The sequence below is a fragment of the Marmota monax genome, unplaced genomic scaffold (genome assembly GCF_021218885.2).
Source record: "Marmota monax isolate L192 unplaced genomic scaffold, Marmota_monax_Labrador192_F-V1.1 WCK01_AAM20220418_F8-fsc00333, whole genome shotgun sequence".
NCBI classification, from domain to species: domain Eukaryota; kingdom Metazoa; phylum Chordata; class Mammalia; order Rodentia; family Sciuridae; genus Marmota; species Marmota monax.
The window spans coordinates 502,167-646,345 of NW_026694397.1; the positions used below are offsets into that span (position 1 = coordinate 502,167).

The 144,179-nt window shown below is 38.8% G+C and overlaps 2 protein-coding genes across 10 annotated transcripts; one reads left to right on the plus strand and one right to left on the minus strand.

The window, feature by feature from the left end:
• The first annotated feature begins 2,497 nt into the window (after positions 1–2,497).
• Positions 2,498–78,438, plus strand: Fhl1 (four and a half LIM domains 1). 6 transcript variants are annotated; one of them, XM_046468156.2, is made up of 8 exons: positions 2,498–2,653; positions 39,725–39,798; positions 72,955–73,136; positions 74,014–74,188; positions 74,788–74,957; positions 75,456–75,642; positions 76,261–76,460; positions 76,860–78,438. In XM_046468156.2, exons 3-8 carry the CDS (start codon positions 72,981–72,983, stop codon positions 76,941–76,943), a joined length of 972 nt encoding a protein of 323 aa, XP_046324112.1. In that variant the 5' UTR covers positions 2,498–2,653; positions 39,725–39,798; positions 72,955–72,980; the 3' UTR covers positions 76,944–78,438. The 6 variants fall into 6 exon arrangements, with proteins under 6 accessions (XP_046324112.1, XP_046324111.1, XP_046324113.1 ...); XM_046468155.2 differs by lacking the exon at positions 2,498–2,653 and adding an exon at positions 20,160–20,287; XM_046468157.2 differs by lacking the exon at positions 2,498–2,653 and adding an exon at positions 20,471–20,522.
• A 4,634-nt stretch (positions 78,439–83,072) lies between these two features.
• Positions 83,073–115,466, minus strand: Map7d3 (MAP7 domain containing 3). Of its 4 annotated transcripts, XM_046468133.1 has the most exons (18): positions 115,238–115,365; positions 109,746–109,844; positions 109,574–109,657; positions 108,593–108,756; positions 104,802–104,916; positions 100,510–100,602; positions 99,480–99,605; positions 96,171–96,745; positions 95,457–95,593; positions 94,985–95,187; positions 93,070–93,205; positions 91,300–91,438; positions 90,016–90,120; positions 88,863–88,916; positions 87,578–87,680; positions 86,318–86,516; positions 84,966–85,237; positions 83,073–84,400 (listed from the first exon to the last, which is right to left on the minus strand). In XM_046468133.1, exons 1-18 carry the CDS (start codon positions 115,302–115,304, stop codon positions 84,393–84,395), a joined length of 2,679 nt encoding a protein of 892 aa, XP_046324089.1. In that variant the 5' UTR covers positions 115,305–115,365; the 3' UTR covers positions 83,073–84,392. The 4 variants fall into 4 exon arrangements, with proteins under 4 accessions (XP_046324089.1, XP_046324090.1, XP_046324087.1 ...); XM_046468134.2 differs by having other exon boundaries at positions 83,073–85,237; positions 115,238–115,466; XM_046468131.1 differs by having other exon boundaries at positions 83,073–85,237; positions 94,985–95,184.
• Positions 115,467–144,179: the final 28,713 nt, after the last annotated feature.

Consider the following 144,179-nt stretch of genomic DNA (forward strand, 5'->3'; position numbering starts at 1 on the left):
GAGACAGGATTGGAGAAATCATTACTGCCAAAGTTAGTCAGCAGCTAATTAATTATCAATTTCTCAATAGTTGTTTGGACTCTAATGTCAAGAGTGTTATTTGTAAAATGGATAAAGTTAGGGAAGGGCTAATTATTCTATTTTCAAAGGATTTTCTTGCTTGAATGGCATCCCCATTGATGTATTTTGGCTTTTTAAATATAATTAACTGACAGAGGACCTAAGGAAGCCACAGCTCATCAAAAATTGGTCCAAAGAAACACTAGAAAAAAATGAATCATGTTTATTTTAACCCATATCTCTCAGCTTAGATCTTACCTCCTCTTTAAGAACTTTTTCATTTCTCTCCTCTTCTTCTAAACCACTATGATTTTCTTGTATGTCCAGGTAACAAGTTAGTAATTAATCATTCATCCATTCAATAAATACATATTTGATGGCTCTGGGGATATAACTCAGTGGTATAGCACTTGCCTACCATGTGTTAGGCCCTGGATTTCATCCCCAGCACTAAGAAAAAAGAAAGGAGAAGGAGAAAGGAAGGGGAAGAAGGAGAAGAAGGGGAAGGAATAGGAGATGGAGAAGGAGGAGGAGGAGGAGGAAGAGAAAATGAAGGAGGAGGAAGAGAAAAGGAGGGGGAAGTGGGGAGGAAAGGAAGGAAGAAAGATGAACTTCAGCATTTACTAGATACCATGGGGGCCTGTGTTAGCATAGTGGACAAAAGGACAGAAATTCCTTGCACTGCTACAATGCTAGTGTGGTAAATAGATAATAAAGAGACCAATAGATAGTTCTGATAATTACATGCATTGTGAAGACATAAAGACAGGCTAATGTGACCATAGCTAGGGACTGGGTGCTATTTAGTTAGGATGGTGAGAGAAACTTGAAGAAAGAAGCCATATGAGGGTGTATGGCCTGTTCAGTCATAGAGGAGTCAGAGTGCCTGGGCCTAAATGCCAGTAACTGCATTCCATTCCTTTATTGGGTACTGGGGATCAAACCCAGTAGCACTCTATCACTAAGCTAGATCCCCATCCCTTTGTATTTTTAATTTTGGATAGGGTCTTGCTAAGTTGCCCAGGCTGACCTCAAATTCACAATCCTCCTGCCTCAGCCTCTATAGTAGCTGGAATTACAGACATGAGCCACCACTCCTGGTTCCAATAGCCCCTTTATTTTTATTAGTTGCTCAAGACAATACAATGATCTTGACATATCATACATTTGATTCAAATAGGGTATGAATTCTCATTTTTCCATGTGTACAAATTGCAGGATCACATTAGTTATACATCCATGTATATATGTACAGAAATCCTAGTGTCAGTTGCCAATAGCCCCTTTAAATAACTGCATGACCTTTGGCAAGTTGCTTAACCTCTCTAAGCCTTCAGTTGCCTCATCCATAAAATGGGATTACAGACTACCTCCTTTATAAGGTTACTGTAAAGAGTAAAGGAGATCATATATTTATATTACATAAAATAATGCCAGTCTCATTACCGAAGCTATTGTTATTTATTTCTTAATTCCTGCATTGTTTGAAAAAACACAGAATTAAAGCAATTTGCATTTTTGCATTGCATTCACAGAAATTAACAGTGTGCTATCTGAACTGAGGGATTTTGGAGGGAGGAAACAGAACAGAAAAAGTGACTTAAACGGAAGGTAATTTCTGTCTTCATGGCTATATTCTTAACAAGCTTTGTAGAGAACCACCTCTCATTCGATTCCCAAATATAGGCCTAATCCTGACCAAAAAATGGCTCTCAATCCTAAATCATTCCAGCCTGCAAAACAAGTCAAGAATTAATTTCCCTCCATTTATGTTCAATTTTGCCAAAACCATTAATCAATCAACAATATAAATTATCTAATGATTCAGAATCCAACTGCTGTTAATATTCGGCTGACTCTAAGTACAATTTAATCCCAGGCTGAGAGAAGCCATGTATATTTGTACCACGAACATATATGGTAGAGTTCTGAATGTGCCAATATGGACTAAGAAAATTACATTAACATTACATTACATTAACATGATTTAACCCCAACCAGAACAAACCTCCAAAGATTAATCTTGTTCTTCCTCAATTGGTCTTTTTGGCCTCCCTCAGCTTCCATAATTCTAAAACGGAAATGTTAGCTTATGACTTCATTTGGAACAACAGCTATAGCAGAAAATGAAGTAACAGAAAATGGCTGAATATTGCTTTATATATTCTAAGTATGTATATGTCTTTTGTTTTGAATTGCTTCTTCTAGAGCAACACTGTTTGTGCTTAAACACTGAACAACTGAAATACTAATGGATGAAAAGTATGTTTAATTAACTTGCTTTTATCAGACACTATGTCCACTGCTATATTTAGCAACTGAACTAATAGAGAAAGCTGCTGCAGAATTAGTCAGCACATCAGCCTGTTAAATATCAAAGAGCAGAGGAGGTCTTTTGTCTCAGCATTGAGCCAGACACTGAAAATGCATCTAATTTTAGCATTTCCAGAGGAGAATAAAAAGATGTGAAACACAATAATCAGGAAAAATGTCACGCACAGTCTAAGTACACGTTCGTCAGAGGAAAAATGCCGGGAGGGCAGCAGGCGGCATATGTAAGAGGTGTGTCCGGAAGCTACAGTTCATATCCAAGGTAATTCTTTAAAATAATTTAACATTAAAAAAGCCAAGACTTCCATCCACAAAAGAAAAGGTCCTAGGGAGTAATACAGAGTACTGAGTAGGTGGAAAGGTCTTTTTCTAGAAATGGTTTCCTGTGGTCTACTTTAGCACTTAAGGGCATCATCAATGCAATGAAGGGAAGGATTGAAGGATTAAAAGAGAAGCTTTCTTTTTGGGGTGAGCTTTTAGTTTCTTCAGGTTCTTTCATTTTCAGAGTGTATAACCAGATGGATATAGGTGGAGGGGAGGAAGAAATAGGCAAGATGGGAACCCCTTCAAGATAACCTGACCATCCTAATATATTTGAAATATTTTATTATATTATGAAAGTGAACTGCACTTTCTTAATAAACAAAGCATAAAGACAAAGAAGCTTGAAGTCCGATCAGCTGTTTAAAATTTTTTTAATCTAGTTCAGTATCCCACAAATTTAGATTGGTGTTTGGCACCCAGTAGATCTCGATAAATATTTATTGAATAGGGGCTGGCAGTGTAGCTCAGCAGTAGAATGTTTGCCTAGCAATCACAAGGCTCTGGGTTTGATCCCCAGCACTGCAAAAATAATTTGTTGAGACTGAGCCATGGTGGCACACTTCTATAATCCCAGCAACTCAGGAGGCTGAGACAGGAGGATCACCAGTTTAAGGCCAGTCTCAGCAACTTAGCCAGACCTTAAACAACTTAGTGAGATCCTCTCTCAATATCTATATTTTTTTACTATGTAAAAAGGGACTGGGGATGTAGTCCAGTGATAAAGCCCTACTAGATTCAATCCCCAGTATATATAAAAAGGGTTGAATAAATGGTTTCATGTCAAGATGGTAAAGTGAGCATATGCATAATTCTCCTGACATTATTTCAAACACAGCAAAGATCTATAAGGTTGTTTAAAATACACTTGAAAGTACATAACCATCAGCCAGGTATGGTAGCATATGCCTATAATCCCAGCAACTTGGCAGGCTGAGGCAAGATGATCACAATGACTTAGGGAAAACCTGTTTCAAAACTAAAATAACAAATTAATTTAAAAAGGACTGGGGATGTGGCACAGTGGTAAAGTGCCCCTAGGTTCAATCCCCAGTACTCCCCCCCCCAAATAAGTACATAACTATCAAATATGATAGGAAAATCATGACAGACCAAAGCAAACAGAAACTATAGCAGTTAAGTCAGAAGCAGTTGGGTATAGGACTTCAAATCCATGGAAAACTGTGGCCAAACTTTCCCAGAATGTGGTAGGAGACTGGAGCCAGGATCTGTGTGAAACCAGGCCTTCCTGCCTATCCTGCCTACCCACCAGAATTGGGCTAGAATCACCTGCTTACCTGAGGCAGAAAACTCTAGCTAATATGAGACCTATACCTGCATTTGTGTCATGTGAGTGTAGGTATTAGACTTGCTAAACTTTGCAGGAAAATCCCTGGTATGAACTTTTGATAATTTGAGGGGCCAGGACTGAGGGAACTGAAAAACTAGCACCATAAACATAAAGAAGAAAATCCCCACAGAAAATCAGTTCTCAGCAAAACTATACCATTCCTGGGGAAGATGGGTACTATGAAAAGTGGCCAACACATCCAATATCTGAGGAAATGAAGATAATAGAATGACCTAAATACATTCAAGGAAGCATGCTTAAAATCTCCAAATTTGAAATTATGATCTCAATTTAGTTTTAATTTAAATCTCGTGCTTGTAAAATGCAGAATACTATCTGTAGTACACTACCTTTGTGTAAGAAAGAAGGGGAAATATATATGTACGTATCTGCTAATATCTGCAAAATACATCTTGCAGGAAAGATAAATCAGAAATTAAGGAAATTGATGATCTAAAGGGAGCGGGTATGAATGGGATACTAGGGAGGGCAATGATTCTCTGAGAATATTTTGTATGCTTTGTCTTTTAATTACATTAGTATTTTAAATATTCAATAAATAAAATTGAATTCATATGAGAAAAATTCAATTCCATATAAACAAAGAAATTAAACTGCACATCACACTGAAAATGTAACTATGTGACAGAATAAGGATGATTAGATTAACAACTTTTGACACAATAATTTGTGCAATCTCAGTGGGATGTATCATATAGATAAAAATAAGTTGAGCACAGTGGCACATACCTGTAGTCCTAGTTACGTAGGAGGCCAAGGCAAGAAGAATACTTGAGCAAAGAGTTTGAAGCCTGCCAGGGCAACATAATGAGATTCCTGTCTCTGAAAAAGCAAACACAAAATATGGCAAAGAAACCTCGAACATTTCTTAGTGGTTTATTATTGGTAACACTATTTATGTAGCAATACTGAAGTTATTTTGTGTGCATCATTGGATTGAGAAAATGAATAAATACAGTGAAAATTCATAAATAGATCAGGAGTCAGGATTCTCACTGTGGGAAGAAGGAAATACAAATTATTTTGTCAAAGAAGGAATAGAAGTACCATGTGGCATTGGATTGGAAATTATTTTAAAATGTGTATCTGTCTACTAAAAGAGCATAGAAGCAATGGTGTTCTAGTAATATTAGCACACAGTACCTAGAATCATATTCTAAATACCATATGGCTCAGGTTGGGTTCTCTGAAACATGCTGTGATGGAGTTTAAAACACAAAATATTCTCAGCCATGGACCATGATGGCACATTCCTGTAATTCCAGCAATTTGAGAGACTGGGTCAGGAGGATTGCAAGTTCAAGATGAGCCACAGCAACTTAGAAAAAACCTATCTCAAAATAATAATAATAATAAAATAAAAGGGCTGCGACATAAGTCAGTGGTATAGCACTCCTGGGTTTGATCCTCAGTATCAAAAGAAAAAAGTACAAGATGTTTACCAGAAATCAACAAGTATATAAGGATGGAGGAAGGAAGTAGGATTGAGAAAAGAAAGAAATTAACTGCATTGTAAGCCTCAGCCAGGTGTGGAGCAAGGAGCTGTGAAGCTAATATTTTTCCCCAACATAGTGCCCCATATCAGGTTGAAAAGCCAGGACTTTATACCCATGTTTAACTCCATGGATGTGGGTGGCTCTGGAAAAGGCACTTAAAGGGGTTTTGCAAATAAAATAGACCTGAAGGAGCTGGTAACTTCAGGCTGCCCAATGACCATACTTTCCACAGCTAGGCAGCGACTCTGTTCTTGATGATTGACCTGGATGGCACCTCTTCATGTCTACCATGTTGTTCCACAATAAAAGGAACTAGATTTCCTCAGACAAGTGGCTGATTCTATGTCCAGGGCAAGGAAAGAAGAAAGTGAGCCTGGAATATTTTATAATGTGAGAAAACAAGAAAATGGTCAAAAATTAATGGATTCATTTAAAAATTGGGATCCTATTATAAGGAATCCCAGACAAATTTGGGACAATTTGAGCAGTGAAATAAATAAGGACAGCAATGGATTATACCACATTGAACAATAAGAAAGAAAATCCATAATGATATTAAAAATGAAAGCTCAAAAAAGAAAGAAAACATGGCTCTTTTTTTGTAGGAAATTCCAACTAATAAATGTAGAAAAAAATGGCAGATATAGAAAATCATCATTTTTAAAAATATATTTTTATTTGTAGTTGGACACATTAGCTTATTATGTTTTTTAATGTGGTGCTGAGGATCGAACCCAGTGTCTCACACGTGCTAGGCAAGTGCTCTACCACTGAAACTCAACCCCAACCCAAATCATCATTTTTATAACTGCTATGGTAATAACTTATTCAAGCAAAAACTATCAATAAGTGCTAAAGCAATCAGATGAAAATATGTTCAGAAATAGAGTATTCATCAAAAGGAGAATGTAATAACTGGTGTGGTGACACACGCTTGTAATCCCAGTGGCTGGAGAGGCTGAGGCAGGAGGATTTCGAACTCAAAGCCAGTCTCAGCAAAAGTGAGGCACTAAGCAATTCAATGAGACCCTGTCTTTAAATAAAATACAAAATAGGGCTGGGGATGTGGCTCAGTGGTTGAGTGCTCCTGAGTTCAATTCCCGCTACAAAAAAAAAAGAAAGAAAGAAAGATAGGAAAAAAAGGACATAATAGATTGTCAGAAAGTAATTAGAGTGAAAATTTCCTGATTTTCTTGGTTACTTATTCCAGAGACTAAAATTAGACTTTCATCTCCTAAAACACATGGCTTTACTTAATCTCTTAAGGCCATTAACCTAAAGTTCTATAGATGTGGATATAATCTAAGAAAAATGTGTGCCGTTTTTCATTTTCCAGAAGAATAAGTAAGTTTTTGTTTATTTTTTAAAGGCAACATGGAAAATTTAAAAATAATAATGAAAAAGAAATAAGATATTCACACAGTCCCCAAATATCACTTCCTAGATTACTTATTATAAGGTGGGAAAGGAACCCTTATAAAGTAGAAGTCTGGTGGAAATCACATATCAATAAAATTAAAATTGATATATAATAAAAGACACCTAAGCATCTCAATGCACACAGAAAATACATTTGAGAAAAGCTAACATCCCTTCATGATAAAAATACTCGTCAAACTCTCTGTAGAGATGACTTTCCTTTAAGGAAAAAAAAAATTAAAAACACAGCTAACATTATACATCATGGAGAAAACCTGAAAGCTTTCTCTTTAAGATAAGTTATTTTCATCACTTCTTTTTTATTGAGAGAGAGAGAGAGAGAGAGAGAGAGAGAGAGAGAAAATTTTAATATTTATTTTTTAGTTTTTGGTGGACACAACATCTGTATTTTATTTTTATGTGGTCCTGAGGATTGAACCCAGCGCCCCATGCATGCCAGGTGAGTGCGCTACGTCTTGAGCCACAACCGCAGCCCCCATCACTTCTTTTTTTAATCATTTATTTACTTTTTAAGGAATAGTTGGACACAATACCTTTCTTTTATTTATTTATCTTTATGTGCTGAGGATCGAACTCAGTGCCCCGCACATGCTAGACAAGCATTCCACCACTGAGCCACAACCCGAGCCCTTAGTTTCATCACTTCTACTCAACGTTTGTACTATAGGTTCTAGTTGATGTAATCAGTCAAGAAAAAAATAGGAGGCATCAAGTTGGAATGAAAGAAATGAAACTATCTCTGTCTTCATATGACACAATCTTGTATACAGACGTTCTTACTGAGTACACACACAACAAAACCTATTAGAACTAATAAAAGAGTTTAGCAGGTTTCATGGAATAATATCAATATGTGAAGACTGATTGTAATTCTATACTTTACAAATGAACAATCCAAAAATAAAATTAAGAAAACAATTCAATTTATAATAGCATCAAAAAAATAAAACACTTTGGAATAAATTTTGAAAAAGTGTGAAATTAATAGTCTTAAAATAGTATAATTCAAAGAAATTAAAGAAGACCTAAATAGAAGACATCCTATGTTCATAAATTAGAAGACAATATAGTGAATATGGTAATACTTCCCAAATTGATCTATATATTCAAAACAAACCCTATCAAAATCCCAACTGTCTTTTTTTTCAGAAATTGATAAGCTCATCCTCAAATACATACGTGCGGCAGTCTGGCTGGGCACAATCAGGAGGCACTTGTCAAAAGAAACTAACTTTATTTTTAGAACCACACACGCCAAACAAAACAGCCTCTCAGGAAAAACCCTCAGAGCCTCAACTGCCACCACCAGCTTTCCACAAGCCTCTCTCTCCCACACAAGCTTCTCTCCACCTCCCACAATCCTCCTGCTCTTGAGGCCGATTGGCTGGGTCACGTGGGCGGAGCCAAAAAAGTCCCCCAATGAGCAGCTCTGTGGTCTGAAAGGGCAGGGAAACAGCCCAATGAGCATCACCGCAGAGGAGCCAATCAGCTAGATGTTGCTGGGGCCGAGGAGCCAATCATCAGCCGGCAGCTGGAAGTTTGCTGGCAGCTGGAAGTTTGCTGGGGCCCCTTCGGCTGTGGCTCTCAACACATACGGGCACTCAAGGGACCCCAAATAATGAAAGCAGTCTTAAAAATGAAGAACAAAGTTGGGGGACTCACATTTCCCAATTTCAAAACTTAATATAATGCTGCATTAATCAAGAGAGTGTGTTGTAGGCATAGGGATACACATAGATCTGTGGAATTAAAATAGAGACTCTAGATATTAACCCTTACATGTATGGCAAATTTATTTTCAATAGGGTGCCAACACAATTCAATAAGGGAACGAATAGAATAGTCTTTTCAACAAGTTGTGCTAGAATAACTGGCCACCCACATAAGTGATAATGAAATTGGAAGCCTTTCTCTCAGCATGCACATAAATTAACTCAAAGTTTATCGAAGACATAAGTGTAAGTCTTGAAACTACAAAACTCTTAAAATATAATAGGAGTGAATCCTGATGACCTTGACTTACGCAAGGCATTCTTAGCTAGGTCATCAAAAATACAAACAAAAGGAAAAAGAGTTAAATTTTGATGAAGTCTTGTTAAAATTAAAACTTTCTGCTTTATTAGGGACTGAATGGTGCCTCCCCCTCCCTAATATCCTAACTTGCAATGTGACCATAATGTGGAGATAGGGCCTTTAGGGAGGCAATTAAGGTTAAATGAAATCATAAAGGTGGGGCCCTAATCCAACAGGACTAGCATCCTTATAAGAAGAAAACAAGACACCAGAGAGTGATTCATGTGCATTTCCACTCCCCCCCTCCACAAAGAAGAAAAGACATGAAGACATGGTAAGAATGTGGCTGTCTACATACTAAGAAAAGAGGCCGCAAAAGAAATTTATCCCTGATGGCACCTTGATCCTGAATGTCTAACCTCCACCACTGTGAGACAATACATTTTTGTAGTGTAATCCACTCAATCTGGGGTATTCTGTTACATCAGCCACAGCTGACTAATACAGGCTTTAAAGGAAAAGATAACCATACAATTGTGAGAAAACATTTCAAAATAAAATACGCAAGAGGACATTTGAATTTGGAATATATGAAGAATTCTTACAACTCAATGATATAAAGAGAAATAACTCAGTTAAAAATGGTTAAAGGACTTAAGTAGACATGTCTGTAAGATATACGAGTGGTCAAGAAGCATACAAAAATGTTCAATACCATTAGTCATTGGGGAAACCCAAATCAAAATCACAATGAAATATTACTTCATACATGTTAGCATGGCTAAAATAAAAAAAAAATCATAGACAATAACAAGTTTTGGAGAGGATGTAGTGAAATTGAAACTGTTGAGAGTGTAAAATGTGCACTCATTTTATGTAAGTTTTGCAGTTCCCCCAAAGTTTAGCTTTACCACTTGATCTGGAAATTCCACTACTAGGTATATAGATGTTAGAGAAATGGAAACCTATGCCCATTAAAAAATTCTTACACAAATATTCATAGTAGCATTATTCGTAGCAGTCCAAAGTGGAAACAACCCAAATGTCATTCAATTGATTAATGGATAAGCAAAATATCCACATAATGGTATATTATTCAGCAATAAAAGGATGAATCTTGAAAACATGTTGCTAAAGGAAAGAAGACAAATACAAAAAGGCACATATTATCTGATTTATGTGGAATACCCAAAATAGGCACATACACGAAGATAGAGAATAGATTTGTGGTTGCAAGGAGCTTGGGAGAGGGGGCAATTGGGAAAGATTGGGAGAATGAATATTAAGGAGATTTCTTTTGGGGTGATGAAAATATCCTAGAATTAGATTGCAGAACTGATTGCACAACTTTGTGAATATACTAAAACCCAATGAATTGTGCACATGAAATGGGTAAATATTATGGAACTTGAACTTTATCTCAAAAACAAACATAGTGAAATAAAAATGTCAAGGGATAGAAACACTGAGTCAAGGTGGGGTAGAAAGTTTCCTCGTTTGGGAGAAGGATGGAAATGTTAAATACATTTGGACTAAACAATAGAAATAGAATGCACAGTCTGCCCTCTGTGTCTGCATGTTCCACATCAGAGGAGTCATCTAATGTAGATAAAAAATATTGGGGGGGGGGAATTACATCTGTATGGAGTGTGTATGGAGATTTTTTTCTTGCTCTTTTTCCCTAAACAATACACTATATCAACTATTTACATGGAATTTACATTGTACTAAGTATCATAAGTTATCTAGAGTTCATTTCAAATAAAAGGGAGAGGGCTGGGGTTGTGGCTCAGTGGTAGAATGCTTGCCTAGCATGTGTGAGGCACTGGGTGTTTTTTTTTTCCCCAGCACCATATAAAAAAACCTAAATAAACAAAATAAAGGTATAGTGTCTATCTACAACTAAAATATTCTTAAAAATAAATAAAATATAAAGGAGGATGTGTTGTAGATTACACGTGAAAGCAACACCATTTTATAAAGATGACTTAAGCATTCTTGGATTTTGGTATCTGAGATGATACCTAGAACCAGTAATTTCCATTTGGACACCAAGAGAGAACTGTGTTCTAAAATGACCGGAGATGAGAAGGTAAGAAGGAATAAAGAATAAAGCTATAATATTGAGTCAAATAGACAAATAAAAGTTAAGTTGTAGAATGATATAGACTAACAATAACACAAATGTACATTAAACATAATGTTGTAAAGCAAACTAACTCAGAATAGTGGTTGACTCAGGAGAGAGATAAGGGTCTAAGATTAGAGATAGTAGCCATTCATTCCACTCTTTCCTTTTCCCATTGCCCCACCCTTCCCATCATTCCCCCTTGTTCATTCCACTGAACTTCTTTTTTTAATTTTTAAACTCTCCTCCCTTTATTGTGGATTAGCTTCCACATATCAGAGAAAACATTTGACCTTTGGTATTTTGGGGATTGGCTTATTTCACTTGGCATGATAGTCTTCAGCTCCATTCATTTACCCATAAATGTCATGATTTCATTCTTCTTGAAGGCTGAGTAATATTCCATTGTGTATATGTACATTTTCTTTATTCATTCATCTGTTGAAGGGCATCTAAGTTGGTTCCATAGTTTAGCTATTATAAATTGAGCTGCTATAAACATTTATGTGGCTGTATCACTGTAGTATGTTGATTTTAAGTCTTTTTGATGTAAACTGAGAAGTGGGATAACTGGGTCAAATGGTGGTTCCATTCCAAGTTTTCTTAGGAATCTCCATACTGCTTTCCAGAGTGTATGCACAAATTTGCAGTCCCACATTCTCACCAACATTTATCATTGCTCATATTCCTGATAATTGCTATTCTGACTGAAATGAGGTAAAATCTCAGTGGAGTTTTAATTTATATTTCTCTAATTGCTAGAGATATTGAACATCTTTTCATGTTTTTGATGACCAATCTGACCTAACTTTTCTATGTACGTATGTGAATATATCACAGTGAATCTCACCATTGTGTATATCCATAAGAAATTAATTTAAAAAATCAACTATGGGTAAATGGTAGAAAGATCAATAGAGGGAAAGGACCATGGGGTAGGGAAAGGGAAGGGGAAGGAGAGGGACTGGGGATTGAAGTAGAACAAGGCATATTATCTGCCTTTATAATTATGTCAAAGAGGAATTTTGCTGTCATGTATAACTAAGAAGAACCAATTAAAAAAAGATAGTAGCCATTATTAAGTACTTACGGTAGTGTTTCATTCTTTCATTTCTCAAAAGAGAGACTGAAAGAAAGTATAAACTGTTTAACAGTTGTTAATTCTGGGAGGGGGGAGTATGAGTGGTCATTATATTATTCTTTGTATTTTTCTTTCTAAAAAATGTCTGAAAGTTAAAAAAAATACACGACAAAATGTCCTGATTAAATTTTCAGCCCCCTTTTATTGATTTCATGTACAATTTGGGCCATGTCAACCTTTTTTCAAACATCCCTTTCAGGCTGTACAAAAAGAAAAAAAGATAATCAATCATACTTTTATAAAAATAGGAATGTCAAGATGGAAAGGTGCAGAAGGAATATAACATTTTCTGAACACCTACTATATGTCTGATGTTCTACTAGGTGCATTGCATGTGATATATAATTTAATTCCATCTTCCCAATAATCTTGTGATTTACTTAATGCTAGCCCTTAACTGCAGATGTCAAAACTGGGAAAAGGTAAATTGAGTCACATTAGAGTACACATATCTTTGGGGATACATGAAGAAGTGCCAAGACTCTGTGGACACATTCAGTTGTCAAGAAATCAATTACTAGACACTCAACTTTAAAAAATTGATCTGTCTGGGAACACTCTCTCAGGCAGGTGGATTCTCCTTGCCTTCATCCTCTTTCTCAAAAACCTTCCTCACATTTTACAAAAGAAAGCCAATCCTCCCAAGCATCTCTCCACTGCTAATCTGACTTTGATGTGTTGCCCCAGGGGTAAGAAACCTCCTCGTGACAAACAAAGCCAAAAGCCAAAATAAGGGTGTTGGTGTGGAAAAATAAATGACCCCAATCACTGCATAACAAGACCTTTTGCAACACAGGTGGATTCCAATTCTTTGCCTTCAACAAAATTGCTGAAGGATCTAATGGCATTGTCAGCTAATAAATCATTAAAATTATTTTTTGATGATAGAGTACATTGGGATTTTGGGTATATAACTCAAGAAGAAACACAAAGGTTTGTGTGACAATGTTATGAGAAAAAAACTCTTCACTTCCTTCTACTTATTTAGGTGAACAAAGTTTCTTAGTGTTTGCATTTTTTTAAAAAATAAAGAACCAAAATAAAATTGATACTTAACTGAATTATTCTAACAACAAGCAATATTTATTCACAAATTTGTGAGCAGATTGAAAAATATTTCTTTCATCTCTAAAAATTCTCCCTCTATAATCTAAATAATACATGTTTATGTGTGTGTGTATTTGTTCATGAGACATATATAGAATGATCAAAAACAGATTTAAAAAACAGATTTACATGCATAAAATATATTACTTTAGGACAAAATTCTGGGGAAGGAATGAATAGAGATATGAGTTTAAGGAGAAAAAGGGAACAATGCAAATTTTTGAATTGTTTCCTTTTTCTTCGGATTGGAGATTGAACCCAGAGGTGCTCTACCACTGACTTACATCCCCAGTCCTTTTAAAATTGTTATTGTGAGACAGGGTCTTGCTAAGTTGCTGAGGCTGGCCTGGAACTTGAGATGTTTCTACCTCAGTCTCTTGAGTAGCTGGGATCATAGGCGTGTGCCATTTTTCTGGGTTAATCGTGTATATTTGAATGATTGATAGTGGGCATAGGTTATTGTATTTAGAGTCAATTGGACATACTCAAAAAGGTGATGCAACCATTTACTGTCAATATTTACTATGAAAATAGCTTCCTTTTGTAACTATTTGAACATGACATGAAAAAAGTTAAGGTATCAACTTAGAATATGTGGGGAAAGGTACACAGGTTTTCAAAATTACTTTAGGGAGCATGTGAACACATACATTTCAAGACAACCTGAGTTTATAACTTTCCCTGGGCCATACAACCAACAGGAGGCTAAGATCAGACTGGAAACATGTCTACACAGGCTCTTCAACCATACCTGAGGAGTCTATGGAACTGAGGGTTTTTTTTTTAATCTTTAGTTGTCAATGGATCTTTTTGTGAAATTTTATTTACCTATTTATTTATATGCAGGGCTGAGGATTGAACCCAATGCCTCACACATGCCAGGCAAGTGCTCTACCACTGAGCCACAACTCCAGCCCCTATGGATGTGAGTTTTAATAATCAACTCCATTCATCTTAGAAATAAATTATTTGTTTCTGTTATATGAGAAAGATCCTCTGCTTGGGGCCAATAGGTACACACAAATGAGTAAAACATTTTACTTACTTTCAAGTAACTTGAAAATTTATAGGAGAGATAAGCCATCTTCACAAAATCTTTACTATATGATTAAATGTAATCTTATAGACATTTATGAAAAATGCTGTGGAAAAGGGGAGATATTACTGTTATCTGGAGTATCAGAGAAGAGTTTGAACAGGTTCTAATATCTGATGGATGGGTCTTTGTAAAATCAATGATGGAAGAAGTGGGTAAGAGAAAGTAGGGAGAACTCATTTACTCATTCATCTATCCATCCATCCATTCATCCAAGAACTATTAGTTAAAAAGAGAATAGACAAATATAATAAATGGGGCTATCCTGGTTGGAATAAATTATATGAAAATATTTGTGAGATATCCACAAACCTATGATCCCAGCTACTCAAGGGAATTCTGAATCCTGAGTCCGATGGTATTAAGGAACTTCAGTTAACAACTCTTAAGTCTGATAATTATGTTGTGCCTATGTTTAAAAAAAAAGTAGAAGAAAATCTTTCTCTTTCAGCAGTATATACTGAGGTATTTCTTAATGGAAACACATAGTATCTTGCATTTGATTTAAAGTAGCCCAGTGTGTGTGTGTGCATTGGATGGAATGTGTAGGGTGACTATTAAAAAATTGGTCATGTGTTGATAAAACTGTGAAAGCTGAGTATTTGGTGCATGGAAGTTCATTACACTATTTTCTCCATTTTGTCATGATGATTTTTTTTTTTTTGGTACCAGGGATTGAACTCAGGGGCACTCGACCACTGAGCCACACCCCCAGCCCTACTTTGTATTTTACTTAGAGACAGGGTCTCACTGAGTTGCTTAGCGCCTTGCTGAATTGCTGAGGCTGGCTTTGAACTCTCGATCCTCCTGCTTCCACCCCCGGAGGTGCTGGGATTACAGGTGTGCACCACTGCATTTGGCTCTGATGAAATATTTTTAAAAGTAATTATTAATTTAATGCCTACCATGTTCCAAGAAACTGGAGTCATAAACAGGAAAGACACATTATATTGTCTGTCCTCAAGAAACCTATAATCTGGAGGTGGGGGGGAATAAACATATGAAATATCCAAATACATCATGATTATCAAGTGCCATCAGAGCAATGGGTTCTGCCTGAGCTGCTCAGGGGCAAGTTGGAAGGTTTCATTATTTCAGAAGTAGAATTTATAGGACTTGGTAGCCTATTTGTTGTGAAGGAGTCAAAAGTAATGGAAGTTTTTACTTTGGGCATCTGAAGGATGCCATACCATTAATGGAGACAGAAAATAAATAGGTCATGATGGGGGTAGGTGGTGTGTGGGGCAGTTTATCTTTGTATCTCCTGAGGTTAAGCTACCTGTGAAATACAGAGAAGGTCAGGAAGTCACTGAAACTGTGTTTCCAGGCAGAAGAAACTGCAGTGCCAAAGGTTTCTTGAAGGAAATATACAAGATGTATTTCAAGATCCTTCTAGACCCCAGGTTCATGGACCATGGGATCTGAGTAGAAAGAGGCTGGCCAGAGACATAGATATACTCCCTGAGAGTTATGTTGGATTCTATCATTGGTATGTTGCATGATCATGAAATGAACCACGTATTTGACAGCATGAGGTCCCTTGTAGAAGAGGATGCTTGATGCTCAGGAACAGGGAAAAGAAGATGAAGGACTCTGTGCCACTTTGAAAAAACAAATCACTTACCTTTAAGAAGCAGCCTTTTTGGAAGTATAGTATACTGACTTGTACTGTGGGCTCTAGAGTTACACTGCTTTGTTTTAATCCTGACTTCAAAGTTGTTTAACCTCTTTAAGCCTCAGTTTCCTCATCTGTAACATGGGGATAATAGTATCTAACATGAGAGTAAATAAAATTATGTATGCAAACTGTCTGGTATGTAATACATTTTCAATAACTTAGAATTAATGGTCTTAATGTTACTTTTTGAAGAGGAGGCAAAGGACTTGATTGCTTTGTGGGCTGATAAATATTCCATTATTTCCTTTCAAAGGTGCTTTAAATGCTGTTAAGAATTGAAGACCTTCTCCTCATGTCTATTTCCATGCTCCAATGGAAACTGAAATGATCCTATTTGAGATCATACTGATTTTAGTCTATTTTTGCTTTTTTAATGCTGAAAACATTATGAAAATATAGCACACAAGCTCTCAGTCTGTGCAACCCCTTTCTTTTCATCTGTTTTGCTTATTTGGCAACACATACCACAAGTACCTTGCATGCTTTAAATGAAACAATGTGTTTCCATGACCTCCAGAAGTTGCATCCCAATCCAAGGAAACCAAGTGTTTAAAGGTACACACAAATGAGTAAAACAGGACTGTCCTTGTCTTGGACAATGTGGGAGGTGCGACCTTGTACCTAGTAAAGGAATGTGACTGTTTACAGAAGGTTAGAAAGAAGTGGGGAAGGTAGAAAGCAGGAAGCAAGGAGCAGAGCAGAGGTAGGGGAGAAGGAAGGAGGGAAGGTATGGAGGAAGAAAAGAAGGGGATTTTGGAAGAATGAACCACAGCTAATACTGAGTGCTAAAGAATGGCCAGACCATTCTTTATGGTCGTTTCCTTGACAGAGAGTCTTGGGTGCTCCTTGGCCATTTATTTTAGGCTGGGCACAGGGCTGGTATTCAGGGGAGTTATCTGCAGCACAGCTGATTGTTCATTATCTTCTGTAATGGTGGGAGGCATGGATGGCTCCTCTTTTCCTAGGCAATGTGTAATGGGGCTTCTCTTGATCCCAGAAAGACAGAACTTGAGTGCTTCTAATGCTCAGAATGGGAAAAGAGAAGGGCTAAGTCCAGGATAGAGAAGGGGACTTATCTCTGGTAAAAGAAGCCACCACCCAGTTTGTGAGCTGTGGGAAGATAAGAGTCAACAGACCTTATTAGCTTGATCTAAACACACTGCTGGCCTACCTTCCACCTCCATGGTCTTCCTTACAATTGAGAAAGTCTTTTTCCAGACTGACGGCCAATCCTCTCCTTGAATTCAACTCTTATGCTACCTCTGGACTTGACTCCTTTAGTAAAGTCTTCTCTTTCATACCTCACCAGCACCTCCCAACTGATTGTCCATAAACTGTTTATAAACAGACTTCCATTTTTGAAATTCAAAAGAGAGAAGGGAAACATCCCCTAATCCCTACTAAACCTTTAGTTCTACTCTATTTCTGTTCCACTTTACAGTGAAAGGTTTCAAAACCGTTGCTTCCCTTATACTGTCTCTACTTCAACTCCAATTTCCTCTTCAGCTCTATTCTATCAAACACTTCCACTTACCTCCACTGGCACCAACTTGATCTGAACCATTGTCAGTTTTCATTAAGATTATTGGAAAGATTCCTAGCTAGTTTCCTGGTTATGGTTCCTCTGAACCATTCTTCACACAGTAGTCAAGGAGGACTTCAAAAGATAAATCTGATCTAGAATACTACTCAGTAATAAAAACATGAACTATGGATACATGCAACAATTTGGGTGAAATTCAAGGGAATCAAGCTGAGTGGATATGTGCAATATTAAAATGTGTACAGCTGGCCCTCCATTATGGTGGGTTCTGAATCTGCAGAAAAGTAATTGTGTCTGTACTGAACATCTATGGACTTTGCCATTATTCTTTGTACAATAAACTATAACAACCATAGTATCATTTACATTATATTAGGTATTATAAGGAATTTAGGGATGATTTAAAGTGGATGGGAGGATGTGCATAGGTTATGTGCAAATACTATGACATTTTATATAAGTGACTTGAGCATCTGTGGATTTTTGTATCCAAAGGGGATCCTTGAACTAATCCCCTGTGGCTGCTGAGGGATGACTATACAGTATTATTATTCATTAACATAACATTCTTCTTTTTTTTTTTTGCAGTGCTGGGAACCCAGGAGGACTCTACTATTGAGTTACATCCCCAAACCTTACATTTTTTTGTTTGTTTGTAAATTCTGAGACTGGGTCTCACTAAGTTGCTGAGACTGGCCCTGAACTTTTGATCCTCCTGCCTTAGCCTTCTGAGTAACTGGGGTTACAAGAGTGCACCACCACACCTGGTTTACATAACAGCCTTGGAATATCAGAATTACAGAACTGGTGAAGAGATTAGTGGTTGATATTGGTAAAGGACTCCCAGGAAACTGGGGTGATGCTGTGGCTATAAAAGGGCAATTGAAGGGATCTTTGTAAAATGGAGCTGTTTTATTGACTGTGGTGGTGGATACACAGCTGATGCAAGTGATAAATTTGTATAGAACAGACACATGCAAATGAATTAAGGTAAAATGGGAAATCTAAATAAGATCTGAAGGTTGTACTAATGTTCATATTCTGGTTGTGATATTGTAGTTTCATTTTGCAATTTAAGCTGAGGAAAACTGGGTAAGGGCACAAGGAATTGGTATTATTTTACAAATACATGAAAATCTACAATCATCCCCAAAGGGGAAAAAACAGTTAAAAGAAATATAAATCAGATCATATCATGCTCCAGGGTTAAGCCATCCATTCAATGGCCTCTCATTGATTTTGGAATAAAACGGCCTCAAATAAGGACCAGGATGCAGTCCACAATCTGATCTTACCAACCTGTTCAGCCTTACATTCTGCTACTCTCCCCAGCTCTCCTGGCACCAACCGCAATCACCACCTTTTAGTTACAAGTTATCGAGATTTGCTCCCTTTCTGGCTTTCTTACATCTGCTCTTACTGGAAAGCTTTTCCTTGATTTCCCCTCAAATGGTTGCTTCTTTCATATCTTTCAGGGCTCAGCTTAAATGCCACCTCCTCCTTTCCTGACCACATTATTTGCACCCCCCTCTTCCTGCATGCACAGCTGTATACAAATGTGACTATCTTCTCACTTCTTTATAGTCTGTCTCCCAAATTAGATTTCAAGATCCCAGGATAAGGCGATAGTGTCTGCCTGACTGCGCTGTATCTCCAGCGTCAGGCACAGCGCTTGGCACACGGTGAGGGCTCAGCGAAATGAATGAATGAGTCGCCACGCGCAGCTCGGCCATTAGTGTTTCTGAACGATGTAAAGCCCTCAGGGTGGTGGCACTAGGCTTAAGGACCTGGCTCCTTTAATGCCCTCCAGCTAGTTATTACAGGGAGGGGTAGTCGGTGAGTCCTTCAGCCAGGCTCTGAACTGCGGGGTTGCGCAGTAGGGGGCTGAGACCAGTGCACTCCAGACCCGCGCCGCTCTGCAGGAGGTGCGCAGGTTACCGGGGCCCCTGGCGAGGCGAGACGCCACCCTCGCCTATTCTCTTTGTTGCTCCCACCTCCCCGGTCCTGGCCGCGGCTGCCGGCAGTGACTCGTGACTCCCCGCCAGCCTACGAAGGCCTGAGGCGCAAGGGAGGGGGTCCCGGGCGCCCCCAGCCCACCCTCCTCTCCGCCTTTGGCCGCTAGCGGGTCCTCGGGGAAGCGCCCGCCACCACCTCCCCGCAGCTTCTTCGCGCGCGCGCTTCGCAGGCAGCCGGGCCTCTCCTGAGCCTGGGACACGAGGCTGCGCCGGGTGCGTGGCGAGCGCCCCCTCCCCGCCCCCGCCTGGCCGGCTCCCGCGCGCGCACCCCGCACCGCAGCCCCCGCGCCGCGGGCAGAGCCCGGGCTGGCGCGCGCCCAGCCCCGCCCCAGCCGGCCGCACCCGCCCCCGCGCGCGCTTCTTCCCCCTCCCTCCCGCCTCCCTGCGCGCGCCCCTCCCCTCCCGTCCCTCCCGCGCCCTACATCCAGCGCCCGGCCGAGGGGGCTCAGTCCGCAGCCGCCGCCGCCGCCGCTGCGCTTCGGCTTCGGTGCAGGCAGCGGCCGCCGCCGCCACCGAGACAGCTGCGCGGGCGAGCATCCCCAGGCAGTAAGCCCGCTTTCTCTCCGCGTGTGCATGCGTGTGTGCCTCCCGCCCCCGTCCCGGGGGAGCGGCTGCCCTCTTGCCCCGCCACCGCCGTCGCCGCTCCAGGCTGGTCCCCGCGGCGCCGGTTGCCTGGACTTCTGGGGCTGGGTACCTGCGGCCTCGGGCCTCGGCGGCCTCGCCGCATCTGGGGCACCCCGTGCTGCCGGGTGCGGGATGAGGGACTGGGAGGTCCCCTGGGGTGCGTGCCTCGGCCTCCTTGGGGCTTTCGCCACTGGGAGATGAGGAAGGAGTAGAACGGGGGTGGGGGGCGGGAGTAAAATGGGGGCTCTCTCCACGTTTTCCTCTGGGGGGTGGAGATGGGGAGGGAGTGAACGTGGTCCTGGTGTTTCTCACCAAGGTTGGCGGGCAGTGGGAGTCGGGCTAGGTGGGGGCACCTTTTGGTTTTTTCAAAGATAGCTACCCGGGTGGTGGGGGGAGGGTGAATATGAAGTGGGGGCTCCCTTGGTTTCCCCATCAGGGATGGCGGCTGTTGGGAGGGGTAGGAGGTGGGGGACATCCCTTGGTTTGTTCCATGGGGATAACGGGTGGGGATGAGAGGGAATGGAAGTGAGGGGGCTAGCTGTGGCTTTCTCGTCGGGGATGCTGGGGGTGGGGTGGAAGGAGTGGGGGTGGGGTGCAGAGAGCGTGGAGGAGTGGGGGAGGGCCCGCTGTGGTTCTGCTCTTCAAGGGGATGGCAGGGGCTGGGGAAATGGGGGTGGGAAGAGTGGGGAATTTCAAATCCAGCGTGGAACCTAGAGAAGCCAAGATTAAGGTTGTGTCACCAGGTTGAGCCTTAGAAGGTGGGTTTGCAAAACCGCAGGGTGTGACCTTTCAGTCTCAAAAAGCTTGAAATCCCTACAAGGTGCCGTCTAATCTAGGTTCTGGGGGAAAGGTTTCTGCTTTCGAAGTTTCTCTTTCTCTTCCATTCTTCTGGGCCTCTTAGTCTTCCAGGAGTAGGTAGAGATTTGAAAATCAGCGAGGCTAAGGGAAACGCTGTGTGTGGTTCGTGTTCAGTGCTATATTATTTTCTGCGTTTGGGGCTAGGCGAGTTTCTCAGGTTTGTTTTGGTTGCCCTTTACAATAAAAACCCTGTACTAGGGAGACCCCCTTGGGAAAAGGAGAGAACAAGGTCTATTAACGGGATAGCAGGTTTGGTTCTTGAATTTCCTGAAGGGTAAGAGGTACATCATTGTAGCATTTTTCTTGGCTTTCAGAAGAGGAGAAATAGTAGGATAAACGCATGTCTTTGCTGGAAATCCCCTGTATTATTCACTTAAATTATTCCATCGGGACTATCTGAGCCCCCTTTGATTTGAATTTGGAACAGATCCAGTTTTCCTAATTGAAGCCATCATTTTGTAATTGCTTGTAATTCTTCTCTGGGTTATCAAATATATGGCAAGCTTATAGAACACCAGGAATATTTTTCGATATCTTGATTAAGACAGTTTTAATGTAAATGTTAATGTTGTTCCTTGGAAATGTGAACATTTGCAGAATAGCACAAGTTTGAATTATAGGCCCCTTGGAATTTTGTAAAGCTTTAGCACCCGAGCTCCTCCTCAGGAATGGCATTGGGGTCCTCCTGGTTCCTTATACTGAAGAAGCAAGGGCTTCTGGGATGGTAGCTTTGCCTTTGGAAACCCATGCTTATAGTTACTTAAGAAGAATCTATATTAAAAAGACATCAGCCTTTAATGTGGTGGAGCAATAATGCTTTTGCATTTTGGTTACATAAGGTTCCAATCTAGTCTTTACCTTCGGTCTTTAAAATTGCTTATTTAACATTTTTAAGGGCAAATATAATTTTTATGCAACAGGAAATTGGTCAGCTACTTAGGTCATGATTTTCCCAAACCACCTCACAGTAAGTACATAGTCTAAGACTACCATATAGATTCTGTAACCTTATATGGTGCTTTAAAATTCTAGGTTACCATTCTGATATTTAATTTTTGGAAAAGGAAAATATTTTTTTCAAGCAAGTCTAGATCTTTGAGTGAAACTTAAAAAGATTTAAATTGGTAAAATTCCTCTTGTACAATATCGGGGCAATAGGTCACTTGAAAAAGATAATTTTCTAAAAACATTAAAGTGGAAATAGAGTTTGGGTTACAAAGATGGGTGAAAATGCATTTATTTATGCTGTTGTATGTACCATTGCTAGTCTGATTTGCATTCTGTACAAACACAACCATCTGAAAAATAACATGGTTTTGCAATACAGGTCCAATTTTTTTGCCTTCTGAGGAATAAAATGCTGAAAATGTTAAGATATTTTATGAAGACCAACATGTTGGTGGGAAGTGGGCCTTAAGAAGGGGTAAAGGGAATGTCTTTTACCTGTTTTCTTGAGAACCTGTTGCTCTCCCCATGGGATATGAGGGAAAAATACAAAGGAATTTCAGAAATTAGCAAAAGTATGATCAAATGATCTTTCTAAACATTCTCAAAGATTTTGCCAATGTCCCTTGGAAAAGTAATTTGTAAGTCAAGGCTTTGTGTGAGAAAATCCCCCTCACCTCTGAAGTTTGAACAGTTTAGAAATATAGCCATTTATTGAAGGAATGGCAACTAATCTCCTGAGACTGATCCCTGTTTTCCTTCTCTCCACCTCTGGGTTCCCTTCTGCCCCACCCCTCCCTTTTTTCCCCCTGGTGCCAGCAACATTGGCTTTTATAACCTTGTGGGAGTTGAACAAATGTTCCTGCTTGCTTGAACTTTAGGCCTTATCTATTTGGCTGCTTTCCCCAACTTTTGCCTACACTTTTTTTTTTAAATTGAACTATTCACTTTGGATTTGGGGTAAAAGGGAGTAGATTGTAATTATTTTCTCTTAAGAGGTCTTTCAGCTCCTGTTGCACAAAAGCAAAGAAAGATTTTTTTTGTGTGTGTGTATGTGTGTGTGTATGTGTGTGTGTCAACAGAGTACTTAATTAAGTAAGAGTATATGTATGACCATTCGTTTATTCAACAAACATTTACTGAGTTACCTCTGGTGGAGGCTCTCCTGCTAGGTGTGGGCATACACAGTGGATAAAAAAATGGCTCCTGCCTTTCTGGTGTGTTTATTAAAACAAAAAAATGGACAATGAATCTATTGTGAGTAATCGAGAGATGTCTGGGGTCATTTGGACATTAATGTAGTAATTGTATACACATTTAACATGCTTCAAGGACACAAATAGTGAAGTCATTTCTTTCTAGCGACTTATTCACTGCATAAATTCCGCCTCACCTTCCCAACAAAGACATACTTTTTTTGTTTTAGGTAATACAGTTGATCCCTCTGTATCCTTGGATTTAACCAACCAACAATTAAAAATATTTGGGAAAAAGATCACATCTCTATTGAACATTTACAGTTTTTTTCTTGTCATTATTCCCTATACAATATAACAACCATTTACATGAATATACATCATATTAGGCATTTTAAGTAATTGAGATGATTTGATGCACACAGGATGTATACAGGCGGATGTGTATAGGTTATGTGCAAATACTATGTCATTTTACACAAGGGCATCTGGAATCTGGTATACATAGGGTGTTCTGGAACTGATCCCATGTTCATAATGAGGGAAAACTGTAACATGGTGTATAAGTTATCTTGAATTGTATGCTCTTTTCTTTCTTTTTAAAATATTTAATCCACATTATTGTACATATTTATGGGGTATAGAGTGGTAATTTGATTTACATACACAATGTGTATGTAAAGATAAATTTTATATAAAGCAAATGGACATAACAGATTTTTTAAAATTCAGGTTTGTGTCACTATATAGAATAAGAGTAGTGAAAAGTGAATAGCCAGCATCCCTTCCTGTGATTTAAAGCATGTTCTGACTTCAGACCAAGCCTCCCCCCACATATTATTTTTCTGTGGCAAGGTTTGAATTATGGATAATAATACATGATGAAGCCCAGAAGAGTAAATAGTACTAAGTAATAGCTCAATTAAACCTTGGATTTTTCTGCAAGGTTACCTCCTGAGATCTTAGAGAATACCCCTGTGTGTGGATCATGTTAGACCAGGGATTTTTTTTCCACCGGGGGACTGGGCCACACAGGAGTCTTTGGACAGTATCCAGGAGACATTTTTGCCAGATGCAATTACTGGCATCTAGTTGGTAGAGGCCAGGGATGCTGCCTAAACATCCTAGAATGTACAGGGCAGCACCCCACAACAAAGAAGTAATGAAATGTCAATGAAGCCAAGGTTGATGTAATTTCCTCTACAAAATGCAGTAAAACATAACTCCAGGAGAGTAGAGAACAATAACAGTGTGTTCATGTGACTGAGTACTTGGCTGAGCTCACTTGGCTAGTCTTAAAAGTGACTAGTCCTGCACACTGATCTGAAAAATTAGAATAACAACAGCTACCATTTATGGCACTGTGTGCCAGAAGCTTGTATACATTGTCTATTCTCTTCATTTTACAAGTGAAGAACTGGGTTCAGAGAGGTAAAATTAATTTCCCTAGGTCTCACAGCTCTCAAGGTTGGAAATAGAGACCAAAATTAAGATTACTTAGTCCTGTCAAGTTACGGTTTTGAGCACAATTTCATACTGTCTCCCTTGTGGCATACACCATTCAAAATCTTACTTAAAGTGAAAATTGCTGCATGTCCTATATACCATTGAGCTTTGTTGAGAGTAATTAAAATCATGAATGTTAAATTTGATCAATCTTGGAGTAAGTGGCAGGAGAAGGGGTAAAGGGGGATCAACATTAATTGAATGCCTGCTGTAGTTCCAGAAAGTATACTGGTTGAATTTACACCAATTATCTAATTTGATCCTCATAGAAACTCTGCATGGTAGTTATGATGCACATTTTACAGATGAGAGGGAGGAAGATTAGACTGCACAATTTATAAGTGACAGAGTTGGGATTTGAATTGATGTCCCATGACTAAGTCATTGTCTTGCTACTTGCTGTAAAGATTGGTGGTGAGTTGAGGAGCCTGGTGGTGAGAGTGGAGTAAAAGGTAATTTCAGAGGTAATATGTAGTCAACAATGGATTTTGCTATATTCAGATAGAGACTAGAGAGGTAAATTTCTGTACTTTTCTCAACTGATGAGAATTGTATTCACCATGGAATTTTTTTTTTAAGAGATCTTCATTTTCTTTCTTACCTGAAAATTTCAGGCAGTGCTTTGATAGCCTTTAATCTGGAAGTTACCAGTGTTTATATCCTTTCAGAAGCTCACCTTCTGCTTTCCTTAGAACTGTTATATAGAACTCAGTAATGACAGTATTTCATTTTGAATTCTTTTTACACAATTTAAATGTGTGTATTTGCTATAGAAGTTGTTTTGATAATAAACATCATCAGATTGATACGTGTGTATCTATATGGGGGTGTTTTGTTTTGAAAGCTAAATATTTAACTTTTTATGTGTTTTGTTTTAGAGCATAAAAAGAAGAAAAAATTTTAAAAGTCCAATAATACATTTTGTCTGGAAAGCGTGTGTGTGTGCGTGCACACACATAAGCACATGCAAAAAATGGACCTCATGTTTCATTTCATTTACTTTGGAAAGGAATTTTAACCATGATTCTCAAGGGCCAGAATGCTGCAAAGAAAAACTGTTATTTAGATAAAATGCATGTTTTGATTTCCACATTGGACTGTGAGCTATAGATTCTGATTATAATAATAATGTCCTGATTCTGACTGTAGCACTCAGCTATTTGGGTAATCAACTGCTGTGTATAGACACACGTGGTGATGCTGCCTGATATTGTATCCCCCACCCACTGGCTTTACTTTATTTATTTATTTAATTTATTTGTGACACTGGGAATGGAACCCAGGGCCGACTTCTCTACAGTTGAACTTCATCCCCAGGCCTACCCCCCACTGATTTTCGAGTATATTTGAGGGATCTGGCAAAACTTGAACACATTCTTTGGAAAATCTAATTTTTCAACAATAATAGTAGTACTTTTTCATTGTAGGTAAATGCAGAAAGTGTAGAAAACCCTAAATAAGAAAAGGAAAATCAGGCATAATCCACACCCTTAGTGACAAATTAGTGACAATATTTTGTATATCTTCAAAATGAAGTCATTTTTTAATGGTGGACTCAATATCATTACAAAGTATCCAATTTATAAATGTATTCTAAGGTTTCTTGAGACTACCAAAAGAGGTTTCAAATCATTGCTGCATATCTAGATAGAGTCATGATCACAATGTGAGTGAAATGGAAAAGCTGCCAGGGAGGTAGAGAACCACACTATGGCTTCCTTGTGACATCTATCTAAAGAAGCTTAAGGTTGGCTTCTTCACATTTCTCCTCTTTCAACTTGATTAATAGAAATACAGTGCTAGAAGGGGTTGTCCCCATCCTTCCCTTCATTTTACAGAAGAGGAAACAAGAGACTGAATGAGGTCAAGCACCTGAATCAAGGTCATATAATGTGTCATGGTTCCAGATTAAATTTTTTTGCAGTTTGGATTTTTTGCTCTTCTCTATACACAGGTCAGTTTGTGTTTTGCAGTTAAATACTTTTCATAAACAAGAACTTTCTGGTGGCTCACCCCTCAAAAAGAATAAGTTTTTGTGGTGGAAGTATATTAACTGTATTGAAGGATACCAAAAGCCCAGATACATCTTAATTTTAGAAAATGATCAAAACAATTGTGAGCTGTTCAGGAATTTTTCATATCACTTGCTGAATTGAAATTGAACATTAGTGATAGTGAACTTCTTGCCTTCATCTAGCCCTCACTTTAATTTCCCCTGACTTCTGGGACAAGTACAAAGGCATATCAAGTATGAAAATGAAAGATGACTTTAAGAGTCTTTAGACATGGTAACCTGGAAAACCACTATTTGGACTATTGCTCTATAAAATGAGATGTCTGTTGAAATTGTGGGAAAGGGGTTTTAACGATTGCATTTTTGGAAATCTGGATAGAAAGTTAAATTATAGCAAATGCTGGCAGTACAGTGTCATTAAAACATACACATGTACACATAACACTTATTTTAATCTTACACTCTTTTAATAAAACTTCCTTAGCTTTCCTTCCCTTATGCCTTGTTCCTCTTCATTTCTTTATGTAGCTCTCTGGGTCCTTTTCTTTTGTCTACTTTGCCTTTTTTCTTTCTTACTGCCAGGGTCCCCGAAATGCTAAAGCTATGTGGAATAATGAATAGGATACTCACTGATAAGGGCTTACTATTTGAACAAATGAGAACATTGTTCCTTTGCCTAGGGGGTGTGTTTTGAAAACAATTTTTGTCCCTGTTCATCATTACTACTTGCTAATAAATATGTACATCACCAGTAAGTAGTCAGCTCTTCTCAGCTTCCTATGGTATACTCTATTTTCTACTAAAAATGGATCTTCCTCCAAATTTAAACTATTGAGATGTACATGTACCTCATGTTTGAACTACTTTATACATAAAATGCACAAATAAAGATGGATATGGACAATTTTTTTCAAACACAGTTAAAGCTAGTGAAAGGAAAGAACAATTGAAATGATAATTCTTATCATCACTTTACTGCTTGTCAAATTTATATTTTATTTACCCACATAAAATGTTACACATATTTCAAGACACAAAATGTTCCATATATATCCTAACCAGAATATTTGTAATAGCCACAAGGTTTTAAATTTACTTTTCTATATTAAGGATAGCTAGGAATGCAGAGGTTTTATTGGCAAAGTTGTTTTGATAAGGAAAGTACGAAACTAAATCTGTCCACTTGATTAGTTAATAAGTCTTTTCACTTGCCTTCAATTTTAGAGTGTGGTTAAGGCTACTTGGCTCCTGTCAGATTTAAAATGTCTGATTTATTAGGATGACATTAAGGGTTGGTCTTTCAATGAACTCTGACAGGCCTAGTTCTATATGCCATTCCTGTTTATGAAGCTGATTGCTAGCATCTGCCTATAAGTATAATAAATCATATGTACTTTCATGTGTCCAGTAGAACTAAAATAATGAGTTCCCCTCAAGGTTTCTCAAAGACTTAAGGATTATACGCACAAAGAGAGGCACACGTGTAAACTATAAAGCCCACAACTTTTTATATTGATAAGTCATAGTCATGGGTCTAGGTTTTCAAATTAACAAAATGTTTTTTTCACACAAATTTCTAAGAAGTACCCCATAAATAGTTGTAGTTTTAAATGCTGAAAATGATAAAATAATCGAAGTCCTCAGTCAGAATCCAAAAAGACCACCCCCCCTTTTTTTTGGTACCAGGGATTGAACTCGGGGGCACTCAACCACTGAGCCACATCTCCAGCCCTGTTTTTTGTATTTTATTTAGAGACAGTGTCTCACTGAGTTGTTTAGCACCTTGCCATTGCTGAGGCTGGCTTTGAACTCATGATCCTCCTGTTCTTAGCCTCCAGAGCTGCTGGGATTACAGGCATGTGCCACCGCACCCAGCCAAAAAGGTCCTTTAATAAAGTGTCTTAACAATCCTATACCTCCAGATACTAAGATAAATGCAAGTTATCAAACCCTAGACCAGTTGCCTTCTGGGCCACAAGAAACTCTGCTTCTTTTTAAATTTATATAGATGGAATTTATATAGATGGAAACAATACCTTTATTTTATTGATTTATTTTTAAGTGGTGCTAAGGATTGAACCCAATGCCTCCCATGTGCTGGGCAAGTACTCTACCATTGAGCCACAACCCCAGCCCAGCTCTACCTCTTAAGGAATAAATGGAAAGGAACTTTCCAATATAGTAAGCACAACTAATCATACTAAAGAAGGAAACCAAGCAGTCAAACTAATATGAAGTGGTAAAAGTTTGTACTTAAAAACAGCTGGCCTTTGTTAGAGCTACTTTAAAAATATTTATTTAGCATCATTTATGTATAAACTGTGTCCATTTAATGCCTTCAATTTGATGAGTTTTGACAGATGTATATATCCACAAAACCAGTGCCATAGTTAGGATATGCAGTTTTTTAGTCTCCCAAAGTTTCCCTGTGCCCCCTTTGTAGTATATTTTTCCCTCTTTCCTTGTCCTCAGGATCCCACTGATCTGCTTTTGTGTGAGAGTCACTTTTCGAACTAGCTTTGAAAATTTTGTGAATTCTCCTTTATACAAGGACTGGATTTATGTCTAAAATACTCACACACATATACACAAATACATACCACTATTTTGTGGTACTGGGAATTGAACCCAGTGGTACTCTAACACTGAGGTACACACCTCAGCCCTTTTAAAAAATTTATTTTGAGACAGTCTCACTAAGTTGCTGAAGTTAGCCTTGAATTTGCAATCCTCTTGCCTCAGCCTCCCAAGTTGCTGGGATTACAGTTGTATACCATCATGCATGGCTTTCAGAATACAATATTATTCTCTATGTTTAAAATAAAATAATATTACAAAAGATTTCTAGGTGTTGATTTTCTAGAATCTTTTTCTAATTGCTTTCAAGTAAACTGCTTAGCAGATTGTCTCATTACATACTTGGATTGAAGGGAAATTACAGCTAAGAAAGAAACAATTCTGATAAACAGGAGAGAAGAATATGTAATTCTCAAGTTCAGTGAGATGTCAAATCTTCTAAAAGCAGGAAAAACTAAAATAATCTCAATTTTGCTTTATGTTTGCTTTTAAGATAAAACCATCTATAAGTCATACATTACTAAATAAAGGGTCTGTTTTCTTAGAAATATGTTGTTAGGCGATTTCAACATTGTTCATACACAAGAGCATATTATACAACCCTAGATGATACAGCTTACTACATGGCTATATGGTGAAGCCTATTGATTACTAGGCTATATGGTAAAGTCTGTTGTTCCTAGGCTGCAAACCCACACAGCATTTTACTTACTTAGTACTATAGGCAATCATATCCCAATGGGAAGTATTTGTGAATTTAAACATAGAAAACAAAATGCTAGGTAATAGGAATTTTTCAGCTCTATTATAATTTATGGGACCACTGTCATATATGCTGCAGTCCATCATTGACTGAAATGTTATGCGGTACATGGCAGTGTATGTGTACCTCCACCTACACATACATACACACACATACACACGCACACACATACACATACAGCTTGTCCTTTTCCCTCTCACCCCTCAAAAAATTAAAAGGCTAAAACTTGACTGTTTCATTGCTATTGCTCTGGCCTGTATCTAGTTTCATTCTGCCATTCCTGATAGCTACTGTTTCTGTTTGTTCTTTCTTCCTTCCCTAACTTTTGTCCTCTGTATTTCCTGTCTCCTGATGCTACTTCTCTCAAACTGCTCTGCTTTTTTTATTACAAATCCATTTTTTATCAGCATTTCCAGACTGGGCAGCAAACTGATTCTAACATGTCAGATAGCATCTTGGTGTCTATATTTCTTACTTTTCATTTTGTGATCCAATCAAATTTTCAGATACCTTTTAAGTTTGGAGCCATACTAGAAGTTGGAGAATTGTGAAAAGACAGATTTTGAATAATCAAAGTAGAATGTTTTTGATGGCTATGTTATCATAGTTCTCTGACACCATAGATTGCTAAAAATAAGTGAATGATTACATGATAACTTCCTTTGACAAAGCTAAAGCAATTAAAATGGTCTCAAGGCATGGGGATTTATTGTTCCCCAGAATGTCCTGTACAGGTATTTAAAACCCCTTTAACATTTGTCAAAACCCAGAAAATGTTTGACACAAAGATTGAACCCTAATGCAAACTATGGACTTCAGTGTGTAATAACATTAATATTTGTGGCAAATGTACTACACCAATCCAAGATGTTAATAATAGGAGAAACTGAGAGGGAAGTGTTGAGGAGATTTATAGAAACTGTGAGTACCTTGTATTCAGTTTTTCTGTAACACGAAAGCTTCTCACAAAGTAAAGTATGTTAACAAAACAAAAACCAACAATATCCCTCCATTTGTTTGGGTTTCAGGAATACAAAGAACATGTAAGGCATCTTTCTTATTACCTTATAAAGTCTGGTGTTTGTTTTTCGGTATAAGTAACATAACTTATGATATAGGCTCCTGGAAGGGGAAGGTACGAGATCCCACAAGAGCTAGCCAGTATTGTCAAATATTGCCTAGTGGTACAGTACTCAGTGGAAGTATCACTGTGAACACTGGTTTGGGACTTTCTTTGTCTGCCACCCACTGGGACATTATGCCATCTTTGCAGTGAAGTGGAATCCCACTCTTGATCGGTCACTTTCCTGCCCTTCAAGCCAGTGAGCCTTTTTTTGACCCTAGCATTTGTGGTATCACTAGCAGCAGTATCCCGTATCCCTGAACTAATATCCAGGTCAGTTTGATTGCTTTGGGCCCAAGGCTTTGTGTGACATGTGACACGAGTACCTCCATGCAGTTAGTATCGCCAGCTCTACTGTAAATGTGTGTGACAAGATTAAGATTTTATAGGTGCTAATGTAAGTGGTTTTTATATATTGAACTGGGTAACTCTGAGGAGCAACCACAAGTATGTATTGCTTTTCTGAGTTGGCTATAAAAACAACATTCTAGGGCTGGGGTTGTGGCTCAGCAGTAGAGAGCTCACCTACCACGTGTGAGGCCCTGGGTTCAATCCTCAGCACCACATAAAAATAAATAAATAAAATAAAGGTACTGTGTCCAACTACAACTAAAAAAATATTGTAAAAACCCCAGCATTCTGTGGTAGATGGTAGTAAGGGTGGTGACTGGGTCTATGAGGGCCACTGAAACTGAGAAAGGAAACAAGCAGATGTTGTGGTGATGTGAAAATCCCTGGAAGAGGGAGAGAAAAAAATGACAAGTTGTCATTACAAGACAAAGGGGTAACCAAGAATGTAATGAGCATTTAAAGTAGGTATCCATGAAATGTACCCCATCAGGTATGTGGTAAGACCCAGGGGAGAAAAATTCTTAGTTCATATATTTGTCTGAAAATATACTAATAAATGGAGGAGTTGGTTTTAGAATACACTTCTGTTTAAGTTGTTAAATTTTATTTTGTACCTTGGAAGTAATTCTTTATATATGGATCATATATATGTATGTATATTATATATACATAATATATGTATTAGGTATATAATGTATAATATATAATATATAAAATCTTGTTATATCTGTTATTAGACAAAGTTTTATTTATTTATTTTTTTAATTTCACTGCTTGCCTGGTTACTATATGTGGCACTACCTGTGTTAGAAGCAACAGATTTTAATAGGGAGAAGGACAAAGGGGTGACCAAAATAGCCTCTGCCTTGAGTCACAGTCTGTGATGGAGACTGGGGGTTCCAGTTCAGGAGCCAAGAGCCAGTCACTTGATGGCAGTGGTGAGACAAATGGTGGCAACACCACTACATTCCTTTTATTCACCTTCACAGCTGATACCAAGTTCTTTTACTGACTTGTCTTGACAGCAGTTCCTGCGAATCAGAAATATGGCAAAACTAATGATCTGGCCAACTCAGAATGCATTTGTTTCACAGGTAGAGATAGGCTAAGTTACACATGAGGCGCAGCAGAGTCATATTCCCTGGCTGCTGGAAGTATAGTTATCTCTCAGCATCTTTGGAAGATTAGTTCCACGACCCCCCTTCCCTGCTTTGGATACCAAAATTTTCAGATGCTTAAGTTCCTTATATAAAATGGTTCAGTGTTTGCATAGAACCTACACATTTCCTTCTGTATATTTCACATCATCCCTAGATAATTTCAAGTAGCTAATACAGTGTAAATGCTATGTAAACAGTTGTTATACTGTTCAGGGAATAATGATAAGAAAAGTCTGTACATGTTCAGTGCAGATGCAATCTTTTTGAACATTTTCCATCTACAGTTGGTTGAATCTGTAGATGTAGAACCTATGGATATAGAGGGCTGACTGTACTTGGAAGGACTGGGGAGGCATAGTGATGATGGTTTTGGGGGTGGGTGTATGACAGCAGCATCTTACCCCCTTGCTACTCACCAACCTGCTTCTTGCTTACATTTTGGCACTTTTTAAAGTTGTAGATGGACACAATGCCTTTGTTTTGCTTATTTATGTTTATTATATGGTGCTGAGGATCAAACACAGTGTTTCACACTAGGCAAGCACTCTATCACTGAGCCACAACCCCAACCCCATTTTGTCATTTTTAATTTTCCCTTTCCTCTACTTTTTTTTAACATTATTCCAGTTATATTTTTAATTATCTGTTAAGGAATAAGGAGGGCCTCAGCTTGGAAAAATATTGACCAAAGTATTTAAACTACCAGAGCTTCACACTGTACTTCATAATTTTCTAACATTCAAATTTTTACTGCTGTGGTTTGTTAGGTATAAAATGGTCTGTAGGTACTTTGTGAAGGTTATCTGACATATACAACATGAAAGTTGAATTGTGTCACCATATAAACTTGGTTATCATTCGTGCTACTTTTAAAACCCCCATAATTTTTCTTTATGTGTTTATCATTGTCCTTATAGCAGATAATGGCAGCATGCACGCTGATGTGAAGGATTTATTCTATGGCCATTTGATTGAAGCAGAGCTGCCCATTTGGCATGGCATAATGGAATGGTTCACAGAGTGCCAGACTCAGCTTTGACAAGTATGGGGCTAAGTACTTCATAAAATCTAATCAACAAATGTTTATGAAGTGCTCACCCTAATGTTCAAGGCTCGTTGTTGGGTGGGCTAGATGCTGTGGGGAATATTAAAACATTGTGATCACTTCAAGCAAGGAATGTTCACTCTGAGAAGCTGTTAGAGAAGCATCAAAGATGTAGTAGAGGGTATATTGAACTGGGTGGGGTGATGGTAGTGAGGAGAATCGGCAATTTTGAATCCTAGCCAGAGTTCTGCCACAAACCATCTGATCCTCTGGGCAAATCAATTCTCTACTCAGGGTTTCAGTTTATAAAAAGGGAATTGGACTAGATCATCTCTAAGATACCTTGTAGCTTGGTTCATAAAAAATGTGGAAGAGGTTCCATAAGGTGGCCCATTCTCTTTTGCCAAATGGATCGTATGGGTTGAACATCCCTACATGCTTGGATTTTGGAGCGTTTTAGATTTCAGATTAAGGACTTTCAAATGGTAAAGTGTATGCAGATATTCTAAAATCTGAAAAAAATTTAAATCTGAGATACTTCTGGCCCTAATATTTCACATAAGGGATACTCAAACCGTATATGTAGTAGTTACTATTATATGTATATGGTACATATGTTTATACTGTATAATTATACAACTGATGAGTATAGATCAGTTTTTCTCAAAGTGGAGTTCTTGGACCAGCTTCATGAACATCACCTGGGAGCTTATTAGAAATGCAAATTCATGAGCCCCACTCCAAACCTTCTGAAGCAGAAATGTTGGGGATGGGACCCAGCCATGTGTATTTTTACAAGATCCTCCCCTCCTTCAGGAAACTCTGATGCCTACTATAGTTTTGCAACTGTGAACTATAGGAATTTGGGTCAGTGGTTCTTAACCTGGGCTGCACATCAGATTCATCTGGGGAAACTTTATTGGGGGGAGGGCACTATCTCAGTCTGTTTATGCTCCTATAACAAAATGTCTGAGAATGGGTAATTTATATAAGACATAAATTTATTTCTCAGTTTTGGAGGCTGGGAAGTCTTAAGATCAACCAGCAGGTTTGGTTGTCTGGTGAGGGCTGCTTTCCACTTCTAAGATGGTGCCTTGATTCTGCATCCTCTCAGTCTAGCCCTTTTATAAGGGTACCTATTCCCACTCACAAGGGCTTCATCCTCTATGCCTTAAATGGACTAAACCAAGACAGTAGAAAATAGTTTGTAGGGAAGAAAAAAGTATGAAAGTTCTTTTGTAGAAAAAATGGGCAGGGTTTGGTGAGGGTTGTGGGGATGATGGGTCTGTCTTTGGTTCAGGAGTTCATCTCAGACTTCAGGGAGAGCTACTATTCTCTGGATGCATCTGTCAGAATTGTCATTTATGGATCTTTACAATCCTTTGTCCTTTATTGTTTTGATATCGTTCTAATTTGTGGGTGGGGGTCCACAATGAGTCATATAAAAATAGAGAATTACAGTCACCTAAAAAGCTACCCATGGTCATGTCAGGAGGCAAAATGCTGTTTTTCTTAAGGAAAGAATGTTTGGAGTTGTGGGAAAGTTGTAAACTTGGCAGTGATTAATTCAAGCCTCTCAGTCAATTAAGTGAATTTTTATGTTATCATTTGTTTTATTTGGGAGCTGCCGCAATAGTCATCGAAAGAACATCAATCTCCTTATTTTTAAAACAAAGCAAAAACATCATTGAACATTAGGGCAAAGGACAAGAATTTCAAGGTTTTACCTTTTGACTTTAGCAAATATTTGTCGCTCCATTTTTCTTGCTGGATTTCACCACTTGACTTGTGTTCTTGCTTTGTTCCCACTTGTTCCTAATGCCTGATAATTTTAGTTTTTTTCTATTTTATTTTTGATTGCTTTTTTATTCATAAATATTCTTACTGTTTTATTATGACAGGCAAAAAATAAGCAAATATATTTTCCTTGACAAAAAATTCTGTAAGTTTGATTTGGAAATGGCCCAGGAAAAGGGTCCCTTAGTATTTGGGGAATGGTGGAGGCACTGCTCACCCTTCCACCTTTTGTTAGTTTATAGATCATGCCACATCCAGAAGGAAAGTCTAGTTTGAAAATCTACAAAAGCAGATTCAGTATTTTAAAAGATAACAGTGCAAAGTGAAAAATGGCAAATCTGTGCACATTTTAGTGTTCTTAAGGAACTGCCAAAATCCTTGGAAAAATATTGGACTAATCACCAGTTTAAATGTGTAGTATATCTAGTAGATACCTTTAAAAAATATAACCGGTCTTTTCCCAAACTAGATAAGGATAAAAACCTGTCTCCAAATTGTGAAGAATATTGTGAGTATGTCCTATAAAATAAGTGTAGGAGCTTGTGTAAAATAAATTATCTTAGTATAAAAACACAAAATTGTACTTTATTTTATTTCTGTTAGTGGTAATATCCTTTTGGTTTTTGTTTACTTACTAAGTCAATATGTTATTAAAGATTTGGTTGCGTTGTTGATCTTGATTGTTTTGGAATTATTAAAAATGGGGCATCTTGGGCTGGGGTGTGGCTCAATGGTAGAGTGCTTGCATAGCATGTGTGAGGCACTGGGTTTAATCCTCAGCACCACATAAAAATGAATAAAAAAAGGTATTTTATCTATCTACAACTAAAAAAAATTTAAGTGGGGCATCTTTCACCTCAGTCATTTATTTTGAATACATTATTTAGCTAAGTGAGAACCATTTTGTCCGTTCTTTTGCTAAAGGAATTGTGACCATCTCAGGTGTATTTATTATTGCATTTTATATTAACATTGAAAATGTCATTTTAATGGTGCATGCGCCAGTGTTTCTGACTCCCATAGTAGATCAAATAAGGTAAATGAATAAAAGTGGGGTAAATGAGAAGTCTGAACCGCCTGTTACCATCACAAGTGTACCTAATTAAGAAGATCTTTGGGGTTCACCGATTCTTTGATTTCTTAGGTGGGAGAGAATATTCTGAAGGACCTGATTAAGGAATGGTTGCCATGGCAATCACGTTTAAAGAATCTAGAGGAGACAATAAATCTGTGGGGATCATCCATTTTGATTGATTCAACTGGTCTTTAAAGTTCACTCAAATAGCTGTTGTTTTGATTTTATTTTTCCATATAATTCACCAAATTGATTGGAGATTGGGGATCATTTAAGCTTGGATGGTTACTACAAGTAGCTACAGACTTATGCTGGAATAATATAAATGATTTCTCTAATTTCACTTATTAGTTTTGTCAGGGTGGGATAAGATTAACATGATTTATTTTAAAGCATGACTGACTCTAAAGTGTTTGGGTTTTATTTTGGATTACTTTGCTGTCATCACATTTTGCCCAGTGTGTTTGGCTGCTTTTCTGTTTTTATTCTTTGACTTGTTCAGTATTAACAACACAATTTGTATTATGTCTGGTCAGAACCAAAGTTGTATACTACAAATTAAGAAGTATGCACAAATATACCTACCATGAGTGTCTTCAACGTCACAACCCTAACTAATATTAATATAGACAGTAAAATGATACAGAGACACAAATGCATTCATATCTCACTGTAGGTTTTTGTCCTTTGGACTGGTTCTTGATGGAAAACCACAAACTGGAATGGAAGGCTGCCCTAGCAGGGGTCTAAGTTGGACCTCAGTTTGAGAGCCTTGCCTCCTCAGCCTTTGGATCTTTCCCTTTTCTGCCCTCTGGAGGGTGTCAGGGAACAGGAGATGCAAGGAACTCCTTTGAAAGGGATAGCCAGAGTCCTGGTCTGGTTATTAGAAGACAGCTTCCCTGCCCCTTCTCCACTTGTAATCCCCAACTTCAAACCAGAACTTGTAGAGTTGGGGAGCGGACAGTGAAAGCAAGGAAGGCATCAGCATGGCTGAGATGTTAGGAAGGAAGTTGTGCTGGTTCTTTAAGCAGAGAACCAGATTCCTTCAAGTAGAACACAGTACAAATTGTATCCACCCCCAGGAAAAATCAATTCCACAAGAATAAGTTGAAATACGATACTAAGGCTAGAATGTGAGGGATTCAGTTTTGTTTTGTAGTTTAAGTTGGGTGCCAAGTGTTTGTGGAAGCACATGAAATTATTATCTGATAACATTCTGATACTTTGCCTGCTATACTAGTAGTAATAATTATATATCGAATACTCAGTGAGTATCAATAATTATATATCTAATATTCAGTGAGAACCTGTTTTGTGGCAGGCACTGCCAAGGGCATAGAATGTGCTTACCTCTTTGCCACTGTGAGGTAGGTTGCCATTATGATGCTCATAGAGGTTTGGCAGGTCATACGAGTTGGGACCAGTGTATGAACCCAAGCAGTGTGACTCTGGCACCCAGGCTTTGAACAGCTGTGCCATGCTGCATTCCTGTCGCAGCTGCATACAAGGGTGTGGCATCTTCTAGAAACAGTCAGTTCCATATAAGTGGGGTATGAGTGATGGGACAGGAGACTGAACAGGGCTTTTGTTTGTACATTCCATGCTGAGTACTGGGAGGTAGAAAAGGAAGATTGTCCCTGCCACCAAAACACTTAAAAGTCATGTAGTAGAAATGAGTTATAGCATGAAACAAATAATGTTTATTTATATGATAGAATATGGAAATATTATCTCTAAGTATAGGTGGGAGGAAGACTAGAAGGTGTTTCTTTGAGTTCAGGCACTTTTAAACATTCTCTTCATGAACATATTTGAATGTTAGCTAATCACCATCAGCACAAATTTGTCTTCCACTGGGCTTTTCACCTGGCAACAAGAACCCTGTCCCTATAGTTAATAGTTTTGTACATTGTGAGTTCAGAAGAGTAATTCTTAATTATGACAGTTATCATTAGAATATCTTAAACAGAGGAACCCTTTAGCCTATTGAATGGAACCAACTCTTTATTGTACAGTTTATTAAATTATTTAAATCTATAACTACTGCACTACTGCCTTTTTGATATTCAGCCTGGGTATGGTTGGTGTGAGGTGGTGGGGATTTCAAGCCTGGTTAAAAAATCCTTGGTTTATATTTGCCCTATTCCCATGGATACTTCTTGAGAGCCTCCTGTGTGCCAGGTACTGTTCTGGGCGTGGGTTCAGAACAGCGAAAAAACAGATGGGTCCTGCTCTCAGGGAGGTGATCACTAGGCAGTGTAAGACATAAAGTGGTGATGTGTATGGGCTTATGGGCAGCGTGTCATGGTGGACTGTATTTGTGTCAGGGATGGGAACAACAGAAGGCACACCTGTTTCCTAGTGCTATAGAGCCATCCACACTGAGATGAGCCTGCCTGCTAGCCTGCATCCTAATCCTGTTGTTGATTGGAGATAACTTCAGTGGTCACACAGCACCTCGTCTCCATGGCAACACCTCTAAATATTCCTCTGGTGACTTGTGTTCTACATTCTAGCTGGATCAGAGCCCTCCTGTGGCAAAATATTCTAAAGATGTTAAAAGAGAAAAAAGGCTCAACTAATAAATCTATTCTAAACGACTGAGTCATTTGTTTTGATTACCCGGGTGATTGCCAAATGTTAATTTAAAACTGAAATAGGCCATGAGCTCACTCCCCTAACAATGCTGAGTGTTTGAGCTAATACAGCTTGATAATGAGGGAGCCAGATCCACTGCCAGTGCTAATGTTATATGATAAACAGACATTTGGAGAAATATGCAGAACATCTTGGCAGTTTTCCGTTAACTCTAAGGGTTGTAAATACTAAGTAGAATGTGTTATCATGAGCCATTTCAAAGGAAGTTGACTTTATTTTTTTTTAGAATTTCTGACTTTTATTCTAAAAAGGTAACTTTGTCTCTTGATTCTCATTTTTTCCCTAACTTAGGCAAGTGGAAGCTGTTCCCAACGGTATCCAAGCCCTTGCCGAATACATCTTGTTCTCCACACGTCCAGTGTGAGGTAAGTTTTACTAATTGCCACAGGTTCTTATGCTGATCTCCAATCTTGCAATTTGTGGTGTTAGGGGCAGCATTGTACGAAGAGCTTTATTTGTACATGAGGTTTAAGAGGTTTATTTTAATTGGCCCAACCAATATCATTGCTTACCCTAAATATTAGCTCTCTGGGGAAATGCCTTTTCAAGGGAAAATCTCATTTGCTTTGAACTTGGGGGCATGAAAAATGAGTGTGATAGGCACAACAGAATTGTTAGAAGGTTAGTTAAAAAATAAAGACCTGCTTATGTGCAGCATGAACAGTAGGGAGCAGGAAAGCTTCATGGAGCAAATACCAGGATGGAAGGGAGCAGACTCCTGCTGGAGACCAGTGCTGACTGTATCAACCATCAGGAATATTTCTGTCCAGGGTGGAAAGAGACAAGTTGTAGGACTTCCACTGAAAAATCTCATGATAGAAACACCAAAGAGTACTTCTGGTGGGTCACATTAACATGCACCAGCAAATTAAAAAAAATTGCCCTGAAGTTCAGAGCAGCCCTGCTGCATTGGTGTGAGCAGCCTCATGGCCCAGAACTTTTATTTACTATACATTGGCTAGGTATCCTCTGTCCTCTTCATTTAGCCACAGTGGCTTAGTTACATTCTGTGATGATCCAGAAAAAGGGAAATCTTAAAGATGACTCACTCAAGCGCAATGCAGGAATAGTTGCTCATTTTTTTGTGCCCCAGGCATTTAGAAGAGGGGATGTAGCATTTGCCTATTGCAGTTTCATCCATTAAAAGGTTGCTGTATTTTTGCCTTTTCCACTCCCCCTTCCCCATGCAGCTATCAGACATTCAGTGTTATATTAGATATTTGTTAGATTGCCTTTGTTATGTCTGCTGGCGGAATCTATCTCAGTTTGTAAAATATGGATTGAATATCACTTATTTGAAAAGCTTTAGACCAGAGTGTTTCAGATTTCAGATTTTGGAGTATTTGAGGTACCTTAGGGATGGGACCAAATTCTAAACATAAAATTAATTAATGTTTTGGGGCTGGGGTTGTGGTTCAGCAGTAGAGCACACACCTAGCACATGTGAGGCGCTGGGTTTGATCCTCAGCACCACATAAAAATAAATACATAAAACAAAACTATTGTGTCCATCTACAACTAAAAAATATTTTAAAAAATAATTAATGTTTTGGATACACCATATTCACATGGCCTGAAGGTAATTTTCAAAATATTTTTACTACACTGATTGACCCACATAACATGAGGTTAGGTATAGAATTTTGTCCTTGTGGTATCATATTATGTTTATGCTCAAAAAGGTTTTGATTTTAGAAGATTTCAGATTTTTAAGATTTTCAGATTAGAGATACTCAACCTGTATATCTATTCAGATACACCAATATGTTAAACATGAAAAGTGAAAAACAGGGCAAATTTTGAGGTATGTTTAATTTGAATTTTACCCATTTTATTTTTTCAATTCTGGTTGTAGTGGGAAGTCCTTCCAAGGGTCTGGGGCTTTAAAGTGGCTAATAGTAAAAATCAAGGTGGACTTTTCATCCTTGCCTCTGAACTCTGCCATATCCTTCATAAATGACTATTTACCCAGCACAGTGTTTCCAAATTAAAAAACAAAACAAAACAAAACAAAACAAAACAAAAAAACACCATAGAAACCTATCTTCCCCCAAAATCTTAGTGTTAACCCCAGTAAAGAAAACCAAACTAGAAATGGTTTGGCTCAAGCAGGAGTCTGTGACTTTGCCACCCTTCCCCTGAGGAATCCCACAGTGTTCTAAAGAGCACAGATTTAAAAAAAAATATTTATTTTTTAGTTATAGGTGGACACAATGTCTTTATTTTATATTTATGTGGTGCTGAGGATCGAACCCAGTGCCTCATGCATGCTAGGCGAACACGCTACCTCTAAGCCACAATCCCAGCCCCACAGAGATTTAACTCTATTACTTCACAGCTCTAATTTTTTTATTTTCCCACAGAAATAGAAACTAGTTTCCTTAAGTAAAACATCCTCCCGTTAACTTAGTTGAAAGTGCCAGCTAGTGGAATCTGGCAATTCACCTTCATTGTTTGCCCTCAGGAATTCCACGGCAATCTGCAACTTTGACAATCTTCATCAGTAGAAAACTTTGATATAGGTGTGCAAGGCTGTGTTCTTAAGATGGAACACTTTAATTGAAGTTTTTCAACATGTGTTTAAAGTGGTTTTCTAATACCAACAATACGTCAACGACATCTTCACTCTGACCAAAATTCGGTATCTTTTGGGTTTTCTTTTAGAGCAATGAGTTTCCCAGATGAGTCACTTAAATGGATTATTTTAAATTCTGTTTCCTGGTGACAGAAATACATAAAAGTAATGCAGTTGCTTCTTGTGTTCATTGTTCTTTTTATGCATTCATTCATTCAGCCCTACTATGTGCCAGGCCAGAAATGTAGTGGTATTCAAAACAAAAAAGAATAATATATTTTGGTTCTGATATTTCCTCCAGTGTAGGATATCCTTACATTATTTTCCCTTTAGCAGATGAGGAAACTGAAAATTGCTTTTGAATTTTTTTCTTTATTACATTGCCCAATATTCCCTTTCTCTACTTGGCTCTTTGAGCCTTTGATTTATGCCATCTCAATTATTATAAGCATGTGCAAAATAATAAAGTATGTGATGATGATTGGGGATGCAGCTGTGCCTGGGATCCGTATGCCCCAAGTGAACATAAATGTAAACTGTGCCTTTCACACTCTATTTTTTAAAAGTTTGTTTGGAATAATTGAACAGTTTGGGAATGTGAACTTTGCAGTTTCCACAGGAAGATATATTTTTAAAATAATTGAGTGTCCCATTTTAAGCTTAACAGCATTTATCTTAGATAAACTTTATATTTCAGAAACTTGAAATTATTCCATTTGGCTGCCTTTTAGTTTATGGAAGTATTTGGAACACAGACTTGAACACATATATGAGCTGGGCTAAATATGAGTACTCTGTATTTGTACTCTAGTAATGACAATATTGTTAATTAATTAGACACGTATTTCACATCTAGGAAATATTTGTATCACTGACATATGGTCATTTTTCATTACTGATTTTGGCAGTTTTTAATTTTCACAAAACACAAAATTTTAAAAGACAGTAGTCATAGTGATTTTATGTGTGCCATTTATATTGATGTGACCTGTCTTCCTGGAGCACTGGTAGTAAGCATGCAAATCGGCACAGATGGGTTACACAGGCTTAAACAATTTGGAAATTATCAGTCTAGAGCCAAGGTCTCAAACTGGTGGGCTGGATCTGGCACACTGAGGTGTTCTTTTAAAATTTCAACTGAATTGCCAGAATTTAAAAATTGAGAGATTTCATATTTTTAAAAATTCAGATTTTTCAGCTTCTTCTCAGTATCAGAAGATCTGGCAGTATTGAGCCTGCCTTCCTGTTTGGCTGCATCAGGCTGGAGCCAAGTTGCTACTGTTTTAATTTTTGCACAGACTCTGGGGTTTGCCATAATCTCCAGCATTCTTTGAGGTCTCCATAACTTTAAGGTCAAGGGTCAGGTGCCATTAAGGGAATGTTTTACTCATGCAAGCATGTGAATTTTCAACTCCAGGTATAGATGAAATTGAGGTTGCAAAGAAAAGGTCATCCTTTTTCTCAGAAGATGGGCTTGTTGATTTTCAGGTGTACAATGTTGAGTGATGTTCATTATAAGGGGGATGCTTTATAAGATTTGAAAGCAAGCATTTCAAGGGAGGTATACTTTTGATTAAGAGAGGGAACATCAGCAGATTCAGGTGTTTTAGTTCATTCTGGAAGATTCCTGTGGACTCCCTCAGTACTTTTCTAATTCTAATGTAAAGAATCTGATGCAGGAGGTCTGGAGTAGGACTTGAGATTCTGCAGTTCCACAGAATGTTAGATTTACACTGCTACTAGTCTAAGGGTCTGCGTCTACTTGGGTAGTTTGGGGACTTTAACCCTTTAACAATCCAAAGAAAAAACAGGCAGTGACTTTTTCCTTTGACCTGAGAAAGAGAAAGTAATCTTATCAATATTATTTTGGGTTTACTTCTACTTGTAGCAAGTTAGGTGAAAAAATCAATTATTTTGAATATAATATAGCATATGTGGAAGATAAATCAAAATTTTGTTTGAATATTTTGTTCTAAATTATGTGCTCCTAGTAAAGAAGCCAGTTACATCAAAGTTCAAGAATGGTGAAGTAGAGATTAGAGCTTTTAATTTTATTATTTTTTAGAAATTTTTTAATATTTATTTTTTAGTTGTAGTTGGACATATTACCTTTATTTTATTTATTTATTTTTACATGATATTGAGGATTGAACCAAGGGCCTCACACGTGCTAGGCAAGCACTCTACCACTGAGTCACAATCCCAGCCCCTTTAATTTTATTATATAAGGCAATATACTTATGGGGCTCTTAGCTTGTAAAAAAGTTCACAGAAAATAGAATTATTATCAATTCTCTGGATATATAATAATGTCATAAGCTATATGATAATAGAAAAAGGCAGCAAGGAATAAATCAACACATTAAAATAAATACAACTCTATCATAAAAAAAGTATAATTAAAATGAAAAGTAAGCCATGAAAAATTTACTGTACATAGGAAAAGATAATTAAGTTCTATATTATGCAGAACTCCTTCTGATAGTAAGAAAGGCATACAGGGGCCTGATGTGAGGTAGATGCGCCATACCAGTTGGCTAAATGTATTCTCTAGGAGGTAGATGGGTAAAAAATATTCATATTACATCACAAAAATAAATGCCTGGAAAAAGGTTTAGCCTTACTAGGTGTAAAGACAAGTAAACTCAAATATCAATAAGGTACACTTTTCACCAATTGAATCAACAAAAACAAAAAGAAAACAATGTTAATATGATTATTTGAGACAGACACACATATAATTATTGCTCGTAGCTTTATAGGTTGGCACAAAGCCTTTTGAAGCATTATTTGGCAGTATATGGCAAAAGTCACAGATTGGTACTTTTTAATCCAGTGATCCTATTTTGGGGGATATATTCTATGAAACAAATTTTCCCAAGCAAAGAAGAAAAAATGCTGTATGTTATAGGTATTAATCACAATGTTATTTGTAAGAATAAAAATTAGAACAAATTTAAATGTCTGATAGAGAAATGGTTCATTTACTCAACAAGTATTTTGATTAATTGTGACACATCTATGCAGTGGAATTCCATGAATTTGTTAAAAGTTATAATTTAAAGAATTTGTGCAATAGAACCTTAGTAAAAAAAAATAAAGGATGCAAAGTGGTGTATATGCTGTGATTATAACTTTGCAAAGTGATATGTACATGTGGACAAGAACTAGAAGGCACATGAATAAAAATGTAAGTATCACTTTGAGGTTTTATTTATGTTGAATATATATTTTACCATAAGTTTGTGTTCACTTAAAGGTTGAGACTCTTCTACTATGACTACTTAACTCCATTTTGCAAGTAGGACGTTCCTGCTTATCACACAGTAGGTGCCTAGTAAATACCTGATGAGGATTCCTGCTTAGAGCCTAAATATGGAGTTTCAATGATTCAGTTTCTTGTTTATTTTGTTCCTTCATCCCAAGACCCCATTTTTTCTTTCTTCTATGTTTTTGTGATTGGTAGAAAGGCATCTTGCTGTTCCACATGACAAGGTACAAATGTTTGCTTCAGAACATTTAACTGATGTGTAGCAATGCCAGGGAATGAGTTCATATGTAAAGGTTCAGTGTATAATCAAGGAGAATTTTTCTAAATTTTTTTTAGTTATCGAAGGACCTTTATTCATTTATTTATTTTTATATGGTGCTGAGAATCAAACCCAGTGCCTCACACATGCTAGGCAAGTACTCTGCCACTGAGCCACAACCCCAGTCCCATGAAGGAGAATCTTAATGAATCTATAATTTGAGGGCAAGACCCTTCTTATCTTCTGATTTCCTTCATATAAGGCATAGAAATTCACTTTCAAGTTGCAAGCCTTCTCACAGTGCCCCCTCCCTTTCAGCTATTCTCCCTGTTTCAGATATACTCGTTTCCCTGCTCTAAGTATACTTTTCTTTTTTAATTAGGTCAGTTACTTCATGTCTGTTTTTCTTTTTTGACATGGTTTCCTCTGGCTTTGGCACCACATATTTTCCCCATATGTCATTGCCTCTGGAGCTTCATGTTGCAATTATTTTTCAAGGGGAACAGAAAGCACATTGCTAAGGGAGGGGGGTTAGTTCTTGACTCTCTTTCTTGCCCTTTGCTTGAATGAGCATTCATATTTCTTTTGGGCCTAGTTCTGTTTGATTTTGTATTCTTCAGAGTCGGTTATGTTTGGACTGAGAGATACTTAAGTAAAAATAATGGTAAGTCAGAGATATGCCTGGCAAAGGTGCAGCACATTTGTTAAGGTTACTGGTTTATTTATCTCCCCTGTCTCTATGGTGACTAAATGTGGGCCTGGGATTTAATGGACTTAATTTTGACCTCTTGTAACATCTCCTAACTTTGCCCAGCCTCTGATTTAAAAGGAATTCATTTTCACTTAAGGAGAGAAACTGCCTCATTTATAAAAGGGGTCCCAACTAAGAGTCATGAAAAATAGAGTCTCCAGAGACTTTGATTCTTACACAGTCTTTGATCAGATTACACATTGTACTTGTAAAGAAAAGCTAAGAAAACACACACACACATACACACACACAGAGATGTACATACATAGGCGCATGTACTACACACACACACAGCATCACTGATATCCCAAGGAAATAATTTTCTTTTCAGAGAAATAAAGTTTTGTTTCTTAATGTGAATGAACTATGAGAACTTTCTATAAGAGAACTTTTGTAAGGATAGTAACTCAATGGGAACATTGATTAGATATTACATTTGTGTTTATTTTGGAATAATATATTATTCCATAATGGATAATATACTTTATCCATTATGGAATAATATATTTGCATTTGTATCAGTGTTCAGACTATATGTCAGAGTTTAAATGTATTAAACTGTGCCATGGAAGTTCAAAATAAAGGTTGAATTTGATCAGGATTCTCATGCAAGAAATCTGACTTGGACACTGAAATTCAAATCTAGCATTTCATCTATACGCACTTGATGTTAAATGGAGAACACATATCTGGTTTCTAACATAGCTAGAGTCACACTGTCTTGGACCTCAGTTAGTTTGTGTGATGACAGAGTACTTTTTATTCTCGCCCATATGGTTTGTCTGAGACTTAAAAAGACTCCAGTTTTAGGGAACTTAAATCATTTATTCAAAATCAAGTCAGAATTCTTTAAGGCTAGTGCATATTGTCACTTTACTCATGGATAATTTGCAAGACCTTTCACTTTCTTAGGAACACACTCACATACACAAACTTTTCTTAAGACCAAAACCAAGGAATCAGAAAATGATTAATAAGGATTCCACAAAGGCTATGGCAAGGGAAATGACTTGTGTCCTGTCCTTACTCCCCAGTTGTAAAATATTAAGAACTGTCATCAAGTTCAGTTCAGGTACAATAGGAACTTGTGAATACTTAATCATAAAAGCACAGTGGATGTGGAATCTTGTCCATCGTCACCTCTTCTATTAATAGGACAAAGACTTGAGAAGCCAACAACAGATGCTCACTTGTAAGAGAGAGCTACACTTGTGAGATGAATGTTGGATGCTTCTTAATTTCTGCTTTGAAACTTTGACTCACATGTTTTATAACGGTGAACTTAGAAAATTTATTAGGTTAAGGTCATAGGTAAATCATATAAATTTTGTCATGGCTGGTATAGTTATAGCTTAGGTGAAAGCATTTTACAGAAATCACTGTTAAGGCCTATAGCCCTTAATAATGCTTGAGGATGAATAGCACTTTTGTCTTCATCATAAATCATTATTATTATCCTATCAGTTTTATATCACATTGGAAGCCATTGTGGAGAACTGTGCAAATAATTGTTATAATTTGTGAATTTTGTTATTTCTTTCATTGTTAATACTTGAATTATGTGTAAATAGTACTAGGGATCAAATCAATGTAAATAGAATTGGATGAAATACATAAAATACATAAAATACATAAAAATGTCTGTCTGCCAGAGAGACTTCCCACTTTGTAGAGCATTTCTTACTGAGGATGTCGAATTATTAGTTTCTTTAACAGTTCTTCTCACCTGAGGAGAAAAGCAATGATCCATAGGTAGTTTGGTAAAAAATTTGTGCTGTTTGTTGAGTCTATGGACATCTCTTAAACCATGGGATGTATGCATGTGATGATATGACCATTTCTTTAAATATACACTCTTTAAAGTTGTGAATTTGTAATGTGCTAATTAAGGTATTCCACTTGTTTTTTTCCCAGAACCAGTACAGCCTTTTCTGTGGATGATGGTAAGGGTTTGTGTACATAGTTGTCAGGGTACATAGTTTTTTTTTTTTTTTTTTTGGTGCCTCAAGTGATTCATCCACTTGGTAATTGGAGAGGGAGAGTTCTACCACTTGCATTGGACTTATGCGATAGGATTAAACTGAGTGACAGTATAACGTGTGTCAATATTTTTAGCCCATATTCCCAGTTCTGCCGTCTGTACTGTCAGGCCCCAAAACTTCACACAGGATCTTTATCTGACTCTTTTGGCCCTCTCCTGAATGTTTCCCATTTTTTCTACTTGTACAATCTAAAATATAAAAAATAAAGGATTTGGTTGAGGTTACTATCTTAAATGGTACCCTGCTTTTCCAGGAAATGGGAAGATCCTGGGGAGCAAGAATCCTCATATTTCCTCTTAGGTCTTCCATATCATTTATTAGTGCCAGAGGCTTAGTAGGCATTGGCTAGAGATACAATAAATTGAATGAAAAGAATTGAATATATTGCAAACCATAGCATTATCTGGAATTGTACAGGATAATGCAGAATCTTTATTTGACTCTCTGTTCCTTTAATAGCCATATTCCTGACATCATTGGAGAACCTCCCCAAATGTAGTCTTTCCTACCTCATTATAGTGTGGCATCACTTTTTCTCAACATTTTATTATGAAGTATTTCAAGCATAAAAAGTTAAAATTGTGCAGTGAATACTCATATTCCTACATAATCTAAAATTAAACATTTTCTATATTTGCTTTATTACATATCCATTGATCCATTAGTCTTTCTGTTTTTTTTTTAATTTTTTTGAGAGAGACAGAGAGAATTTTTTAATATTTATTTTTTAGTTTTCGGTGGACACAACATCTTTATTTTATTTTTATGTGGTGCTGAGGATCAAACCCAGTGCCCTGCGCATGCCAGGTGAACACGTTACCACTTGAGTCACATCCCCAGCCCCCTTTCTGATTTTTTTGGATTCATTTCATGGTAAGCTGCAGGCGTATATCCACTTCACCTCTAACAATTTGGCATGAATATCTTTGTGTGGCCTTGATTTTGATGTTCTTAGAGCTATTATCAGATTTGCTGAAATCCTGACATTTATTTTGGTGGTGGCCAAGAAGAAGTGTTAACTTGAATGTGAAATATACTCCATTTTCAGACTGTGGGAAGTTTCCATTTGTTTCTAACTACAGGCAAGTATACAAACATACATACTGCTGCCCCTTTCTCCCCCACATTGCTGATTGCATTATTTATACTGTTGAAACTTGGAAGGTTAACCTAGGAAATGCAATTGAAGGTCTTATTTATATGATGAAACCAAAGAATTGGGGTTGAGGATAGTAGTGCAATGTTACTGTAAGGATGGGGATAGACTTAGATACTATGGGCAGGGGGATGGACAGGTTGAGAATCAAGAAGTTACCAGCTTGATAGTGCTTTATTAGTCTGTGAAGTCTAGAGAGGGTTTAGTATCTGTTTAATGTTACTCAGAAGTCATAGATCTAATAAGCACTAAGAGTACAAAAATAGTGCTTCTAGTCTACTGGTTTTTGTATTATATTTTATGGAATGTAAAATTCATAGCTGTGTTTCAGAGGTTTTACCAAGTTTGAATTTGATTTTAAAAGCGCACTGAACTATTTAAAAAGTAATAAAAATGACAGACACACTCATCTGTGTTGTACAGTCAATTTTAACATCCTGGAGAATATTTACTGATTGACTTTAAAATAAGTAAAGGTTATTAATGTCAGCCTAAAATAAAACTTTGAATAGCACTTTTCTGTCATCCATCAAAGTCAGGATAATATTTCTGTTGGGGGAATAAAGACAAAAGGTCTACAGTGGGCCATTACACTAAAGCCATGGGTGTTAAGACATTGGCCTGTGAAGGCTGAAGTTACATTTGGGTTTCCAGTTACCATGAGCACTTATCCATCTGTTATATTTAGATTTTTTTTTCTAGTACCTTTAGGAATCTGGAAACAGATGAGTATATCCTTTAAACTTGAAACGACCATAAAAGGGGAAAGATGATTAAGAAGCTGGAGGCTGGCTATGGTATCATTCCTCAGATGAGGTTGTGGAAATGGATTAGGGAATTTAGGAAAGCAAACTGCTCAAGACAGGTCTGAAAATTTATGTATGTAATATTTCAGTTCATTGTGGGATTTTTTTGAGGACTTCTTGATTATCCCTGAGAAACCTTCAAATGGGCTTGATAGATTCATTGCATTAGAAGCAGTTGTACTCACCTTGGTTCCTTCACTACAGATTGTACTATGTTCATTTTTTATGTGGTTTTTGCTGGGGGTTGAACTCAGGGGTGCTTTACCACTAAGATACATCCCAAGTCCTTTTTTAAATTTTTTTTTTTTTTTTTGCTTTGAGACAGGGTTTTACTAAGTTGCTAAGGGTGGCCTCAAACTTGTGATCCTCCTGCCTCAGCCTCCTGAGTTGCTGGAATTATCAGTGTCTTCCACCACACCCAGCTCAGATTGTATCATGTTCTGTGTGTGGGGTCATAAATGCCTTTTAGAAGTGAATACCTGCTTGTGTGTAGCTGCAGTTGATTTTTTAAGGTTTTATTTATATATTAATTCCTCCTAACATTTTATTATGAAGATTTTCAAAGCTGAAATGTTTTTTCAGTGACCAACTGTATATTCATCATCTATAGTTTGCCATTAACAACATTTTACTCTACTTGTTTTACCACATATCCATCCACCCACCAGTCCATCTTATTTTGGGATGCATTGCAAAGTGAATGTAGAAGAAATCTTCACCACTGTTAACTTTCATGTATTTTGTATACTTCAAGTCTAGCTTTTTGAATATTACACTAATGTGCCTAAATTGGCATAGATGCTGTGAAAGAAGATATAAAATAAATGTCCCAGTTTTACTAGGAAAAAAATTTAGGAGCCTTATTTTAAAAGTAACAGGTTTTCTGGAATTCTGGCATGGAATTGGAAAAAATACTGTCTTATTTTTAAATCTGAACTTTTTTTGTGACTCGGACATTGTTGACCCCTAATTAAGTTGGAGTGTGCTTGTAAATTTCATTTTCATCAGAGGTAGAAGCCAAATAGCTTCCAGTTCTTAATAGAGAGGTAAGATCATCTTTAAAAGAGTTATAAACATTGTGTTGGTCCCGCCCACAGATGCTATTGCATTTGGAAAGCAGAGGAACAGTTAACCGAGGGATAAATTGGTCTATGCTGGATCTAGTCCCAAACCCTGGTGTCAAGGTGTTAAGTGCAAATTATTAAAACAATTTGAACAGAGAGAGAATGGGGATGGAGCTAAAAGGTTCCAGTGTAAGACTTTTGCCCTTATTTATGTGGAAAACACTCCCTATGTTCTTGCAAATATGAGTTGTTGTTCCCTTTATTCTCAGTCCCCAGAATTGTGTCCAAACAGTCTCCCTTTGGCCCAGGGGGTTGGCTGGGTGTATTTCCTTCTGGAAGTCTTCATTAGCACTCTTGAGTTAGCTGGCAGGAGATCCCTTAAAAGCATTTCCAAGCAGTTTTTCATATTCCCTATAGGGGATAATGCTCTTCTTTCCACTTCAGTTCCAGTTGCTGTTGCTTGGGTAGAAACAGACTTTTATGTTCCCAGTCTCTAGATGGCCCATGAAAACTTAGTGTATAAAAACAAAAAGAACAGAAAATCTTGGACAGGCATTAGGAGGGGGAAATTTGGCAATTACATATATTTTAAATGTGTCAGTAGAGCATGAATTTTTAGAAAGTTATATATAGGAGTTATAAAAAACTTACCAACCCTTCAGACAAGCACATGAGCCTTTAAAACCCATAAAAACTCCTTGGCATGATAGAATAGCATGCACTTTGGTCTGGGAAGAGACTTGGGTTGCAGATATTTTGATTTGTCTACCACTGACTTACTCTTTGATCTTAGAATGTGACTGACTTGTCCTGTGAATATTTCATAATCACCCATAATAAAACTGATTTACTGTATATAGGGTAAGAATTCAGTTTAAAACCATATGTAGTTTTTGTTAATAGCTCATTTATGAATTATTTTATTGGGATTTAGATATGATATTAAGCTTTCAAATCAGATTTAATTTTATTTGGAAATGTAATTTTATATAGGAATGCTATATAAATGTTATTTTATATGTAAATGTTATTTTATATAGTTCATGTGTACAGTACCACCCTTGATTTTATATTTCCACAGATTAGTTGAGAAGATTGATTTTCTTAACTGCTAAGCATATGTTTAAAATATAAATAAAAATTGATTACACTTATGGCTTAAGTAGGAAGGTGGAAAGTTTTCTAGATTTATGCTTAGGACAGGTGACAGTACTTGAGATTCTATTCTTAGTTTGTCCTTGCCCCCTTCTCTTCAGGCAAGACACTTAATCTTTTAATGTCTCAGTTATCCACCTATAACACCTGTAATTTTATTTCATGAAAACAGTTTCTAGTTTACATTTTAGCATTTGAGGACTTGGTATGAAAAGTGGCACAGAAGTTCAAATTACTTATGTAGAAAGTATTTATTTGTATGCTGAATGATAATCTTGACAAATTACTAATTACTACATTTAGAAAGTTACCACTCTGGAGGGAATTGATATTTGATATTGTTGTCCTGTGTGTTCTAAGTTACCATCATAACAGTAGGAAAATAAACCCTGTCCTGGCTGGGTTACAAAGGGATTAACTCACTTCTTCAAGTTGTTACTGAAGTTCCAGCCCTTAAACAACAGAAGTCAAAGTGTTCCTTATTTTATTTACTTTTTCCCAAGTGAAAGTCTTATAACTAATCTTGGCTGAAATTTTTCTTTAGTTTATGGCTTTCCAAATTATTTTCTTTGTAAAGAATGAAGGATGAACCATGTCAGTTACTTAAAGCTACTAAAAATACCCTATACAAATATGCACAGTAGTATGCTTTTGATTTTAGATCAAAGCAAAGACCCAAGATTATGTGGAGCTTGCTTATTATACATTTGTTCCCAACTACTTGTGCCTTTGCAAAGAATTCCATATTAGCTATATACAAGAGGATTAAATGTCTTGACTCTAAGTAAAGCTAAAATACCCATATTACTATTTTTCTAAATTCTATATCCTTGAAAGTTTGGGCTAACATGTAAGAGAGAAAATCTCTACCACAGAGATTGTCAATATTTTCACAATGATCTGCCCTGGATTTTGTGGTGTATAATAAATGTGTGTGTACTTATTATAGAAATTGTGTGAGTCATGAAAATTTAAGTCCAACTGAAAACCAAGAAGATACTACCTACATATGTACACAGCCTGATTTATATATGTATTTATATTTTTTTCTTCTACAAATATTTTGCTACCTTTTATTTCATACAATATTTGGAGACATCATTCAATTCTGTTCCTAAAACAATTCTATACTACTATGTATAATTATAACACTCCATTTTTTTACAACAACTCTCTTGAAGACAAAATGATAGGAAGTGAAGGAGAGAACTAATATTTACTCAGAACTGCTATAGTTTGAACATCCATCTCAAATTTATACATTTAACAGCTAACTTGTTGAGAGGTAGGACTTCTAGAAATTATTAGGTATTGTGGATTAATATCATGGGAATCATACTGTTAAAAAAGAGAGCTCTTTCCAGCTCCCTTGCTTTGTCTCACCATGTGATACCCCCCAATCATGTTATGATCTAAGAAGGTACTCTCAAGATGTCATGAATATGCTCTTGGGCTTCCCAGTCTCTAAAATGTGAGCTAAACAAACATCTATTCTTTATTGAAAAAGAATAGTTCTATGGGGAAAGCAGGACAGATGTTGATATCCTGTTTTCATAGATGAGAAAAGTAAATTAATTTTGCTAGTAAGCAACTCACTAATCAAGAGACTACATGTGGGGTATTTGATTCCAAGTCTAGAACTCTTTCCTTGAGTTATAACACAATAAAGTCAACAAAATTTCACTGTTATTTTCATTAAATGAAAGCTTAAAATTAACTTTTAAATGGTTATCTCAATTTAAATTCTACAAAGTAAATTTTAATTGATTTTGAACTCCCTAAAAGTGTTTGAAAATTAGATATCCTATTTCACAACTCCTGAATTAATCTCTTCTTTGACATTTCCTGGGCCAGTATATGATAATTTAAATAGGCTTTAGCATTTATTTGTGATATTAAATGAGACAGTTTAAAGATAATTAAAAGTAACTAGGTTTGCCTTTCTTACATACTCCTGGTTTGCCATGCAGAAGTGCCAGAACACCATAACTGTGGATCCCCATTTTGACATCTAATAAGATTAGTTGTTATCCATACTTTTAAAATGGTTGAGCTGGGCACGGTTGTATACATTTTTAATCCCAGTGACTTAGGACGCTGAGGTAGGATGACCAAAGTTTGAGGCTAGTCTCCGCAGCTTAGCTCCCAAGACTCTGTTCAAAATGAAAAGGACTGGGGATATAGCTCAGTGGTAGAGCTCCCTTGGGTTCAATCCCCTGTGTACACACACACACACATAAACACACATATATACACACACATATAAATACTATAATATAGTATATGATATGATACTAATGTAATACTATATAATAGTATGATACTAATATACATATTAGTATCATATATATAATAGTGTGGTGATACTAATATAATACTATAATACTATATTATATATAAATAAAAAATAGTTTGCACATTTAAGCTTATTTATAAACATCAACTCTTTTCCAGAGTTAATATTTTAAAATATTCATTGTGTGAGTGAAATGAGGGTATCAGTGATCTCTCTTTTTCTTTGCTTTTTTTTTTGTAGAAATACAGAGGTACATTACACGTTAGTAAATCAGTGACAATTAGCCACAGACTAGGTCACTTGGCTTCAGTTAATTATGTGACCTTTAAAAATCCAAGTGCTTATTTCAGAAAAGAAATACTTTTGAAATTATAGACATCAAGGTATTACTCTGCTTTGAAAGTGGGAACAATTATAGGGTGGATTGAAAAAACTGACACAGATACACTTGGAAAATCCCTGAAAGACTTATATAACAAATGAGGATATTGTTTTGTTTTCCCAGCATGCAGTTTTAAGGTCAGACCTGTGACTCAGAACTGTGCACTTCCCTGGTGGTATGCATCAGTAACATGTTGCCAGTCTTATCCTCCAAAAGGGCTTGTGCCCAGCTCAAATTACTCCATTATAATCCCCAGCTGAAAAGCCACCCTTCGTTTTTTTTTAAATAGATAAAGAAGACAACATGAATATTTGAAAGTCAAGTAATGTGTGTACTTTATATAGTTATTTAGCCTAAGATTTGAGGAATACTAAGATTTGACTGTCCTTAATTTTGAGAAGTAGATCCTCTGTTGCCACTAATCCACCATGATGTGGTGTAGCATGAGCACATGTTGTGTACATTGTCAGCAGAAGCATTTTACTAAGTTTGTTGTTTTTAAATTCACTGGCAAGGCATTGTGGTTGGGTGCAAAGAGCATTAGACTTGGAATCAAAAGCCACTTCCTCTCTGGGTGGATATGCTAAAGATAATTGTAGCCTAGTTGGCATGGGATTTCTAGATGGCATCTTCAATTTGTGAACAAAAATAATCTGTCATTTCAGTAAGCTTTGGTGGTTGTTCTTCCTGATCTGCTTGAGATCTTTTCATTCTTTTTTCTTTTTGTTTTTACACAGTGCCTTCATTTTATTTATTTATTTTTATGTGGTGCTGAGGATCGAAATCAGTGCCTCACATGTACTGTGCAAGCACTCTGCCATTGACTTATACCCCAAGCTCATCCTTTTCCTTTTTTGTTCTCCCTTTCTTTGTAAACCAAAATTCCCATTCCTTTAGCATAGTTGATGCCTCTTGAGTGTTAGAGAAGGGCAATCTGGTTAAACTCACTCATTATGTAGTATTTTTAGTTGGTACATTCCATCCTTTCTAGATATACATATATTCTTTGTGTATGTGTGTGTGTGGTGCTGGGGACTGAACCTAGGGCCTTATGTATGCTAGCAAGCGCTCTACCAACTGAGCTATATTCTCAACCAAGATATACATATATTCTTTACAGTACTGTTTGTCACAACAAAAGACGAGAAACAATTTAAATGTCAACAAGGAACCACATAAGTTAACTGTGGTATATATACACAGTTGAATTAGGATATACGTGTTAAAAAATGGAATCTCTTTTTTGTTCTGGCATACAAAGTTCTCTAAATATAAATAAATACAAATAGCAGTAGAATAAATAGCAAAAGCAAGGCACAGAAGAAGACATATAACTACCTAATTGTTATATACTTGTATCTTTGGAAGCACAAGAAGACCATGGTATCATTGGTTATGAATGTAGAGGGGAAGTAGATGCCTGGTGATAGGCAGGAGGAGGAAGACTTTTCCCTATGTACTTTTTTTGTACCTTTAAAATAGATGTTTCAAAGTAAGATAAATTTACACAAAAAAGAAAATGTTCATAGTAGCATTATTTATAAGGGCTAAGATGTAGAAACAACCCATATATTTGTCAACTTCTAAATGGATAAACAATATATGATGTATCTATATAATGGAATACTTTTTTATGGACACAATATCTTTGGTTTATTTATTTATTTATTTTCATGTGGTGCTGAGGATCGAACCTAGTGCTTTATATGTGCTAGGCAAGCGCTCTACCACTAAGCTACAATGCCAGCCCCTATATAAGGGAATATTATCTATATAATGGAGTATTTTTCAGCCATGAAAGGGAATGAAATATTGGTACATGTGGCAACATGTACCAATTGAAAATATCACACTAAGTGAAAGAAGTCAAACACAAAAGACCATATGTTGTTATGATTCTGTTTATATGAAATGTCTAGAATAGGCCAATCTGTAGAGACAGAAAGTAGATTAGTGGTTGCCAGGGGATGGGCTATGGGTGAAGAGGAGAATGAGGAGTAGCTGCTAAGATAATCAGGATTTCTTTTGGGTTGATGAAAATGTTCTGAATAGTGGTGATGACTGTACAACTTTGAGTATACTAAAAACCATAGTACATTTTTAAAGGGTGAATTTTATGGTATATAAATAAGATGTTTAGAAATAAAAAGCTACTTGGTAAAGTGAGAAAATGAAAGCTTTAACAGTCAGTGTGAACATATAAGATAATGAACAACATCAGGCTTGGTGGCACACATCTGTAATCCTAGTGACTTGGGAGGTTGAGTCAGGAGGATGGCAAGCTCAAAACCAGCCTCAGCAACTTAGTGAGACCCTCAGCAACCTAGCAAGACCTTGTCTCAAAATAAACAAAAAGAGCTAGAGATAGGATGTTTCAGATCCATATTCTTGGCATACATTCATAATTAACTCATGACGCAAAATTAATCTGCATTCTGGTGGGAGCTGCCTAATGGATATAAGTAGTTTCTTTGCATTGTTGATCTTTATGGACCAACTTTAGCTCCAAGATGTGAAGCACATATAGTCTTTTTATTAAATAGCATTCATAAGAGCAAACCCTTCTTTGTTATGTTGGAAAGCCTATTAACTCCATCCAGGAAAGTTCTAATCCTCTCTTGTGCTACCTGGACCCTTTCTTGGTAGGAAGGCTCTTATGTACCCGCAAACTGGGCAGGTGACCTAGATTATTGGGCCTTTTCCTTGAGGAGCAAAAGAGCTTTGTTCTTCCCACGACCCCATTCTGTGTCCATAAACCCTTCTCTGCCCATGTTGCTTATACATCTTTCTGTGCTAGGCCAGAGGCCAATACCTCTAAGTCCCTAGGACTTTGAGGTTTGCTCTCTGCTATAGTTATTCCCATGGTCTTTACAGCTGGGCTCTTGGCCAACATCTTGAGCTCTTATCTCTTTTTAACATATCTCTTGTGAAATGGTAAACTTGAAGATAAATTGTACTTGCAGGAATCTGCTGCTTGGAACAGCTATATTTTTAGAGTGCAGTTGAATAAATAATAATATATAGTGCTTGCTGTGTGCCAATCCTTGCAGTGACCCTATTACATAGCCTCTATTATCCCCATTTTACTGATGAGCAAATGGAGTAACAGAGAAGTTAGTTTGTGTATGTCATACAACCAGGAAGTGGACACTGTAGTACACTGTATTCTATTGAAACTCATATTAATCTTGAAAATTCCTTATTATTTATCTTAGAACTAACAATGCTAGTTGTTCAACCAATCTTATATATAATTTAACTTTGAATTTCTTTCACAGAAGCTTTCAAAATAGTTCTGATCCAGCCTGCATACATTTATCTGAATAGAATAATCACTATCACTCTTTGTTTCATTTTCTGTACTTTACATAATCTGGTCTTATTTATACTAAGTACATATGTCACATGTTCTGTTTATCACATTGCTTGAAAATGAACAAGAAGGGCTGAGATTGAGGTCAGTGTGATGCAATAAGCGTGTATCCTTTGGTGGTTTCTGCCACTCTGGGTCTACCTGCAGACCCTCTTTTTATTCTGGTGCTGGCAATTGAAACCAGAATTTTACCTGTGCTAGGCATGTGCTCTACCACTGTGTTACACCCCAGCCCCGAGATCCTCCTTTTTTGTGAAGCCAATTTGCTGGATTTATATCCTCTCATTGCTACCTAATATAGTAAACATATTGCTTGACTTTGAGATCCTTGAGTTCACACACTCTTGTTCTTTAAATGTTAGCTGTTTTGGATAGACTCTTTGCTTCTTTGTTCATCCTAGACCTATATCAGCAACTGTTTCCAAATTATCTCAGCAGTGTATGGTCTCTTTGACTAGACTCTTGGTGTAGCACAAGAGAATCTATGCTGTTTCACTCGTAAGTCATATAACTGTCCTTTAGTCTTCAAGTCTGAGATCCATATTACAGACTAGATGTCGTAATTACCAAAGTCAAGGGATCATGAACCTCACTTATCATAAACCATATTCCTAGGCTTTGCATTGTCATGAGTAAAGGACCCCTTGGTGGAAGTAGCTTGACAGGGAGCAAGAAACAGTACCTTTTGAGGGTACAGACACTCAGGTTCCAGACTTGGAGCTGCAGCTAACTCAGGGAAGTAAGTCATCTCCCCATCTTGGAGCTGCAGTTTTCCCATCTGCAAAATGAGAGAGTTGAACTAGATGGTATTGAAGATGATTTCTAGCTCTGTCATTATGCAATCTTTACAGAAGTGGAAACATCCATTGACCTGGTCCACTTCATTTCTAGGTCCTCCTAGAATCTCCACATTTGGAGGGACCTACTTACACTCTGTTTTGACCATGCACAGACTGACCAAGGGCATACAAGCTATGCTTTAGGGAATAATGTCTTGGCAGACCACACATGCAGATCACTCTGCTACTGCCACATAGTTTTTACAAAACAGTGCCTGTCTTGGCACAATAGAAGAGTTCTTTCCATAGAAAGTTATTCTTGTGAGCTCTTTCAACATAGATCATTGTGGGCTACCACCTTCCTGAGTCCACCTCTAACTACTCTTGGGTGGAGTGTAGATTGAGGCATTGCTGAGACACTTACCAGGGCCCTTAAGAAAACTTGCATATGGAGGCCAAGCAGACTTTCACCTTCTGTACTATAGTCATTCCTCCAGAAATCTAGATTGCTTTTAAGATGCTCTAGTGTCTTAACAAAATATGACTTCCTGAGTGACATCCAGATCACTGCTTGGTCTCTTTCCTTCTACTATATTCAGAGTCCCACTTCGGGTACGTTAAGTTCAGATGTTCTACTGAGCAAATCCCATACAACTACTTATGTGTTTCTTCAACCTTGACCTTGAATTCTAGGACTATCCTGTTTGGCGTTTGAAAAGAACAGTGCATAGCACAGTAATATAGTCAACATAGTCCTTTGGTAAGTGAAGACAGATTATATGTTTCTAGTCTTAATATTTCACACTAAGAAGAAGGGTTCATGAAGTATTAGGGTTTCTTTCGAATCCCAAGCAGTCAGTTGTTAGTTATCAGCATTAAGAGTACAGGTATGGATGGTAGCTTATTTGACTTGCTCTTCTTTCCTGTTATGGATATTAATCATCTGGGTAAATTATAGAAGAGGGCCATGGAATGTTTAGCCCTCAAGCATCCATCAGAGGCTTGAAATGTCCATAACAGGTGGGCTTGGTGAATGCCAGGACTTAGTATGATTGAAAGGGTGTTTTGAGTCATGGCACATGGCAACATGGAAATAAAACAGATATATCACAAGTGGGTGGTAGAAATAGACTGGAAGAGAATTTTAACACCTAAAATATGACAGAGATTTATCCCTACCAGCTTCTCAGTTTCATGAAACCTCCATTTCCCCTTGATGTGAGATTTTATGTGTGTATTATATATTTCCTTCCAAAATTCTTTCTGGTTTCTAGTTATTTTCTCGTTTCTCTTTATTTCTCTTTTAAGTGCCACCTTTGTTTTTTATATCTGAACTCATCATAGTGGCTTGCTCTGAAAATCATTTGTGCAGTGGTGTCCTGATAATGATTTCTGATTAGAGGGCCATGAAAATATCTGTAGAATATTTTCTACATCTTGATGAGGGTCTAAAGGTAACATGGGAAGGGGCAGACTTTGGGAACAGGAGACATTTTAAACTGTTACTAATCATGGAATGACATTTTCAAAAATCAAATGACAGAAGCCATGGCATATATTTCAATTCTTAATCCCTCAGTGAATATTATTTGGAAACCTTCTGAGCCTTGGTCAATTGTAGAATGAACAGGTCGTCAGTGGGGATAATTAGCATTTTAAAGGTGCCCTGCTGTTTACAGGGTCTTTTATTTCATGTATCTTATCTCATTTGTAACAGATCTTCCCCTGTTCATAGCCACCTTTGCTTTTGCTCTGAGATTAAGAGGCCCTTTGGGAGAGGCAAAATTATGGACTTTAGTTTGCATCTTGCATGAAGAAAATCACCCCTTATGTAGTTTTGGGAGCGCTCCTTCATTTTGCTCTTTCATAGTTATGCTGGGAATGGTGACATTTAAGCAGTGACTTTGCAAAATTGGACTTGTGAATAGGAAAAAGTACTCTCCCCACCTTAAAGATTGACAGGAACCTGAGATGGCTGAAGCTGTACTTGACTTTTTCTGGCAAGAGTACATAGGACAAGAAATAACTCTGGAGAGTTCAACATTGAATCACATCATATCATAGTACATGACTAGATGCTTTAATCTTGCAGTTGGAGTCACTCAGGAGAAATTGTTGGCAGAGGAACTATTAGCCTGACAAAATTATATTGAGAAAAAGACTTGTAGCATATTAATTTATTAGTAGTAGACAAGAGGAGAAGAATAATGTAAAAAATATTGAGATGAAACCACTGATAAATCCACAAAGAATCCATTCCTTGTTATTCAGCCTCTTGCTTCTGGCCATGACTAATGACCAGTAATTGTCTGAATAAGTTTTCAACCATTTGAAAAAGTCTTTAATAAAAGGAAAATAAAGGAGAAGTGTGACCACAAGTCACACTGTGAAGGAGAAATTCCTGAGGTGTGCATGAGCCAAGTGGGTCACTGAATATGCAGCATTTGACTCTATGGTTGCACCACTTTGAACTTTGAAGTGTGATCCTCCCAGTGGTGCTTCTGAGGTAGAGGGTAGGATCCAATTGCAGTGTGGGAATCCCCACAAACTAGTCTTACTTTCTCTCTGCTTAACAACTGAATCTCATTAAAGGGGTTCACTATTGACATCGTAAAAGAACCTCATCATGGAGTCCAGAGTGCCACTCTGTCCCACACTGGCTCTGCCTCTCACATCCCCTATGATTCTCCTGCTTGCCAGAATCTCAATCTCCCAAGAGCTCGTTGGCTCCATCCCCTCCTTTGTGTCTACTCAGTCTTTTCAGTCCTGTCTCACAGTATCCCTTCCATCTAGTCTTTCTTTTCCAGGCCCACAGCCAGTGTTGTTCATGCAGCCCTTCCTTAATAAGTGTAATGCTCTTGTAGGCCCTTTCCCTGCCTCCAGACTCTTCCTGTGAGATCCACCCTTCTTTTAGCTGCTTGCATCACTCAGATCTCACCCTTTCCGTATACCACTTACAAAAAGCCCTCTGCTATGGCTTTCCCACCTCTCTCTCTATGGGTCCTAGTACTTATCATCATGCCCTGTCACCTCCCCACTTGCAGGCTACATCCTGCTTCTTGATAAGCTCTGTGTTCTTCTCACACAATTGACCTCACCATACTTTTATCTTGGAATGGCCCCTCCCCATTATGTGCATGCTACAGTCTTAGCCATTCTTCAGGGACCATTCCAGTGCCATGATACCTATTCACCAAGTCTTTCTCATTTGAAAGAGATCATACCCAAAGTTGGTATGATCTTTCCTCGTGATAAATCTCGATAATATGTTATGTCTCCCCTGTAATACTCACCAAGCTCTGCCTTGAATGGAAGTCATTTGTATATTTATTTTAGCACCATTGAAAGTAAGGGATATGTAAAATGTCTTACATTACATAGTAGGACATCTGCTCAGTGTTTATCATATACAATAAATGAACGGATGGGACAGTGTCACATACAGGTGGACCCCAAGATAGGGCAAAATGCATCCATGGGTAGTTGGAATATGAAGATATGTAGATAAACTCTGATATGAATGATTCTTAGGATCACATACAAGACCAAGTTGGGGGCTGGGGGGTTGATGCCTAGCACCCCCTAAAAAAAGTCATCCTAATTTTGCTAGCCCAGGAGAGACTTGAAGACCTGAAATGTGGCCTTCAGACACTAACAAGATTGGTTCACTAGTGCAGGCAGCTACAGCAGCACTATACTAAGGCACTTGAAAGCAGCACAGTGATTATCAAGGATATTATTAAACATCATGCTGTTAATGTGTAATAAGATCAGCTCAGACACCAGTAAAGCCAGTTGACTATTCAGGTATCTGCTAAATAACCATCGAGGTTTCTGAACCACAGGACAAAGATACCAACTATTCTTACTGAGAAATTGATTTTTACATTACAAATGGCCTTTTTCTTTTTGGTTTTGTGAAAGGTCTAGTTTTGTGACCTGAGGACAGCAGGAGTAGGGAGTAATGTCCAAGCAGGCACGGGTCATGCTTCATAAAGTTTTTAGGAAGGCAGAGTTATCTGGTTGATGTGAACTTCAGATGGAATAAATGTAGTTAGTTGTAGGATGGCACTCCCAGCTCAGTGGCTTGTCATATTTGAGTAGTTAGTGTTCAGAAAGTGGTGTTTTGTCTTTGTATTTTCTTATGTCTCAGGCAAAATAGATTCATATTTATCTGTGATTGCTTTTCAAAATGATTTGACCCCTAAAGGACTACTCTACTCACTATGACAATCTACCTCCTGATGAATAGCTTGAAACTAAAATTGACTTCCTAAAAGAAAGCATTTGTGGCACACTAAGCTTATTATTCACACCACTATAAGAGAAGCACTTAAAAATACACTTACTCAACCTAAAAAAAATATGCCTCCCTCATGAAAATCTAAAATTTTGATTATGTAAATGTTAATCATATAATAAAATAAGAGCATTTCCCCTCAGTGAAAAGTGTAAGTTTATTTTGTGGGCATGGTGTTGTTGCAACTGGCCAATCCATCTGCCATAATTTAATCAGCCTGGATGAGTAAAAGGCTAGAAAAATGTGGAGGGGAGAGCATAGTGCCACTTCCTATCTTTTCTCAGGTCTATTTTTTTACCCTAACATGCAATGTATTTGCCTGAAACTGCAGGTGTTTATTGTTATGCCATTTTCCAGCTAACTAGGAGTTAATGGCAATTTCAGCTATCTCCTAGAATAACTTTTCCTGGATTGCTTGAAGAGCATGAGAATTGGGAAACTCATTAATTCATTTATCTGTGAAGCACTTACCTATTATGTGCTGTAGGAATGTGGAGGCAAGACAAAGCACTATGTGAGCCCTCAGCTTGGTAGGGGAGCTTTTTGAATAGGGCCAAAAGCAGTGACATATGGACTATTAGATAAGACACTGGATATAAAGGTACTCATCCCAGGGCTGGTCCCAGAGTCAAAACTCATCTTGTTATCCTTGAAGTTTAGTAGCCAAAGCCACTTTAAGGATTCTTGGTAGCACTTATGTTTTTGGAGGGTTACTTGACACTTGTTGGCTTCTTTTGTTTGATTTTTCCAACAAATGGTTTTTGAAAGCCTCCTGGGAGCTGCACTATGTTGTAGGTATTGGGGCCACAGCAGTGAACACCACCACCAAGTCTCTGCTCTCTTGGTGCAGAGGGGCAAATCAGACAAGTGAGAGACATGAGTGTGATGCCTGCTGTGTTAGAAGGGCAAGAAGGAGTTGCGGAAAATTATTGTGTGGACAAGAACTTGCAGAAGAAAGGGAAGGAGTATGTTGGCAGGGAGCGAAGTTGCAATTTGAACCTTAAGGGTGGTCACAGGAGACTCTGTTGACAGTGGCTTGGGGCAAAGACTTGTAGTGGTTAGAGGAGCAACCAGGAGATGTTCTGTACCAAGAAGGTGCAAGGAATAGTGAGAAGGCCAGTGAAGAGTGTACCAGTGCCAGGGGTCTGGGGATGAGGGCAGAGGAGTGGCTGGTAGGGGGTCCTGGAGGGACTTGGAGGCTTTTGCTAAAATTCCTGTCTGATTGGCCAGTCTCTAGCCAGTTGATGGTCTGTGGAGTCATTATAACATGTAAGGTTTCATGTCTTTATTTTCATTCATGCTTTTACATTTATAGTCCAGTGACAATAAAAAGCGAGAGATTTGAGTAGGTGGGACAGTCTTCTTTGTGTGTGTAGCAGGGATATGCATGTGCATCCCCATTCTGTCTTCTTCTATCTCATGTTGGGGAGATAGGGTGGCTAGAATTGTTCTCTTCGGCTATCTGCTGATCTCTGGTACATACCAAGGAGGGCATAGAGTTAATAAGCATTTATAATACCCTTAATCTCTATAGTCGTAGTGTCTAATCCTCTTTAATTACACTGGTAACAAAAGTCTATCACTTAGTTACTTTTATCATTAACAGCACAAAAATGCATTATTTATAGGGCCAAATGCAAGCTCTTGAGGCATATAAAGTAGATTAATAAGGTTGGCTCAGCGTTAAGCTATGTCAGAGCTGAGTCCAAATTTTATTCCGGTACGGGGATGACTTTCTATGTGGCCTCTCTGGCTCTGAAGCTAATTTGGATGCTGAGTCGCCCCACAGGTATTTATATGTAGCGTTTGGTATTTTTACTGGGTCCTATTCTTCTCCCTTGGATCACCTAAAATGGTTAAGAATTTTCTAGTGGGATTAAGGTTGTGATCTCTGAGGAGGGGTGGGACATCTGCTCTTGGTTATTTTTGTGAGCCGCTTCCCCTTAAATGTATGTTCGCAAATGAGCCACAGTCCTATCAGCTGGGATTGAGGGAAGACTGATCTAGGTGCTGCTGCTGAACTTGGTCTTTAAGCCATGGCTTCTCATAGACACTCAGGTAAAAACCTCATGTTCTTTCTTTTCTCTTGAGCACAATTTTGTTAGGGCAATGAACTCATTATTTGCCTAAAAGATAACTTTCAATTAAATGATTTTAGTCTTATTGAAATAGTACACAAATCATAGTTTTTATCTGTTTTGTGCTTGCCCTCTCATACTGTTTCAAAGACAAAAGATTATTACTCAAATAGAATTAGCCATTTGAGTGATGTTTAAAAATATAAGTGATGATATTTTACATTTTTCAGGATGTCTTATGAAACTATAAGAGATTATGAGAAAAGAGGGGAGACTGGTTATTTAGTATTTGGTTATTTATAATATATAACTCTTCATCTTGACTGTGTTTGAAATATAACTTAAAGTGTTGGAAAAAGATAAAATGAACATGGAGAAGAAGGAGGGATATTTGTTTTTATTTTTTTTATTGGTTGTTCAAGGAGGGATATTTGTAACTACAAAAGTCAATAGTGACTTACCACATCTTCCCTTTTTCAGAACAAGATTTTAAAAAAAATTAAATATTTTTTTTTTAGTTGTAGATGGACACAATACGTTTATTTTATTTATTTTGTTTATGTGGTGCTGAGGTGCCTCACATGTGCTAGGTGAGTGCTGTACCACTGAGCCACAGCCCCAGCACTGAATAATATTTTTAATGTTCCTAAAGAAATAACTACAGATTCTTCTGATATGACAAATAGGTCATTAGTTTTTCTTTTTGGAAAAAAGGTTGAAGTTTTGGGTCCCTTAGTCTATGATGACCACACAACTCATCCTTTTGTTTTGTAATCTGGCATTATGAAAGCCCTTTGCCACAAACAAGAAACCCATGGAATAGGGGCTAAAGGACAGAAGCCCAGTTTTGTGAAGTTAGCCTGCTCCCTGTGTCTCTCCCCCAAGGCCAGGAATGTGGCAGTTGTTCATGTTGCCCTCTGCCCTGGAGCTGGTGAAGTAAGACAGTTGGGAAGAAAACAAGCACTTTGTCCTGTCTCCCAGCTTTCAGGTTAAGGGCCAAAGTAATTATTGTGGTAATGTTTGGGGAAAATTATTTTTGAAAACTTGTAAATGTCTGTCAATATTTCAACAATGGTAATCCTTTTGGTTTTTAAAGCATATATGCTGCAATGGAATTCATTACTTTAATTAATAGAGACAGTGTTCAGAAGGTGTTTGGTATTTCCCCCCAATCCCTAGAAACTGTTTTAAAAACATGGTACTGCATGCCCAAGAATGTGGTTATTGACCAACATTTGCATTCTCTGGGTGTAGACAAATTGGGCAGCTGTCCCTGTTGTTATGATGGACCTTGAATGCACATTAACTGTAGAGTGACTTTCCATTTTATTTACTAATTAAGTGACAGATAGGAAAATAAGTTTAAAAGGTGAAATATTTATGGCATGCCCAATCTTGGGTTTTAAATTACACCAAATCATGTTATTTTTGATTATCTGAATCTGGGGTCTGTCCTTCTAAAAATCTTTTAGAAGATTTTTAAAATCAATAAATAGCATTTTATATTTCATTAGGTTCATTGTTCTATGAATGCAGAGAATAACTAGGTCCATGAAAGGAAGATAAGTCCTCACAGAAGGAAAATTAGTGTTACACTGAAATGTGCTTCAGATGGACAAAAATAGAGGTTCAGATCATTGGATCAGAATTTATTGTGAGCAAATCCACACACTAAGAGAACATTTCAGGGATCCTGAACACTGCAAAATAACGTAGATTGATTTTTTTTACCCTTTGGCATTTGAAATCAAGGCCAGAATAGGGTCTAGAAAGGGAAATAAGATCATTGGCCATATTATATAGCCATTAGGTCCCTTTACCAGTCACTGACCAGTGGGCTGCACATACCCACTAGTCCTTTCTCAGAGAAGGGCTGGAAAATGAGAGAGTGGGGTGAGAGGGGAGCAATCAAACTGGATTGTCCTCTTAAAATCAATGAAAAATGGTAGTCAAAAGATTTGGTTGAGGGTGAACTGAACGTTTTGTACTTTTAATGACCACCAAATGACTGTCTACAACTGGGTAAACTAAAAACACATGTTCTATTGCTGCCAGGTTGTGATCGCTTTTTTCTTATATGAAAGATGGGATATGCTGCAAGTAGTATGCACAACATTAAGATAAACCTCATATATTGACAAAATGGTACTAGGGTAGAATCTGGCCTGTTGCAAGCCCAGTGGCACATAACTTTTAATTTAATGATCTATATTCAACCCTCCTGACACCAGATACAATCTAAAATGGTGTTCTCTAGGTATCGGTGACCCAAAGGGGATTTTTTTTTCTAAATGCAGCATACTAATAATATAGAATCACCCTGTACATGTTGTTTTTAAGGGAAAAATACTTTCTGATTTTTCTGTGAGAGTCTATGAAAGATCACTTTTCAGCCATGACTCACAAGCTCCAGCTCCTTGTAGCTATTTGGGTATTTATTCCCAAATGTTTGATGACACCTCCAGGTGCATTAGCAAGTCTGTGACAACAAGTGTCCTATTCATCAGCTGAGGCTCCTTCCATTTGTCAAATGTTCTCTGGAAGCCAACATTTATTTATACATGGAGTCACTGTTGTGCTGGTATGTTGGACTTAGCCATCAACAGACCAGAAATAACCTGATTTTTTTTTCCATTTGGGTTGTTGTTCATTGTTGATACTGTACATTATAGCACTCAGGGAAAGGAATGGTTAGAAAAACACTACCTAGTCATAATACTCACTTTTTCCTTCAATAGTCTTATTTTGAGCCACTTGCGCAAGAAGAAAAAAAATGTTAGTAAGAAACACCTGGGAAAATACATATAAAAGACAGACTGGAGCTTTTCTAATGAGAGGTTTATAGTAAAAAAAAAACCCCAAATTTGCAATATTATATTACTCATATACATACATGATTAAATTGAAATCTTAAACTTTATTGCAATATTAAGGTTTGTGTAGACACCTTTTAGCATGTTGGATGTAGATAACAAATTTTTTCTCTTCAGGAAAAAATTTTAAAGTGAAGAATGATGTGTGTTTTGAAAGAAGAAGGATAAAAAGAAAGCCTGCCATTTTTGGAATTGGTATCTAAAATTTGATCACCTAGCCACATTTCTAACTGCCTTCTAAAAAGTTAAAAGGCTTCACATTTCACGTATGTAGAAATTGCTAAGGGGATAAAAATTATTCCCTAGAGAAAAGTAACTAAGAATTTGTCAATTGAATAAGAATAAATAGAGCCCTGAAGAAGCTGAAATGTAATCATAGTATTTCTTTCTTCTCTGAGCATGTCTAATAAAGGCTAAGGGGGGGGGGGAGTGCAGACTTTTCTCTATGAAGCTAAAGCTGAACTGTGTCCCAGACACTGATGGTGCCCACCACTTGGGATATTCTGTCCTTTAGGAACTTTTCTGTCAGCATTGTCATTTATCAGCTGGGTTCTTAGAGTTGTGGACCCCTTTGAAGATAATTCTTAGCAAAACATTTTGATCTTGTACACTTTATCCCCTCCTTTATGGAAAGTTTTAGTGTGGTAGCTATCCTGCCAGTAGGAATAGCTATTACTTCAGATTCACCCTAAACTCGTTGTGTGAGGGTTTGAAATAATTTCATACCAAATGATCAAAAAGAAATACATGAGGTAAGCTAATTCATGTTTCCCAAAGTTCTACTTAAGATTTCTTTTAAAAACAAAAAGTACTAAAGTTCATGAATTTGACATAGACATTGGTAACATACTTTAGGTATTTCTAGGCTACTTACTTATTAGGCAATAAAGCCAACATTCCTAGAAGTGCCTGTTTTATCTTGATTAATAAATGTTTCCACACATAAAAATGACTTAAGACAACTGTCAAAATGCATTCTAAATTATGCCCTTGGAAATCTTTATGTCTATCTGGATACAGAGTTTGGTGGGAATATCAAGTGAGCCTGGATTTCTTATTTTTTTCCCATTGGTGCATTATAACTATACATAGTATTAAGATTCATTATGCCATATGACCCTAAATTTCTCACACTTGGAGAACAGCCAGGATTCAAAATGCCAACAAATGAGGCTCCTCTTATTGGTACCTTTAACTTGAGATTGACTCATTTATTGTTACTTTTGATTGGTTTAAGACCCTGTTATATAGGAATAATACTGTGCTTCCTTGACTGATGTTTTCAACACACTTTTGTACTTCCTTGTTCATTGGTGAGCCATGGATTATTTCATCATTGGAGTGCCTAGAAACTGAGTGAGTTGTGTTCTAAAACTATGAAAGTAAGCACTGAAGACCTTGGCACTGGGAATAATACAGAAAGCATTTGCTTTTAAAGTGAGAAAGGCTTGGCAGTTATATCTTTGGTGTTGTGACTCCTATTGCAGTTTTCCTTCTCTTGAAAACTTCTAGATAACTCTAAATGAAATTCTTTGTTTTTTAGCATTTATTTTTCTTTTTTTAAAAGATTTTTTTTCTTTTTTATAGCTTTATTTTATTCATTTATTTTTATGTGGTGCTGAGGATCAAACCCAGGGTCTTGCATGTACAAGGCGAGCACTCAACCGCTGAGCCACAACCCCAGCACCTAGCATTTCTTTTTCTATTGTATGATGCTGATACTTATATACCATAAAGCTAGGATTCTGAAATTACCAAAAGGTTGGACTCCCCTTAAGTGGGGTTGTGCATGGTACCTTAATGTAGAAATGTTTGGAATCCAATTTCTGTTTTGATAGACATTAAAAGAGTCTAAAATGAGCAGGTTCAAAGTTGTATTCTTAATAGAGGCGTCAGTAAGGGAGCAAGAGGGACTTTCAGATATAGTCCAAGAAGATAGTCTCTGAAAGGCGAGCCCAGTCATGCTTCCTAGCCGTGTAGGAAGCCATTGCTGGCTAATCTTACAAAATCTGTTTTTCTGCCAAATGGCACCTAGGAGCCACTGATAATTTAATTTCCTGGCATTTACTCATACTGGAGATTTATTTGGTCTCACTAGTCAGCTTCTTAACAAGAAAGCAAATCTTTGTTGAGAGCACAGTTTCAATGTGGCAAAGGGAAGACAAGAATCTCATGACATGGGAAAGACCAATGAGAGTGGATGAGGGAGAGTGATTTTTCCACATGCTGTCACAGTGACAGGTACTTTTGTCTCTAGGCATGGAGCCACAGACAGTTGAACAGCTGTCTTACATAAACAATGCATAGTTCAAGGAGATTGGCCCTGGGTTCACTGTGTGTGTACATTTTGTTTCTAATCCAGTCACACAAGGGAACGTCTCCATATTCCTTTTAGGGAAATATGTAAGTAAGAACCATTCTCTTGTCTTTTCACTGTGACACACCTGTCCAAGCAACTGTCCTTACACAAGAATGTCACTCATTTACTTCGCATGCCAGCTCTCTGGAGATGAGGGGGCCTGGATGTATGTCCCTATGAGGCAGAAGGTGTTGTGTGTGTTCAGTGACCCAGTTTCCCTTGTTTGGAGGTTGGCTGCAGAGACTTACTGGGGTCTGAGTGAGAGTTCAACAGCCTGGACCCAGGCTGGTTCCCAGACACAGGGTGTGGTTTCCTTAGCTCACTCTCTGCTGTTTGGTTGCCACTGGCAACATGATCCAAACAACTTGGACATGTGGTTGTATAAAAAAAAAACCTGGGAATGGAACCCAAAGTGGGAGTCTGGGGCCATTCAGTTGATGGGAGAGCTGCGGTGAGTAGCAGGCAACTGCTCATTTGTTTTCCTTCCTTTCTCTTTAAATTATACTTGGGATGCTTGATAACCATGTATGTGGATAGTTTGAAATAAAATACTCTGAGTTCTAGTGTTCCTGCATAGATTAGATAATTGCTCTTGATTTACTTGTACAGATTTCTTTTTTCAGAAGGAGAGGAAAAATTAGCATATGTGTAAAGAAATTGAGAGCTAATAGAAACTTATAATTTGGTACTTTCCCGGGCACAAAATTCCTTAGAAAATGATTTGGCAAAGGGGCCACAAAAGGCCTTGGAAGTGCTCAGGATTGTTCTGGCCTGTTGTCTAGGGCTACGGGCTGGCCATGGCAGGGCTGGGGGAATAAGTGGAGGCTGTTCATGAGAAGGGACTTCTGAGATTCTTGGAATAATCAGCTAAAACCTTTGTAAAAAGTCATTTTTTCCACATTGTATTTTAAACTTGCAGTGTTTTAAACAGCAGTTGTCCCAATTGGTGAATATACTTTAGTGAATATACTGATTCTCACTTGCTTGACCATAGGGGATTTGATTTTGGTATGTCACAAAACCACATATCACTATGACAAAATTATTCAGTTGCGAAACATGCTGGTGCCTGTCAAGAATGCCATTTTGATAAATACTTTGTGGCCCTATTGCTCAGGCCTCAAAAGTCAGTAAGCTGTCAGAAGTAAAAGTTTTAGGGATCTATTCAGGGACTACAAACATTTCTGCCAGATTTCAAGTAAATTAAAATGAATTCTTGAGGAACTTCTGTACCTAGTATGGTACAGAGTTAGCAGTTAAGTATTGTTCACGACAAATAGAATTGGACAGATAGGAAGATAGTAAGGCCTGCAGAGAATACTTTTTTCTACCTAGAAAGTGATGGGGAAAGGGGCAACAGCTGGCAGGGAGGCTTCTGTCTTGTAATATGGTAACCAGGGCAGTCCTTGGAGCATAGGGCCTGGCCCCTGTCTCCTCCTGTGGACCGGGCTGCCAGTGTGGGCATCTCCCCCAAGAAGCTGCTGTGTGCACATAGTATGCCTGCTTCTCTTTTTTGTGTGAAACTATTTCTTCCTCCTCTCTGCTCCATCACACTCCTCAATCTCTCAGATTCACTGCTCACTATGACCTCATCTTCCAAAATCCCTGTGTGGTAATCCCAGCCAGCAGAAGCTCTGATCCCCTTATCCTCCTCAGTTTCCTATGAGAGTCAGCATAGTGGTATGTCCCAGCAGGGATTTCTGCCATCTCCCCAGGGAGTTGCTGGCCCTTGGCCTCTGGCACTCAGGGGAGTTCCACTCAGAGCACTTTCTTCTTGGGAATCATAGTGAAGTATCTGCTGCCTTGGCACCAGATGGCCAGTCAGTCTCCAGTGGAAGCTGGGCTCCGGTTCCCAGAGGAAGCTGGGCCTTGGTCCCCAGATCCCACGGACTCAGAGGGTTTTATTGGTCACACAGTAGTGCACAGATGTTTCTAGGACCCTCTTCTGTAGAGTGCCCTAGCTCTTCCATTGGTCATTTGTTCTGCTGGCTTGCCTCCACAGGTCCCTCCAGCTATAGGGTGGGCACTATGGCTGAAAAGTTCGACTGCCACTACTGCAGGGACCCCTTGCAGGGGAAGAAGTACGTGGAGAAGGATGGCCACAACTGCTGCCTGAAGTGTTTTGACAAGTTCTGCGCCAACACCTGTGTGGAATGCCGCAAGCCCATTGGTGCTGACTCCAAGGTAATGATCATCCCCATGTGTGAGCAGGACAGATTGGGCTTTGGAGTGTACTTTTCCTGCAGCTGTGACAATAGCTTTCTTTGTGAGTTCTTATCAAGGGTAGCCATCTTGAGACCTTGAGATGGCCTCTCCAGTCCCTGAGACTGTTCCTGGTGTCCTGAGATGTTTAAAATGTGCCTTGGACTAGAGGGATGCCAAGGCCCTTGCTAGCTCTTTTGGTTGTACAGGTTGAGTCTCCCTTATCTGAAATGCTTGGGAGCAGAAGTGTTTCAGAGTTTAGATATTTTTTGGATTTTAGAATATTTACATACCCATGTTTATATACCCACGATGAGTATCTTGGGGATGGGACCCAAGTCTAGATACAAAATTTCATATACATCCTGCACACATAACCTGAAGGTAATTTTATACAAATTTTTAAATAATTGTGTACATGCAGCTTACTGTGTGCATTGCAGAGGAAGGGGCTCTGAAGATCTTTTTTCCCCTTGGGGTCACTGAATAAACTGTGCCGCCGTGTGCCTGGGTTTTGACGCCCCCCGGCAAATGAAGTCAGGCGTGGAATTTTCCACTTGAGGCATCGTGTTATCTCTCAAAAAGTTTCAGATTTTGGAGCATTTTGAATTTCAGATTCTGTGATTAGGACTGCTCAACCTGCACCCTCTGTATTTCAGGAAATGTGAGGTTTTCATCCTCACCTCAGTGTTTCTCTTGCTACTGATACGAATACTTACCCCAGGGCATCCCCAAGACATAGGGGACTGCAGCATCTCAGTAGTCAGTCAGTCCTGGGGAAAGTGGCCTTGATAGGAGGCTGCTTCCATTGCCCCTGACACCCCTCACAGTGGCCTGCCCCACTCTGGTTTGTTTCTAGGAGGTGCACTACAAGAACCGCTACTGGCACGACACCTGCTTCCGGTGTGCCAAGTGCCTTCACCCCTTGGCCAATGAGACCTTCGTGTCCAAGGAGAGCAAGATCTTTTGCAACAAGTGTGTCACTCGGGAGGACTCCCCCAAGTGCAAAGGGTGCTTCAAGGCCATTGTGGCAGGTACTATCTCTCTCCCACCCTGGGCTGCCAGGGAGGAGGCCCTGAGGGCAGGCGTGATTCGGGCTTGCTTGTCACGGTGGGGCTAACGTTGCTGTGAGCTGCTTTGAGATTTTAGCATATATATGTACACATATACATACACGTATATATGCGTACACATATATGCTCGCACACACGCACACACTCGGAGACTAAAGAACACTGGCAAGAACAGCTTGTGGCAAGAGAATGAAGTGAAAAGTATGTAGCGCTTTCTCATTTGGGTGTAGTAAGTGATCAAAGCATGTTTCTTTCTGGGGTGTAATTCTGGATGTGGCAGCCCCCTGTTGAACCTCTAAGTCCATGTAGGGGGTAGAGGCGGGGGACTGGGCATTCAGGCATCTCATCCTAAATTAATACTGCTGGGGTCCCTACTCATGACAAAATCCTGGGTTGGCACAACTGCAAGTAGCACACCAGTAGGCTAGTTGGAGGCGTGAGGCCAGTGACTGCAGGGCCTGCATCCCCTCACCTCTGTAGGGCCCAGAGGAGGGGAGATGAGTGGATGCAGCCCCCTGCAGTGCCTGTCAGTGGGGCTATCCGGTTGCTTCTCCCTGCAGGAGACCAGAATGTGGAGTACAAGGGAACCGTCTGGCACAAGGACTGCTTCACTTGCAGCAGCTGCAAGCAAGTCATCGGGACTGGAAGCTTCTTCCCTAAAGGGGAAGACTTCTACTGCGTGACCTGCCATGAGACCAAGTTTGCCAAGCACTGCGTCAAGTGCAAGAAGGTATGTCGTCAAGGGAATTCTGCACTGACCTTTGTTTCTAGAAGTGTTTCACAGTTTGCGAGCACTTGCACACACACTATCCCATTCCATCCTCACGACAGCCCTGTGACGTAGGAATTATTATGCCCATTTTGCAGATGAGGAGACTGTGGGATGAGAAAATAGTGCCATGACCAAGTCAGGCTCCCCGTGTGTGCACTCACTGTGGTGGTGTGGCACGGCGGCTGGCACTGTGCTCTGAGCCAGGGAAGCCCTGGCTCCAGAGGCCTGCTTTTGCTGTTTAATTGTTGTGGAATCTCACAGAGGGGCTTGCCTTCTCTGGGCCTTGATGTCTTCATCTGTAAATTGGGGATAATAATAGCACCTGCCTCCCATGGCTGTTGTGAAGATTGAAGGAGATTATGTATACCAAAGCGCCCAGCACAGTGCCTGGCATGTTGTAGTCATTCAACAAAATGGTTGTTGAATCTGAATCCGGTGCTACACCCCCTGGTCTAGGCCATCACAACTGGAGGAATCACTTACCAGGATCAGCCCTGGCATGCCGAGTGCTTTGTGTGTGTTACCTGCTCTAAGAAGCTGGCTGGGCAGCGTTTCACCGCTGTGGAGGACCAGTATTACTGCGTGGATTGCTACAAGAACTTTGTGGCCAAGAAGTGTGCTGGATGCAAGAACCCCATCACTGGTAGGCTAAAGAGTCCTTGCTAAGTCTGCCAGGCTAGGTTTTACGCATGGTAACCATCTCTCATTTTCCTATGTCGTCGGTTTCATCCACAAAGGCCCCAAAGGATGCCCTTCTGCCCCTGCCACTATGCTCCCAAATGTCCCACAATAGTTTGGATTCTCCCCCAGGTCAGGTTAGCATTTGCAATACAGAACACTTCCTGAATACTGCTGAATAGCTAACCACGCCAGGAGTTCACAAGCCTGAGACCATGGGGGGTGGGGTGGGGGGGTGCGGAGGGGGGAGGCACTGCACAGGGGGGTTGGGGGGAGAGGGAAAGGGAGGGATGCTGGTGGGGATGGGGTTGGGGGAGGGGGAGGACCAGGGAGGCCGGAGTAATAACCTGGGATGGGGACACCCCATAGTTGAAGGCTAGCGCAGAGGTACCTGCTGGCAGGGTTTATTTTTTTATTTTTTTTATTTTTTTATTTTTTTGCGATCAGAAGCAAAGCTAATCACTTCATTCCTCATCTCGCGGCCGCGATCCACGTGCCCCGGGCCCTTTCCCCTGCCTCCAATTATCCCATCTCCCGGGGGAGCCTTGAAATGTACATTTGAGAAGACTTTTGCCATCCTCAGGGAAAAGGACTGTGTCAAGAGTGAGCCACCCAGTCTCTAAAGCTAGGAAGCCCCCAGTGTGCCACGGGAAACGCTTGCCTCTCACCCTGTTTCCCAGCGCCAACCTCCGGGGCAGGCATCCGGGTGGAGAGAGGACTTGTCCCTCGTGGGTGGTGGTTCTTTATAGAAAAAATCGAAGCTTAGCAGCTCCTCGAGGCCCGGTAAGTGCACACCCCACAAACAGCCCAAGTTTGCCTCCTGGTGGCCACTTTGATGCCATGGCCCTGACCTAAATCAAAAGAAACTGATTATGCTGGGAGGTCCGGTGCGGTGCGCGTCACAGGGCGATAGCAGTGGCATGGGAATGTGGGTTCTTTAAATCAGGAAAGCCTTTGGCTGAGCTCCGGCATTTTCTCAGGTCCTTGAGAGCCGTAGCAGGGTTGCAGCGGCGTGGGGCCAGTGCGCGGTGGAGTGGTGGGGGGCTGGGAGCAGGCCAGACACTGACTCTGCGTGCTTGTCGGCTCTGTCAATGGGGCAAGTCATCATTTTATCTCTGAACCGCAGCTTCCTCACCTGTATTCATTCAGCTGTCTCTCTCGTTTTCTTTTGTTTTTCCACAGGGTTTGGTAAAGGCTCCAGTGTGGTGGCCTATGAAGGACAATCCTGGCACGACTACTGCTTCCACTGCAAAAAATGCTCCGTGAATCTTGCCAACAAGCGCTTTGTTTTTCATGGGGAGCAAGTGTATTGCCCTGACTGTGCCAAAAAGTTGTAAATCGACAGGGGCCCCTGTCCTGTAAAATGGAATTTGCATCATGTTCTTTGTGTCCTTGCCCTCTCTGCCCAACACCATCTGTAGGGGAAGAGTGGCCTTTCACCTCTTTAAAGTTGCTCCTTCTGTCTTTTCTCCCATTTTACAGTATTTGTCACATAAGGGCACACAGTGATCATGTTAGGATTTAGCAAAAAGCAACCTTGCAGCAAAGCTCATTACTCTATGGCTGCAATGAAAAAACAAAACAAAACAAAAACAAAAAAAAACAAAACAAAAAAAAAACAGAAAAACAAAAACTTAGATAGATTGACTCTTCTGCATGTTTATCATAGAGCAGAAAAGTGCTAACCATTTAGCTCCTTCGTGATGTAAGCAAGAAGCATACGTGACAAAGCCCCCACTGAGTTATCTTTTGTGGCTCAGCTGGGACCCACCATGTAGTGACATGACATGCAAGAGTTGCAGCGGCTGCTCCAACTCACTGCTCACTCTATTCTGTGAGCAGAAAAAAAACTTGCTGGAATGCATGGTGTAACTTTTTCATCAAAATTCTGACTTCTGTTCTTTTGTGCTTTCACTTGACTAACAAGAATTTCCAGAAAATTAACATTTGAACTTAATGGTAATTCTCACCTGACCTTTCCCCATACTAACATTGGATTTCCTGGTGTGGCATGTTTTCTGAGTGTTCCTACTTTAAAACATGGAACATACAGGTGATTTGGGAAGTGTAAACAGGCCTGAGAAAACGAGCCTGTTTCAGAGCAACAGTGTCACAGCGAGTACTTATGGAAGCTTATCAAAACTAACCCTGCTGTCCTTTTTATATTTTTTAATTAATGATATTTTTGTTTTAATTAATAGTAAAATAGTTTATGGGTTTGGAAACTTGCATGACAATATTTGAGCCCCCTCAGACATACTTGCAGTTTTGAGAGTCATCCTACAAAAGTGACTATAAAACTCTAGAGGGGTAGCTGAGCAGGCGCCAGGGCTGTCATCAGTGTGGTTCTGACATTTCAAAACCGTGACAAGTTGAATTCCTTGTAACATAGTAGTTGTCTGCTCTTTGTCCGTGTGTTCAAGAGGACTGCAAAGTCCCTTCTCTTGTGATTACTAAGACTTTTCCTTAAGAGTTTAGCTGGATCTCTGGGGGAGTGGGGAGGCCACCGTCCTTACCAGCGGAACCAGATTGCCACTTCCTGCTTCCCTGAAATGCAGGATCACCTACTTACTGTATTCTTCATTATTATATTACATAGTATAATGAGACAATATCAAAAGTAAAATGTAATGACAATACATATTAACATTCTTGTAGAAGTGGTTATAGAAGCCAATGCCTCATTTCTACATTTTGTCATTAGATATTATCATCTAACGTTTCAGTGTATCCTTACAGAAATAAAGAAGCATAGAAAGAACTTGCCTCCTGTCTTTCAATTCTGCACAGAGGAAGCACTATAACCTGATAGTACTAAACTGGAAATCCAAGTAACTTCTTCTGAGAGATTTTCCTCAGCTCAGTGCAATTACTCTGAACATAGATTATAAACAAGCCTATAATGCCACTTTGATCTAGTTAAAAAATAAAACCTAGTGACCACTCTGACCCCAAAATAGCATGCCCCAGGTTTGCATCTCTTAAAAAGGATGAGTTGATTCTATTTGGCCAGGGTGGTGTGAGTGGGGTGGGGAGGCAATCCTAGATGAGGCATGTCACTGAGAAGTAATCATGGTCCCTGATTGTTTCAGAAGGATCTTCCTCTTGGCTCCTTTCTTCTTGGGCCCTCTGGAGGCCATGATCCATGCTGAGCACTACTGTAGCCCAACTGCATAATCTCTGCTGTCTATTTTAATGAGACCCAGTTTCCTCCATGAGGTTTGGGCCCATGTCTCTTGTTAGGACTGAGGGGCTAGAAGAAGTGTGGGCAGAGGAAGAGGCTGGTCCAGCATACAGCTCCCCAGTTGCTATAGCTTTCAGATCACCACACACTGACATAAGCGGTTCACACATCCCACCCACACCCTTGTGGTGGGTTCTGTATAGTTCAGGAGTCCCAGGGCATCAGAAAGCTACTGTGCCTGCCTTCTGGCATGGAAGGGTCTAACAGGCCCTAAGGGCATCTCCTCATTGCACTTCAGCTAACAGGCAGAGTTGGAGGGACGAGAGGGTGTTAGGTTTTGATGGGCTCCATGGCTAGGGCAGAATCCCTTAGTAGCTAACATTTACCATCTCAGAAGAGGATAGAAACCTGTCAAAAAACACTGGGGTTTTTGTTTTGGTTTTTGGTGCTAGAGATTGAACATGGGCCTTGCATGACCATGAACGTTTTTAAGAACATGGAACATCCTCTTGTGTTTCTCTAGATCAAATTCGATGTCAAAACCTTTAAACCAACAGAGAGTCTGTCCAGTCTTCTGGGGACCCCAGGGAGCAGGGATGGTGGATTAGGGAGTGGAGAGCAGCTGTTCTCTCTGCTTCTCAAGGGAGCAGGTTCTTGAAACTACAGCAAGGAAAAAAAAAAAAAAAAAACCCAAAGGAGATGGGCCTGGGACAGACAAGCCACTCCCTTCCCTGAATACTTGGAACCTGGCTTATGCCCTTTTCCCCAGGAGAGCCCATGACAGCACCCCAGTGATCTCCACTTCTGCAAGGTCCACTTGGGCCAGGCGATGGGCCTTTCCACACCCAAGCTCACCCTCCTTTACCCAGAACTCCTGTCCTTCTGGAAACTGGCACTCACCTTGCTGGTTCCTTGGCCTCTATAGTCTGCTCATTGCTCTAAACTCCTCTGTTTTCCTACCCTTACTTCCCCTCCAAATCTGTCCTAGATTGCTCCCAGCACCTCAATCATTCTTTTCTTGCCTCCATTCTGTTACCTTCACCCCCAGTCCACAAAACCTGAATTAGTGGCCTGAGTTCTACTGAGGAACAGGCACATTGCCTAACATTCCTAATACAGCCACTCCACTACTTGGCCACATTCCCAACAGATTGCCCCCACCACCTTCTTCACCTAAGACATGGAGGCCTATCAAGTGTCTGCCTTCAGCAATTGCTCAGCACTTAGTACTTAAACATCTTCAGAAGCAAATACCTCATACATTTTGGATCTGCTCCTCCAGCCCATGCTAGGTCCATGGTTTCCATTTTCTAGATGAGAAAATGGAGGTTCAGATGGGTTGAGAAGCTTGCCTGACAAGCCACACCCTCTAGTTTATCAATGGTGACACTGCATTGTCATAAAAAGGAATGCATCACAATAAGGAAACTACCATGCACTATGCTCAATACTTTAGAAGGCAATTGTGTGTGTTGAAAAAGCAACAACTGTAAGGCTCAGGAGGAATGAGGGTAAATTTCTACTTACCACGTTGTCAATAAAGAAGCATTTTCATCCTCAAAGGGGATCAGAATCTCAAAACAGGCCAACTATGGCTAATAGGATGGTGTCGGGAGCCAGGCTGCCTGCCATCTCTTAGCGATGAGATCTTTGGCAGTTCCCTAACCTCTCTGAGCTTGTTGTTTTCCACCTTTAAAATGAGACTCCTACTTTGCCAAATCACATGCAGATGACATGATTATGAGTGCTTAATGAGTGGGGTGACTGGCATCCAGTAAATGTAATCAATGTTAGCAAAAATTTTCTCCCCAGCACCAAAGACACTGCTCTGGTGTCCCTGACCTACCTTGTAAGCCAAAAGACAATTTTACTCCCATAGCAGTATGGGGGTGTCTTCAGAGTTGGAGAGACTTAAATTCAAATACCAGCTCTTCCTCTTTCTAGTTGTGCAACCTGGAAAAAATGCCAACCTGTATAAATGGCAATGTTCTGTAGGTAAAAATGAATACCACACCTCATAGGGTTTTGTGAGGATTTAAAATGATGTCTCTAAAGAGCTGGCATATGGTACATGGAGAGCTGACCACCATTATACCACAGAATTGGAGAAGTAGAGGAGCAGCTAGGACCCATCTGGAAACACTAACTGGACTGCTGGGAAGGGAGATGTTCTGCTTAAACAAACCAGGCCAGGGGTGGGGCACTAAAAGTAACAACAGGGAATTGACCCCTGATAAGATTAAGTGATGGACAGTTTGCCTTCCACCTCTGGCTCCTTGGCAGTAACTCCTGTTTCATATCTCCTGATGTTCTGGCCCCGACCAGAATGAGTGGCATTTAGGAATGTCAGAATTATAGAACCAAAAGGGCCCAGAGCCCCCTTCATTTGATAGACAAGGAACAGGGCTCAGAGAGGAGAGGCAGTGTGCACAAAGTCACACACACACAAATCCTTGTGGCTAGGATTCAGGTCTTCAGGGTACTGTGGAGCACTGACAGGATCCCATATTGCACTGCTGGGTTTTCTAGGCACTGAAGCTGTGTAAAGCTTCATTCTACATGCAGTGCCCATGATAACAGTGATGTAAGAAATGTGCTCATCTGTAAAACCTGGTAGTGGCCAGAGATCTGTGTCTCAGGGAGAGGGCATCTAAAAGCTATAGAGGGAGGGAAACATGAAGGGATAAGCAGGGAGAAGGCTAGGGATTCTGTTACCTTGGAGTGGTAAACAGAACACTCTGGTTCAGCAGTTCCAACAGATGAAGCAACAGTACCTGGTACCTGACTTGGCAGTGAAGAACTCCTCAGATAAATACATGGAGGTGGTATCTTTGGCAGGAATGGGATGTGTCTGCTTGTGTTGATTCAAATGTACATAGAATGCTCTTGAAAGGCCAGTGGGGAATGGCTACATAACTGCCAGACCCCAAATACCTGGGATAACAAGTACCTGGCCTTTTCAAAAAACTTAGTGGAGGAAAGCAAGTTCATTAAACAGCCGGATGTGGCACATGCCTGTAATCCCAGTGGCTCAGGAGGATGAGGCAGGAGGATCATGAGTTCAAAGCCAGCCTCAGCAAAAGCAAGGCCCTAAGTAACTTAATGAGACTCTGTCTCTAAATAAAATACAAATAGGGCTGGGGATGTCGCTCAGTGGTCGAGTGCCCCTAAACTCAATCCCTGGTTACCCCTCCCCCAAAAAAGGTTCAAACTAAACATCTGTGGGTATATCAGAATATTTGCTTTATCATTCACAGTTAACAGTAATGTAATGAAGAAAATGTACATATAAAATAGCACACAAACTGCCTGACTTTAAAAAACAAGCAAGTATCACCAGGTGTGGTGGCACAAACCTATAATCCCAAGGGTTTCGGAGGTTGAGGCAAGAGGATTTTGAGTTCAAAGCCAGCCTCAGGAACTTAGTGAGGCCCTAAGCAACTCAGTGAGACCCTGTCTCTAAATAAAAAAATACTGGGAATGTGGTTCAGTGGTTAAGTAAGTGCCCCTGGTTCCCTGGGTTCAATCCTCAGTACCAAAAATCAATCCATCAATCAATCAAACAAAAAAAGTGAGCAAAAGAAAGAATAAAGAAATTAAGAAATGTAGAGATAGGTTTCCTCTTCTGAGTCAAGCACTGAATTCAAGGATTCAAGATTTAAAAGGCCAGGGGAATAGATATCTTTTCTGAAATGTTCTGGAACTAGATAGTGGGGACGCCTACACAACCTTGTGAATGTACACTTCAATTACAACAATGACTTTTCGTTGGATGTAGTGGTATGCACCTGCTGCCCCAGCTACTCAGGAGGCTGAGGACTGTTTGACCCCAGGAGTTTGAGGCCAGCCTGAGCAACAGAGGGAGACCCCATCTCAAAGAGAAAGAAAAGAAAAAAGAAAATGGTGACTGTTAGATTATGATTTTTACAATAAAGAGATTTTAACAATGGGCCTTGATAATAAGTGCAAGCCATCACAGGAAGGGCAACAAGTAGCATCCTAAGAGTTGTAGGAAGAAGTTAAGAGTTGGAAGAAGAGTTCTTACTGTCCTAGAAGTGTAACTCTGTCTAATCACCAACTAGATGAAGAGGGAAAGCAGAAGATCTGATTACTAGTTCTTGACCTTGCTGGTTCCTTGTGTTCATAGTTTAATTAACAACTTGGTATGACCAGTACCAGTACATTTTTTGCCATTATAATGAAAACAAAAATTGCTTTATCTGTGAAGTTTATTTCATACAGATCAGAGTTACAGGGAACGGTAACAATGTTTCAGCGTGTGACATTTGTGCAGAAAAATAGCATTTCATATTTTAAGATGATTGTCTCTGCCTTTTATACAAAAAAAGCTAGTGTATAAAAATAGTTTTAAACCTAAGGCATCCTGCCTAATCTATAACAAAGGTACAGTACTCTGTGTAGCAATGAACCAGGCAATCAGAAAGAATCATTACCTTCATTGACTAATTCAAGACCGGTGGCCAAAAGGAACACAGGCCTGCTTCAAACTATTTGTGATTCAACACTAAAAGCTCATTACCATGAGGACAAGGAATCTGCATTCAAGTTTTATGGAATCATATAGCCTGTATGTGTACGTACATCTGTGTGCCTATCACGAGAACTGAAGAATAACACTGCTGCTGTCCTCACCTGCAGCCAGTGCCTAGAGAAAGGCAAGTATATTTTGGTTACATATCCCAAGCCTATACTGATGGACAGAACTAGGGAATACAAACAGAAAAAGATGATAAATATTCAACATTTAGAGGAATTAAACATACCCCGAGACAATGGCCAAGTACTGCTTTATGGACACAACAAATATAACCCATCTTTTGGTAGATAAGCCCCAATACGTACTTCAAAGGAAACACTGACAGGAGTGTGAGAGATGCTGAATGCTCCAAGTTTATGCTTTCCAAGACTGCTAGCATTTGTGGGTATCAATGCCGGGCACTGACAATAGAAGAACTGAAATATGCATATATTATGCTCAAATTTTACTATATCATGCAGCCTTTGGCACTTGTATATTAGAGACAATCTGATAGCTTTTGCCAGCAATCCTGAGTGCCTCACATCTTCTATCAAGTTCTACACAAAATCAAATTTTCTAGTAGTTAAATTGATGTCATTGTCAAACAAGAATCATTAAGACTTCTAATACATGCTGAAAGAACATCGTTCCTTTAATAGAGTTCTTTTAGAAACTCAATAGTTATCACCTAATGAAAGCACCCTGGATATACACACTCCAACACACATGGAGATACACACAAAAGACAATTATGATTTTTTTAAGGGAAACCAAAGCATTTCTTTTTAACTCAGAACTCTCACAAGAGAAAAAAATGATATGAACACCTTCCAAGACAGATGTCAGGGTGACCTTCGGATGTATCCTTTCTTTTTTGTTTTAATGGTCATTTCCTTTGCCAGGTTCAAGTATGAAGCAGGTGAATTCTGAGGCATAGGCCTGGGAGTTATCCAGAGTGGAGGACAGATCAATCTTCTAGGCTGTACGAGGTTTATGTATCTAAGCAGAGGGAAAAGGAAAGAAAGACCAGTAGAGAAGATGCTGGTGGTCTCATGGCAATTTGTCCCTGGCCTCCTTTTGGGGTGGGCCTAGGACCCCATAGACTGACACACTGGGGCCCTTAAAATGTTCCCCTCTTCCTAGATCCCCAAAGGAGCCCACACTGCCTCACTTGATTTAGAGCTTCTCAAGAGAAACAATGGTCTTTTGGGGTCTCTTGGTTTTGGAAACAGAGGATGAGGGACTAATTCCAAAGACCTTCCTGGACCTCTGACCTAAAGGAAAATTATGTTCTTGTCAAGTTGCTGGTGGATCAAGAGCTCTGAGGAATCTGGATCTTGAAAAGAACTTAGTTTTTTGTATCTGACAGGAAATGCAGGACATAAAAATTAGAAGCAAGCCATCTACTCTCTCAAAACTAACTTAATAGAAGACTTCTAAAGTATTCCTGCAGACTCAACACCATCTTCTTCCTCTCCTCCAAAGAATGCCCTACTGCTAGAAGTAGGAGAGGGTTCAAGGTCAACTTCCTTTGGAGCAAAGCAGAGATGGGATGAGGCCTTACTGGAAATAGTAGGCACAGATTGGCTTTTTTTCTTATGGTCTGTAGGCATCTGAGGATTTGGGTGGGATGTCACAGAATCCTTCAAATTTTGTTTGTGGCTATCAGGGGTGACGTTTGTGTCTGGTGATTCAGTGTTGTGACTACTACTGTCAATTTTGCCGTAAGTCTGCTCCTGAGGTGTGCTGACATTCGGGATGGATTGGGTGGTGGTGCTGAGTTCCTTTGCTTTTCCAGTTTTTGCTGTGCGTGTAGATGATCTTTTGGTAGATGACCTGGAGAGAGATGTTTTGGTTAAGATCCAGATAGTACTAGGCCCAGTGGCACACCCCTATAATCCCAGCAGCTTAGAAAGGCTGACGCCTTTGTGAGTTCAAAGCCAGCCTCAGCAACTTAGTGAGGCCTTAATCAACTCCGCAAAACCATGTCTCTAAATAAAATATAAAAAAAGGGCTGGGGATGTGGCTCAGTGGTTAAGTGCTCTTGGGTTCAATCCCTGGTACAAACAAAACAAAACAAGGTCCAGATAGTTCCAAAACCAAGTCTGTACCCTGAAAAAAGCATTATTTTTTAGTTAACTTCTAAGCGATGCTTTGGGTATTAATGAACTTCCTGAATCCTAGCATGGAAAGGCTGGAAGGGAACAGGGGATCACACACTGCTTTTCAAATTGCATTCTTGAAAGCCCTACAGTGCCACAGAGGTACCAGGACTTAGGGAGCAGATAAACACATAGGAACCCAGTCCCCCTCCTTCAAGTTGGTCAAGGGAAATGTCCACTATGGCACAGTTAGAGAACCAGAGCAGGATTTGTAACTCTAGAGCTCTTTTCAACTGTTTCTGAGCCTCTTAGTAGCCTTGTGTTTCCACAGGCCCTTATAGCTTAAACATCTTTTCAGGTAATCACCCAACTACTGTTCCTTTCTAAGAAACTAACCTCTAACTTGGTTCCCCATCTAAAAAATGAGGATATTATTACCAATCTCACAAGTACTGTGAGAATTAAAGTAGGCCATGTAAAAGGCCTGGTTTACAACAGGCATTCAATAAATGGCCCCTTCTCTGATTTTATGAAACAACAGTCATTGTGTAAAGAAAAGCAGTTTGGGCTCTGCCCTTTAGCAGTGGGATGTTGAAGAAATCCCCTTAGCTCACTGCACCTCAGTTTGGTTGTCTAATCAGGAGGAGGCTCCTTACCAAGCAAGGTTATAGTGGGGCTTAGCTTATTTCTGTAAAGTTGAGTGTTTGGCATGTGCAAACTAAGAGCTCAAGAAATAATGTTGCTTGGCATTCTAAGAAGGTCAATCATAATCCCCCCAAGTTTATTCAGATAAATAGGATGCAAAGTGACTTACTTTAAGCCTTTTGCTTGAGTCAAAGACTCTTTCAGGGTATTTTGCCTGAAAGGTTTCAGATCACCATTAAAATATGATTTCTTTTCTTTATTGGTCTCACCAGTTGTGGCTTGTAAAAACATCAGTTTCTGAGACATTTTCTTGGCATTTTTATAAGGCATTTTGGGCTTGTTAGGTGACTCTCTGCCATTTCCATTGGCTAGGGAAGAGAAAGGAACAAAATTAAAACTGGAGTTTCAAACAACACAAGAAAAAGACAAAGCTGCAATCCTGAGGAGATGCGGGTGCCTGACACAGAGGGCATCAGGCAGGTAACACTCTGGGGAGCCAGGCCTACCACCCCCAGCTGCTTGTGGTGCTTGAGCTACAGTCAGTGCTGCCCAGTACCTGCACTCACCCTGCCCTCCATGCACAAAGGGGCCACCTTTAAGGAACCTGTCCTGTGCCCTGAAAAACTGGTGGACCAGTGGGTAGGGCTACTTCTTGCTACTCACACCTGGCATTCATCTAGAACAGGCTGGCCCTGAGTTTGTCTTGCCCCCAAATGCTGGACTCTCCTGTGGGCTCTCCTCCTTCCAGCTGACCCAAGGCTTCTGTCCTAATGCCATACACTGGCTGCACTCTCACCTGACTTCTTTGAACCCAGTCCTTGTGTGGTAGTAACCACTCTCTGTTCAGGTGTCTATCTCCCCAAGGCTTTTCAGTACCTTGAGAATACCTTGCTTACCTGTTCAATGTCTGCTTTCAGGATAAATATGGATCAATAGTGTTTTCTCAAATGCCCATTACTATGAAGTATTTCCTACTTGGAGGGAGTCACCAATATATTTCAAGAGGGTATGAGCATCATGACACAATTTCAATTTTTCCTTATAAGTTAGAAAGTCGAATCCCACCTAGAGTTAATCACAGCTGCCTTCTGAGGCTCTAAGCTATGTCAACAGTCCTCATATTCTACTGAGAAAGAGCTACCACCTACAATCTAATAGCATAAAGTGTAAAATTTAGAAGCAGTGGCAAATATTTATTGACAGTTAGCTGCTATTCTTAGTATTACTCAGATTTATCTCACTGAAATCTCATGCCCAACCCTGGTAAAGAGACATTATCTCTCCCTCTTGCAGATGGTAAAGCTGGGCACAGAGAGGTTAAATGACTTGCCCAAGGCCACAAAGCTCAGATGTGAAGGAGCCCTTAAATATAAACCAAGGCAGTCCAGCTCCTACATGGCAACTAACAGAACATTAGGCACAAACAAACCTGATGAGAACATTGTATCAAGGGAGTCCTCATCACTTTCTGTCTCATCCTCATCATCAGCTTCATCCTCTTCAGATGTATTACTGCCAGATATTTCTGAGGCCTATGGTCAAAAAAGAAAATCAATATTATATCTAATATTCAATCATTCTGGCTTAGAATTTAAGAGAATTTAGATATCAAGACTGGATTGATGGCTAACTTTCAATACTTCAACTACACAGTAAAAAAAAATTCTAACAACATTAAGTGGTCCAAAGAATGGGGACAGGGGCAGGTTGCCCTTGTTGTGTCTTTCAGCTAGAGAAAGACCCTCAAGAATTAAAGATTTCCCTGAGCAAGAACAGACACTACAGCCTTGAACTGGTATTCATCATCTCTGCTTATTAGAATTTTACCAAAGACAGGGTGGCTTCATAGTATAAACGACTATAACTGAACAATTGTAAAAAGGCAAAATATAAGTTCTGTAACACAGGATATAAAGAGCAGCACAGAATCTAGGAAAAAGGCATGTGCTCAATCAAAAGACACACTGTTGGGGGAAGCAAATAATGATGCAACAGACACAGAAACTTTCCACCATAAAGGGGAGAAAAACTGGAGTTTGCTAAATTGAAGAACATCTGGTCCACTAAACTAATATTATGTGAGGCAAACCAGTGTGGGAGAAGCTCCCTGCAGTACATATATCTAAAGGACTCCTCACTGGGGTAGGCAAAAACTCCTACAAAGGCAAGTGACAAAATAGGAAAATGGGCAAATGACTTGAAAAGACATGTCAACAAAGGGAATCTCAAAATGGTCAGGAAGCATATCAAAAAGCACTTGACCTCATTAGTCATCAGAAAGTATTGATAAATTCAACAGCAATGACATTAGGAGCTTCTACCTAGCAGAAGATGACAATTAGAAAAGCCAAACCATTTGGAGGGTGAGGATATCTACAACACACAACCAAAAAAGCAGCAATATCTAGGAGATTTAAAGAGCAAGAAAAAGACAAAACAACCAAAAGGTTTAGGTAAAAAGACCTATAAAGCATTTCACATGAGAGAAAACATAAGCTAATTAAAGACAGGAAAACATGTTCAACCTCTGTAATGATCAGGGAAATGTAAACTTGATACTTTATACCATGGCCATAAGATCAGCAAAAAGGCAAAAGTTGGCAAGGATGGGAAGTAAGAGGCATTCTTTCTTTTTTTTTAAATATAGGTGTTCAATGATTTTTATTTTTTTAAGAGGAATTCTTATATACTGCTGGCAGTAGAATGGAGACTACCTTTGTGATGTTCACATCTGTCTTTCTTGTCCGCTTCATTATTTCCTCAATTCTCTATTAAAAGGAAAACAAAAAGTCAAACATGAAAAGAGATTAAAAACCAGTGGTCCTGAAGCAGTTGATTATCTCCATTTTACACAGGCGGACAATGGCACACAATGTATGCTCCAAAACCATAGATTTCACCCACAAAAGACATGGCAGGACAGCTGGCCTCCCTGTTCTTCTGAACTGGTTTCAGCTATAATATGCCATGAATGGTGACAGTTGTACTTTTTATTACAACATAGATACCCAAATGACAATTTCTTACTTCTATTTTCACACAGACATTAATTAGAGTAAGCATATTTTATTGCAGACAAATTGGAGTTTTTAGTAGGATTTTAGTCTTCACGGACCTTTCCTGAGGGTAAATGAAGATAATGCACCTCAGTCATGGCACTGTCAACAGATCTCGTTACTAAAAATAGACAGGCGGCTGACAAGAGGTATATTTTAGGGAGGGTTAAGAATTCCCTACCATGCACGGGGCTGGGTTATAGCTCAGCACATTTGAGGCACTGGGTTCAATCCTCAGCACCACATAAAAATAAACAAAATATTGTATCTATCTTAACAAAAAAGAATTCTCTACCATGCATAAGGTGAGGAGAACTGTGACTCCCTGGCCAACTCAGGGTGCCTCATGATTTATGGACAGGGAGGTCCTGCACACCTCAGCCCAGGTTGGGGCTCCCAGATGAGCCATGTGAGTTGCATAACATGTGGCTCACCCTTACAAATGGCCTGCACCTTGGCCTCTCAAAGATGTCTGCACTTCTTCCCATGATAGTTACTGCAAATGCTAGCCAGTTTAGAAGAAACTCTAACTTTTGACAACCCGTACCATGACTAGTCATTCTGTTCAAAGGAGCTGTGTTCCCACAGGTTTGCTATATTGTGGCAATGCTGTAATCATTACCAAGGGTTCTTGAGGAAGTGGTAATGAAGAGGAAAAACCTTCTATATATAAACCAGCTCCTTGGATAAGGAAGAGGAGAGTATAGTGGGAAAAAAGCCAGATGTTAACACACACCTGACTTGTGATTTTCAAAAATGCCACCCAATTGTGTTTAACACAATCAAACACCCCAAAACAGAAAACACTTACCTTTTTTCTCTCTAATCTTTCTTGTAAATTTTGTAACATAATTCTCTCCTGCTCCTTCTTGCGTTTATCAGCTTCTTCCTGAGCTTTTATTTTGGCATCCCCTTTCTAGAAAAAGTGTGTAAAAATATCATTTAATTTCAATATATGATAGCACATTTAAAAAGTCAACTGTTGTAATCTCTTGACTGAGCACTCCTATCTATGACCAGTCATGGATTATCAGTTTTCAAACCATTAGTTAGAATACACAGAACTAGGTGAAATGTTATCTGGAAGGCTCAGGATGTCAAGAGTATCATTATGAACATCACATCATCTTACTTTAAAACTAGGTAGGTGACTATGGAGCTATCCATTAACATAGCAACAAGAGTGAAAAGTCATATTTCTCCCAGTGTCACTGAGAGAATCCACAAAGGTTCCTTCTAGAGAAATGCAAGCACACACAATCATTTATGGAATTTACATGTTACCAAATTTGATGAATCACACACTAAAATTGGGACTAGAAATTAGACTATGGTAATAATTCAAACTGAGTATAGTCTGAGCTCAGTTCAGGAATTTAGTTTCCTAGTGGCTTGAATTTAGAAGGGTGATATATTCTTACTGGTGAATCTGATTTTGAACTTTGCCTGGTGTGGGAGGTGTTGGGTGCAGCTGTGAATGCCATTAGTGTTACCACAGAAAGCAAAATTGGGGAAAACCAACCTGGGATATCTAATCTGAGCAAGCAGTTTGGATTTTAAACTAAAGGACTACTAATCTATAATATACTGTTTTCTGCTTTTTTTTAGCTGCCCTTGAGAAACTTGGGGACTTTGCCAAGGATGGCTGAAGATGACCTGCAGTGGTAATGGGTTATAGTGAAACTGTAATGTTAAAGTGCCACAGGGAATGCTACATCTCCTTACAGACAGATGTCAGCTGGGCATGGTGAAGCAAGCCTATCATCCTGGCGGCTCAGGAGGCTGAGGCAGGAGGATCGTGAGTTCAAAGCCAGCCTCAGCAATGGCAAGGCTCTAAGTAACAGGGTCTCACTGTTGGGCTGGGGATGTGGCTCAGTGGTTAAGCATCGCTGTGTTCAATCCCTGGTACCAAAAATAAGAAACAAAGATTGCTGCCTTTTTTTTTTTTTTTGGTGGTGTTGGGGATGGAACCCAGAGTCTCATACATGCTACGCAAGTACCCTACCACTGAGCCACATTCCCAGCCCTGCTGTGAGTTTCAACTAAATTTTATTAGCTGGTTCTTAATTGCTGCTAAAATGTTAAGCCAGTAAACCTGTAGTAGTACTTCCTGGTCTTGATGCTGACATCCTTTGTTCTTTTTAATCTCGTTTTCTTGTTCTTGCCCATCTTCACATTTTGAGAGCTCTTCTGCTTGGCCTTTGTCCACCTTCTCTATCACATCTGCCACTTTCCTAGGAAAACAAGAGTATTCAAATAATTCTTAGTATTTATCTTAGTTGCTACCATATACAGCTTGCAGTAGTATGCAACCTTTTATAATGAAATTGCTCCCACACTAATACAGTTTACATTTGCACCATATTCACTACATTTACTGTGTTGTTACTACACAAAATTTACACAATTTCACCCTTTTTTTAAAAAAGTGGGGGAACTAGCCTGTGAGTAGAAAAGGACTTCTCTCAAGTACTGGACTACTTTGAATCTTAAAAACTGTGCATACACATGCACACCTGCAAAACAGAAAAGAATTACTCCTGAACTGTTTTAGAGATCCTCCCCTGCTGGGAGCCATTAGCCAAGTAGGTATGACAATTTCCTTGCCAGCGTACCCTATGTTGCTTAGTGGAAGGACTCGTGGAAATAGGACATTTTGCAGTGACATTGCATCTAAGGTGACCTTGCTCAAGGACCAGGGCGGATCCGGGTTTAGGGTGTTCCCGGTTTAGGATAATCCAGGTTTAGGGTGGTTCCAGGTTTAAGGTTATTCCTGCTGGGAACAGGGTGTATCCTGCTGCCTGAGTTCCCCTTGAGTTCTCACGGGATTCAGACAGTATTTTTTGGGAGACAGAAGCCCAGTGGGGGTGGATTTGGGCAGAGAACATGGATTTCCCCAGAACGTGATTGTAGACGGCTGGTGTGAGTTCGGGAATAAAGAGTTGCTGTTTGAATCTACAAGCTGTGTAGTGGCTCGTGATTTTGTGCCCAGCCAGACTGCGGCACTCCCCAAAGTCCTTATTTACACATGCTTACACCCAATCTCACCTGGGTAATGTAGAGGATGGTCTAGTGGTGCCCCAGTATCCAGCGCTTTCAAATGCTAAATTAGCCATGTTTACATTAGGTGATAATATTCTTCCACTTATAATTTGTTAGTATTCACAATATCCCCTTTCTCCTCTTTCTCTGAGCCCATATAAAGTTTATGGAAAGTGTGAAATTATATTGCACAGAACATGTAAAATTATATTGCAAAGAAAATAAAGCCAGTGCTGTAGGTATTCCTTGCAGGCAGTGGACAGAGGTTTACATTACAGGGCTCAACTTAAAATGGGTCCATAAATGGAAGAGCAAGGAACCTTTCTTTTCAAGTTCTGAGGCATATAGCTGTATATGAGGTTTGCTGCCCACAAGACATCCTACAAGCAGTGACTCACTGGCCAGATGAGATTCAGGTATCACAAAGGTCTTTGGAAAGTACCCAAAGTGAAACAAGAGTATGAATAATTTCCAGGTTTACAAATACTGAAGTTACAAGTCTTAAAGGGCCTGACACCAGAAAATACAAATATAAATGTCATGTGATCACTCAAGTGCTACTGTGCTTAGAGATGGGAACTCTGGGCATGAGTTTGGTCTTTTTATACAGTAGCACAACCTAATGGCACACAATATATGGAGATTAAAAGGGACAGAGAGGTCCTCTATGTTCAACCACTCACTTGGTTAAAAGGTAACAAGGAAATTTTGATCCTTGCTGAAGAAAAATTCAATTTTTGAGAAATTATAACTTGTGGGTAATATTTCAAAATTGGGGCCCCAGCCTAGACTAGTATAGAAAGGATGATGATTTTGTGCTGACCTTGGTTCCATTTCTTTCTGGAGTCTCTCTTCTTCTTTTTTGTCTTTTTGTTCACGAGCAAGACGGCGTTTCTCTGCCAAAATTTTCGTGGCTTCCTCAGCACTCATGGTTCCTGGTGCAATTTTATTACCAGACTCTAATTTAAATGAAAATGTAAAATAGTTAGTTTAGTGAACTTATTGTCTCTCAGTCTAATAAATAAGTACAATATAACCCAAAACATTAAAAAATGAACAATGTGTGCATAGATCCAAATTTATAAACCATAAGCAAACTATAGGTGATTTGTTCAAAGCCTCAACTGTTCCCTGACAAGAGAATTAGCATTTTCTTTTAAATAAATACTTTTTCCAAAATGCAATACTATACTTCTACTTTGTTTTAGCTATATTTTTTTGGGGGGGTGGGTGGGTACCAGGCATTGAACTCAGGAGCACTCGACCACTGAGCCACATGCCCAGCCCTATTTTATATTTTATTTAAAGACAGGGTCTTGGGCTGGGGATATAGCTCAGTTGGTAGAGTGCTTGCCCTGCATGCACAAGGCCCTAGGTTCTAATCCCCAGCACCACAATAAAAAAAGAGAGACAGGGTTTCACTGAGTTGCTTAGCACCTAGCTTTTGCTGAGGTTGGCTTTGAACTCAGGATCCTCCTGCCTCAGCCTCCCGAGCTGCTGGCATTACAGGCTTGCACCACCACATCTGGCCTTGTTTTAGCTATTTGGAGATAACTCGATCAAATTACTGTATAGGAAAAGATTAAGATATACTGATTATAGGGAAAGTCAAGGTTTAGCCTGGTCCAAATGAAGAGTATAAATCTTAAATACCTGATTAACCAAAAAATACATTAGGCATACATCTGGAGATCTGTGGCACATTTTCATTACTTTCCAGTTAAACTCTGATAACAGTGTGTGTATCTGGTTATTAATAAAGTGTCTAACTATAGATGATAACCAAAGAAACCAAGACTATCAGTAAAGTAAGGTGAAGATGTGGAGGCCTATTATCATATTTTAGTCTGTGTAACTCATTGCTTTACTTAAAACAAATCACATGTGAAAAGGAAAATTTTAAGACATATCAAGAATGAACAATATGCAATAAAAAGATTATTTCTGTTACAAAGAATTTACTGTGAAATTCCTTTAAAAAGCAAAACTCCCTAATGTATTTAAAATTAAGTAATGTCTGTAGGTGTAAAAATGTGTGTGGCAGGCAAAACAGCCATGTGGCAATTTTCAGGAACCTGCATACAATACAAACTAAGGCACACCACATGGTCTGACCTATATATGGAACCTGACCTACATCTCCTAATGGAAACCTGCTCATCCAGGAATGGCTAGATGTGCTCTCTCCAGCAATCATCTAACATCAGAGCTGGGAGAGCCTACAGGGATCTCCTAGATCAACCCTCTCATCCACCCTGTGCTTTTAGCAGTAGTTTCAAAATGAACTTTCCAAAACAAAGAGGTGGGGTGAATACGAAGCTTTGGCAATGACAAGTAAGCAGAGAAGCTACATTCCAGGAGAACCAGTGATTTAGTTAAATTCTCTTAATATCTAAAAGAAAGATCATTCCCTAAAGTTCTTTCCATTGGGGAATAAAATGATATTGACCACTCCCAAAGTACCTCAGGATTTTATGTGTTGTTAAAATGAACTTCTTAATTTTTTTTTTTTTATACCGGGGAATGAGCCCATGGGTGCTTTACCACTGAGCTACAATCTCCAGCCCTTTTAGTTTTCATTTGAGACAGTGTCTTGTTATGTTGCTTAGGGCCTCACCAACTTGTCCCAATTGGCCTCAAACTTGTGATCCTCCTGCCTCAACCTTCCGAGTAGCTGGGATCAGAGGAATGTGCCACCACACCTGTCTTAAAATACACTTCTTAATGAGAGAACTTACCCTCAGAGATCATCTGTTTTTGGCTCACAGGCTCACATTTGTTTGGGGATTTAGAAACCGTTTCTCTTTTCTTTTTGACAATACCATCTGGCACAAATAGGGTACGTTGAACAGGTATGATTTTACAGGGCAGAGGAGCATGTACTGATTGTTTTGACAAGACTGGTGAAGGTGATGGTGGGCGGTTCTTTTGAATGTGCCTGCTGAGAAAAAGTAACAAATGTGTGTTAGTTAATTTTTAGTATACAATTTGATAAAATATAAAGTCTCAACACTATGAGATAATGATCATAAGATTATGATCTGGGAATTTTTATAATAGACAAAGCTAAATCCATTTTAAAAGTTTTTTTTCTTCACATTTGTGTTACTGCACATACAATCATATTTCATCATCAAACACTGACATGAAATTTGTCCTGACATGAAATTAACACCTACCAGAATGGTTGCAAGTAGGCTACTTACTTACATAGTATTTACGGGAGAGGGTGGATGACACCCGCTGGCAGGAGATGGTGACTGCATATTAGATAGTATGTTTGAGGATGGATGCTTCTTGATAACAGGGTTGGAGGTCTGTCTGTCCATTTCTGGTTTCTGAACAGGCTAATGCAGTAGGATATTAGTAAGTATTTTATTGCAGCTAGCTTTCTAAAAGAAAAACATTCTGAATAAAGTACAATTATAGTTCCTTAAATCCACAAATTTCCTTTAGTGCTTGAAATCAGGTTCAGACACATTTTCTTCTAGACTAACAATTATATTACACAATTCAAATGGATCACAGAAATAACTAATTTATGAGAAATCTTTTTTTCAAAACCTATTTCCATTTCTAAGTCTTAATTAAGGGTTTGGAAGACTTCTTAAAAATCTTTTCTTCAGAGTTCAGAAACAGTTCAGAGGAATGTTACACTTTCTCCCTTCAACCAAAAGTAATATTCCACAGTTTGGGGGAAATATTACACTAGAGTAACAAACATCAGAGATTTTAAATTACTTAGTGAATTATTTTGTTAATTTTATTGCGCAACACTATAATAGTGATAATTTTGTTGTAAAACCCAACCTATTATGTTCTATACAATGAAATACACACATTTTAATAGGAATCTTGTCAATAAAACATGACAAACTTCTGAAGAGTCTCTCACTTTTACCTGGAAGATAATTTCATGCTCACCTTGGGGGATGCCTTGTAGGACACTTCTGCCACCATCTTAGGGGATGATTCCAAGCTCTCCTTGGGTGATGCTTCCACTTCCCCTTCAAGAGGCACCTCCACATTTGCCTCAGGAAGTGTTTCCACACTCTGGGATACTTCCATGTTTGCCTTACAGGGAGCTTTCATGTTCACCTTAGGGGATGAGTCCATGCTCCCCTCAGGGGATGTATCTAGGCTCACCTCAGAGGAGGCATCCATGCTCACCACAGGGGACACTTCCACACTAACCAAGGGGGATGTTTCTGTGCTCGCCACAGGGGACAATTCCATGTTCTCCATGGGGGAGGCTTCCATGTTCAACAAGGCATCCATTCTCACCTCAGAGGGCACTTCCATTTTCGCCTTGGGAGTAGCTTCCACATTTACCTTGAAGGGTGTTACTACTTTCTCCAGGGGAGCCATTTCTAATTTTGTCTGAAGAGGCGTCTTCACTATTGGCTTACTGAACATGATGGAACTCTTCAATTCGTCACTACTGTGGCTACGCAAGGGCATATGTACATACTGGAGGAAGTGATTGGTGACACCTATAACTGAATGAGGATGGAGAGTAAAATACCCTAAAGTCAGAAATTTGATAAGACAGTATAAGAACAGGAACAGAGAAAAGAGACAACTGTTTATTAGGAAATCACAGAGATTACACACATCACAGGAAGTATTCGCCAACAACAGTCACTGTGAAAGCAATGGTCTTTATTACAGATGAAAATAAGATGTTTTTCCAAAGTTGATGTTTGCCATTTCTGTTTTTTATACCTTTGTTTTATTTATTTATATTTTTACATGGTGCTGAGGACTGAACTCAGTGTCTCACACATGGCAGTTAAGGCTATACCACGGGGCTACAGCCCCAGACCTGCCATTTATATTTTAACTGCACTGCACTTCAGAATTATTTTCATGAAAATTGCAAGGTCTTCAACACCTTTAAAAAGTAATATGAACATCTTCACCAGGACTAGATTTTAACCATTACAGGTGGTTACATAAGATACTTCATAGTTGATTGTTGCAGAAGGGAATTAAGAAAAGCATTTTCTCAGCCATATTAAAAACTGTACTAAGACTTACTCGGAGTGGGCTAGATCTCAAAGGTCTCTTCCAGCTTCAGCAAACCAAATATTTTTTTTTTTTTTTTTGCCTAGGGAAGGAGCAAAATGCTAATATTCCATGTCAGCTTGCATGGAAGAAAATGGTAATTCCAATATTTGCAACCAGGCAACCTCATACATTGCTGGTGGGATTGTAGATTTGTATATGCTTCCTGAGGAGCAATTTGGTAATATGTATCAAAAGCCATTTAAGTAGTATATACTCTTTGTTTTAGCAATTCCACCTCTGGATTTATCCTTAGTAAAAAAATAAAGATAAAAAACCTAGATAAAGGGGTTGGGGATTTAGCTCAGTGGCAGAGCACTTGCCTAGCACAGCAAGGCCCTGAGTTCAGTCCTTAGCCCTGGAAAAAAAAACTAGATAAATATGTAAAAATGTATTCACATTGTTGCTAACTAAACTATTGTTTAAAATACTGGGATAGTTGAAAATATAATCCAAATATTCAAAAGAAAACTTGCACTATAGGAAGGCAGTCATTAAAAGAAGTAATTTGCAATTTTTTGGATACAGAAAATGATATTTATTGAGTTTAACAAAGGCAGGCTACTATCTCCTTTTGTGAAAAAATATATATGTGGAGAGATATTAAATTACCAGTGTGCCTTGAAATATTAGGGAGATTACACTTAAAATCTTGTTTTATGCTAAATGTTTACTGCTTATATAATAAAGTAAACATTTTAAAAATGTCTTCCATGGTAGTTTTCTTAACACTTGGTACAATTATTTGGCACATCAACTTTAAGTGGCAAATTTTCATGATTTTGTCAAATATTTAAAATAGAATTACCAATTGACTACTTATGAAAAAAACTTGACAAAGTTGTTATTTTTTTACTTCCTCATTTTTGATACAGAAAGCAGTTTCTTTACATATCTACATGTGCCTAACAGTTACATTAATTAACACAAAAAATTAGTATTATAGAAAATGTATAAAGTATAAGATTTTTGTGTGATCCTAGAGACTGAACCTAGGGTCACTTTATCACTGATCATTATCTCCCTCCAGTCCATTTTTTTAATATTTATTTTTTAGTTGTAGTTGGACACAATAACTTTATTTTACTTATTTATTTTTATGTGGTGCTGAGGATCTAACCCAGGGCCTCTCCCGTGCTAGGCAAGCGCTCTACCCCTGAGCCACAACCCCAGTCCCGCTCCAGTCCATTTTATTTCTGATTTTGACATGGGGTCTTGTTGCCCAGGGTGGCCTAGAACTTGCCATCCTCCTGCCTCTGCCTCCACATTGCTGAGATTTTAGGTGTGCTAAAATCTACACTTAGCTCATTATAGAAATTTAAGACAAAATACTGAGTTTTTCATGATAGTGATCTATTAAGCCAAAACAAAAATAATCAGAAATATCTAGATTGGTAGTGGGGGAAACTGGCAGAAACTAATCTGATTATACACACACACACACACACACACATAAAGCATGCCAGGAATCAGAGTACTACAAGAAAGACTGATACAATGTTGATTCATTTTACTAATCACATGAAAATGACAGAAAAAAAAGAGGTGGGATGTATTCTGGAAAGGAAAAAGCAGAGAGGGTAAATAATGGGGACAATGCAATAGACCTTTCCATTATTGGGGATATCTTGCTGTCCATAGGCTATGTAAACTACAAATGAGAAAGTCCTCATAATCCTGAAGATTTGTTTTGTTGTACTTACAATCTTTATGTCCCTAATTGAAAACTGAAAGTTTGATCAATGTTATTGTTCCATATTTTTGAATAAAAAAAGGTTAGTAGGAAATTTTCTTGCTTGATATTAGTGAAATTCTTCTATATTTTTAGAATCTATAGAGCTTTAAAATTTAACCAACATGGGCTGGGGTTGTGGCTGTCATTGAGCACTTGCCTAGTGCATGTGGGGCCCTGGGTTCCATCCTCAGCACCATGTAATAATAAATAAATAAATAATAGGTGAATAAACAAAATAAAATTTAACCATCACCAAGTTAGTCATCTCATCCTATTAATTACCCATTACCCAGTTTAATCTACCATGCTAGAAATTTTGTAACTATTGATTCAAATTATTTTGACACCTAAAAGCAAAAAGTTAAGTGTTAGAGCCTACTTTTTAAGTGCAAACACGAGTACTTTCAGGCTTTTTTCCATGTGCCTGTTACCTGGAGTATCTTTTCCTGGGATGGATAATGAAGCAGCAGTCTTGCTTCTGGCTACTGATGCTCTTGTTGGGATAAGCAGGCGACTGATTAAATTATTCTCTGAGGGATTGCTATAAAATCGACGAGCTAAATGATAAAAAAAACATTCAATTTGAGGTCTTACAGATGAATGAATACAAAGCAACGATGATTAATGTAAACTGCTGTAAAAATGATAACTTTCCCAACAATACATAGTATAATAGGATTGGACACTGCTAATCTAATAAGATTGCACTGTCAGGGACAAGATTACCTGAATTAAGGAGCAAAGGCCTCAGCATACCATAATAACCCCAAAGAAGAAACCCAGGTAACATATTTGACATAACCACCTCCCATAGTATGGTGTCCTTATGGGAACTCACACATGGAGAAAAAGAATTGCAGATGACAAAACAACCTTTACATGGATTCCCAGATATATGTCATTGACAATCATAATGATCAAGTGCATTGCCAAAAGCTCCCAGGAATTGACTGAACTTTTTTGTTAAAAATGAGCTTTGTGCCAGGCATGCTGGTACACGCCTGTGATCCCAGCAGCTCAGGAGGCTCATGAGTTCAAAGCCAGCCTCAGCAAAAGTGAGGCACTAAGCAACTCAATGAGATCCTGTCTCTAAATAAAATACAAAATAGGGCTGGGGATGTAGCTCAGTGGTGACATCAGTGCCCCTGATTTCAATCCCTAGTACCTCCTACCAAAATGACCATTGTTGTAAATAAATATCTTACTCCAATAAGTATTTATATTGTTAAAGATTCCTATGAAATGGTATTTGTTCCAATAGGGTTGAACCTGAATCAATTAAGTACAAAGTCTTCCATAAGTGAATGGTGAGAAACAAAAAGCAACAAACACATATGAAAAGGTTCCATCCATAGAACTTCAAGGAGGAAAAAAAAGGATGCTTCACTTTTCAGTTTCAGAAATGATTTTTAACCAATAATGTTGACATAAATATGCCTGTTTTAACCACTAACTAATCACCTGGCTTGTCCTCCATGTGTTCTATGTCAGTAGATGAATGTACTTTGTTTTCTCTTCTATTCAAAGATGAGCTTCTCTTATTTTCTGTTTTTCCTAGAGGTCAAAAGCAAAGAAATATTACTTTTCATAAATGACATAAATATATTATTTTAGGAGCCACTCATGTTTACATATTTTTGTTTATCTTATCTACCCTTGCTTATAAGAATTTAATTTCAAATACAATACAGAGATTCTACTCCCCAAACTTAAAATTTACTCTGTTACTGAAATGAAAATAAGGTGATTTAGAAAATGTTAAAATTTAAGAGGTAAAATGTCTGATACTATCCACAACATCAAAGTTCCCAAATTAGGAATATACAACCTTTGATTCTAGACACAATCCATGATGTCTAATAGTAAAAGTGATTTATATGTTAGTTATAACTAGTATTTTTAAACAAAAGTATTAATGTCACAACTTAAGCAACCCAACCATTCACAAGGGAAAACAATCTGCTTCCAATAGACACTTTTTTCATTTTGCTTCAAATATTCTAGTTCAGAATACTGAGGAATGTCTGTTTGAAAAAAAACAATTTCTCTCTTTTTTTATTGGTTGTTCAAAACATTACAAAGCTCCTGACATATCATATTTCATACTTTAGATTCAAGTAGGTTATGAACTCCCATTTTTACCCAGTATACAGATTGCAGAATCACATCAGTTACACATCCATTGATTTACATATTGCCATGCTAGTGTCTGTTGTATTCTGCTGCCTTTCTTATTCTCTACTATCCCCCCTCCCCTCCCCTCCCATCTTCTCTCTCTATCCCATCTGCTGTAATTTAATTCTCTCCCTTGTTTTTTTTTTTTTATTTTTTCCCTTTCCCCTCACAACCTCTTGTATGTAATTTTGTATAACAATGAGATCTGTAAATTAAAGTACATATTGACAATCCAGCATCATTTGAAAATTTGAATTGATAATGTGATTGTATAGCATGAACTACAAAGTTGTAAGCAAGTCAATGATTAAGTTACACAATTCCTCATTAGTAGACTGCAAGAAATGACAAAATACTGAGAATAGTTATGAGTCAGCAATGAGTGGAAGAAAAATAAGACTATTTAAATCAACCAAGATTTAAAACAAGATTATTTAAAATATTACATATTAAATTGTGAACTTCATTTGAGTTTCAAATATTGATCTCTCTGGATTGAATAGGTCTCATTTCAATTTAAAGAGATTTTCTGGAATCATTAATTACAGCATTCATCACTTTGGAGTATATATCATACTGTACCTTTAAGTAGGTTACTTCACAAAGTATCTTCCATACATACCTTCTATTAAAAACTAGTAAAGAAATCATTTAAAAAGTTAACTTGGTATTGCTCCTTCAGTATAGTTTAACTAGTTATTACCTTACCTTTTAAGTCATCGCCTGTCCCTTCTCTTTACATGTTTCATGAATATGGCAAGTGGACATATCAATGAAAGCATAGTTTTATATAATATTATATTTAATCTCTGCTAATTCTTGAAGTAAATAGGTAATAAAACATAGTCAACACTTGTAGAACAATGTTCATGGGACACAAATATGCTATTGCAATTATTGCTATCTAATTTTTCTAAGAGATTTAGTTGGTAAATAATACATTAATTTTACCACGAGACAAGCAAGGTGCTAAAAAAAAAAAGTCTTCCTACATTAGTGTATGAATGAACCCAGGCTACACATAAAAGTGCTTTGGAAAAGAACAATGAGGGAGGAGAGGTGGTATGTGGATCCAACTTTTCCCAGACTATTGTAAGAGAAAATGTGCTAGACTAAGACTGTCAACAAAAGTAAACAAAAGACAAAATGAAAGCTCATAGTTGAAATTGTAAGAGTTTTAAGACAAATAACAGGTGAGTTTCAACAAAATAAAAATCCTTTTTTCCCCTGAACCTATCACAAGTATAATATTGCTTTGGACAAAAAACAGAAATCCTATCCACTAGATTAGTCACTGCTACGATTCATTATTCTTTAAATGGTACCACCCAGAATCTTTTGCTGTACTAGAATTTTAAAGTCATCAGCATTGTTCAAAAAATATCAAAGCACCTAATAACACAAGGACACATTTTTTTTAAAGAGAGAGAGAGAGAGAGAATTCTTTAATATTTATTTTTTAGTTTTTGGTAGACACAATATCTTTATTTTATTTTTATGTGGTGCTGAGGATCGAACCCAGCGCCCCTCACATGCCAGGCGAATGCACTACCGCTTAAGCCACATCCCCAGCCCAACAAGGACACATTTTAAATTCAAACTATTATGATGTCTTATTCCAGGCATAAAAATGATATTGTTTCATCTTTTTTTTGTCCTTATTATTAAGACAGGGTCTCAAAATATTGCCTAGAACCTCCTGGGCTCAAGTGATCCTCCCATTTCAGCCTTCTGAGTAGCTGGGATTACAGGCACATGTCACCATGCCCAGCTATCTATCTTTTTTTAATGGCCAAGTTTGAGGGAATGATGCAGAATTTGTTTCCCAATGTTTTTCTTGCCAAGATCATTCCTACTGCTTCCTCTGGAAAGACAAAGGTATTTTTCCTCTTAGATTGATAGATATGGTTGCTTAATATATTTCAATACATGGTGTTTCAGTGAGAAACACCATGTGAAAAAAGTCAGAAATGGTCACCAACACACACTGAAGTAAAGATTTTTTTAAAAAATAAGTAATACTAGGCTGGGGTGTAGCTCAGTGACAAAGCACTTGCCTAGCAAGCATAAGGTACAAAGTATAAAAATAAAAAATAGTAATGAAAAGGGGAAACACCAGGAACAAAAAAGGTATTTAACGTATTCATAACAGATAACCTCATTTTATTTAAAACAACACTGCATTTTTAACTATGAAGATTTGTAAAGTGAACTTGGTAATATTCTTATCATTAAAGTGTTTAGGGGGACCTTGTTTCTAAATAAAATGTAAAACAAATAGCTGGGGATATGGCTCAATTGGTAGGCACCCCTGGGTTTAACTCCTGGTACCAAAAAATAAAAAATAAAAATAAAGCATGTTAAGGTAGAAATCATTGAATTTCTTGATGTCTTAATTATGAAACAAGGAAGGCAATTGTACTTGCTGATATATTTCACAAGTTCACTGTAGATAACAAATATGATATTTGTAAAGCAGATCAATCTGTCCACCACTGTATTTATGCTATTATTTTCTTTAAATGACAGTGTAAACTGAATGACTAGTCTAACCAGACTTTAGAAAACAAAATTTCTAGAATGTGAATTAATTTAAAAGTAAATTAAATTAATTTACATTCTACAAATTGACTAGAATGTGAATTAATTTAAAAGTAAAATAAATTATTATGCCACTTAATGCCAATGTCTTTTGGCAAAATATGTTTCAAACATTTCAAATTTGAGCCCCCAAATTCCATCTAATATGATTAACACAAAAATCATGAAACAAGGATTTATATTGATGAAAATACAAAATAGCAATGGCCATCTCATTCTACTGTAAAATAATGTGGTGTTTTTCTGAAATAAATCTAAAATGTTCTACAATCTAAACAAGTGGCACTGTGTAAATACATAAAAATAATTGATTTCCTTAAGTTGAAAATCAGCAGAATTCATGACATAACTACTTACTCTTAGCAATAGAATTTAAGACGTGTAAATGACATAGGCATCTATTTAATTAAAGCAGATAAGCCCTGCTGAAGATTTTCAGTAAATATAGATCATTTATCAACTGAGAAAAGATATGATATTTACTGTAATCATATTTTTACAAGACAATATTAGCTGAAAAAAATGAGTTTTCATAGATGTAGTTCTATGGAGGACAGATTTACATTAATTAGGAATATAATATTTATTGTCAGTCATTCCTTCCAAACTATATAAACTTAATATTTTATTTTACGAAACTGCGTAAAATTACACCTACATATAAAAAAAAAAACTTATGGTGAGTAAATAGTAAAGAAAATAGTTTATTTTTTAAAACAAGTAGTGTGTAGTTATCATTTTATGCTGGTTATAAATTTAATTAAGATTTGGGGTATACTGAATTAAAATATATTATAAAATCTTACCTGTTTCTTCTACACTGTCATATGACACAAATTTAAATATAAATTTACTGTGTATAGCATTTTTGTTTAGGATAGAGATTACAATCTTGCTATAAATGCAACCTTATAGTAATAGCCAACATTTAAATATGAACATTAGTGAACTTAAAATTTGATTGTTGTTTTCATTACCAGGTTTGTTTTCAGAATTTGCCATGGCGGAGCCTTCCCACGACCATCTCTTTTGCCGTTGATCAACACGGTTAGTCCGTTCCAAAGTTCGAGAAAGAACAGCTCTGTATTTTTCCTATTTAAAATAAATGCCAACACATTTTTCTACATTCATTATATTAGTAAAAATTTTGATTTGTGGTTTACAAAGCAAACCTCATCACCAAATTTCATTATCAGAAGTTTTTATTAGATAAAAGTTTAAAATAATTGGAGACATGTTTCAGGTACCAATCAATACCAGTGCTTCTTCTGAATAGTTTCTTTTTTGTTTTATGAACCCTGCATCAATGAACTGACCATGCTTTCCTCTTTGCTTATATCCTTAGGAAATTTACAGTCAAACTTGTGGTTTATTTCTCTCTCTCTCTCTCTCTCTCTCTCTCTCTCTCGGTACTGGGGATTGAACCAAAGGGTGCTTAACCACTAAGCCATATCCCCAGCCCTTTTTTATTTTTAATTTTGAGACAGGATCTTGCCAAGTTGCTCAGGACCTCGCTAAATAGCTAAGGCTGGCTTTGAACTCAAAAGATCCTCCTGTCTCAGCCTCCTGAGCTGGAGGATGTGCTACACGCCGGGTTTGTGGTCTATTTTTAGCAATTGCAAAGACTGAGTGCTAATCATATCTTACCTACCTCAGTACCTTTATCTACCTAAATTCTCCCCTCAGCTTGATTCCCTCAATCATTACTTTCTCAACCATTAATTTTAATATCTGGTGTGGTATGTATTTTTTAAATTTCCTTAAATTTTTGTGAAATGAAGCAAGAAAATAACAGCATACATATCAGTAAATCTATGCCACAGTCATCTATTATACCCACACCTATAGCAGCTTAATTCTGGTGTCAACTAATAGTGTTCTAAAAAAGATAAGTGATGTCTTTGTCTTGACCTCAACTGTGCATTAAACTAGTCAAATCACCACTCACAACTGCCATGCTGTGGCAGAAGAGCTGCACTCCAGAAACGAGATCTTTACTCAGATATTTCTCATTTCTGTGTGTAAAATACCATGTACTATACTTGAGTAAGCAAATCAACCTCAGGACCAGAGGTTTTCTATTCTTCCTTAACAACCGTTTCATAGCAACATCATCCTTATAATGTCCCCACCATTTCTGAGGGCAAAGATAAACATGCCAGGAAAATGAAAGAGAATTTATGTAATGGCAATATTTGAAAATCACATTTTCTAACAGAAAGTCAAGTTATTCTAAATTGCTTAGAAACCCTGGAACTATAATAGACTAAAACCAGAGAAGAACCTTGCCTTATGAAAATATTTCTGATCCATAAGAATTGTATCCCACTGTTTTTAAATGTACTGACCTTCTGTGCTGTCTTTCAGGTTCCTTCTCAAATCTGTGGCTGCCCATAGCTTACGTGTAGTTTCCATCTTGTGTCATATATATCTCCTCTCTATACTCACCTCTCCTTCTCTGCTCTTCAAAATTACATTCTCATTTCCTATAGCCAAGCCTACTTAAAGTGCCCCATGTCCCCTACTCTGTCTGGGACTCCCTCACACTAGCTCTCTGGAGTTCTCTCTTCCTTCCTGCCCCTTTGGCTATGTCTCTGGCTCCCTTTCTTTCTTTTGTTCTTTTTGTTTTGTTTCGTTTTTCTTTTATGGTACTAGGGATTGAACTCAGGGGCACTTGACCACTGAGGCACATCACCAGGCTTATTTTATATTTTATTTAGAGACAGGGTCTCACTGAGTTGCTTAGGGCCTCACCATTGCTGAGGCTGGCTTTGAACTTGTGATCCTCCTACCTCAGCCTCCTGTGCCACTAGGATTACAGGCATGCACTACCACACCTAGCCTTTGGCTCCCCTTTTGTCTGCAGTGTCATTTTGTTATATTCTCTTCTCTGTGTTCTGTCTTTCAGCTTTTTTTCTTTTTACTTAGATGGTCCTTTCTCTATCTCTCTCTCCGTCCCTGGGACTGTCTCTTCTCCAAGGACCCTCCTCTTCAATCTGCACACAGTTTTCTATTTTACATTCTTTGGTTCTTGAACTGTCTTTCCTTAGTTCCTACTATTTTCTCTGGCTTCCATGAGGACATGTTTCACAGAAGACAATGGAAAGTGACAAGAAATTATGAAAGATATTATACTAAATACTGGAACATGAAACCTGCAGATCACAAACATCCAAAGAAAAAAGTTCAGGTTGGGCTGGGGATATGGCTCAGTGGTTAAGCACCACTGGATTCAATACCTCGTACCAAAAAAGAAAAAAGAAAAGAAAAAAGAAAAAGGCTCAGGTTGGGTATGTTGGTACACATCTATAATCTCAGCTACTCTGAAGGCTCAGGCAGGAGGATTGTAAGTTTGAGGCCAGCCAGGGCAACTTAGTGAGACCTTATCTCAAAATTAAAAAAGATGTGTGGGCTGGAAATAGAGGTCAGTGGTAGAGCACACCTGGGTTCAATCCCCACTACTGAAAAAAATGTTCAGTAAGGCAGAGAGGAAAAGGTAACAGACCATGGATGGGGAACAAAAGGCACAAGAAAATACTGAAGATCTCCAGATGGGGTGCAGGGCTGCGCATGAAGCACATGTGAGAGCACCTGCATCCACCAGAAAGGAGGACAAGTATGTACCACAGAGAAAGACAAAAGAAGTTTCACAGGGAGAAATGGAACCAAAGAGACAAGGAGAAAAAAAGAAATACAAAAATCAGAGCAATAGAAAATAAGGAGGGAGATTAAAGATGCATTCACACTGAGAGAATGACAGGCAGAGAGCTAGAAGATGGGGAAAAGCATGGAAACTCTAAGACAAAGAAAATAAAAAGAAAAGTGAGTGGTCTCAGGAAGAAAAAGTCAGGGTCAGAGAGTCTAAAACATATTTAGAGACACTGAATAGTCAGTGGAACAAACAGACTGTGTCACAAAGAACATGCCAGATTCAGAAGGAGTCGAGCAGTGAAATGACCTATGAGACAAAAATTTAAGATTAAAAAAAAGGAAAATCATAGAGAATGACAGGTAGCCAGATGCACAGTATAAATAACAAAAGACAAACTGATTGCAGAGGCACACATGAGGAAGAAAGGGGGCATAAGGAAGCCACCGGCTCACACTAACATGTCACACACCAAAAAGAGCCCAGAAAGGAAGAGTGGTAGTGCCACAAGACAAGAGAAAAAATGAAGAATGCTGACCATGAACCACAGGTCCATAGGGACCAAGTCAGAAAAGGGACTGTGAAGCACAAAAGGGACAGGGACAGGGAGGGAGAGAGTAGGCACACACACAAGAGAGCCAGCGTACATGGAAGGGGAGAGAAAGTGCTTAGACTTGATTGGGGAGTCACACAATTAGAGGAGTCTAGAGAAACCATCTAGTCAGATGGGGGCAGGTCAGGGAGCTGAGGCACTGGGGTCTGTCCTCAGTCTCTAGGCAATGGGACAATAGTGAATGGTTTTTGATAATAGATAGAACTGCTCAGAGCACAACCCAAATCACAGGTATCCTATGAGCCATATCCCAAAGGCAAATGGGACCTCTGTTCCTACATCTGCAAGGCTACTCCTTTCTGAGGTTAGGGTCTGAGCTCCTAGGACCTTATCAGGACAGGGCAGGAGCCTCTACTGCTGAGGGAAGGAAAAGGGAAGAAGAGAGGAAAGAGCTGGGACTGAGTTCTTTTCCACAGGGAGTAAAGCGACAAGGGCTAAGAATAAACATATTTCAGATTCAGGCAACATATGGTATCATCTGATGAATAGGCTATAAAATTAGATACCCTTTCTTCCTCGAATTTTTGTTTTCTTTTTTCTTCTGCAGATATTCTTCGCCGCTCATCTTTTTCTTTTTGTTCTCTTAGTTTTCGTTGCTTTTCTTCCAGATGTTTTTCATACTGGAGCTTGGCCTTTCTTTCTTTTTCAAGTAGTTGTATTTCTTTACTGGCTGAAATAATCCAAACACAATTTCAAGGTGTAAGAGCCAAGAAAAAAATTTGTTTTCTACATTACACACAAAGAAAACAGCTAATATTACTCATTGTCTTTCTCAAAATAACATAACCTAGCTAGAAACTAAAGATTTATGTAATAAGTGGATAAAGGTGGACACTAAAGAACCATTTTTCACTGGGTGCTCATTTAACTCTGGTGATTTGGAGTGTCTGAGCCAGATGACCGTCATCCTGTCCAAATGGTAATTTCAAATTAAGGGGGTTGAGGATATAGCTCAGCAGATATAGCTCTTGCCTAGCATGCACAAGGCCCTAGGTTCCATCCCCAACACTTAAAACAAAAGCAAAAATAAAACAAATTAGCTGGGTATGGTGGCCCACACCTGTAAACCCTGGATTACAGGGATTAGCTGCTCAGGGCTTCGCTAAATTGCTGAGGCTGGCTTTGAACTAGAAATCCTCCTGCCTCGACCTCCCAAGATGCTGAGATTATAGGCATGTGCCACCATACCTGGCTTAAAATCATTTTTACTAAAATCCCATTCTGCTTGTTTTTACAGATGTTGAAGAAATGTTCATATCTTACTTTTCAGAAAATTACAGACAACAGAAACTACATCTTGAAAAATTGAATAATTTAGTCAAAGATTTTTTATCTGATTTGGTAACTGGATTTAATCCAATATAATAATCTTTTATATAACAAAAGTTATTATCTATCATATAAACACAGAGAAAAAGCAAGTAAAACCAATATGAACTTTACATAAAATTTATTCATTTTAATATAAATAAAAGTCTGAAATATACCTTCTTGTTGTCTTTTTCTTTCTTCTCTGCGCTCCTTTGCTAATTTTTGTTTTAAGTCATTTTTTAGAACAGACCCATCTATTACTTTAAAAAAAGAATATAGACATTAATATGCTATCAAATCTTAAAGATACAACACTTTGCTGTTCTTGAAGCATTAAAGAAATTATACCTGGCTTAAATGCTGATCTTACAGTTGGAGACTGACTTGAAAAAGAGCTAACTCCACTTTGATCTCGCCTTTCTTTTGCAACTGCTTGAGCGGCAGCAACTAAAATATTAGGAGATAAAGGAAAGGGATTAGATATCAAAACACAAACAGGAAATAGAGGGATCACCACAGTCAATTTTATGTGATGATAAAGAACTGGGTCACTCTTCAAGGTAAAATTGTGACTGCTTAATCTGGGTCAACAATAAAGATGTACTGAATACCTATATTGTTCAACAATACCTGATTAAAGAGTTAAAAGTGTTTACTATGGATGTGCCAAAGTATTTGTGGACATAAAGACAACTGTATTGTATGTGGCAGCACAAGTTTATGGATCAATGGGAGACCAATGATTGATAGCTCTTCAAAATGTGTGAGAAGGACATTACACCAAGTAGTAGAAAAAAACTGAGCTGGCCAAGAACTGGGAAAAAAATATGTTTCACCATAATTTGGGAATTTAGAAACTAATAGGTTAAAAATTAATGGATCTGAGGGTACAGTGCTCGCCTAGCACATGTGAGGTGCTAGGTTCAATCCTCAGCACCACATAAAAATAAAATACAGGTTATTGTGTCCAAATACAACACACACACACACACACACACACACACACACACACACACATATATAAATTTATGGATCTGAATCTGGAAGCAGAGTATGAACAGTGAAATCCTCAGTGCTTGGGCCCAATATCAAGAAGTACATTTGTAAGTCATCTAGAATAGGGGCTTTCTATCGTGGCTGCACACTAGAATCACCTGAGTCAATTTAAAAACATCAGCAATGCCTAATCCAGCCCCAGGTGGGGCACAAGCATCTGCAATTGTAAAAAGCTCGATTCTCTTTCTTGTTTTCTTCTTTTTGGTGTGTGCTGGGGATTTAATCCAGGCTTTCCAGTATTCTTAGCACTTGAGCTACACCTCCAGGCCTCCCAAAGTCTATTCTAATTTACAAGGAAGGTGGAGGCAACAGCAATGTGTAGAAGGAATTTCCAATGACATATCATTCTAGGTAGCAAAACGTCAAGCAAAGCAATACAAATTGTGCAAAGTTGCTAACATATATCAACAGGCAGAAAAGAGAGAAAATAAACTTCAGTAAGGACTATGTGCAAGATTAGGAAACTGCAACTTGAGATAAAGTAAGAAAGACTATAAAATGATACACATGAGAGTTATTATAGGGGATCTCTGAACCCTTTGATTCCATGATGGTTGTATCTAAAATACTCCACAATCCTGGACTTTTTTAGGAAGGGTATGGAGAATAACACTGAAAACTGTTTTACTCCTGTATAAAAGCACAGAAAATATGCACCTTTGAAACTGCACACAAGTCTGATTGTTAGGTATAGGAAAAATATAACAAAGATGGGCAATCAAAACAAATAAGGGAAAAGGGGGCTGAGGTTGTAGCTCAATGGTAGAACACTTGCCTGGCACATGTGAGGCACTAGGTTCAATCCTCAGCACAATATAAAATAAGTAAAAGTTTTAAAAATATTAAAAATAAGGGAAAAGAGGTGCTTTCCTTGCACTTAAGCTACATGGGAGTTGTTTTACAGGGTAACCTTGAAAGTGACATCACAAATGCTGCCATAGGGATCACTATTTCAAGAGAGAAAAGGGATATTTTTTGACCCATGGACCTAACAGCTCAGATAATCTAGGACCTGACTAAATTTGAAGATGAGACTCTTCTCCTCTTTCTTGATAATTCAACTACTGGTAATTATGTGGAGACAGTAATTTTTACAAATAGTCTATAAATTGAACCCTTCCACATACTTCCCCACTCACATTTTTGTGAACACAGTATTGTTTTTGCACATTCAATTCTCCTACTTAGAAGTCCTAAGAATTGGACTCCGAATTTTACAATTTAGCTGACCATAAGACAATTTCATTCAAAAGGTACAATTTTACCAGGTTCTAAAGATCGTTTTTAAAATTTTTGGTTGTAAATGGACATAATAACTATTTTATTTATTTTTTAATGTGGTGTGAGGATGGAAACCAATGCCTCACACATGCTAGGCAAGCACTCTGCCACTGAGCCACACAACCTCAGCCCATAAAAATCTTATACCACATAACCTTAGAAGTACTTGCGGTGGGATTAATGAACTAAATCATATAAAGACTAATATAATAATAATATTAAACCCGATTTTTAGATCATTGTATACAAATTCCTACTGGCAAGAAATATGTTCACAAAAAAGACAGGCTTTAAAAATTATTTTAAATGTCCAGGTAATGAGAGATTATGTCCAGATTCAATTCCTTCCAGATTCACTTCATTCAACTTCACTGAATGAGATAATTTGTTTAACATTCATTTGAAGTATTAATGCATACATGTGTATGTATGTATATATATATACATATATATGTATATATATAAATATACATATATATATATGTATATATATATATATATATGTGTGTGTGTGTGTGTGTAACAGCAAGGGCAATGGATGATAGCTCAGAGCACTTGCCTAGCATATGAGGCCCTGGGGTCCATTCCCAGCCCTGAAGGGAAAAAGAAAAAGTAATGGCAAGGTACAGTAAGTATACAACACTATATTATTTCTATACTTGTTATCCCAACTCTAAAATCAAAGTAAGGGACCAAGCCACCTTTTGCCTGGAAATTGAAGAATATTACTAAAATTGAATGAGGTTAAAAAAATTTAAATAGGGCTGGGGTTGTGGCTCAGTGGCAAAGCGCTTGCCTTGCAATGTGATGTGCTGGGTTCGATCCTCAGCACCACATAAAAATAAATAAACAAAATAAAGATATTTTGTCCATCTATAACTAAAAAATTAAATAACTGAATTATGAGTCTTAATATTTATACAACTACCATACCAAATAATACATATCACTTTGCAATCTACAAAGTTCATTTGTATTACTTCATTTAGCAATTCTATGAAGTGCACATTTTTATATTCACCAATGAATAAACTGAAGCTAAACATAACTTTCCCAGATCACAGAGAAAAATAGTAAGTGATAAAGCCAGGAATTAACTGTACTTTAAAAAGCAACTAATTTTGAAATATTAAAGTATTAAGAAAAAACTAATAGGAACACAAATTTGCAATCAGGGAACCACACACACACACACACAAAGGTAGATTGCAGAATTTTGCCTAAAACAGCAACAGCCAAAGTCCTAAGGATAAGTACTTTCAGAAGACACCTCCCCCCCCCAACACACACACAAAGTCAAACCAATATCTTAAAGACAATAAAAATTAGGGACAATTTTCTACCATTTAGAGCTGTCTAGAATAGAATGGCTATGTGGAAAAACAGCCAATTCCCCATTACAGTATATGGTCCAGTTGTAGAACCTGCCCAGAATTTTCTAGCTGGGATACTGACTTCTGAACTAAATTTAAGATTACTCCAGCTCTCAAATTCTATGATAATGTGGCTTTCAGTCTCAGTGGCTTTTTCTGCATTTGTTTCTTGGAATAATAAACTCTACACTGAGAAATCATGTGCAGATTTAAAAAATAAGAAGGAAAAGGTGACATGTCAGGAGCAAAGTTTCTTATGCTCATCTGGCTGAAATATTCAAATAAACTTTATTTTAAAACAATTCTGTATAAAAGTGTGAAACATGTCTCTTGTCAATATAATACTACAACCTTAGCATAGTGCTACACAGAGAAACGTAACTCAGTAAATGTACATATACACACACATTTATATAGTGTATATACATGTACATGTATATAATGTATATATATATATATATATTAATGCATACATGTATAAATGTATAAAATAAATATGTGTAGAGTTTACTGTGCACCTACATAAGTTATTTGTTCTATTTTAATTCATGCAGCTAGGCTCCCAGTAGGAGATGAAATTGACCTTCTAGCAAAAACATTCCATTGTCTCATTGACCCCTTCAGGAAAATGCTGACACCATGAGGGCATTTCTAGTCAAGCTAGTGCTTTGTGGAAGTCTAGCATGTGATGTTTTTGATTGTGAATATGAAAGGGGCAGCAAGGATGTAAACTATGCTGTAAACTAGGGTTCTAGAAGGGTTAAGGCTTTTTTGCATGATATTTTTGAAGTTTGAAATGCTGTAAATTAAGACAACTTTCCATAATTTTAAAACATTTTCCAAAACTCAATATACAAATGTTTTTAGTGGATATACAGACAACATATTAGAACACATGCTCTTTCCAACATATTGGAATACATGCTGGTTAATTTCAATCCTTGATAATTTACTATCAGAGGGCCTAAGGTGTCAATAAGCACTACAAGTTACTGCAAACTCTGAGTGAACCAAACATAGACGCAGAAGGTATAGTCTTTTTTCCCTACGGAACAATGAAAGTGAATTTCTTTCTGATATATTCTTTGGAAAGTTGATTCAAAGTCTTGTTTAGTATCATATAGCCTCCCAATCTCAATCTAAATTAAGTTCTTAATTGCAAATGAAAAAAAGGAATTTTTTTTAAAAAACCAATAAAACCGTTTTATTCACGCTCATAGCAGAGGTAATTACTGAGGACAGGCTTAAAACACCCTCCCGTGAGCAAGAAACACTCTGGCTCAGGTAGGAGCGCACTATCCCGAATCAAACAACGCACTGCCACGTTTGATTACTGTGTTTTTGTTGTTTGTTCGTGTTTTTTTTTTTTTTTTTTTAGGAGGGAAAAACTTTCTGACGATGGGATCTGTTGAGATGAAAACACTCTTAAGTACTGCTCAGCCTAGGGACTGCAAAATGTCCCAGGAAGGTGACATCTTGTCGAAGTCATGTGCTACAGCAAGGCAAATCAGGAGGTACAGAGAGCCAAGTTTCTTCCCAACTTTAAACCCCCCCACCCACAGCTCCTTCCTTCCTGGACTTTGACCAGAAGGGTGTGAACGCCTCAGGCTGGGAAAAAACTCAAACTTTCCAAGGCTGGAAGCGCTGCCCCAGCCGCAGTGGCGGCGCGGGTGCGCGGGGTCTGGGTCTCCCGCACATCCCCGGTAGCTGAGCATCCGTTCGGCCGGTCGCACGGGTGTCCTCCGTCCTCCAACGGCGAGGCTCGGGGCCAATGGCGGAGTCCGAGGTTCCAGCCGCGCGGGCCCCACCCGCCTGGGCAGTGCCCGTTAGTTCACTCGCGCCCAGCCCGCGGGACTTTGGCCATTGGCAGCGACAGTTTGGCCGTTGGCAGCGGGACTTCAACCACTGGCAGGTCTGGACAGTCGTTTCCCCTCCCGCCCCCTGCTCAGGACTCCCCGAGTTCCATCCCCGGGGATTCCCGCGGGGGTGAAGGAAGGACCGGACCGCGCGTGGCGACTCCGGAGAAAAGTTTTGTGGAACTCGCGCCGCGGCTCCTTTGGCCTCTAGGGCCCTGGGAAGCCCACCTCCCGTGATGGCCCGAGTTAACCTGAGAGCCACCGGCCAGCTCACCCATACGTTCTCGAAGTCCCCGCAAGGATGTGCTGCCGCTGGGGCCGGCGACAGTGTGGTCCGCCATCTTCGGAGGCGAGATGGGACCCACTGGTGACTCTGGAACCGCAATGCGCAGGCGCTGCCGTAGCCTCCGAGGGGAACGCGGCCTGGACCCCGGGGGGCGGGGCGGGGCGGGGCCCGGAGAGCCACCGCGCCACCGTGGAACCCTCAATCTAGGCAGCGCGGCTCTTCACACAACTGGTCGCCTCACCGACTGGGCAGTGGCTAATTTATCTGAAGAAACCCTCTCCTATTTTCGTGCTGTACTCCTGCGCATCCTGGGTGCTAGCCAATCAGTAGCCTACTTGCCCATCCAACATTCCTGTTCTCCTTTTTTCATCTCTACCTAGCAACGCATTAATATTCCACCCTTCCCCATCCATTCATTTAGTTAGGGTACATTTACGGAGTGCCTCCACCGAGCACTTGTATCACCAGTTTACTAGTCTTTGAACCACAAAGGCCTGAGTTGAGGGAAGAGGCCCAGGGACAGGATGGGAGGATACGTTGCTGTGAGGTGCTAGGGGCTCTATTGTGAGGAGAGACTATCTTACCTGGTTGCAGACCAAATGATGACGCCATTGGGCCTCAAAGTTGAGTGAAAAATCACTGGGATATGTGTGTACCTTTAAAGTAAAACAGAGCACTTATTGGCATGAATCTCCAGATTTGGAGTGAGGCTTTTGAGGTTGCAGAATATTTTTCCCATTCACAGGACAAACTAAGTTGGCTTGAAGAACATGATTTCATGGACACTTGCCTATACAAGATGCACTCACCCCTGGCATTAATGTATTATTACTGTGTGTTATGACACATGGTTGAAAGGAAAGGGTTTATGGTTGGGGCTGCAGGAGAGCCTCAAAATGGAGCAGGAGACCACTTATAGGACAGCACTTGAATAAGCCCACTGAGTCTCAGAATGAATCAGACATCAAAATGACATAGCACATTACTATCTTGTGTGTATATGTATGATTACACAACCAATGTAAGTCTACATCCTGTATAACCAGAAGAATAAGAAGTTATACTCCATATATGTATAATATTTCAAAATATATTCTACTATGATGTATAGCTAATAAGTACAAATAAAAAACATGGAAGCTATAAAATGGAAGAAGCTAAAATGCCAAACACTTATTGTTATTATGTGCCATGTACTGTTCTTTTTCTTTCTTTCTTTTCTTTTTCTTTCTTTCTTTCTTCCTTTCTTCCTTCCTTCCTTTCTTTCTTTCTTTTTTGTACCAGGAATTGAATCCAGGGTTACTTAAACTCTAAGCACATCCCTAGCCGTTTTTATATTTTATTTAGACACAGAATCGTACTAAGTTGCTCAGGGCCTTGTTAAGTTGCTGAGGCTGGCTTGGAATTTGGGATCCTCCTGTTTCCGCCTCTGAGCCACTGGGATTACAATGTGTGCCACCACACCCAGATCCATGTACTGTTCTTACTTCACTACATGTATTAACTCATTTAGTCCCCCTCCTAACCTATGACATATGTACCATTATCAACCTCATTTTTACATAAAGCAGAGAGATGTTAAATCTTTTGTCCGGAGCCACACATAAGTGACAAAACTGGAATCTGAACAAAATGTTTCACTACAGTATTCATGTGCTTATGCCTTCTGTAATACTGGTTCATGAGAGTTGAGACATAGAAAATGTATAAATGATTAGTATTCAGAATTCAAAGATCTAAATGTATGTAAGATAAAACAACTTCCAAAAAATTGGCAAAAGGCATAAACACGCCTCTCAGTAGAAAACACAAATAGCCAATACATATTGAAAAATGCTCAGTCTTTAGTAGTCAATACAAATAAAAAGCACCGAATAATATCATGTTACACCTACAGATTTGGCACAAATTAAAGACTGAACAATAAGTATTGGTGAGGAAGTAATCAACAACACTAGAAGCCCTGCTTCTAAGTAAATACAGTGATCATGGTGCCATGATTATTATTATGACACACCTGTGGTTAGGGCACCAGCAAAGTACATACACATACACAAACCCAAATTCAACTTTGATGAATTGGGTTTTAATTCATTGGAAACTTCACAAATAGAAAATCTAGAAAACAACATCACCATTGTGGTTTCTTGCAAAAATGTGGAACTCAAATCTAGAAATGATAGAATATTTGGACAAAGCGAGGCTGTAACTTAATCTACAAAACAATGGTCCTAGATACTTCAAAATGTTAATGTCATGAAAGACTGAAACATCAAGAAAGTGTTCTAGTTTGGAAGAGTCTAAAGAGACCAAATGCAGCGCATGATCCTTGAATAGAATCTGGATTTAAAAATAACTCTAAATGACATTCATTATTGGGATAGTTGGAAGATTTTGAATATAAATGGTATAATAGATAATACTGCATAAAGGTCAAATTTCTTGGGTGTGGGGCTGGGGTTGTGGCTTAGTGGTAGAGTGCTTGCCCAGCATGTGTGAGGCACTGGGTTTGATTCTCAGCACCACATAAAAATAAATAACGGGGTAAAAATGGGAGTTCATAACCCACTTGAATCAAAGTGTGAAATATGATATGTCAAGAACAATGTAATGTTTTGAACAACCAACAATAAAAATTAAAAAAATAAATAAATAACACAAAGGTCCATTGACAACTAAACAATATTTTTTTAAAAAAGAATTTGGAGGTGAAGCCTCATAATATTTGAAACACACTGATGAGGAGGAGTTAGGGGAGAAAACCAGATAAAAGCAAATACCAAAAAATATTAAAAATCTGGACAGTCACATGAGTTCATTTTGCCATTCTTTCAACTCTTCTATAGGTTTTTCTTTTTCATTTCTTAATCTTGAAAGTTTGTCTTCAGCTTACTTAGAAACATAAAATTGATTGGGAACTACATATGGGGAAGCACCCTACACAATCTTTTCAGTATTCAGATTCTGTTAAAACTTTAGTCTAGCCTGGGTGTGAGAGAAGGAGGGGAGATAAGACATCCACAAACAAAAGTACAAGGAGCTGGTTAACTAATTATGATAGGTTCTAAGAGTTGAGAAGGATGAGACATTAGTCCTGTTTGAGATGTCAAGGGAAGAAGTGGCACTTATTTTGGGCTTGAGATGGGGGCCTAGGGAACCAGATAGTCCTTGTTTTACTTTCAAAAGACCAGTACGCCTTCACCACAGCACACAGTTCCTGAGTGGGGAGATGGGTCCATTTGGGATCAGAGCTCCCTATTTTTAAAAAATAAGCTTGGAATCTGGATTTTAATGTAAAACCTCTTACTTAAAAATGATGACAACATTTAAAGTTAAAAAAATACTCTGTAGGGTTAAGAAAAATATCAAATATCTAGCCAGTGTTCACATTTCCCAATTATTTCACTATTTGCTGCTTGAATAAAAATCCAAATCAGGGGCTGGGGTTGTGGCTCAGTGGTAGAGCACTTGCCTAGTATGTGTGAGGTACTGGGTTTGATCCTCAGCACCACATAAAACTAAATAAATAAACTAAAGGTCCATCAACAACTAATTTTTTAAAAATCCAAATTAAGTCCATAAATTTCCTTAATTGATATGCTTTTAAGCACATTTTAATGTATAGGTAACCCTTCTTTCTCTCTAACATCTTTGATGGATTACTATGAAATTTAGTATTCATCGTTTCATTCTGTAGGTAAGTCATCCAATTAAACTTTTACTGCCCACCTACTCTGTGTCTGGCACAGATCAAAAGACAGAGAAGGAAGTCCTGCACCTGGCCTACACATCTCATTGACTCTAAGCTAATGATTCATATCTGAGTATCTTTAGATATTTCCTTGGGCCTAGAGCAGCTCCCTAAGGACCCCCTGCCAGACTGTCTGTACATTTCTCAGAATAACATGGAAGGTAAGGCTCCCAGCTTGGGGAGAGTGGCATCTATTCAGGAGCTAAAACAGATTCATAGCTGGGAAAGAATATAGGCAGCTCCTCCTCTCCCTCTCCTCCCTCTAGTCTCCTCCTGGTATCTGAGAAGTGTTCCCTAGGGAGGGCAGAACAGAGCAAGAATCCAGTTCACTTATTTCTCTCTCATTTTCCCCTTTAGAACTTACACCAGGGCTGGGGTTGTGGCTTAGTAGTAGAGTGCTTGCCAGGCATGTGTGAGGCACTAGGTTTGATTCTCAGCATCACATATAAATAAATAAAATAAAGATCATCTACAACGAAAAAAAAAAAAACCAAAAACAAAAAACTTTACACCAACAGGAAAAATATTCAGAAACCACAGTCATAACAGGTCTAGGGATTGTCAAATATTTTTCTATTAAAAGATAAAATTTATAAAAATTTAATTTACATCTAATAAAAATTCAGGGAATTTTCCAGTCCAACACATTTGTTGTATTAAAGCTGCCACCACCTCAGCACTGTACTGAGTTGTAAGCTTCCCAGCTATGTGGGAGCTCTTTTTCCCCTGTCCTGAGCTACCTGTCAGATTCATCCATTACACCCAGTTTAGACAGAGCTCTGGTTTTGTAATTTTTTCTGCTTTCATGTCGACTCTTGCCCTGAATCTATTGCCTCTTAAGGAACAGACCTACCTCAGGGCCAGTTCATTTCTCAATTTGCTCATGGAAGCCTTCTCAGATGTATAATTCTTACCACAACTGCAGCAACTCCTCCCAAATGACACTTTGGCATCCCTCCTTCTTTTTGCAGAGATTGAGAAGGTGGGGATGATAAAAAGGATAGAACAGGACACCTCACTCTTGAACTTCCACAGGCTGTCCTGTGCCATCTTCTTTTAGCGAGCCTCTGGTCTTTCCTGGGGTAGGGGCCTGATTTTCATTGTCTGGGCTCACCAGGGTAGGAGGTGTGAGCTTCTGAGGGGATGAAGAAGACGCTGGGTATGGTGGCATCCTAGTGGCTTGGGAGGCTGACACAGGAAGATCCCGAGTTCAAAGCCAGCTTCAGCAAAAGTGAGATGCTAAGCAACTCATTGAGACTTTGTCTCTAAATAAAATACAAAATAGGGCTGGGGATGTGGCTCAGTGTCCAAGTGCCCTTGAGTCCAATCCCAGGTACCACCCCCACCCCTGCCCCCCCCAAAAAAAAAGAAAAGAAAGAAAAAAAGAAGAGACAATTTCCGTTCAAACTGGAAATCATAAAAAGCTCTTGGAGGAAGGATGGGGCAGTGGTGGTGATTTGCTTGGAGTGGTAGGTAAGTCTTGGACCCTTACTGGTAGATAGTGAGAGCTGTCATTTGTCAATGATGACTCAATGACAGACACAGTGCTGAAGGTCTGACTGGGATTGTTTCTTGTAATTCTCACCACAACTTTATGAGCTAGCTTCTATGATCATTCCCATTTTACAGATGAGAAAGGAGGCACAGGGGGATAAGTAACTTGCTGAAGGTTAGTACAGAGTCAGGAAGAAGCAGAGTGAGTACATTTGACTCTAGGGCTCATATCCTCTTCCTGGCACCTCTCAGTTTCCTATTTGATAAGCTGTAGTACACTCTTAATTTACAACCCATGTCATCACTTCTTCCTTGATCCAATCCTCACACCCTGGTGATGGAGCCTTTACATAGTTGTACTTTCTCATTGGTAAAGTTTTATCACAACTATATTGCCCAACCTAAGTATCAGCATAGCTGCCTCTAATGCCTTTAATGGAATTGACTCAAACTATTGGATAAGAAACCATTTAAAATGTGAGTTTAATGCATGTCTGGCAGTGTACATAGATATGATTCCTCTTAAGTAGTTCTTTCTAGAAAGGCTCAGCCCCCAAGTTATTGATTTCAAAAATACATGTGTAGGAATGGGGCTGTAGCTAAGTGGCAGAACGCTTGCCTCACACGTGTGAGGCACTGGGTTCGATCCTCAGCACCACATAAAAATAAATAAATAAAATAAAGGCATGCTGTTCATCTATAACTACAAAAGAAATTTTTAAAAATTCATGTGTAACAATTGAATATTACTCAGCCTTAAAGAAGAATGAAATTCTGGCATTTGCTGGTAAATGGATGGAGCTACAGAATATCATGCTAAGTGAAATAAGACAATCACAAAGAACCAAAAGCCCAATGTTTTCTCTGATATTCAGATGCTAATTCACAATAAGGTGGGGATTTGGATTAGACAGAGGGGAGTGAAGGGAGGGGATGGGGAATAGGGGTAGGAAGGACAGTGGAATGAATCAGACATTATTACCCTATGTGCCAAATGACTACATGACTGGTGTGATTGTACATTATGTACAACCAGAAGAATGAGAAGTTATACTCCATTTATGTGTGATGTGTTAAAATGCATTCTACTATAATATATAACTAATTAGAACAAATCAAAAAATACATGTGTAAAAGGAAAGTGTGCTACATTTATCACACTGTTTATCCCACAAAGAATATTTGTTGAATAAATGAAAGAGAGTACTGAAAGCTTCCCTGGGTACTGAAGGAGGAAGAAATGAAAATATTTTGAATGGTCTCCAGGGTGTTGAAAAAGCTCAGACTTAAAATCATTAAAGGGCAAGAAAATGTCCCTTTTTTTTCTTGACATCAAATAAAGTAGAGCAAACATGGGCTGTGACTTCTCATTCTAAATATGGGCCTGCAATATAAGAAGCTTCATAGGTTGCCAACAAGCACAAAATATCAAGGAATGCCCTTTAAAGACACAGAGGCAGGTGAAAGGAGCATCACATACATGGAGGGGTGACAGAGGTGCCTAATGGCATCTTATAACCATATTTCCTGCAGTATCATCTGAAACAATACAGAACATACATGTTTTCCCTCTTCTTTTCCTCACATAGGATAGTGCATGCACAAACCCAACTACATTTTAGTATGAGCTAGTTATCTGAGCAAGGGGAAAGCACAGCCATTCAGATTGCACACAGGAAGCAAAAGGCAGAAGAAACTCCTGAGAGGTTTCTCAGGGAATTTTTAAAAAATATTTTTTAGTTGTAGATGGACACAATACCTTTATTTATTTGTTTGTTTATTTATTTATATGCAGTGCTGAAAATTGAACACAGTGCCTCACACATGCTAGGCAAGCGCTCTGCCACTGAGCCACAACCCCAGCCCCTTCCCAGGGAATTTGAACCAGACTGAGAGTAGACAAAAATTCCCTGACCCATGACACTCAATCGCCAGTTTATTCTGCTTCAAATTCAGATGCCTCCATGGAAGAGGGAATGGTTTGTTGCTTTGAGTATTGATTTAGATGTTTGAAAGCTGTGGAGATGGAAGGAATTTCATTCGTATTCGTATTTTTTTCTTCATGAATCATCAAGTCCTATTGTTCTAAAAAGTCTTCCATCTTTAAGACTTTGAGACCCAAACTGAAACAATTTTCAGTGGGTACAAATCTGACTTTAGTTTATTTTTCTTGAGAATTTCCATTTGCAAAACTCAGTTGTGAATGGACTAAAAGAGTTGTGTAGTCAAAAGGCTGCACTGTAAACCACCTTGTTTCATGGCCAGCTTGAAGATTTATTTAGAGAATGTGTACTCTGGGAGAAAAAAAGAGCCAAAGAGTATAAAGCAAACTGTGTGTGCACTCTCTAGGGCACACTCTCCTGGGCAGCCTAGAGCCGAAGCAGGTTTTATCAATGGGTTCTCATTGTCTCTGCACACAGCTGGGGTGAAGGACTCAACAAAAACACAGTAAAACTTCTAATGCTCAGGTTACCCCCTGAGCCTTTCCAAGCCCCAAAGGAGAGTGTTGAGGAAGACTGGGGGAAGAAGGGGAGGGAAAAGAGAAAAAGTGAAGGTGATCTCTGAGGCAGTGGATAAATTTAAGATCATATTTCTCTGCTATGGTGAAAGACACATGCTCTTCTTTAGTTTCCAGTTGTTACTGTTGAGGACAGATCACAGAATACCAGCAGTAGGAAGGCTACCTAGTTTAGACTAGGAGTTGACTCAAGTCCCCATTGTGGGAACCCAGGTCGCCTGAGGCCCTATCTAATGCTCTTTGTTCTACACAAACATGTGAAAGGCCTCCAAACAATCTTTTGGAAGAAAAATAAAGTGAGCATCGCTGAACTAGTGCTGGGGACCATTATGTAATCCAGTTGGAATTTGACCTATATCCTCCCTTCAGATGAAATTGAAAAAGAGATGAGAGGGAAACGAAGGGAGATGTGGCAAAGTTGTGAAAGGCATACTGTAAGACCGTTTAGCAACTGTCCTTTCTGTAGGGCTCCTGTGAGGTGGCCCCTGCCTTCTGGTCCACACACATTCCTCACTGCTTCCTCCCAGGCAATCATCTTAGCCCATGAGCCTCTGCCTCTTCATCTTTACCGTCCCCCCCCCCCACCTCCCAGAGGCATGATTCAAAGTCAGGATAATCTGACTCCAGAGCTCAGGAGTTTTCCAGCAGATTGAGGAGTCAGAGGAAGAGAGGACAACTAAAAACAGTGCCTAGGCCAAGGGCTCAACAAGTGCCAAATCTAGGAGTGAGGGTGGGAAATGCAGACATGGCCAAGCACAAGAGTACCTGAGGTTTCATGGAAGAAATAGCTCTTCCAACTGAATTTTATAAGCGGTTGCTGTCTATTGGCTGTCAAGGACTTTTTTTTTTTTTTATGAGATGAGGGTCTCGCTATGTTGCCCAGGCCGATCTTGAATTTGTGGGCTCAAGTGATCCTCCTGTCCCACAAGTAGTTGTGACTGCAGGCGCTCCCCACTGCACCCTACTGGATAACAAGTTCCTTTAAAAATATTTTTTTTAGGTGTAGTTGTACACAACACCTTTATTTTATTTATTTATTTTTTTTATGTGGTGCTGAGGCTTGAACCCAGCCCCCGCATGTGCTCTACCACTGAGCCACAACCACTATAGCAAGTTCTTGTATGTGGTATCTCCAGAGTTCATCCAGGTCTGTGCAGAGGGTTTATATTCAACAGTTTTTGTTGATGATGACGACATTTACCATGATGCCTGGGGATGATTAATTCAATGGAAACAGATCCAGGAGGAACTGCTCAGTCTTTTGGAACTAACGGTTCTTTGCTTTGTATGGGGGAAGGGGTGGGTGTATCGAATTCTGGTTTCTTCTGGATGTGTGTACACTGGCATAGTGCTGATGAGAGTGATTTAAGAAGGAAGGTGTGAGAAATAAAGCAGTAACTTTAATTTTGGTTCTGTAGAAATATTTGGGTAGACTGTTTGGTGGTGTTTTCATGATTAAAAATGACCCAGTGTGTATGCTTGACAGGAACATGGGCCACAGCATGCCTGACATATGCTTTCTCCCATCTCCATATGTTTCGTTTATATCTTAATCCACAGCCTGCTGGGAAATAGCCGGGTAAGGAGCTCTTAAGGGAACTCTGTCAGTTGGTCCCATGCTAATTTCTTAGCCTATGGTATTCACACATCTTCCACTATGAGCTGGAATTTGGCCCTGGGCCTGCGGAATTGCCATAGGGATGACTGCAGGGGAAAGAAAATCTGAAATGTGAAATGACTTTGTTCAAATGTGAGTCAGGGATGTGTTCAGTCTGTTTATAGAAGGAGGAAATGACATTTGGAGGAAATTGGTTCAGGGAGAAATGCTGTCATTATATAAGCATTTGAATTTTAGTTACAGACTAGCTAAGAGAGTAACCGACTGGCTAAATTGTATGGCCCCCAAATGTGTTCTTTATCCTCTGTAGTGTGGTGAGAAGAATGTGGGTTTTGAAATTTAATACATTTGGGCCTGGGTGCCACTGACTGTGCAGTCTCAGGCCTTACTTTCTTCCTCTGTCAAATGAGGATAATGACAGTTGGTAACAACTAAATGCTTTATTGATACTCAAATCAGTTAATATAAAAGATCAGATATAGCATCCAATATATAGTACAGACTCCATATGACATGGCTAGTAGTAATAATAGCTAATATGAGGAGGCAGTATGTGGCAGCTACTGAATTAGACACTTTGTTCACGTGACCTCACTTACCTTTGACAATAATGCTATGAGAGTTAGTAGAATTATCCCCTAAAATGCTAATACTACTACTAATGATGATATACCACATAGCTCAGATTGGAATAGGTAATTCCTCACCTAGTAATCCTGCCCTAACTACAGTTACTGGAAAGCCTTATATTCCTCCCCTGCACCTTGCTCCTAAATGTCTTCATTTGTGAACAGAGAAATGAATATGTTTCACCAGATGGTCAGCCTATAAAGACAAGAGGTCAAGAGAACAAGTATTTTGTAAGCAAACCCCTCTGGTTTGCAGCCTGAAAGACATTAAGTTTTCAGGCAAGGGATAATAATTGTGTGTAATTATTTAACAAAGAGCCTTGTTTGGGGGGAAATAAACACAGGAGTCATTCATATACTTGAAATCTTTTTAAAAAACAGAATACTGGAACTTCACAGAGGCCAGTACCCTTTGTGTTCCTGCCCCACCCCCTTCCTTCCTTCCTCCACTTCCCTCAGCTGTTGAGGAGAAGAAGGCCTGCCTCAGAAGGGGACAACGTAGGGTCTGTTCCCTCAAGGTAGTGGCAAAGCACATTGTACAGTCACAGACCCATCTGCCCCCTCCCCCAGGCACATCCTTCCCCTCCAGAAAGCAGAGCAAATGCATTCCAAACCAGCAGATCATAGCTACCACCACAGTGCTTGAACCCTTCCTTCATTTTTTTTTGTTTTACAAATGCCAACAGCCTTATTGGAAGATAGATTTGCAAGAAATGAAAACTTCTTTCAAGAGTAAGCAGCATCAGCCAGGCGTGGTGCTGAAGCCTGTAACCCCAGCGACTCTAGTGGCTGAAGAGGCCACAGGATTTGCAAATTTGAAGCCAATGTCAGCAACTTAGCCAGACCTTGTCTCAAAATAGAAAAAAAAAAATATTTAAAAGGGGCTTGGGATGTAGTTCAGTGGTGGGCCCTGAGTTCAATTACTAGTACCAAAAATAAATAAATAAATAAATAAATAAACAAACAAACAAACAAACAAACAAATCAGCATTTAGTGAGAATCTGAGCTAGGAGGCCATAGCCTCAGCAGTTTATGGTGAAGAGGGAGGCATGTAGGCCTGGAAGATCAGGTTAAGGAGGGGCTAACCAGATCAGATCCTGTGTTTAAAACCACTTCAAGCACCTCAGGAGGTACTTGCCCTGGGGGGAATAGTGCCTTCTAGAGGACAAAGATATTTAAATGCTTCCTGAAAACAACCCGGTTTTTCTCTGGCTTTGGGGATGCCATGGCACAGAATTTCAACACTTTTCACTGCAACTCTTTGTGCATAGCTTCAAATTATTTCTGGATATGTTGCTCCCCCTCCACCGCAGTGACTGCCAACTCTCTGGGTGTGGTAGAAAGGAAATATTTTCAGTCTGGTCTCCAAAATTCATGGAAATATAAATGGCAGTAATAGAAAGTTTCAAATTCTGTATTGCTTTAAAATAGGAAGGTCAGTAATATTTTTCTCTAGTGCCATTTTGTGCCTTACTTTTCAAAACCTGTATGCTAGGCAGTCTAAGTTGTCATTCTCAGGAACACCAGAGACACAAAAGCTAAAAGTATGGCTCACTTGATAGCTTGAAGACACCCAGATTGAACATTTAATCAACTTCTCCCTCAATTTTATGAAGGAAACCATATAGATGAAGTGACTTGTCCAAGGTCACATAGCTAGTTAATGGTCAAAGCATTCATTTTAAAGTCCCCTTTTCAAAATGCTGTATGTGCAATCCAAATTATATTCCAGGCAAGTTCTTGGGTTTTTTTTTTGATGGATGAATTAGCAAGATGGTTAGTTGACATGATTATTAAATGAGATAATGTTTGTAAAATGGCATGCATAGTAGCTAAATCAAACTCTTACAATGTTCTACCCATGCTAGGCATGATGGCTCATGCCTATAATCCCAGCAGCTCTGGAGGCTGAGGCAGGATGATCACAAGTTCAAAGCCAGCCTCAGAAATGTAGCAAGGCCCTAAGCAACTCAGCGACACCCTGTCTCTAAATAAAAATAAGGGGCTAGGGTTGTTGCTGAGTGGTAGAGCGCTTGCCTAGCATATGTGAGGAATTAAGTTCAATCCTCAGCACCATATAAAAAAAATAAAAGTATTGTGTCCAGGGCTGGGGTTGTGGCTCAGTAGTATAGTGCTTGCCTCACACATGTGAGGCCCTGGGTTCAATCCCCAGCACCACATAAAAATAAACAAATAAAAATAAAGATATATAAAAAAATGTATTGTGTTCATCCACAACTAAAAAAAATTTAAAAAAGGGGCTGGGGATGTGGCTCAGTGGTTAAGTGCTCCTGGGTTCAAGTCCCTCTACAAAAAAAAAAAAAAAAAAAAAAAAAGTTCTACCCATTACACCTGCTTTCTTTCTTTCATATTAATGTCCACATATATTTTAGTTTTACATAGCTATAATGTTTTTGTCTATGTCATGTTATAGTCTGCTGATTTTACTTAACACTTCTCACATACTTATCCTTTTAATGCCTAAATAGCATTCCATCTGGTCAATTTTTTTAGACACTATTATTGATTGTTCCCAGTTTTTCACCATTATAAATAGTATGGCTTGGAATGACCTTTTGCAATCTTACACAATCTCACTCCCTGCTCCTTGGGGGATTGCATCTTTGGAATATGGTCTCAGGAATTCAGGAAGAGATGTAAAAAGCTTTCAAATCAAATTACTTTCCAGGGAAATATCACCAGTTTATTGCATCTTTGTGTCATCAGTGATGGGGAGTTATATGTTTTGGGGAAAAAGTGTCTTAACGCTTCTCTCCAGGCATAGAAAAGGAACTTGAGGGTTCTTGGCTGAAACCTCCTTCTGCACCCCCACCCACCCGACACTGTTAATGCTTTCTTGGACTTTTTCTAACTTCCTCTTTCTATAGAGAATCTTGGAGCAGAAGTGGTCCTGCTGATTATAGAACAGAATGAACAGTTTCTGCACCCATACTAGACAAAATTTAATGAAAGCAACACACATGGAAGTTTGAACGTCTAAAGTATTTCACCAAATCAAATGTTAGAGATTTGTTTGTGAATTTCCACCTGGGACAAACATGGGATTTTGGTTTCAAAGATCAGCTGATGATTCTGCTCTTTTTGTTTAGAAAGAAAAGTCTGCCTCTGGATCTGTGTAACCATTTCCTTGAATTTGAGCATTTAGCCCACTGGATTTGAGGTGCCTGTTCTGACTTCTGTCACAAACTGTCAATCAGTTAATAATAAGAAACATTTTTAAACGATGAGCACCTTATTTCTATGCACTCTTATTTAATCCTTATAACAATTATTGGAAATACTCTCTTATCCCTATTTTACCAAGGAGGAAACTGAGGTTTAGAAAGATCATTTATCTTGCCCAGAGTTACACAGCTAAGAAGTGGCCGAGGGGCTGTAGTTGAGGCTCAGTGGTAGAGCGCTTGTCTAGCATGCAGAAGGCACTGGGTTCGATCCTCAGCACCACATGTAAATAAAGGTATTGTGTCCAACTACAACTTAAATAAATAATTTTAAAAAAGAAGTGTCAGAGCTGTGATATCAACTCAAATTCTTCTGAGTTGAGGGCCTGCTTTCTTTTCTTTTCTTCCTCCTTCCCTCCTCCCTCCCTCCCTCCCTCCCTCACCCCTTCTTTCTTTTCTTTTCTTTTCTTTTTTTTTTTTTGACTCTCTTGCTGTGTTGTCCAGCTTGGCCCTGAACCCCTGGGCTTAAGCAATCCTCCTACCTCACCTGCTGATTAGCTGGGATTACAGGTACAGACCACCGTGCCTGGCTCCTCTTTGTTCTTGATCTTGTTCTGCCTCTCATACTCTCCTCATTTTTGAGATGGTGTCTGTCTATCTTCCCATACTGTTTCCAGTGTTGTTTCAAGGATCTAATGAGATAAAAATCCCAAAGTGCCTTGTAAAGAACAAAGAAAATATTATATAAATGTATAAGCATTTTGTAAATATAAAGCAATATAGTGACTTGAATTTAATTTAGTTACAGCTGTTCTATATAATGCTACCAGCCACATAACGTGGCCCAGTAATTATGTGGCTGGAAAGGACCCTGTCCTAAGAACAATTTCTGACTGTTGGGTCTCTGATAATAGTTACATTATGATATTTACAAGTGTGATGTTCCCACATGTATGAGACTCACTTGTATTGATGTTTTTGTACATGAGGGGTCCTGTTCATGCCTTCAAAAGGGTCAGATGAACCAGAAGTGGCTCTCAGAGGCTGTCGGGGGAACTCAATTATTTCACCTCAGATCTTGGTGTAGGTGAGAGACTGATGAAACAGGGTATTAACTGAAGGAGCCACTGTCCCTCTGACTTCCTCTTCTAAGTAAAGAAAACTGGAATTAGGCACATTGAATTGTTGGATGAGAATCAGAGACAATTTGCATTGGAAGAGGCCTTAGACAATCTCTTATGGGACATTTCTTATTTCTTGAATATAGTTTGTTAGAAATGCATACACGGGCTGGGGTTGTGGCTCAGTAGCAGAGTGCTTGCCTAGTGCACATGAGGCACTGGGTTCGATCCCCAGCACCACATAAAAATAAATAAACAAACAAACAAACAAACAAAATAAATGTATTAAAAATGACACCATGTTTTTTTTAAATGCATACACTGTGCAATATGGGGAAAAGAATGAAAACTCTATGTAGTGTGTTGTATCAGACTCTGTTGCAGGAAATTGGGTTATGAAATGCTATAAGGCATCCCTGTATGTGAAATGCCTTTTTGAGTGTGACATACCTCTCTGACCCTTTTGTGGATGGCCTCATTTAATTCTGGTAAAATCCCATGATGTAGATACTATGATTATCTCTATACTAAAAATGAGGAACTCGAGGCTTAGAGAGGGTAACTAATCACCACAGGGTACACATGCAGTTACTAAGTGAAACTACTGGGACTTTTCACCTCTCAAAAGAAGAAAAGGGGAAGATATTGGGACTGAGCGTTAAGTTTTGAGTCACTAACTACCTGTATGACCTTGGCAAGTCAGTCCAGTTCTGTTTCATCCTCTGTAAATTTAAGGGCCGTATGCAATTACTACTCTCATTCTTTCCTGGATTTATATTCTAATTATTCTAATTTCTATTCTAATTCTGCAATTATTTGTGATCACTCATAAGTGGGATTAGACGTGCTTAGTTGCTCAGAAAAAATAAAAATAGAAATACAAAGTATGGAGGTGTTCCCAAATCACAGAAATGACAACAGAAAGGCCACTTTCTACTAGTTGGCAAAGCTGAGTGTTGCTGCCACCTAGTGTGTAAAAGGAGCATTGCATTCATGCAAGGTCAGATCCTTCTGTGGAGGCCCATTGAAAAATACCATAAATCATCTAGTTAAGCAGATAACTTACGGGATTTCACTGGTACATTAAATACCGCAGTGTTTGATTTATTCATCATATTTAAGCCAATACGTTTTCCTTTGAGCTAACAGGGTTGGGAGAAGACTCACTCTGGGCAGTGTAAATAGACATGATCCATCTTTGGCCTTCTCCAAACGTCTGCTATACTGTGTCCTTTCTCACTGGTCCTTTCTCTCTCCTATTTAGAATCCCAGAACCCTATGGAGTCCGAGAAGGAAGGAATCACCCTCAGGGGATTTCTAGGGTAGTTTTCGTCATATAACAGAGGTAAACGGATTTGACCGAGGTTGTGCAGAAAGTTAATGCAGGCAAAGTTGCCTGTAGACTGCTTCCAGAATGAAGACTGGTCTGATAAAATCTGCCTAGAATGAATGAGGTTGGATATTTGCTGAATCATTTTCACAAGAGAATATAGCTCTTGGGTCTGTGACATGATTAGGAAACATATCAATGATGTGAACATGTTTGAAGGAAGCCATGTTGTGCTGGTAGGGAGGAATGGGTGGTCAGCCTAGAAACCTGGAGAAAGTGAAGCTGAGCAGAGCTTCAGGTACTAAAAGACACTCTGTGCCTGGCTGGAAGAAGGGCTTGCTTGCTCATGCTCATCTGGACTTATAGCAGCTTGGGGCTGCATGTCAAGGCTGCAGTTAGCATGTCTCAAACTTCATGCAATACATTTTTACCTCTGAGGGAGTTCCCAGGGTTCTCATTGCAACAGGTGCAATCTGACCATTTTCTTTGCTACAAGGAAAGAATATCAGAAGTGAGAGTGGAAAAAGCAAACGTTTTTGTGAAATAACATGAATCTTCTAGATTCTTCTAGAAAAAAATTCTTTTTTAAAAAAAACCAAAGCTTTTATTGTAATTATAATAGATCAATTACAACAAACTGGCAGTCCTAGCAGCTCAGGAGGCTGAATCGGGAGGATTGTGAGTTCAAAGCCAGCCTCAGCAACCTAGCAAGGCCCTATGAGAGACTCTGTTCCAAAATAAAAACAAAGAAACAAAACTCACAAAAACCAAAACCAAAACCAAATAAACAAAACAAAAAAAACCCCAAACAACAAACTGGCAGCCCCTAGTTAAGATAATCCACATAATCCTGACTTTTACAGTCAATAGCCCTAGTTAATAATAATGGCTGTTATCATCAAGGACATCCATTGTATCTAGTGCTTTGCACTCATTTTTTCATATATCTGGCAATAGCCTGATGAAGTAATGATTTTTGTGATACCCATTTTACAGTGGGGTAAACTGAGGCTCAGAGCAGTTTCCCTGAAATCACATGGCTCTCTCTGATCATATCAGCTCTTAATCTTCCTGGGTGTCCTAATACAAAGAAGCAGGAAGTGAGTGTATTTTCTGGTTAAAACATGCATCTTTCTGTCTCTAGGAGGAGATTCCTCCTTGTTATCCCCAGACCCTGATGTAAATGAGTGCATAGGTAGTCCAGCATTACAGCCTCTCCTCAGGGAATGATAGATGGGCTTGGTAGCCTAGTTGCCTGTAGGGGGAGAGATTACCTCGGGAAAATATTTTCCCTAATGTGCAAAAAAAATTTTGCTGTCTGGGGGGTGGGGCGGGTGGAACAGGAGACAGACTGTAGGAGGATAGGTGACTAATTAGTGAAAATAATTTTTGATTATCTGTTGTCTCAGTTTATCAGAGAAATTGCTTCTCTCTGTTAACATGGATTATTAAGAATTAACTGTGTAGTTAAGTAACCCAAATCTTTCTCTTTCACACTCAAAATTCTCTTCAATAGTAAATAAGCATGTAAAGAATCATTCACTGAAAGGAATGGACTTCCTTCTGGTGTTTGTTGTTAAATACAAACCCCTCTTCCTCTTCCTCCTATTGAATTATAATTAGATGAAGAGGTTCCTTAAAGCAGTATTTTTCTATGTATCTATATATCTATGTATGTATCTGTCTAATCTATTATGAAGCAAATATGCACCACAGTGACTTTACTCTTGTCCCTATTCCACTCCTCCTTGACTTTTTTGGGTTCCTTAGGCTAAAAATATAAGCTGAGACAAATTTAACATTTTATATTTTTTCTTTGTAATATTTTGGAGGTACTGGGGGGTAGAATCCATGACTGCTTTACCACTGAGCTACATCCCCAGTCCTGTTCATTTTTTATTTTGAGGCAGGGTCTTGCTAAGTTGCTGAGACTAGCCTTGAACTTGGGATCCTGATCCCTCTGCTTCAGCCTCTTGAATTCCTGATGTTACCATTGTGAGCCACTGCACCTGGCTCTCTGTGGTTTTTTAAATGCATAGAATAAGGACATTTAGAATATGCAAACAGGAAATACTTGAATGCAAGCTGAGAAGCTGTTAAAAAAGAGGAAGTGAGTCCAGGACTAAAGGAAGCTTTATGTTCAGAGGGTTATCAGAAGGGAAAAGGCCCAGTTAAAGAAAAAATAGAAGACTCATTTTACACCTAGACTCCATGTATTCAGACTAGATGAGAAGCAGAATTTTAAGTTGTTTCCTAAAATATACCTGGGGTACAAGAAGGCTACAATTTTCCCTCCAAGAATTGAGAGAATGTCTCATTTATCATTAGTTTCTTCCATGTTGTGTAGTGTAGCACTTGGTATGTTTTAGGTTCTCAATATATATTTGGTAAGTGAAAAGGAGCTTTGTAATCGGGTATCAGGCTTCGAGAATCAAGTTGTGTTTTTTTTTTTAAATAACAAAACACATGAGAAACTATGGAGACTTCATTTCAGAGTGTGAAGGGAAGATTGTAAAGATAGTAAATGTTCTCATCTCATTTTACATGAGTCATAACTGTGATAATGCAGCACATATGGGCAGTTTTTCGGTGACTTGCCACAGCTCCTTGACAATCTAGCTGTCTACCTTTACTGTACAAATGACTCTAAAATAATATTTTAAAAAGCTCCCTCTGTGTATGTATATGTGTTAATTCAGAAAAGTTAGTATTGAAAAGAAATTTTAGAATTAGTGCATTTCTTTCTATCAGAAGTCTGTGGTTTGTTCTGTGATGTGGTGTGTGACAAGTTCCAAAAGAGTCCCCCTTTTCTCCCTAGCTCCCCCATGCCTTTTTCTCCAAGCATGTGACTGCTACTTAAAATCCTGGGGTTATTGTCTCTAGGTGGATTTTGCTGAAGTCATGTTTTGGGGAAGAAGAGGGTAAAAACTAGCTGAAACCTTGTAGAGGCACATATATTATGTACCAGGCATAGTGCTAACAAATAAGCATATTAAAGATGCTCACCATCATTAGTTATCAGGAAAATGCAGATTAAAATCACAATGAGAGCCGAGCATGGTAGTACATGCCTGTAATCCCAGCAGCTTGGGAGTGGGAGACTGAGGCAGGAGGATCAAAAGTTCAAAGCCATCCTCAGCAACTTAGAGAGGCCCTAGGTAACTTAGGGAGACTCTGTCTCAAAATAAGATATTAAAAAGGGGCTGGGGATGTGGTTCAGTGGTTAAGCATCCCTGGGTTCAATCCCCAGTACCACACACATACACACACACACACAAAAAACAAATAAACAAACAAGTAAACACCACAGTGAGAGACCATTGCATACCTATTAGAATGACAAAGACAATATCAAATGTCAGCAAGGATGCAGAGTATTTGAACCATTCATATATTTTAGTGAGATGAGAAATGTTCCACCAAAGTGGAATGAAAATGTGGGATAGTTTGGTATCTTTCTCTTGGGTGGAACTTTCTTTGCCAGGGACTGAAAAAAAGGTATAAAGTGGTCTTGATAGGGCCAGGAACTAAAAATAGTAGTGTCCATGTGTTGTGTGGTGACAAAATCAGTCAAAATGAGGAACTTGAAAGACTTGAGTTCATGATCTCAACCTGAAGAAGAGTTTAGCTACCATTATTGTTATTAAAATTGCATGCTTCTGGAAAATACTTTCACCATCGACAGAATACTTACTCCTTCCAAATGTAGGATATTTTTATTTCTTTACTTCCCTCTTAGTTGAGAGTTTATAGAATGAGGGGTAGATAGATATCTAGTGTAATTTGTCTCCTTTTACAGGTGGACCTGGTGAGGGATTGGGGGGCGAAGAGGGGGAGGGAAAGAGATGGGGGTGGGGGTGGAGAGAAAGAGTGAGTGATATCTTGCCTAACTAAAGTTACACAGCCTGTAGCCAAGACCAGCAACTTGGGCTCCATGGTGCCCAATCTAATGCAGTGTTTATATCATGCTGCTTTTTAGCTATCAGGTTTATGTACAGATTCCCAGGATTGGTGACTGTTCGAGACCATCTCCTGATAAGGGGATGCATGTGGTCACAGGATTTACTGTACATTTCACAATCAATATTGATGACTTACCCTCATTAATGGCTTCTGCTTTCAGCAAGAGCAGGGCACTTCCCCAAGTCTGTCATTTCCCCAACAACTATAAATTACAGTCAAGGTCCCCTCTTATCTCCACCTGACTCAAATCACTCTCCTGGCTTAGGAGCTCCAGGCAGCTTACTACACAGACGTTGCTATGGTTGTGTTTGCCTGAGTACCTGCTAATTTGGTTAATATAGGCAAATAAACTTGTACTCTCTGCCTTTTGCTTCTGGAGGGGACCTGTCTGGAGTTAATTGAAATAAGGAGCATTAAATAATCTGAATAAACACATATTTTATTACACAGAGCAACTAGATTAAGCTGAAAAGCAATCTAAAGTGATGACTACTGTATATAAGCAGGAGTTTGAATTGCTCATTGGGAAGCCATTTTGGGGGCCTAGAAAATGACCAGTGATTGTACAATCAATGGTATTGCCATCCGTTGATTTCATTCTGGTCCGTTTGGTTGAAAACCAGAAAACAATACATCTGACTATGGTCATTTCTAAACATTGTGATACAATTGATTGAGGACATTTTCAGCTATAGAAACTGATATGTTTTATATGTTTTTTGATAGGAATTTGGAAGCTTCATCCCTCTTTAAATGATTCAAGGTTCAATTCTCCTTTGTAAATAAAGGAGAAGGCAGCTGAAGGCAGAAAATTTATACTATGTCCTCTGTTACTTCTATAATGGAATCACTGAACATTTTGAAAATTAACTTCCTCTTAATTTCAAGTCCTCCTTCATCTATGGGATGACTTTAGTATCTATATCCTTTTCCACCTAAAACATTCCATGACTCCTAGCATTTCCCAGGACATACAGGGGCCTGTTCAAATGAGAGGCTTTTAATTTTATCTGGAATAGAACAGGTTCTCTCCCACCCTTCTCTCACTCTACACACACACACACACACACACACACACACCACGAACACATTTGTCTAACACAGTATCTCATGGGACTCAGTGATGGAATAAATGATTTGGTTAAAGAGAATACAAGGAAACCCCAACTTCCCATATTTTCTGTGTAATGTTTGGGGCTGCATGTATCATGCTTTAGTTAACTCTCTAAGCCTCATGGAGGATGGGCAGGAAGATGTATACAGCAGAAAATAGAAGCGAAAAGGAGCAGAGGATCAGGGAATGATCAGTAAACATCACTAGAATGAGCAAGTAATAATAATAACTGACATTTCCTAAGTTGCAGCCTTTGTGCTTGATATTTTTGCATAAATTTTCTCATTTCTTCCTCATAATTTGTCTGTGAGAGAGAGTATTTATGTTGTAGAAACTATAGATGAAGTTGGTATAGAACTTCCCAATGTCCCCACAGTAGTCCAAGGAACTCAAACTCCAGTCTTTTCTGTGTTCACAGTCAGAACTCCCTTTTAACCCTACACTATTAGCTGGAAGAAAAGTCTAGAAAGATACAGAGACAGAGGGGTCAAAGTTGCTTCCAGGATGCACTTTGGTCTGTTTCTAGAGAAGTAGACAGAAGACATTTGTTTGCTTATTGGGCAGGGGACCTGTGGGAGCAGGATTCCACCATGATTAGGTGTGTCAACAGGGTGCCAACCAGGGAAGGACCAGACTGGTAATAGAAATATCCAGCACCGAGGAGAGTTCCAGGCTTGCTTCTCAGCATGGTAAACCTGGACTTTGCAATGCCATTGGTGCTCTCATTTGTTCAAGGAACTCTGCCCACCAAGTCAAGTAGTCTTTTCAGCAGTCTTTGTGGCTGGGTGGCATGTTCTACTTGCTGCTGATGGCTCACTAGTGTGAGTCATGTAACAAGGGAATGAGCAACCACACTACTAAGTTGTAGCCCTGATAAGCTCCTTGCCCTGCCCTAAATTCTGGATCAGTGGAAACAACAGTGGGGGCAACTCAGAAAACAAGCAGCCTTCATCCTGGCATTGACTTACAAAACACATCATCATTATAGATGGAATCAGTAACATCTGTCTTTCCTAGCCCTTATTTAACTTATTCTTCTTATGAAGACTTTCCATGTTCCCTCTCTGTAACTACTGTAAATGATGCAAAAGAGGAGCAAGAGACAGAGACAGAAAGAGTGAGGGAGAATTAATTTACCACTGGGTGAAATGAAAATGTACCGAAGTGTAATGGAATTTCATTAACTTCGGAAATGATGATGAATGCTGTCCAAATAATTCTTACTAATGCATAATTCACAGCTGAAAATAGAGCCAAATTCTCCTAAAAAGCACATCCATTTATGCCCCCAAATTAATTTGGTGTGTTATTCAGGATGGTTGACAGGATAAAAGATCTACTATGAAATGTAATCATCTATTAAGATTGGGAATCTATGAGTCTTTCTAGTTTAGTAGATGATGGTAGCTGATAACAAGTGGCACCTTGAGAGGCAGACACCCACAGTCCTCATTCTCATAATTTGAATCTCCCCAAAGACATAATTTCAGACATAACCACAGAGAAGTTTGGATGAGCTTTGAGATCTCCATAGCAACCATGGCCCAATTCATATATATCCCAAAAGCAAATTAAAATCAATTTCAAAAGATTCAAAAGGGGTCAGGAAAAGGCCCATACATTTTCTGACTGGCAACACCATCATTAATTAATCAATATTGTATATTTGTATAATATGCAAATCCTATAGATCCTATAATATATACATTTACATATAATTAGGCTGAAAGATTCTAAAATATCTTTCTCATTTCATGTAATACATCTATCCTATTCCACAAACTCTCAGTGACATTTTGCACTTAATGTCTCAAGACTATGAGCTTTTAACTAATCTCTTCATAAAACCTGTATGTGCTTTTTGTATACTCAGGAGAGTGGTAATGGGAGAGAGACCTTTTCACCTTTAGATCTGACACAAACCCCACCCATGGTTAGCAAAGAGAAGACTATTATTAAGTAGAAGGTCAGCCATTGGCTCAGATTCCACCAGTGGAAGTCTGTAGATTATGAGGCCACTTGGCACCATAAGAAAACCATGGATCTTCCAACCATGAGTCCTTCAGTCTTTATAGAGGGCTTTGTTAAGATATGTGAATAGTATACTAGGAGATGACTTCTGCAACCCAATGAATTCCTTCCCCAGGAAGGAAGAACTATGCTGAAGTGGATATTGTATATAGAAGCCTAAACCTTTCAGGGGGACTACCTGAGTCTGTAACACCAAGTGCTAGGGTGGGAATCAAGCACAATGGCTAGTGATATAGAGACTGTGATTAAATAGGAAGGCAGCCATTGGCCAGTTCCCACAAATGGGAAGTCAGCAGAAAGGACATCAATGACTCACAATGGAGGTAACATGGGTCCTCCCTCCTAAGTGTCTCTTCAGGCACCCTGAGAAAGATTTTTACAGAGATGTTAAGAGTAATGTCAGAGGATGATTTAAATAACCTTTTGATCTCCTTCCTTGGATAGATTACAGTATTTGGTTATGAAGGCCTCATGGGGGAGCATAGAATCCTAGGTCCTGTATTCTTCCTACTGATGTGGCCCTATGATTTGGAGTTGTGAGATAATAAATAAGCACACTGGTACTGATACTGAGGTGGTGACTAAGAAATAGGGAAGCAATTGACCACCTTCCATTAATGGAAACTTCAGTTCAAGGGGCTATTGATGCCTCAGAATAAGGGATTAATGACACATGTGCCTTGAATAGCCTTATAGCCCATTAGAGAGAAACTTGCACTGAAAAGCAAATAGTAGTATATTAGTAATGTATTACTAATGACATTAGTAATAGAAAGGAAAGCATATGCAAGACTAAATTCTGAACCTTAATGACTGTACCATGTGCAGAGGTGCAGATGTCATAAAGGAAACATTTCTTTCTGGAGCCACTACTATCAATTTTCACGGTACACACCAATAATTTGGAGCTCTGAGGTGAGAAGAGAGCACATTGGCTGGCCACAAAGTGCCCTTGATTAAGGAGGAGGACAGCCATTGGCCACCTTCCACCAATGGGAAACATTAGTGGAGAGGCCATCAATACCTCATAAAGGAGGCATCTTGGCTTCTTTCTGGTAAGGGCCTTTCAGCCAATCAGAGATCACCTGATCACCTTATGCAGATGTGTGAAAAGTAAAGTGTGTGATGTCTTCTGAATCCCTCTAATCTCCTCCTGGGGTAGAGTGCAGGGTATGGGTGTGACTGTGTGTTGTGGGGAACACTACTTTAATAGACCACTCATATTTGTCTTAATAACCAGATCTTATGCTTTAGACATATGGGGTGTTTGACAAGCACATTGTGTTGTAGTGACTGATGATGTCACTAAGAAGGAGGGCAGCTATTGGCTGACATGACACCAAACGGGAAACAGTGTTTAGAAACAATATTATGGCTCACAAGGGAGGCATCATGATCCTTCTCTTTCATGGGTCTCCTAATCCAATAAAAGAAACTTGTGCTGAAATATGAGGGACATATGCATGTATTGGTTATGGAAGTGATGACATCTGTGGCCCTCTAAATTCTGTCTCTTAGGGGTGCCACACATGGAGGTTCAGATATCATCATAGAGGAAGCATTACTTCTTCCTACCACCCCTATCAATTTTTATGGTGCAACCCTATGACTTCACATTCTGGTAGAGGAGACATGAACACTCGCTAATCATACAGTGACCTTGATTAAGTAGAAGGTCAGTCATTGGCTTACTTCCACTAATGGGAAACCTTAATGGAGAGACCATCAATCTTCCCAATGGAGGTGTAGCAAATCCTCCCTTCTTTTTGTCCTTCAGTCAGGTAGAGATTATCTTTTTCTGAAATGTTTATGGCAATGTGCTGTTAATAGATATGGTGTTTTTTTGAAACCATATCAAGTCCTTTCCTTGGGGGGATGGTGCAGTTTGTATTGTTGGAGGTATCATTGGATGAGTACTGGCTTCTTCTGAACCTGTATTTCTTTTAACAGCTAAGCTACATGATACTAGGTATTTCCATGGAAGTCAGCACATTGGCTTGATAAGGTAGGAGGGTTGCCACTGACTCACGTTTTGCTAATGGGAAACCTGAATTTAAGGAACAATCAACCCCTCATAATGGATGCATCATGGCTCCTCCTTCACATGGATTCCCTTCTCCCATTTAGAGAGAACCTTATGATGACATGTGAGCAGCCAAAGAATGTGTGCTTCCCTCTGAACAGCTTCCCTTAGGAAGGAAGTGCTTTTTTCAGAAGCTTATTTTTTTTAAAAAATTAGAGCTTTACAATTATACATAGTAGTTGGGTTTATTCTGACATACTTATACAGGCATAGAAATCAACTCAGAAGTCTGTTTTAAGTAGATCACTGAAGTCTCTCTTAATTCCATTTCTCTCCCTCATCCTCAATTGTCCCCACCCAATTGTCCCCACTTCAATCATCCCTCTTAATCTTGTGGTGTCATGGACTCCTTACATCACAGCAACCAATGTTACCATGTAACACCCATCCCTGCACCTCTTTCCAGACCTAGGTGTTCATGTACAGTCACACTGAAACACAACATTTGCCCTGTTGTACAGCATATTTTCCTAAGTCTTTTCTCTAATTAAGTTTTGCATTCTTCAAAACTCCTTTGATTGCAAAGGAGTCCATAACAGTTCTGTATCAGATGTTCAGGATCCTGTATCACTTGTTTCTTGTCCCTGTGCCTCTCCCATTGGTCTTATCCACTTCCCATGGCTCCTCCCCATTGTCTCTGTTTCAGAGGCTTTACTCAGGCTTTGGTGTAAGAACTAGTGCTCTCCCTCTAACTGAAGTGATTACTACTTTATCTCTACCTATGAAAGTATCACTTACCTTTCAAAGTCCAGTTTCATGCTGGACCATTGAAATCTTCTTCCACCCCCTAGTTTAAATGGTCCCCCTTTGTTACTTGAGTGAATTGCAACACTAGATCTGAATTTTTGTGTACTTCTGGACCAGTTTATCTGCTTAAATACCTTTATCGCTTTATCCTATATTGCTTTGTTTGTTTGAAACTTGTTTCTATTGCAGCATTGAATGAATTCTTCTACACTCTCTCCAATTCTCTTGGAAAGAAAAGTAATCAATCCATACATAATTAGTAAATAAATAGTCTTTCTTGGATAATTCTAGCCCTAAACCCTGGCTTGGGGACTCCTCTTTGTTACTTGTTCTGTGCACTCCATTCATTTGTACCTCATTTTGGCCAGATCTATTTCTTTTTTACATGCCTTGATTGATGTCCAAGTAATTGCATGCTTGTAGGTGGGTAGATGTTGGCCATTCTCTGGAATGAGCCTTTCTATGAATGTAGGTTACAATATCTTCATTCAGGCTTTCCTGCAGTATCTGAACTGTCCCAGGGAGTGAGACTGTATTTACACCCTGGCCTCTTCCAGACTGCATTATTGCACTGTAATAAACTTACTATGATCTAGGCTAAGTTATGACATACCTGGACTAGGGACAGGTTATATATGAGTATATGTCAATAATTGAACACTTTTCAAAAGGTAAAAGACCCATATTCATGTATAAGCACAAAGACTGAAAATCACAAAATTCCCCCAAGATTGTAGATTCATGGATCCACTGCCATTTTTGTTCATAAAGCACAAAAAGAGGCACTAGAAATACTGACTCGGTTACATGGGAATCATCAGAGACTAATTGCTTATTTTGGTCTTTCATTAGAATCAGTAGCAAGACATAACCTTTATTTAAGTGTCATAATAGCAATAGCAAAATATATGAAGATTTCAGTTAGTTTAGTTCTGACTAAGTTTAGTGGTTCTCTAAGCTGTGATAACCCATGTATTAGAAAATCAACCCTTTTGCTACGGATGTAGCTCAGTGGTACAGCATGTGTCTAACATGCACAAGGCCCTGGGTTCAAACCCCACCACTACAAACAAAACAAAACCAAAAACAAAACACTAACTGATTTTTAGCTTGTTACCCAACTTTCTGTAAATCATTGTTGCTTTCTCTTTCACACATCAGAGGACACAATGTTGTCCATTGCTAAAACATTATAAACCTAATTTCTTTCTTTAACCTAACAAAGGAAAAAATTCCTAATTGCTTACCTCTGTTAAAAGCAAAACAAATAAAAAAAATCCACATATTGCATAGATTTTCTATAGGAACTCCCTTGAGAAATATGAATGTAATTGTTTGTTAATTGTTTACACATAAAGAGCCAAATAAAAAATGACACATAGGATATGCTATTATAGACTTAAACTCACGTTTCAAAGATACACTCACAGAAATTAAATCAGTTCAGATGGATTCATTAGTGGTCATCATTTAGACTTACCAAATGACAAAAAAAGAAAATGATTTCTGGGTGGTGTAGGCCTGTAATCCCAGTGGCCCAGGAGGCTGAGGCAGGAGGATTGCAAGTTCAAAGTCAGCCTGAGCAAAAGTGAGATGCTAAGCAACTCAGTGAGATCCTGTCTCTAAATAAAATACAAAATGGGGCTGGGGATGTGGCTCAGTGGTCGGGTGCCCCTGAGTTCAATCCTGGTACTCCTCCCCCCAAAAAGAAAAGGATAAATATTTATAGTGATAGTAAGTATGTGGCTTTAGTTAGTCTGATTTCAAAATAAAGAGATTTTTTGACCTCAACAGAAACACCTATAAAGATGGATACATTAAAGAACTTTGAGATGCTGTTAACTGAGGAAAATAGCTAAAATGAAAGTGGAGCATAGTTCAAAGCACAAGGACCCAGAATCTCAGGATATAGCCTTAGTTGACCGCTAGGTTAAACAAGCAGCTTTTGCCAAGGCAATTGCTCCTATAATCACTTAGAAGGGAAAAACCTTAGAGGAATTAAATGAGATTATGGTACTGTCAGAGATAAGCCCCTAATTGGGGAAAAAAGTTATTGGGAAAACCTGAAGATTTATTGCATAAGAATAATATTTGGTACTGCCTGGATGGCTGACTGGCAGCACCAAGTGCTTTAAAATGGAATTCAGCAAAAATTGTCCATGATATTATCCACAATAGTGGAGATAAATTGGTCATGATATTAAACCAATATTGATGGGAGTGATTTTTAAAGGTATTGTTGAAGACATTTCCAGAATATTTCCTACCTGCCAGCAATCTTGTTTAAATAGGAAAAGTGGCTCATAGACAGGAACCAAAGCCTCAAGGGCACTTTGAACAAATGAACTTCATACAAATGCCTCCTTAATAGCTATAAATATATCTTGTTATTATTTATGTTCAGAGGGCTACAATTCTGTATTTGTTTGCTAGGACTGCTGTAGGATAGGATCACAAATTGGGGAGTGGGTGGTAAACAGAAATATATTGCTAGAAGTCTGAAATAAAGATGGCAACAGAGTTGCTTTCTCTAAAGGGCTGCGGAAGGAGGAATCTGTTCAAGACCTCTTTCTTTGGCTTGTAGATGGCTGCCTTTTCCTGAGTTTCTTTATATCAGTTTGCCTTTATGTGTGCCTGAGTCCAAATTTTGCCTTTTCTGTGAGGATTACGGCCCACTGTAATGGCTTCATTTTAGCTTAAGTAATTACCTTTGCCAAGAACCTAGTTCTAAACAAGGTCACATCCTGAGGTATAGAGGTTAGGCTTCAGCATATAAATTTGGGGGGAACAAAATGCAACATACAATAGGCCCTAAGTGTGGAAAAATTAATATTTTGATATCATTTTTCCTATTCTGGGGAATTCCAAATTATGTTTCACAAAACAGAACTCATTTTACTGGCACTGTTGCTAAGGAGTTCTGTAAAGTTCTTTTATCCCAAAGCATCACTATCCTTATTGTATACAGTCCTCATAAAAAGCAGAGGAAATTAATGGAATTCTAAAACTAAAATTAGCAAAGCTGACAGAAACCCTAAAATTTCTGTGGCCTAAAGTATTACCATTAACTTTCATGTCTACAAGATCATTCTTCTCTGGGATCTACAAGTTATGAATTAATAGTAGACTATCCTATCTATTTGTGAATTTCACCCTCAATCTTAGATTATACCCTATTATAAGCCAACATGATTTATTAATACAATGGACTCATAAATACCTCTAACTTTATCACTAATAAGTACAAAGTGCATTTCCAGAATTTCTATCTAAACAGCCACTGCATGATTTGCAACCTGGAGGGTTGGTCTTCTAGCAAAGACATTAGAGAAACAATGCTTTTGAACA

Coding starts and splice junctions, on each gene's coding strand:
- Map7d3 (XM_046468134.2), bottom strand. CDS start 115,304: ATGGCGGACCACACTGTCGCCGGCCCCAGCGGCAGCACATCCTTGCGG. Junction 93,206..94,984: donor AAAACAGATGATCTCTGAGG/GTAAGTTCTCTC, acceptor CATTTAAATTAG/AGTCTGGTAATAAAATTGCA. Junction 85,238..86,317: donor ACTCAAGCAAAAGGCTTAAA/GTAAGTCACTTT, acceptor ATCTCTCTCCAG/GTCATCTACCAAAAGATCAT.
- Fhl1 (XM_046468154.2), top strand. CDS start 65,679: ATGGCTTCTCATAGACACTCAG. Junction 74,189..74,787: donor CTTCAAGGCCATTGTGGCAG/GTACTATCTCTC, acceptor TTCTCCCTGCAG/GAGACCAGAATGTGGAGTAC. Junction 76,461..76,859: donor TAGCAGCTCCTCGAGGCCCG/GTAAGTGCACAC, acceptor GTTTTTCCACAG/GGTTTGGTAAAGGCTCCAGT.